Raw genomic sequence first — 144,179 nt, forward strand, 5'->3', positions numbered from 1 at the left:
ATGATAATAATTCATAATTATTACCATGATGAAGCGTGCCACATACATATAAACATTTCCTTTGCGCTTTGGGGGGGGTGGGGGGGGGCATTGGATGTGGACATTATTATATGTGACACGTGCAGGTCATACTGGCAGGCTTTGCCATGAAAGATCCATCTCAAGGTTTCCTTGTATGCGCTCTAATCGTTTCAGATCCTATTTTGCCACCGTCAGAACATGTAAATTGCAGTCAGATGGTGTCAGACTGCACATGGGCCGCTGTCGGATAGGTGTCCCATCTCGACGGTGCCCGGAGGGTATTGAACATGTGCGTCACACTCTGGGCTACCAGGTGATTTTGACCAACTGTGTGGACTCTTGCAGATGGCTGTCAAAACGTTTTGGAAGTGCAACTCGACACTTTTCGGCTGTGCGCCGATTCGTCATTCTGATGCGATTCTGCATGATTCCAACTATGTGTGACAGGGGTATAAAGCTCCAAACATAACACAATTTTGATTTAAAACATTCAGAATCTGTTTAAGTGTTTTTTGTGAAGGTAAGTATCAATTTTAGCCTGCAAAAACGTATAGCAAAATATAAAAAAATTGGGGTTTTGACCTTTGACCTTTATGGCATTGAAATGACCTTAATAGTAAAAACTGACATTAGCATCCACCCACATCTTCTTTGTCTTAGGATGATTGAATTGATCTACTTTATTCTTGACTAATACACAAACCTCCCAACATTTTAAATGTGTATTGGCTCAAAACAGTTTGAGTTAAAGGTGACTCCTTGAATTTGACCTTTCAAGATCACCCAAGGTCAAAGGTCGTGTGGCCAATTAAAAGATGACATATGATTTTGTATTTGATTTTTAGTTTTTGTCAATCGATTTGACACTAGTTTCAGAACCTTGATGTCACTTTTCACAACTCGAGATACAAAACTCACAACCAGTGATCAAAATGCACATTTTTTCAAAACTCTAACACTTTTTCCAATGTCTTGGATACAATTCACATAAACCGAAGATCATTTGTCCATTGAACTATAATCACCTGTTCAAAATGACACAACTTAACATTAATGTATAACATTTCAAAATGCAATTCACACATTACATTTGAGATGAGTTGATCAATGATCTAATTATTGATCATCACTTAGATATGATTGGGCTATGTGAAACCTGGCTTAAACCTGCAGCTCTCCTCCCTTAAATGAGGCCTGCCCACCAGCATATACATTTAGTCACATCCCTTGTGATGCAAAGCAAGGCGGTGGTGTTGCTCTTATTTATAAATCTAGGTTTAGCTTATTAGCTGTTGAGGGTCACAAATATCACTAGTTTGAGCATCTGATTCTCCGCTCTGCTCAGGATATTACACATTGCCAAAGTCAGAAGAATAAAAATCAGTCGTATTACTTTGTCACTGTATATAGGCCTCCTAGCCCATATTCTGAATTCTTAGATGAATTTGGTGCATTCATCTGTAACTTGTCAACTAGTGTAGATAACATTCTGATCATTGGTGACCTTAACATTCATATAAATAGGCCTTCTGATCCCCTCTGCAAATCATTTATGGAAATTGTGGATGCATTAGGATTTTGGCAATGCATTCGGGATTCGACGCACATTAGTGGAAATACCCCGGATCTGGTTCTCGCATGTGGTATTGCTGTCACAAATATTGACATCATGCCTCTTACATCAGTGGTGTCTGATCACTCACTTATTAAGTTTACAGTTTCGCTGCCATGTTTACTGGAACAACAACCTTATATATCATTATGGCGATGCATCAACTCCTCAACTAAGACTGAACTCGAAGCTAGACTGCCTGATGTTTTAGCTTCACATTTGACAAATACCCAGTCAGTAGACAGACTTGTGGCTAGTTTAAACTCAGTGCACAAAACTACACTCGACATGATTGCACCACCTGTGTTAAAACCGCACTCCCCCAAATCACAGTGGTTCAATGATTATCTGCATGACCTCAAGCATAAAGCAAGAGATCTAGAACGGATATGGTGTCGTTCAAAATTAGAAGTATTTCACCTTGCGTGGCGTGATGCTATCTTAGACTATAAGCATGCATTATTGGCTACAAAGTGGACCTACTACTCTGATTTGATCAACAAAAACAAGCATAACTCAAAGTTCTTGTTCGACACGGTGGCAAAACTTATGCATGGACAACCACCTGTAGTTCGCTCTCCTTTTACAGCACAAGATTTCCTGGATTACTTTGGGAAGAAAATAGAAGACATCAGGTTAAACATATCCCGACATGCCTTAACCCAGCCACTACACCCTGCTATTGAGGTGGGCACCATTACTGAGGTATTACCTAGATTTAAAGAATTTGATAGTATCTCACTAGGCATGTTGACAAAACTCGTAATGTCAACAAAAAGCACAACCTGTTTATTTGATCCTATACCAATAAAACTGTTTAAGGACCTGTGGCCCACTCTTGGGCCGACTGTGCTGGAAATTATTCATCTTTCTTTAACTTCTGGATCTGTTCCTAAATGTTTCAAATCTGCAGTGATTAAACCATTACTTAAGAAACCTAATCTTGACCCTGGTGTATTGAAAAACTATCAGCCAATATCAAATCTATCATTTTTCTCTAAAATTCTGGAAAAAGTGGTGTCACGGCAGCTCGTAGACTATCTTACTGAGAATAATCTCTTTGAGCCACTGCAGTCTGCTTTTAGAAAATATCATTCCACAGAGACGGCTCTCACTAACGTGGTGAATGATCTTCTGCTTACAATGGATTTGGACACCACTACGGTTCTGTTGCTGTTAGATCTCAGTGCTGCATTTGATACAGTGGATCATCATATTCTACTTGATAGGCTGGAAAATCATTTTGGGATTACTGGGAGTGCCCTTGCATGGCTGACATCATACTTGACCAGTTGTTCTCACTGTGTTTTGTACAGTAACACTACCCCTAACCTTAGTAACATGAAATTTGGGGTTCCACAGGGGTCTGTCCTAGGCCCCCTGCTTTTCTCCCTTTATATAGCACCCCTTGGGCACATATTGCAGCATTTTGGGATTACCTTTCACTGCTATGCAGATGATACTCAGTTATACATGCCGATAATTGCTGGTAATCTCGTTCACATAAAATCCTTAGAAGATTGCCTTGCAGCAGTGAGAAGTTGGATGTCTAGAAACTTCCTACTTTTAAACACTGATAAGACTGAAATGATGGTTCTTGGTCCAGTGAGATATCTGCATCAATTTGACCAGTTAACGCTCAGCCTCGGCTCGGGTGTCATACATCACACTGACAAAGTGAGGAACCTTGGGGTAATTTTTGATCCTTCATTGTCCTTTGGCCTCCACATTAGAAATATTACTAGGACCGCTTTTTTCCACCTGCGAAATATAGTGAAGATTCGTCCCATCCTGTCTATGGCTGATGCTGAGACCCTGATCCATGCATTTATGTTGTGTGGGCCGCTGAAGAGGAGGTACTGCTGGCCCACCACCACCAGAGGGCGCCCTGCCTGGAGTGCGGGCTCCAGGCACCAGAGGGCGCCGCCGCCGTACGAGAGCAGTCAGGGTGACAGCTGTCACCCATTACTGGACACAGCTGACTCCACTCAGCCCGGGGGTATATCATCAGGACGGCGTCTCCACCTCAGTGCCGAGATATCGCCTTAAGACTGAGGTAACGTTCTCTGCATTCATATACTGAATAACCAACTAAAACTTGTTAAACCTTTTCAGGACTGCTGACTACTGATAGCTAAATTGCTTGGATAAGTACTCACCTTCCTGCTATATATTGACAAGAGGTGGAGGCGGCTCTTCCCCTCTCCGTTACTGGGTGCTGTCGCATCCACACCTGTGTGTTGTTGCTCTCTCCCGCCAGCAGTACCGGATCCGACGAGCGGAGGCAGTGGCCACCTGGGAATTCGGGACTTGGCGGTTCCAGTATTTCCAGGGTTCGGTGGCAGAGGAGATCTGGGTGGTTCCGGTTCGACTGAGACGGACGTCTCCTACCTTCGAGCCTGCCCACACGACACCAGCGGATTCGACCCCAAATTGTGATTGTTGTATTTATTGTGCTCGTTTCACAATAGTAAACCTTGTTATTTACCTTCTCCATTGTCCGTTCATTGCGCCCCCTGTTGTGGGTCCGTGTTCCTACACTTTCACAACAATTTATCTCTTCTAGATTGGACTACTGCAATGTTCTATTTTCTGGTTTACCGCAGTCTAGCATTAGGGGTCTCCAATTGGTTCAAAATGCTGCAGCCAGACTTTTGACACGAAGCAGAAAGTACAACCACATTACACCCATTTTGGCATCCCTTCACTGGATTCCTGTCCCAGTGAGATCAGATTTTAAGGTTCTGCTACTAACCTATAAAATTATTCATGGACTGGCACCTCCCTACCTAGCTGACCTAATTAAACCTTACGTACCGGCCCGGGCTTTACGTTCTCAGGGTGCAGGACTACTTTGTGTCCCTAAGATGAATAAGAAGTCTGCGGGTCACAGAGTTTTCTCTTATCGTGCCCCTGTTCTGTGGAATGATCTCCCTGCGTCAATAAAACAGTCAGATTCTGTGGAGATTTTCAAGTCCAGACTTAAGACGCACTTATTTTCCCTTTCATATGGCTAGCATACTGGTACAGTTTTGTTTAACGCTTTTTATTCTTTTAATTCATTTATTAGTAATTGGAGCGGGCCGCGGCCTCAACTTTACCTAAATTCTGGGTCTTTTAGTGAAGTTTAGGGCTAGTGGCCGGCGATCACCTAGTATTTCTCTGTTTTTCTTGTTGTTTAATGCTGACAAATTATACGGTATTTTTTGTCTTTCTGATGCCTGATTCTGTTTTTTCTATCTGTTTAAGGTACAGCTCCATCCAGAGATGGGAGTTGTATTTGTGTTGGCGATCCTCCTGTCCTGTGCGCCAATAGCATTTCTTGTATATTTGTTTGTGAATTGTTCTGTAATTTATGTTTGTAGGATGGCCCAAGCAGAGGGTCACCCCTTTGAGTCTGGTCTGCTTGAGGTTTCTTCTCCAAGGGAGTTTTTCCTTACCACTGTTGCTCTGGGGGGTTGGTAAGGTTAGACCTTGCCTGTGTGAAGCACTTTGAGGCAACTCTGTTGTGATTTGGCGCTATATAAATGAAAATAAATTGAAATTGAAATAGATAAATGTCTCTTCATTTCATTCCAATAATCTGATTATCAGTTGATAAAACTGCTCAAAATGACAAGTAACTGTTGCATTACTCTTAAAGCACAGTCTTATGGAAACTGAGGATGAGCATGTTCAGATCATGAAAGTTTCAGGATGACGACAATGATTGATGCCACCTGTGACACCAATTACCAGTTACTGATGGTTGATCTGACTTTGTGGTGTGGATATAAATAAATGGCATCCACAACAACATCTGTAGTGATGCAACATGGAGCAGGTGGGTGGGCACCATAGAGGTCAAGCAGGAGAAGGAAGAAGAGGAAGACGTGGTCAAAGGAACTGGGCCCAGTTTAAGAGGTGTGGGGGAATGGAGTCGAAGACAAGGACCAAGACAGCAATGGCAAAGAATCTTCAATGAGATTAGAGAAATGGTTGTAGATTGTGCCATCAATCACGGCATGACAATGAATGAGGCAGCGAGAATGATACAACCAAACCTTAGAAGATCAACCGTGGCCTTATTCATGAGAACGTTCCACAGTGAGAACCGTTAAGTCTTCAGCATGCACTACAGTAAACATTACAGTACTGTAGGCTAGTCTTACTGTAACTCTTCAAATGATTGTGCACTGCATGTCACTGTGTAGCACAGAGTAGGTAATGTGACTATGAAAATGTGTTCTACAGTATGATGACATGTTCTTCCTGTCATTTTCCCTACAGAATTGAGATTAGACCCAATAGTGGAGGCAGAGTTCCTGTTCCTCACTGAGGAACAGGAACCGGCTGTGGTCAACATGGCCAGAAATGACATTAGGCTTAGAAAAATAAGATAAGATAAACTTTATTGATCTCACAGAGGGGAAATTCACAAGAGGAGAAATGAGGAGAAATCAGACAGAACATCCTGGACGATGAAGATCTCTTCAGGAATGTGGAAGCCATATGTCTGCCGACCATTACACATGTTCTGAAAAGGCACCAGGTGTCCCTGAAACAGTTGTACCGTGTGCCTTTTGAAAGAAATGCAGACAGACTGAAGCAACTGAGGATTGAGTATGTTCAGTTTTATGATGCCTGTTTGTGAAAAATTCCCCGTCATTGTACTGTGATCAATACTGTACACTAATTCTCTTTCCAACATGTCCTTTTGTACATAGATGGCCCTGGATGTGGATGAAAATCACAAATTTGTTTTTGTGGATGAGGCAGGCTTCAACCTGACCAAGACAAGGAGGAGAGGGTGAAATTTAATTGGCCAGCGGGCAACCATACAAGTACCTGGACCACATGGGGCCAATGTCAGTATGTGTGCGGTGAAATCAGAAGATGGTGTGGTAGGCCGTAGATCTGTGATTGGGGCATACAATGCAGAGCTCCTTGTTGCATTTCTTGATGAGCTAACTTTAATATGTAGAGCTGTTGGTGTGATTTATGTCATTGTGTGGGACAACGTCAGGTTCCACCACACTCATCTGGTGCAGGCATGGTTTCAGGTCCATCCACAGTTCCTCACTATGTACTTGCCCCCATACTCTCCTTTTCTTAACCCCGTTGAGGAATGTTTCTCCACATGGAGGTGGAAAGTGTATGATCGGCATCCGCATCAACAAGTGACCCTTCTTCAGGCCTTGGACAATGTCTGCGATGACATCACAGCAGACCAGTGTCAGGCCTGGATTTGCCATGTGCGAAGGTACTTCCCAAGATGTTTTGCAAAGGAAAACATCTATGCAGATGTGGATGAGAACCTGTGGCCCAATCCAGAAGACAAGGTTGATGGGGATGACGAGTGATTGTTGATCCTTTGTTTAGCTTTTTTTTTCTTTCTGTACAGTAGCCAGGTGAGGAACACGGTAGTTTGTTTTCCAGGATGTTTTTGTTGCAGTAATTATTGCTTTCATTCATCCTATGTTGTCACTGAGTTCGTATTCATCAATAAATTTCAGCTTTGTTCAATGATTCCACTATGTCTGTGGTTTTCTCTCTACTAATCCTTTTACAGTGACATTATGTGTAGCACAGGATGAAACATGTATCACATATTTTTGTAGTACAATATTTAATAGTTGTATGAACAACTAAACAGTGAACCAATGTGTATGTTGTGCGTGGGTGATCTAAAGAAATTTCCCGATGGTATTTCATGATAAATGAGGTGTTTGAACCAATGATTCTGTGAGTTCTTTAAAGATATGAATACACAATGTTATAAATGCTGGACAGCCTGTGATACAAATGGTGACTGTTTTGAGTTTTGTATCTAGAGTTGTGAAAAATGACATCAAGGTTCTGACACTAGTGTCAAAGCAATTGACAAAACTGTAATAGTGGCCATGGGTGTATCTGTAACCAATTTCTTGAAATAGCCATTCCACATATCCCCTATATGTAGGCATCGGGCCACACATTTGACCCTGGCATATGACCTTGACTTTTAACCAGTTTTTCTGAAAGTCAAATCACTTTGCCCTTGACTGACAATCTTTCCACCATCCCATTAACCATAACCTAACCCTCTCCAACCCTAACCATAACCCCCACAGACCCCTCTGCCATCCGCGTCACTCTGCATTTCATGCTCCCGTCATGAAAACGTGGCACTTTTCATGACAGTATCACAAACCATAGATTAATTTACTTTTTGTGATGCAATCACAAAAAGGCGTGAGATTGGGTTGATTTGCAGGGTCAGGGACCAGAATTGGAAATCAGTGGATTAGTTTATATAAGGGTGAATCTTTAACTACGGGCACTATTGGCCTTGTAAATGTAATTTCCACCACACCATTGCCTTACAATATAAAGCGCCTTGGGGCAACTGTTTGTTGCGATTTGGCGCTATATACATGTGCTCTGATGTCACTGTTTATCTCCATAGAAACTACCCAAACAATCTTTCATACAAACTGTTTAAAGGGACATTACAGTGTTGTGGTGGAAATTATGGCAATAGTGTGGGACAACTACATTTTGTTTAAAAAAAATCACAACAGTTGTATGACACTGAATACCCCAATTATGTTTTGATTATTTTACTGATATTTTATTCAGAGATATTTTAAAACATTCGAAAAAATGTTTTTTTTACCATTCATTTTTATCATTGAAGATCAAAAGTCTGGGTGTGGGACAAGCACAAAACGGCAATATTTGCATATAATGATGCTGAAAAAAGGTGAAAAAGTCATCATAGACTACTAGCACAAATTTCTTAAACACTTTCATTGTAAAGATAACTATAAAAGTGTGAAATTTCCCCTTTTTTCTGTTTTTCATACAATATGATCAAAGGACATAATAAGTGCCCGTAGTCTAAGAATCACCCATAAATTTATATATACATATTTTTAATTTATTGTTTTTGCACCATATTTCAGAATTTTTATCATGACTAAGATTTTTCCACTGTTCGTTCACTCTCTGTATCGATCTGGCTGCCCCGGTTTGATTTTATTGTCTTTGCTGCAATAACACCGAATGGAATAACTTCCAACATGTAGGCATAGTTTAATATGTGAAAACCTTATGTAAGAATAAAACAACAGTATGTATACAATAATACTTCTGAAAAAGACTTTACATTGTGCACACACACTCACAACCTGATGATTATTTGCACTAAAAGTTACTGCCTACGTCAAGCTTAACATCTGAAAGTCAGATGTTCCTTGATTATTTTCACACATACACCAAAAACAAACAAACAACAACAAAAAAAATGGAATCTGCAGATTATACGAGCAGTGGTTTGCAGATTAGAAAGAAAACTTACATAAAAACTGAAATAAAATTGAAAGTGTAGAATAGAAAAGGTTTCATCACTGTGGTAGAAAAGTGTTCAGCAACTCAAAATACAGAAAGGATTATTAAAGCATGTACCAGTTAAAATGAACATGAAGAGAATATAGCCCGCTATCATTCATTCAGAATAAGGGCAGGAATAAAAACAAACACATCACATTTTTCACACAGAACACAGCTTCACTCATTAAACTACATTAAACTGATTTTTCTATTTCTGTGGAGTAATAAAATGGACCTTTTTGGCAAGTCCACCATGTATCTCACCAGAATTCTTTAACTTGAAATGGATAAATTTAGAAGTTGTATTACAGGTCTTCTAGTTGTTTGACTGTGTGTGTGAGTGACTTAATGGGAGCTGTTTCTTAACAGCTGAATAATTTCAGCAGATCACATCATGAACTGAGATTCTAGAAGAGAACATAATCTGTCTTTGGCCCAGCTGTCTGCTGGAGAAAAATATTTGTTGGATTTAATATTTATTGAGCTCCACCTGCTGGTGAGTCACAATTAATTAATAAATTTATGTATTTCCTCCACACGTTTACATGGTCAGTTTTGTAATTATACACACTGAGACTCCATCTGTGTGTAATTAAGTGAGCTGATTGCAAATATTTTTGAAATAGCCACTAGAGGGTGGCTGAAGTGCAAAATAAATGATTAACAGGCAAATTGTACAAAATTTGCAAGTCACTGGAATGTCAGTGAGTTGCATATCTGCATTTCCTGCATTTAAGTTATAAATCTGTGTATTCTGCTCAACAGAGATGACCTGAAGTGTATTGTGTGGCAATGGAGCTAAATTCAGACAGAGAATATTGTGGACTTTATAATGACAACCCAGAGCATTTGGACACTATTTTCACTCAACATCACTGACAACGTTAAGTACGACGGCATTTTAGGGCCACATAGAATTTAGACTTTGAGAATAAAGTCGTAATATTACAAGAATAAAGTCATAATATTATGAGAATAAAGTTGTAATTTTAAGACTTCGAAAATAAAGTCGTAATTTTACGAGAAAAAAAGTTGTAATATTATGAGAATAAAGTCATAATATTACGAGAATAAAGTTGTAATATTATGAGAATAAAGTTGTAATTTTACGAGAATAAAGTCATAATATAATATTTCGACTTTTTTCTTGTAATATTACGACTTTTTTTTCATAAAATTACGACTTTTTCTTGTAATATTTTACAACTTTTTTTCTCGTAAAATTACGACTTTATTTTCAAAGTCTTAAAATTACGACTTTATTCTCGAAGTCCCCCCCCCCCCCCCCCAAAAAAGAAATTCAATGTGGCCCTAAAACTCCGTCGTAGGGGTTAAGGCCAATGAAACGGTCGGAAATTTGCTTTGACACGCAAATTAGAAATGAGCAGGTTATGGGTGAAGATTATGCAGTTATTTGATGCTGAAAAGGAAATTTGAGATTTTGACTCAGTTTTGGCAGTTACATATTTTCCATCAGGGCCAGGAATTGACAGAAAAATCAGAACAATGATAAGAACATGGTATTTTTATAATACTCGTTAAATAGAGAAAAGCCTGCGTAGATGATTTTGATCGTAGTACTTGTACATTTACATTGATATTGATTTCCTCCTGCTTATTGTGCATTTCAGACAAAGTAGAATGTCAGAATTTTCAATCTCTGACCTCAAATTTCCACTTTGAAGACATCAAATGAAGGGTTCAAATGCAAAACCCATTATCTCCAAAACCATAAATTTTTAGTTGAGGCCAACATGTACTTGGGTGTCAAGGGGACCATCAGTGTGCAAAATATGAAAGAATTTGAACAAACTGTTCTCATTTTATTGATGAAAGTCTTTGCATTTCTGAATATGGTTTTCTTTAAATCTTCATTTTCAACTGCATTTTTCTCCATTAAAAAAAAACCCAACTTACTGGGTTTTGCATCTGAACTCCTCAAATGTAAACAAGAAAAATGGCTGAAGGAACGTTATTACCTCTAGTGTTCATCAGTTGTGCACGGGACGCCTCATTCTGAAGGAACCTTGAAGAATTAGCCGCATCTTTTAACTGAACAGAGCCCACAAAGTCAACTTCTAAAAGTGAACCTTTCCTGTCAGTATTTAAAGATACATTGTGCATAATTTAGGGTTATTCATTAGCAGATATGAAATGTAGCATTCGATAGTTATAATTTTACCTGCAATAATAAACTGATGTGTGTTTATCAGGTTCGAATCAGCCTTTCATGTCGAAATGGGAGCGGGTCCCCTCATGGAGGCTCCCATGTTGGGCCACAATGTTGAGACAGTTGAATTATAATCCAATGTATCTTTTAAAAAAGCAGTTTTTTAAGAGCTTGCTACTGTTTTGAGTGCTGTATGGCTCACTAGGATTCCCAGTCCTCACCGCCTTCATAGTGGAATGTGAGGAATGGGGTCGCCTGTGGCGAAAGCTTCTGTTACTGTTCTCAGACTCTGTCGTCACACATGGTTTGCTTCGGGTGCCGACCATGTACAGCAGGGCAAACTCTTTATAGCACCTCAAAAAAAAAAAGAAGTAAAAATCAATTAAATTTAAAATTAGAGCGCCGTGCTCGTCGAGCACAAACCTCTGCCAACACTAGTTTCCAATTCTGCAAATTTTTACCTTGGAAAAAATTTTCAAGGTCAAAGTCCTGTTAGAAGTGACTTTTCATAAGATAAACTATAATACAAAATATCAAAAGAGCTTTTCAATGTTAAAATCAAACATCCACTAAATCTGCAATATTGATCAGATGCAGATCAAACTAAGTCTATTCATTGAGAGTGACAGTTTGCACCTCAGTGTTACAAATGAGAGTGATTGAGGCACTTTTGATTGAGATATAATGCAAAATGTACACCAAATGGGCTTTTCAATATTAAATTAAAATGTCTACAAAATCCACAATCTGGATCAAACTTTGTCAGGCGATAGTGAGTGCCAGTCTGCACCTCACTTTCAAATATGAGAGTGATTGGTGCATGTTTGATTAAGATATAATGTAAATTATACATTGAATGGGAATTTCAATGTTAAATTTAAATGGCCACAAACTCTGTAATCTGAATCAGATCCAGATCAAACTTTGTCAGTCGATAAAGGAGGCCATCCTACATAACACTGTCAAATATGAAAGAAATTGAATCTTTTTTTGATGGAGTTATGAATTTTTGAAAATTCATTCAATGTTAAAGACAGGGATTTTTCCAATATTTCAAGATTTTTCCTGACTTCACCCTTTGACCTATGACCTTGAAAATCGAATGAGTGTTTGCTTATCAGGATGTGAATCTTCAGTAAAAATTTCATAATGACATGTATGAAAAATTGTGGGCTCCAAGCTGTTCACAAACAAACAAGGGGTGAAAACAAAAACAACACAAACCTCCGCTTTAAGATGCAGCAGTCACGTGGATTTTGAAATGACAATAGAAGTGTTAAGGTGTGAAACGTCTGCTAAGGCCTATAACAAACCATAACTCTCCAACAGTCACACATCCTCTTTGTGCTCCTAGCACTGCAGCCGCCGAATGCTGCGAGAAATCCTCTTAAACTCACGCTGTCCCTTCTGCCAGCGCTTCAGCGAGGTGATGATCAGATTGCCGTCCATCTTCTGGCCCATCACCAGGTAGGTGGCATTGATGTCATTCATCTCCTCACACAGGCACTGCAGGCCGTCCTTCAGCCACAGCACCGTCTTCCTCAGGTCCCGCTCTGTCACACCGTTCAACTTGTAGATGGTCTTGCTCTTGGTGTCTGGCACAATTTTGGTGTCACCATTTATGTAGGCAATCTCCTTGACTTTTATCTTCAGAGCTGATGACATGTAGGAGACAAAGACAGCAAGGATGGACATTGCGAGTCTTTTTCACAAACACCACTTGTATTGGCAAATTGAACCTTATCTGAAAATATTTTAAAAGGATGTTCTGTCATAATTCAAGGGCAAACTTGTGCCTCTCAACTTCCAGTTTTAGCTTCTTGCCATTATTTTTTTCCTGAAACCTTTTTCCTAATCTCACGGTCCTGGTGGCTACTAATGCCACTGTTTCTTGGGGAATGGGAGAGCTCCAGACTAACTTTTTTCAGCAGAAGCACTGTAGCCCCTGAATGAAAATTTTGGAGCTGCAAACCAGAAATCATCCTACAAAGTTATTATTCACATTTTCAGGCACTTTAACTGTATTACTGATAAATGCTTTGGTAACAAGAGCAATAAGAGATTTATGACATCCACCAACCGGATCCGGATCACCTCCAAAATTCAGTGGAGTCTTCCATGCCTGAATATCTACCTGTGGTCCAAATTTGGTGAGAATCCATGAAGTAGTTTTGAAGTAATCCTTCAAAACCTATATAAGGGGACATCTTGATCCAGAATCTGGATCTAGATCCCGATCACCTCCAAATTTCAGTAGAGTCTTCCATGGCCTAATATCTATCTGTTGAGGAAATTTGGTGAGAATCCGTCAAGTAGTTTTGATGTAATCCTTCAAAGCCTATATAAAGTGAAACATGATCCAGAATCCGGAGCTGGATCACCTCCAAAAATGTAATGGAGTCTTCCATGGTCTAATATCTATCTGTGGTGAAAATTTCATTAAAATCTGTGCAGTAGTTTTGATGTAATCTTGCTAACAGACAGACCAACAGACAGATAAATAAATAAAAGGGTGATTCTTAGACTACGGGCACTTATTATGTCCTTTGATCATATTGTATGAAAAACAGAAAAAAGGGGAAATTTCACACTTTTATAGTTATCTTTACAATGAAAGTGTGTTAAGAAATTTGTTCTAGTAGTCTATGATGACTTTTTCACCTTTTTTCAGCATCATTATATGCAAATATTGCCGTTTTGTGCTTGTCCCACACCCAGACTTTTGATCTTCAATGATAAAAATGAATGGTAAAGAAACATTTTTTCTAATGTTTTAAAATATCTCTGAATAAAATATCAGTAAAATAATCAAAACATAATTGGGGTATTCAATGTCATACAACTGTTGTGATTTTTTTAAAACAAAATGTAGTTGTCCCACACTATTGCCGTAATTTCCACCACAACACTGTAATGTCCCTTTAAACAGTTTGTATGAAAGATTGTTTGGGTAGTTTCTATGGAGATAAACAGTGACATCAGAGCACATGTATATAGCGCCAAATCACAACAAACAGTTGCCCCAAGGCGCTTTATATTGTAAGGCAATGGTGTGGTGGAAATTACATTTACAAGGCCAATAGTGCCCGTAGTTAAGAATCACCCAAATACAGATAATTTTATTATGTCCTTGACACATGTAATAAAGTAACTCCCTCAGCCATTTCTATCAGAATATTGTTTTCTTGTGATTGGGATATATTCAAATATTACATGTGAAAAACAGTAAGTTGGAAAATAAGACACTAGTATCAAGGCATTGTGCCTTCTCCTGATATACTTGATCCTTAGTTGTCAGTTATTATTGAAGTGAGACTTTCAGTGAACCACCAAAGATTATTATTATTATTATTATTATTATTATTATTATTATTATTATTATTATTATTATTATTATTATTATTATTATTATCTAAGAAGTTACATGTTTCAACCAAGGCTGTTTGACATTTTACTACAAGTTGCTGGTCATATTTTGATGGAGTTTAATCTTTCAGTTATTATGAAACAATGGGTTTAATAAAGGATAGATTTTTTTCAGCTCTGTAAATTCCTTCGTTCTACTTCTAATTACAGATGATAATTCAAACAAAAATTATCTGCTTCAAATTCATCATTCAAGCAAAAGGATTATTATTATTATTATTATTATTATTATTATTATTATTATTATTATTATTATTATTATTATTATTATTATTATTATTATCTAAGAAGTTACATGTTTCAACCAAGGCTGTTTGACATTTTACTAGAAGTTGCTGGTCATATTTTGGTGGAGTTTAATCTTTCAGTTATTATGAAACAATGGGTTTAATAAAGGATAGATTGTTTTCAGCTCTGTAAATTCCTTCGTTCTACTTCTAATTACAGATGATAATTCAAACAAAAATTATCTGCTTCAAATTCATCATTCAAGCACAAGGATTATTATTATTATTATTATTATTATTACAGAGGGGTATTCATTTAAAAACTCATTTGGTATTTCTTTCTTTAATTCAAAAAATAAACTAAAAGTTACACATTTTTTTATTAACTGAAACAACAGTGCACGTTTTTTCTGAGCGACTCTGTTCACACTGAGATTGTGGTGAGATATAAACTGAATCTCCCATTGGACATCCCACAAGGGTACATAAAATTTGCTTCCTTTTTAAATTCATTATGTGTGTGTGTTTTTAAATAGAGGGGCACCATCTAAATCAAATCCTGAGTTGACTAATCGCTCCCAGACTCTGTGCCCCCTCCCTCTCTCTCTCCCTCTCACACACACACACACATGCACACACACACACAGCTCATACTGGCAGACTGATGCTTGAAAAAATAAGTTGGCAAATTTGTAGGATGCTCATGCATGAGTGAGTTGTAAAAAAGAAATAGTTGCACTGTCTTAAAAATGGTTACAAAATACAACCATTTGGGAGCATTCTGGAGCTTTAAATGGTGAACATGGACAGAGTACTTTTTTTCCAACCCATGTCAATGAATGCAGAGTAGTTTTAGGAACTACTGGACTTCATGTATATGTGGCAGTCTGTCTTGTGTGGTTATTGTGTGCAGTATCTTAAAACATGACATTTTGGACACAAGGCCACCTCAGACCCCAGACAACTGTAACTGTAACTGTAACCTTGTTTCAGTTCTAATTGTGGCCACCAAGAAGTAGCGCTACAAGTTAATCAGCAACTATTTTGATAATTGATTAATCCTTTTGAGTCATTAAAAAAAAAATCTGTCCAAATTCTTTGATTTCAGCTTCTTAAATGTGAATATTTTCTGTTTTATTTTCCCAGTTTCTTTACTCCTGTCTGGCAGTCAGTAATACATCATTGAGCAAAATGACATTTGAAGATGTCATTTTGGGTTCTGGATAACATTGATTGACATTTTTCACCATTTTTTTTTTTTTTTTTACATTTTCTACACTAAAAAAAAGAAAAAAAAGAATAGTTGAATCAACTTAAATGAATGGTTTCAGTTGGTAACACCTGAATGAATTAAGTTGCTTGAACTTAAGTTTAACATAAAAACTTAAGTTCAAACCACTTCATTCATTCAGGTGCAAGGTTGGGTAGGATTACTTTGAAAGAATACATGTGGATTACATGTATGTATGTACATACATTTGGATTACTTGTAATCTGATTACTTTTGGATTACATTTCAAAGTAATCCTACCCAACCCTGTTCAGGTGTTATCAATTGAAATGGCTTTTTAAGTTGGTTCTTTTTTGAGTGTAGACCCAACAACTAACCAACTAATCAAGAAAACAGTGAGTCGATTATGAAAATAATCCTTAGTTTCAACCCTACCTACATTATGTATTAAGGTAAAACTTACTACACATGGTCACCTCACTGAAACTTCAAGACAAGTTAGACATTGTGCATGTTTCTGTTCTGAATGTGGCCGCAAGGATGCCAAACCTCTTAAATTGATTGCACAAAACAACGCCACAAGGACTTCATGGACTGTGATGAAACTCACAGTTTATACCTCACTAAATCATTGTGAAAGATTTGTACACCCACAGTGCACCAAGCAAATATTAAGTGTCCCCCAGCCCCCCCCAAAAACAAACAACCTAACAAAACCCCAGAATAAAAACATACATATTAATGTTAAAGAAAACAAGCAATTTTCAATTCTTCAATCAAACCAAATGATTCCAAAGTGAAGAATTGAAATTTACTTGTTAACATCAATAGTTATGTTTTTATTCTGGGCTTTTGTCAGGTTGTTTTTTTGTTTGTTTGTTTGTTTTTGTTTTTTTGGGGGGGATGGTGTGTCTCTAATTATGAACTGATTATAAATTGAGTGAGTGCCTTGATTGACGGATGGTCACGCCCCCTTTACCCATTATGACACCTGGCTCCTGTTAGTATTTAGGCTGTACCATCCAGGTCTTTTCAGGACTCTGATGAAGATGTGATTTGCACATCAAAACGTTGTGCAAAAAGAGTTCTCTTTTTTGTATGTTTTCAGCACCTTAATAAACTTTTCAGCACCTACTTCTGTATTGCACCAGTTGCTCTTCTCTTCTACAAATCAGTCCTACCTGGATGCACTGGATTTTTTTGTGCTGTACAGAAGCACGGAGCACTCTCTCTTTTTTGTTGCACAATATTATATCTATATATTTAGGTGTTTGTCAACTCTGTAGTTTGTATTGCACTTGTGTCTTTTCAAATTCACTACAGTGCAACATAAATGAAGATGAGTGAGTTATTTCCCCTTGTTTTTCAGTTCTTTCTAGTTTCCTAGGTGAGGTCATGCTTGTTTTAATTTAATCAACACCTTCTGGGTATTGTAGTTAATGCAGACGTAATGACACAAGAAATCCTGGCCACATTATCATTCCACATTCTTTCATGGGGGTCAAATTCAGTATCTCATCCAGCGCACAAAGACAGATTCACAGTGAAATCAAACTGTAAATCGCCACATTTTAGTTGAAACCTCCCTGTCAGAGCCCCAGAGCTCCACCTCGGGAACTGCTGGTCTAATAAATACATTGAGAAAAATAAATAAAATGCAGACCGACTTACCAAAGTCATTTTTGCAAAGGTTGTCGACAATTTCATTGTCATTTTCCTCCTTTTCCTTGCAAGCATCACACACTCTGGGCACTGAAAGAGAAATTGGTACAGGTAAAGAAGAGCTGCATGTACAATTTTTAATAAGTGCACTGTAATATTGTTGTTATTGTGAAAGTTGCACTGATTTGCTCCCAAAATCCTGCTGTAACCTCACCTTCTTTGGTGACTGGTGCAAAGTTGTCGATTCCTGCAGGAGGGATGCACAGGTCATTGTCCAGGGGGAATCGGCTGCAGTCCAACATGCTCGGCCACGGAAAGCCGAACATGGACATAACAGGTGCGCATCCATGTTTGACGCTTTCACAAAGAGACCTGCACGGCTGTATGGGCTCGTCCAAATCGTCCAGACAGACAGGAGCAAAAAGGGAGCAGAGGAATTTCCTCGTGTCCGGATGACACTGCTTCTGAACCAGGGGGATCCAGGATGACGCTTGCTGTAGAACTTCATTCATGGTTTCGTGTCCGAGCAGGTTGGGCAGACGCATCTCCGTGTACTCTATATCGTGGCAAAGGAGCAGGTTTGCAGGAATTGGCTTGCAATGATTCTTTTTGTAGAATAACTCATGCTGCCCAAAACTGTACAATCCATGGATAGCTTCCATGCAAGAAGGTAATGATAGTGACCATATTACTGACAGGATAAAGGCTTGCATTTTGCTTGAAGCTCACTATGTTGTGTATCATCGGTGAGTGTGGGAGCAGCTTGTGTCAGTGGCTGGGTTCAGCTGCAGCAGGAGGTTTTGTTTCAGGCATGACTGGGAGGAGTCTGCATGCAGAGCGTAAAGAGCCTTTCTCCATTCAGCAGATTTAGTTTCCTCCTATCAGGTTAAGCTTGCAGACAAATTAGGCAAAGAAAAATCCAAACAATGAGTCTCGCACCCTTCCACTGTTTTATCACCACTCCTTTTTTCTTCTGCATTTCACCACCTGGCCTTTGTGGAAATCATAACAAAGCTGCCTGGCAGGATTTTCTAATTATGCCCCCGCTGCCCAAATCAACAGAAATCAATCCACACTGATCCCTCAACTTGCCGTACTATAAATAGTTTTGAGATTTTCTCAGCAGAGGCATTAACTCAAGTCAGTGGAGCGTTAATTTTCCATCATTAGGAGTGCTGAAATCCACCGGGCAGGTATGCAGGTTCATACCACATGGTGAAATATTGTTGGCGCTGGTGCCAGAGGCAGACCTCCACTCAGCACACCCCGGGGTGAAACCAAATCTGCCTTCTACACTGCATCTTGGGCCCCTCTAAAAAATAAGAAAGTTGAAGCCATACGTCCCTATTCTTGTGTGTGGGCATAGGTAAGGTCTTGAGGTATTTAGACAGGGAAGAAAAGATATCTGGCGATACGTCTGTTTTAGTTATGAAAACAAAACTATGAGGCTGACGGACGTTACAAGAAAAAGACATGAACATTTTTGGAAACCCTGTTTCAAAATTCTCTGAAAACTAGCAGTGATTCATGATTGTGAACTCCAGGTTTCATCAAACAGTCTAATAGCTATTTTAGTCTAATAAACCTATGTAGTCAACTAAGGTTAGTCGCCCAACATTATCCGTTTAATCTCTGTTTCACATTGACAGCTAAAGTTGTAGATTAGCCGTTTTACGTTAGTCTATGATTTTCATGGTCAAAGCAGCATCAGGAGTGCAGTTTTGTTTACTTCTGGGTTGGTACGCCTGCTACAAACATGGCTGAGAACGCTGCAGCAGAGGAGGAGTGCTCCTGACCTCTGTGTCCGTAAACATCTCCAGTGGATTATTCCGATCCCAGAACACCCGCTTTCACCACAAGTCTCTCCTTCCTTCCTCCTGCATCAAGTGGTGGTACACGATAACTGCCATTTTTGAGGTAAGGCACTGAAGTTTTGTCGACTAAAATAAGATTAGTCTCCTCTGTACCAGGCTAAAAACTTTAGTTGGGTAACGTGAATCTCTAGCCGCCTAGGCGCTTTGTGCAACAGCCAAGACGAGTCAACTAAGTGAGATTAGTCCACTAAACAAGATTAGACTGCTTTATAAAACCGGGTCCTGGTTTACAGGAGGAGGTGGCTCGCTAATATACTGACTGCAGTAGAGAACAAATAGTGAGGTACTTGGCAGCACTGGGTTCATGGTTGTGAAAAATTCCATGTGACGCACTTTACATCTGACTAATCAACACGACTTGCAGATAAAAAGACGTTTTCTGAAATATTTTACTGATTTGCTTTGGAAAAGATAAAATAATCAATTACTGGCTATTTTACATCATGTTACACCCTTTCATGCATTTCTGGTTTTAAAAGGTTTTGGGAAATCTGAGAAAACTGTTTCCACTCCCTCTACATGCCCGACCTTTCTTGAGATACATGTAATAAGAACATATGTCAAAGCAAAAAAATTAAATGTAAAAATCTGGCCAAAACTGACAACCAACCAATTTAAATAATCATTTGACAGTCAAACTTCATGTGGGAAAGTGTTATTTCCTATTGTATTAGGGTTTTTATAAATAAGCCAGCGACAAGGTCCCAGATAAGTTCTGTATCTGAAAATAATCTGAAAATAATAATAATAATAATCTGAAAATAATTTTTGCCTGGTCATGTGCCATTTTTCATGGAATTGGGCATAAACGGGTTCATTTTCATTGTACATGCATGAATACATGCAATGAATTTTCACCTCTGCATTTAACCCTTTTTATTTACAGTTAGACACAGTCCACCCACTTGGAGGAGTGAGTAGCTCTGCATCAGCCCTACATCTGCAGTTCCAGATATAGAGACGCTGCCTTGGTCAGGGGCAGAGAAAGAAGCAGACCCTAATGAGCATGTTGGGGGAAACCAAAGTGCTCGCAGGAAACCAACACAGACTTGGGGAGAACATGCAAACTTGGGGTGAACATGCAAACTCCACACAGAAAGGAACTGAGCATGGGTGGAATCAAACCCCAGACCTTTTTGTTGTGAGGCAACAGTGCTAACCACTGATCCACTGTGCTGTCCAATCTTCAGCTCTGCCTTTTAAAATCAGGACAGCCAATGAATGACAAGATCCTTGCTAGAATAAAACAGCTGCTTGGCTCAAGCTTATTGAAGCACAAGTGTTTACTTCTAAAGAGACAAATACTGTACAGTCAGTATTAACAGCACAGTTTCTCAGACCGTTACAGTCAGAGGCTTAGTGGGTAAACTGATCCTCATCCTGTGCAAAAAGGGACCCCATCAGGTTTTCATTAAAATTCAGTTTCTTGGCCCTGCTGGTATCACTCACTCTTCTGTTTCTTTTCCCCTGTATTGCCCTTCACCATTTTCCTTCTTTTGTTTTTAAAAATGAAGAATGATTTGTGGCACTACTGTCAAAAATAATTACAGAAAACATGGTGCATATATATATATATGTGTGTGTGTGTGTGTGTGTGTGTGTGTGTGTGTGTGTGTGTGTGTTTGAGGATTCAACTTATTTTCAACCCAGGTGGACATTCCATTGGTTTGCTGTTTGCTGGCATTTCAGCCCCCCCCCCCCCCCCCCCCCCTCGCAATAAGGTATTGAAACAAAATCAAGAACATACGTTTGTCTCTTGAGCATGAAAATATTAACAGACCTTTAATTTGCCCTTTTAAAGGTAAATTGCATTTATTTATTTTTGCCATAATGTTTTTTCCATATGGCATATAGGCAAAAATTGACCCAGAATGCATTGCATCATCACCATCAGGGATTATTTGCAGTCAACCGATCTTCCGGTCACTTTCATTTTGCAGCACCTGGCACTTCAATTTTTTGTAGATGTCTTACCCTGCAATTGTGATGCTTCTTTTACATTTCCAAAATAAAAATTAAAATTAAAATAAACACAATCTCAAAAACTTACTATGACCAACAACTGGCTTTTTGGGTCTGGCAGGGACGGACTCTGCTTGTACTCACATGGGTGCCTCTGGCACAGACTCTGAACCGTAGAAGAGCACCTCAGCGACCCTCAGGTGATTGAGGCCTCTGCCGTGGCATTTTTTCTTCCAGGTCAGCTGTCAATGATGCTCACTTCATCTGTGATTTCCATTTAACTCCTCCAAATCCAAAGTTGTTCCAAAATAAATATTTTGGTTCACCAGTAGCAGTTCCATCATCATTTAACTGATTTGCATCAAAATGTGACTTTCTGGTCAACTCAGATTTGTCCTTCCAGCGCAATCGACTGCATCTCTGAGTCTTTTGGGACCTTGAGTCACCTTATCTCCTTCATTCACGGATATTTTGTAGAATTTTTTTCCTCTTTGAATCATGTGCCTTGTGCAAGAAAACCATGCTGTATTCTGCAAAACCATAACCAGATTCTGTCAGCTGAACCACAAAACTGAATGAACACAGAGTGTGTATACGCAAACACTCGCTTACTGACCACATCCAGCTTATAACACAGCTGGATGTGGAAGGATGGCTGAGTGCAAATCTTGGCACAGAAAAAGACAATAACAACAGTATACACCCTCCATTTGTTCGTCAGAGTTTAAGGTGAAATTTGACCAAAATGCCCTCAGAAGCAGTTTTTGCCATAAATGCTTTTTAAAAGCATATTCATTTTTGAGTGTGCATGCGTTCAATCCAAGGTCAAGGCATGTAAATAAAAACACGTGACATGTGTGAAAATGTCATGAAAATGTGATTGTTGAATTTAAACACGCAGTCGTCCAAAAAATCAGTTTGACATATTCTATAACCTAGACTGTGCTTAAAAAAACAATAAGTTTTAAATACCAAGGCCCCCCCCCCCCCCCCCCCACACACACATCATGTTTGTATTTTGACCTACACTGGAACACATTATATTAACTGTGCTGAAGCTTTTATCCAAAGCGACTTACAAGTGAGGAGTCACATGCAAACTTGAAAGTGCAAACCGACTTATTGAGCTACAGCCTCCAAAGAAAGGCTTGTGAGGAATTGGCGGGTCGTGAACTTGAGCTAATTTCAGACTGTGTCCTGTCGTGAGTGGGTAACTTTCAGTATAGCTGAACTATAATTGTATATTGATGATCTCTGTGTGCGAAACATCATGCCACCAGTGGATCAGATTGGGATTTTCTGTTTGTTTAAGCCCATTCTGTTACTAAATTCCCCACGTTCATTTTTTTTTTTATTAAAGTGTTGGCTAATTCAGTGGAAATTATATCTGAAATGCAAACATTTTGCAGATTAAAGCGAAAGGGAAAACTGTGTATCAGATTGATGTTTGTCTCAAGGCAATTTGGGGCTTTTTTGGGGGTGTTGTTTTTGTACTGTTTAAGTAAAATAAGTATTTTTACTGATTCATGTTCTCTTCAGTGTGTTGCCATTTCACATCCTAAAGTCAGCACAACCACTCTACTTACCAGTCTTGAACACCTTGACTAAATCAAATCAAATCAAATCAAATCAAATCCTTTGACTAGAGACCCAATGACAGATTTGAATATGTTGAAACGTGCACACAGGACCAGATTTACTAACAAGCATGTTTACTTCTTCACCACTCCTACAGTGACATTTGGGGAAGGATTTCATCCCATCCAAGACGAATTAATCTTATTAGAGCTCCAGAGTTGTACAGATTATGTCTGCTTGGACTAACTGTTATTCAAATTGTAAGGGTTTTAATCGTGTTGTGCGAAGCATAAACAATGCTAACAGATTTTTTCAAAACAAAAGCAAGCTGTTATTTCTTTTATTTGTAGTCTCTGTGAAAATATTTAATGAATAAATAAGAGAGCGCAGTACTGCAGAAACTCAACAGTTGGCCTTTTAAAGACTTATGGGACATACAGTAAAGTAAGTACCTTTGGCTGCTCCTTTGTTTGCACTCGGGGTCGCCACAGCTAATCCAAGGTGGATCTGCATGTTAAATTGGCACAAGTTTTACGCTGGATGCCCTTCCTGACGCAACTCCACATTACATGGAGAAATGTGGCAGGGGTGGGATTTGAACGCGGAACCTTCTGAACTGAAACCAAGCGCATTAACCACTTGGCCACCACCCCTGACATAAGTAAGCAGAAAAAATTTATTGTCATGGCCCATGCATTGCCCTGACTAAATTAGTCACACAATGACCTAGCTAATGGAGGAATGGAAAGGGGTGAAGTTGCAGACTGCATTCTGCTGTTGCCAGTCACGATGTTGTTCCCCTTCTGTTGTTGTCTGTCCCGTCTGTGCTCTTTGTCCTTGTTAGTTGTCTTTGTGATCTGCCTCCTGTCTATGTCTTATGTATATTAGAGGCCTTTATGGTCTGTGTCCTTATTTTAATTGTCATTGTGTTTCAGTCCTGTGTCCATATCTGTTAGTCATGTTGTGTCCCTGTTTTGTACTCTTTTGCACTGTTGAATTCCATTTGAGTTTTCTGCCTGTTCTTCCTTGGTTTGGTATGTGGTTACTGTGTGGTTCTCCTTTTGGTTTGATATATTTTTGGTTCTACTCATTCCATGCTCTTTTCTTATAGCCGCTCTGTCTTTGTCAGTTTCTATGTGGGTGTTTGTAGGCATGTCGTTGTCGCCCGGTCTCCCTCACAGCTGTTGCGCATGTTCAATCACACCACCTACTCCTATTGTGCCCTTTTGGACTCCCTCTGTTTGTTGGACTGGACACCTGTGTTTTGGTAGATAAATCATGTTAAATGTTTTCCATTTACATACTGTGAGGTCACTTCCTGCATTTTTGGGTTCATCCTGTAACTGAGCACAAAACACCTTCATGTTTTCACTTCTTGGGGATACATGTTCCCTTGCCTTATCTTGTGATAAGAAAGTATGATCCTTCATTTCACAAAATGAAGGGGTCTCACACTTGCTACCCGGCACTAGTAACCAGCAGATAGTGTAACGTGCACAAAAAACCAAACTGGCCTTTTAGTTTCACCAGTTTCCTGGTAGATTGGCACAAAGAAAATTATTGTTGAGATTAAAACGTAAGCTTAGTCAAAGTGCAGGTGGGAAACTCAAGCCTCAGTTTCATGCATTTTTAAAAAACACATTTGAAGTTCTATGTTCAGTCATCCTTTGAGTCAGTGTGTGGTTTTTCTGTTGTTGGCATGTAAATATTAATACTTTGCACACTGAATTCTCCTGCTTTGGTAATTGATTCCCAAGTAGAGTTACTGAGAACCACCAAGCACTTTATAAATCTTCAGTACACTCCTTCATGACGGATGAAGGATGAAGCATCACTTCCTGTATCACTTCTACATATGTGTAACAATGGAACACCCCTGAGGCGGTGCACTTGAAACCTGCTGGAAAACCCAGCATTTCCCTAAAGGTGGAGTCACATCACTGCACATGCACTTAACAATGCTGAGGGCTTTTCCAACCGCAAGCATCCAGCTAGATGACCTCCTTCGACGTGCTCCTGCTCTAAATCTTTGGCATTCGGGTTGTGTTAGTCACAGAGGGGTGAGGTAGAAGCCCCGCCCTGCGAGCGCTCTGACTCATTTTAAAATCACCAGTGCTGCACAAGAAGCTTTTGCAAACAAGCAGAGTTGCAAGGCAGTAAACACAGTCATTCTTATCATTTACTGTAATTAAATATTCTCTAAATCTGTGCTGGACAGTTCTGGTTTGGTTGTGGTCGTGGCACGCTGTTGAGTGTTTGCGTTCCAACCAAAACATCACCCTCCTGTTCCATCGTACTGCCAAATGTTACTATGTCCTATCAGATGAGACAAGTTTGAATATAACATTTATTTTAATCCATTCCATGCTCAGTTTCTGAGATGCTGTTCCAGCAGAAGTGATAAGTAAAAAGTCCAAACCTTCCCAGCATTAAGATATTCATACCATTTTGGATTCTTGCTTTTCTTCACAGAAAAAACTGGTCTGTAATAAGTTTTCTTTCCAAAACACTCACTCACTCATCTTCAACCGTTTACTCCAGTGGAACAAAATGCATCTTGGTACTAGTAATGTAGTACTGGGGTATTGTGGTGTTTCTCTAATGCATGTATAGTGCACAATAAACTGGGTGGCATCTGCAGATGGAATCTCAACCACCTCCTTGGAATAGGAATAACTAAACATTGACCTTTGATCTCCACTTTTGAAAAAAAAAAAAAAAAAAAATTTTTTTTTACTAATTTGCGTATATGCAGTATGGTGCAAAAGTCTTTGGCACATCTAATGCATCATAAAGCCATTAAAAAAAATGTGACAACCTGATAAGTATTCATAAATAAATGAAATGTGTGATGAATTTCAAGTTTGATGATATAACACAGAACAACTGGGTTCTAGTTGCACCAGAGTTGCAGGACCTCAAAACTATTTTAAGGATAACGTGACTTAAAGTAGGAGTAATAGTATTTTATAATCATTTCAATATTGCATGATCATTTGCAACTGTGCTTGTGTGGTATTATACTGGCCAATACACTTACACAGAAATTCAAATTATTATTATTGTTATTCTTCTTGATCAGCCGCTCTGCTCTGTGTCAGCCTGATCCCGTCAGATCTCAGAAGCTAAGCAGTGCAGCATCTGGTTAGTACTTGGATGGGAGACCTCTTTTGAGTACCAGGGGTTGGCTGTGTGTATTTCTCCAGGTAAACCTGGAGTTGCGTCAGGAAGGGGATCCGGTGTAAAGCTTGTGCCAAATACCAATGCAGATCTGGCTGTATCTGCTGTGGTGGCCCCAAACAAATGGGAACAGCTGAATGGACAACAACATTATTATTGTAATAATAATAATTCTTATTATTATTAACATAGAATGAAAAATGTGGCTCACATGTTCACTTTTGCTGGAACTGATTCCATGTTGACATGCCAATAAATAAAAAAAAAAAAAAAATAAAGTTGGGGGGGTGAAGGCTGCATCAAATATTACTTTTATTATAACTCTGGGATGCCTAAAACCTTTGTATAGTATTGTGTGTGTGTGTGTGTGTGTGTGTGTGTGTGCGTGTGTGTGTGTATCAAATTTCCTGATGATATCAGCAGCCATTCAGTATGTGTTGTGGTCAGCATGTTGACCACACACAGATAAATGTGGGTAAAAGCCTCACTACTCCGTTGACAGTGGCAGTAAATCTTACAGCACATTTTAGAGTGCAAAGGCTTAACAAACCACAGATGTAGACAGATTTGGGCCAATGTCCTTTTGTGGTCATGTGCCACACATGCCCTCCATTTATTGGTTTCTTCACTTTTATTTTAACCTTTGCCGTGGTTATTAACCATGTCCCAACATACAAAAGTCACCAATGAGAATTTTTTTGTCACCGTCAGTGCTTTGGGACCCCTGCTCCCCATGTCTGATTGTTCTAAGAGGTGTGCTTACCCCTTTGCTTTCCAGTTGAGGTATTTTCACCCTCTGAGACCCATACAGCATACGTCTAAACCATCAACAAATTTAACATTTTCCCCGTCTTACAACAAACAATATTTCCTCATACAAATCAGTTAGTTTTTATAGTAATGAAGTAATTCACCACCACCAACAAACCTTAATATATAAACTGATAAACCTGCGCAAAAACATCCTAGGCGGAAGGAAGGACACTGTTGAATAATAACACAGTTGTGCATGTGGATTAGATTTATGCTAAAGCTTTGATGGCGTGACATGTTCATGCACTCCAAACTGAATGTCATGAGACTAAATTTTTAAGACAAGTCCACGTAAGTCACTGTTTGATGGATCTTTCTTTTCTCCCAAAGTTCAAACTCATGTAGGTCAGCTAAACTAGTGACTAAATTACCTGCAGATGTTAACTTGAGGGTCAGTGCTGGTCTGTTTTTTATGCCCTGTTTGCCTTTTGGTGGACTGTAGACTAGTTAGGGGTTGCACCCATTTTTAATCAGTTTCTACTTCCAGGTCCTGTGAAGATCAGACGTCTATGGTCGTATTCATTTTATATGGGGAGTTGGAGCAACGTACATTGCCCTCCAGAAGTATTGGAGCACTTGGGCTTTCACTGACAAAGAAGATCACATGAAATCCACAAAATATGTGAACAGATTTATACAAACATTTTGTGTGAATAAACCTTGAATGTAAAATATCTGCTGGTGCAGAGTCTTCCAAATGCCTCTAAGTGCCTCCATATTGAGATAAACTGTAGAAAACTCCTTTTCCACACGATGTTACTGATGTGTCTCTTTGCATGGGATTAATATAACCTCAGATAATTTTTACAGAAACCAAAGAAACGTCTCTTGTCTTCTTGAGGAATGCCACCATTTATTGTCTTATTTCTCTTTTTTACTGATGTTTGGAATGTTGAATGTTTTTTCTAGTACCCAATATTAAATTTGTACTTGATGTTGATATCCTGAATCTGCCATAAAGATACCAACACCTGCCAGACTTGATCACAACATTGATTTTATAAGACTGGAACTCTATCCATAAAAAGGGGTGGTTCACCTGATAAAGGACTGTTGAGTGCATTTTCACAGAGACATTTATATGACTGTTTATAGACTTGTTTGACTTGTTTGAGTTTGATTATGTGGTGTGCTTGATTGTTTCCTCTTATTCTGTGCTGAATTTGTGCATATTGTTGAGCTTGGGGGTTTGTAAAGAAAGTGTCAATTAGGCATGGCCCAATTACTGAAGGAGGGTGGGAGTATTTCAGTTTACAATAAACTTAAAATGCTTTGAAAATGAAAACCACCTAATTTGCAAAATATGTTTTTAAGAGCGACTGCAAGAGCGGAAAAAAGTGACAACCCTTTGCTGAACTCATGTTAGATTTATCCTTGTATTTAACCAAGTAAAGCTTGAATGAGATTAAAATTTATTTTATGAGAGACCCAGCTAAGAAAGCAGCATACCAATGTGAGAACAATCATAATACAAACAACATACCACTTTTGTGCACCATAAAAGAAATTAAGCACAATCTCCAGCTGGTTATTTTGAAATGATAAGAGCTAGGGAAAGAGTATGTGAAATCAATCATCTGTATTCACTAATGAGGCAGATAATATTTAGTTATTAAGCTACCATCAGCAGATTTTACCCTGAATGACTCTTCTAAATTGCCAATGGAAACATATTTTTGTCCAACATGCACATGTGCATTGAAGCACGTGCTGCTCCATGACGTTTTGCTTTTAATTCCAACACATTTTCAGTGGTTAGTTCCTTGAATCTGTGTAATCGTGTATGTAAGAAAACAAACAAACAAACAAACAAAAAACCCCTCAAAACAATGAGAGTTGCAACCTGTGGAAATGTGGGAGAGACCGTGTTTGCACATATCAACACACTGAAGTAATATGTCCACTGGGGTGTGCAGTCAATAAATAAACACAGATGATTTTATTACGTCCTTGGCGGACATAATAAAATCATCTGCGTTTATTGATTTATTTGTCTGCCTGTTAGCAGGATTACGTCAAAACTATTTCCATCTTCATCCATCTTCTACCGCTTGGTCCATTTAAGGGTTGCAGTGGGCTGGAGCCTATCCCAGCAGTCACAGGGCGCGAGGTGGGGTACACCCAGGACAGGACGCCAGTCTGTTGCAGGGCCACAAACAGACAAACAAACATAGACACACCCACACACACACCTACAGACAATTTAAAGATTCCAATCCACCTAACCCTCATGTCTTTGGATGTGGGAGGAAACCGGAGCACCCGGAGGAAACCCACGCAAACATGGGGAGAATATGCAAACTCCACACAGAAAGGCCACGGGAATTGAACCCATGACCTTCTCACTGTGAGGCAACAGTGCTAACCGCTAATCCACCGTGCTGCCCTCAAAACTATTTTTCAATTTCAATTTTCTCAATTTATTTTCATTTATTTAGAACCAAATCACAACAGAGTTGTCTCAAAGCGCTTCACACAAGTAAGGTCTAACCTTACTAACCCCCAGAGCAACAGTGGTAAGGAAAATCTCCCTCTGAGGAAGAAACCTCAAGCAGACCAGACTCAAAGGGGTGACCCTCTGCTTGGGTCATGCTACAGGCACAAATTACAGAACAATTCACAGAACAATTCACAAAATGAATATACAGGAAATGCTGTTGGTGCACAGGACAGGAGGGTCTCCAGCACAAATACCACACCCATCTCTGGATGGAGCTGCACCTTAAACAGAGAGAGAAAAAAAAAACAGAATCAGGCATCAGAAAGACAAGAAATACAGTATAATTTGTCAGCATTAAACAACAAGAAAAACAGGAAATACTAAGGTGATCGCCAGCTACTAGCCCTAAGCTTCACTAACAGACCCAGAATTTAGGTCAAGTTGAGGCTGCGGCACGCTCCGTTTTCTAATCAAATGAATTAAAAGAGTAAAAAGCATAAAACAAAACTGTACCAGTATGCTAGCCATATGAAAGGGAAAATAAGTGCATCTAAAGTCTGGACTTTTTTATTGACACAGAGAGATCATTCCACAGAACAGGGGCACAATAAGAGAAAGCTCTGTGACCCACAGACTTCTTATTCACCCTAGGGACACAAAGTAGTCCTGCACCCTGAGAACGCAAAGCCTGGTTCGGTAAGTAAGGTTTAATTAGGTCAGCTAGATAGGGAGGTGCAAAACTACTGCACGGATTTGACAAAATTTTCACAACAGATAGATGTTAGGCCATAGAAGACTCCACTGAATTTTGGAGGTGATCCGGATCCTGATTCTGGCTCAGGATTTCACTTTATAGGCTTTAACAATTACATCAATACAACTTCACGGTTTCTCATCAAATCTGCAGTACAGATAGAGGTTGGGGCACGAAAGACCCCACTGAATTTTGGAGGTGATCTGGATCCGGATTCTGGCTCAGGAGTTCACTTTATATGCTTTTAACACTTATGTCAAAACAACTTCATAGATTCTCATCAAATTTACAGTACAGATAGAGGCTGGGGCATGGAAGACTCCACTGAATTTTGGAGGTGATCTGGATCAGGATTGGCAGATGTCAGAAATCTCTTATTGCTCTTGTTCCAGAATATTATCACACTCTCAGAATGCCATACTGGCTCAGGTATGTTCCAAGTGTATTTGTGTTTGCAACACGACCCAGTTGCACATAAGAATACAAACCCGGTGCTACAAGAAAGATTGATAGCTTCTTGCTGTGTCCTTTTACCATTTATAGTTTGTCTTTGTGACCCTTGATGAGGAACAAGAAGGAAAAAAAAATGACAGAGCCGTAGGTTAGAAAAAGTTGACCCTAAGTTTGTTTGATCTCCATTCTTCTGACGGTTTCAAAGATGACTGTTTTGGAACAGAATGGAGGAAAGCTGTCATTGCTACCTTGCCTGTGCTCTCCCAGATGCTCCACTCTTGGCCCTCGGGCCAGCCTTGACATTCTGTTCTCAGATGATTCCTCCTTTGCCGTGGACTCTGCCCCAAAGGGGCTTGGCATCTCAACCAGACCCATCCATCATTACAGCGCCACAGGTGGAGGCCGCAGAGGAGCACCTGCCTTTTGGGTTCTCCCCTTGGGGTAAAACACTTGATCCCTCTGTGATTTTCTGAGGGGTTAGAGGTCATGTATTGTCTATCCACAGACACTCTTATCAGGTAACATTCACACTCAGATCTGTGGTTAATTTGTTTGGCCTCATATTACAAGCCAAAGGTTGCAACAGATGACCAAACAAAATACGAAGAACCTTGTAAATAATCTGAACTGGAGTAACTGAATATATGACGAAACCAGTAAAAAAAAACAAAAAAAACCATGCAAAATTCTAAAGAAATACAGCTTCTACAATATGAAACATGAAAAAATAGAAACAAATCATAAAAAGAAGGGAAGGGTGCGAAGCTAGACCAATCTTTTTTATAAAGAAGAAAGCATTTATAAAAAATAAAAAAGGTTCTCCCATTTTTGCTCCATCTGTTTTATATATATCGAGGCCAAAAACATCACAGATTTGATTGAAACCAAATGTGATGCTTGAGGCTCCTTCATACATTCAGATTTTGTTTGACCGTCCTCCTTCTGTCCTCCACCAGCAGAGCTCCCTTTCCCTCACCCCACTGGTCTCATTCAAGGGCCCCCCGAGTCTTGCAAGAATAAATGGGGAGGTTCGAGTCCCGGCTTATAGGCTCCTCTGGAAGGCATCTACTGTAATGTTTAAACCATGCTGTGTATACACAGTGTTAAAGAACGTATTTATTTCAGATGTTCACCTGACGAATAAATCCGAGCTGTTTTTAGAAGAAGGGCAAGTCATTGTATTCTGATGTTTTGTTGTCCTACCATTGGCAGTAGACAAAACCCACATGTACATGTATACAGAGAAAATTATGAAAACCATATTTGCACTTTGTTTGCACTTTGTTTGTACAAAAAAAAAAAACTAAACATATTTTTTCCATGTCTATTTCATGTCCAACAGACACAACTGGTGATTTAATTTGCGGTTAATCAACATTGTTTGAACATTTACAGAACTTCTACAATCATGGACTGGTTGCAACTTCATTGTGATGTGGATAGTTACCTGTTTAATATAGATTGGTAGAAGCAATGATGGGATGGTTTCTTTTAAGACTGAAACCCAGAAATGGGCCCCATCAGCAACCAACGGAGCCTCTTCAGCCACAGATTGTTCCTTCCCAAGTGCAGGACCAACAGACTGGAAAAACTCCTTTGTCCCTCAGACCATCAGACTGGACAACTCCTCACTCGGGGGAGCAGGAGTAACGGGAAGACAGAGGACAAGAAGGAGAGGAAGGAGTAGTAGCCCGTAAACCACTAGCAAGCAGCATTTCTGGTATTTATATTTGTGTATTTATATTTATATTTGCAAATTGTTTATTACTTTCACTTCTGTGTGCTGTTATGCAATGCTGCTGGAACCTCAGTTTTCCTGAGGGAGCCTTCCCAAGAGATTAATAAATTTCTGTCTAATCTATTCAAATCTAATCTCCCAGTGGTAAGGAATCATTTAAATCTTTTGAGAATCCAAATGTACCCACACCTGGGTACATTTGTCAGGTCACAGTGGCAACATATCGTGTAAAATTTGAACACTGATCACAATTTTTGTTCAGTTTAACACAGATGTGTTTTAAGGTCGACTACCTTCTTCCCTACGATCCAAAGAGCTCAGCGACTCTGTAACAACCCAGGATTAAAATGCGACCCCTATTCATAGTTTTCTTCTATGCTTTATAATAGTTTTTCCACTTTTAAAACTTGGTAACTGATGATTTATGTTCCTGTCATTTATAGAAATGTTTCTTCTTTTTTTCACTCCTTGTTTTTTCTTAAATTGATGTACTCTATGTTGTTTTGGAATAAAGAGTATAGGTTTTGAAAGAGTCTGTGGAAAAATCTACCAACAAATCAGTTTCTACATACTGTATATTCCCATTCCTGCTTCAAGACCTTGTACTTAGTTCTGCTTGGCTGTCCCACATCATGTCTGTATTAATTTCCATCAGAAACAGACAGTGCAACAGACTCTGGCATATGTCGTACCTCACACTTGTCAAACATATGAAAAACACAGAAAGGATGGCCCACATGTTTTTGATCGAAGCAGAATGAAGATATGGCTGCACAGAGGATTTTCCTCACCCCCCCCCATTCTGTAATGTAAACTGCACTGGGGTTCAATGTGGAGATTATACAGCGTTTTACAAATACATAAGTATTAAATGAAAGTTAAAACTGTGATCATTCTTATTTCCATTTCTGTCAACTGCACCCTTATTTCCAGCTTGCAAATGAAGCACAAGGCACGTTTTCATTACAACACTGTTTATATATTGTTCTTGCACCATGAACGTGAAGATTAATTGAAAACTAAGGACTCTGCAGACATGTTGAATATCTGTCATCAGAGAGTCCAATGATGATTTATGAAGATTTATGATGCTTTACGTTTTGCAACAATGGTGCAGATTGACATTAAACAGATTCTGGGGTTTCCCTGAAAGCCAAACTTCATCTACATTAAGTGAAAACTTCATTACTAACAAGATGATATAGAAGATATACTCAACAAAAATATAAATGCAACACTTTTGTTTTTGCTCCCATTTTGTATGAGATGAACTCAAAGATCTAAAACTTTGTCCACGTACACAATATCACCATTTCCCTCAAATATTGTTCACAAACCAGTCTAAATCTGTGATAGTGAGCACTTCTCCTTTGCTGAGATAATCCATCCCACCTCACAGGTGTGCCATAGCAAGATGCTGATTAGACACCATGATTAGTGCACAGGTGTGCCTTAGACTGTCCACAATAAAAGGCCACTCTGAAAGGTGCAATTGACAACCTGATCAACTCTATGCGAAGGAGATGTGTTGCACTGCATGGTGGTCACACCAGATACTGACTGGTATCCCCCCCCCAATAAAACAAAACTGCACCTTTCAGAGTGGCCTTTTATTGTGGACAGTCTAAGGCACACCTGTGCACTAATCATGGTGTCTAATCAGCATCTTGATATGGCACACCTGTGAGGTGGGATGGATTATCTCAGCAAAGGAGAAGTGTTCACTATCACAGATTTAGACTGGTTTGTGAACAATATTTGAGGGAAATGGTGATATTGTGTATGTGGAAAAAGTTTTAGATCTTTGAGTTCATCTCATACAAAATGGGAGCAAAAACAAAAGTGTTGCGTTTATATTTTTGTTGAGTATATAATTCTTCTGCAAACACCTTTTCATTGAAATGCGCATATTTTTAAAATGTTTATCAAAACTGCCGAACAAACTAAATTTTACGCATTCCTCACTTCAACAGTATGACTGTTTTAACTAAAAGCGCTCTCTAGAGTACTGTCTTCACTGGCCAAAGGACCCTAATAAATAAATACATTTTTAAAAAGTTACAACATTCTCTTGCTCAGTCCCTCTTTGCTACACTGCCTAAAAATGTGGGCAGCATAGTGGCTTTGCGGTTAGCACTGTCACCTCACAGCAAGAAGGTCATGGGATTGATTCCCACCTGTGGAGTTTGTGTGGGCTCACTCCGGCTTCCTCCCACATGCAGGTTAAGTGAAATGGAAACTTTAAATTGTCCGTAGCTGCGTGTTTGTCTATATGTGACCTTGTGACAGACTGGCATCCTGTCCAGGGTGTACCCGCCTCGCGCCCTATGACTGTTCGGATAGGCTCCAGCCCCTCATGACCTGATCTTGGATAAGCAGTTGAAGGTGTGTGTGTGTGTGTGTGTGTGTGTGTGTGTGTGTGTGTGTGTGTGTGTGTGTGTGTGTGTGTGTGTGTGTGTGTGTGTGTGTGTGTGTGTGTGTGTGTGTGTGTGCCTAAAAATGTAATGGTTACTATGCAAAGTCAGACTCACCATTCCCACTAACGTTGGTGAGAATTGGTTATACAAGCGAAGCTCGTTCTATGATACAGTGATGCCCAAACTGGAAATGCAGAATCTTGAGTCCACACTGAAACTGGAAATGTCAAATGTTGAACACTTGCTGGAGTGACAATAGAGGAGATCTTGGGCGAATTCAGTGGAAACTCGAAACTGAAACTGGAAATGCTAAATGTTGAGTTGACAGTGAAATCGGGAATGCTAAACTGACAGGCGGTGTGCACCTTGACAGTTGTTCAGATCAGTCAGTGACTATTTAGCATGTTCGGATGTCCCCTGGACGCCTCGCTGGAGAGGTGTCTCGGGGCACTTCCCATCGGGAGGAGGCCTCGGGGAAGACCCAGGACACGCTGGAGGGACTATGTCTTGCAGCCGGCTTGGGAACACCTCGGGGTTCCCCCGGAGGAGCTGGGGGAGGTGTGTGTGGATCGGGAGGTCTGGGCGGCTTTGCTTGAGCTGCAGCCCCCGCGACCCAACCTCGGATGAACCGGAAGAAAATGGATGGATGAAATATTTGGATCTTTGAAAATAAGTACATTTATTGAACCTGAATAATCACAATTGATAACTTTTGCATTATCTATTGAAGAAAGGTTGTCATCATTCACACAGCTGTGATTGGCAATTTCCTATTATTTTATAATCAAATCAAAGGCATAAAAAATCTAAAACTCCATTAAAAGACCTTTTTCTAACTCTGAATTATAGTGGAATAAGTCTGATGGACCTATATGACCTTCTTGTTTCTTCAGCAATTTCATTTCTTAACATTTAAGTTTACAACACTATTATAGCAAAAATAAAAGTCTGGGGCCAAAGCCTCCCAGATGCTGAAGGGTTTTAGCAATGCTAATGGTCCCCAGAACCATTTACCGAAAAAAGTCTGAAGAAACTAAATGGCATGGTGAGATGGTGAGGAGCTTTGCTCGTTCATATTGGCGACTTATACGTATTATGTGTATATGATATATATTCTGGATTGGAGCATTTTTTAACTTTGAGCCCATTTTAGAATCAGAATAGCGTTTATTCGCTACAAGAATACAAGGAATGTGACTCCAGTTTGAACTGTACTCTCTCTGTACGAGCATGTAGAAATATACACTAAACACTAAATAATTCACAATAAAAATGTGCAAATAAAAATGTGTGCAAAGGAGAAACAGACAGATTGAGGTTGTGCATGAGGTTGATGAATTGGTGAGTTTTTTGGCAGGTTAAATTGTTCATCAGTGTGAGAGCCTGTGGAAAGAAACTGTTCCTGCGTCTGGTTGTTTTGACTTACAGAGCTCTGTAACGTCGACCAGAGGGGAGGAGTTTAACAGTGTGTGTCCAGGGTGTGAGGGGTCTGCAGAGATGTTACCAGCTCGCTTCCTGGTCCTGGACCGGTATAAGTCCTGGATGGAGGGCAGGCTGGTTCCGATGAACTTTTCTGCAGACCTGACAGTTTGTTGAAGTCTGTGTCTGTCATTAGATGGAGATGCACAGGACAGACTGGATGATGCAAGAAGATGAGTGTTTTGTGTTGTTTTGGTTTTCCTGTCTGACTTAATTCCTGTCTGTCTTCATTCCTGTCTGACTTCGTTCTACAATCTCCACTGTTTTTAGTGGGAAACTTTCAGTTTTTAAGTGCTATTGTTGTAGTTTGACTTGTAACAGGTGGACTTTATAATGAAAATCAGATGCTCAAAGCGTACAAATTTGTATTACATGCACAGCTCGGGAGTCTAACAATCTCCTCCTCCTCTGGCAGCAAATATAACAAACCAGGATCAGACTGGTACAATTAAATTTAATTAGATTTTACTCTGTCTATGTTCCAACTTCCTGTTGAGTTAAACACAAATGTATATGTGAGGTAAGCCCCAGAAAACAAACAAGATGTTCCCAGCATTCTCCACTCCCTCTTTGCTTAGATACAAACCACATCTTGTATGAAACCCAATGAAAAATGTAGCTATAGCCTTACAAAAATAACATTTATTAGAAGAACAATTTACAATAAGACTGATTCATTATAAGGCTGCACTTATATATGCAAATTATACTTGATCACTTTCAGTTACGATTAAACTTGTAGACCTTCGGAATCCTGAAGATCCCAGCATATTTACCACAATACCTGCTATTTCAGATGATATTGTTTTCTTCTTGTGACGGAGTAAATACAAAAATGCTATTTTGCTTTTCAACAGACCTGAAAAGTGGAAATCTAATTCAGGAAACAGTGCATTATGACAGAGGCATCATCGACTGAAATCACACTGATGTGTCACATTTTTAGAACTGCTCTCCCCTCCCAGTCATACAGGTCCATAAGTATTTGGACCTGACATCTGGACAGCAGTTTTTGTAATGTTGCTCTGTACAAAACTACTATGAAGTTGAACAGAACAATCAGCATCTGCCTCATGTGCAGACTGTCAGATTTAATTAATGTAGTTTAACAAAAATGTCTCATTAATCATTAAGTAACAGCCATTTTATACAATGTTCCTCCACCTTCAGAGCTCATAAGTAATTGTACAAAATAATGTAATTATAAGGATTAATAAATCACCTTTGTAGCCAGTTTTACTGAGACAAATCAGGGGACAGCTAGATGAACATTTCCAAATCACTGAAAATGTCTTGAACTTCAGTTATGCCAATCATTAAGAAATACAAGCAGTCTGGTACCGAATGGTAAATCTGCCTGCAGTAGCCAGTTAAAAAAAAAGAGTGAATGTGCAAAAGAAAAAAAAGCCAACAAAACACCCATGACTGGCAACTCTGAAAGAGTTTAAGCTTCTGTTGCTGTGACTGGAGAAATTGTGTGTAGCATGATTTGTGTGTTGCATTACCACTTATACAGCTTCATGTGCATTGGCACAGAGAAGGATTTGCCTAAAAAGATGTCAAATTTCAACTACAGTTTGCTAGAGGGCACAGTGAAGAATCAAGCCTCGATTTGTTCTATTTTCTAGCATAAAAATTCTTTTCTGCACCGCTTTACACTGGTCAAGATCTAAACATGAATACAGGACTTAAGGTTGTTGTTTTCCCCCTTGGAAGATGATAGGGGTGTGCATTTGCACATTATGACGGATGAAGGAAACAACTGCATGAGGAAATGAATTCAGGAATACCATTTGTGTTTGTTTCACAAGTTATTTTCTCATTCATTAAAAGTGTTCCTTGTCAGCTGATGAGTCTGCTGGAAAGTTTTGTATGTGTTCAAAACTTTGAGTGGTCATCAAATGGAGAGTTTTCCCAATGGTTGCACATTGGGCTTCTGATTGGCAAAAGCTCCAGCATGGACAGTTCAGACTTAACTGAAGAAAAAGACAGCACGGCTGTGTGCATTTTTATGTAGACATCAGCCTGCACCAGGTAGATTCTCTTGGCAAGAAGAAACTGCAGAAAAAGAAGGTTGTTTGCTGTCTGTGCTGTCACAGCCGCACTGTACAGTGAGAAGACTGTCAGAACAAGAAAGCAGTGAAGAAGTATGACATCATGATTTGCTTTCAGACCTCAGGGAATCTCGGTCAAAGCCATCTCCCCCTTGCATGCATACAGTATGTCTTGAAACTGGGAAAATCATTCTGCTGCATGAGGCTTTTTGTGTTGTCAGCAGAAATGTGACGTCATCCATCCATCAGAGCCCCAAATCCATGAGAGATCGACAGATTACATTATTTTGCCACTGGACAAAATATTCCAATCCATTGCTAATCATCTTACTCAGTTTGTAATAGTGTCAAAACACCTATAAACCTATACAATGCATATCTATATCCACGGGCTATGATACGATTTAGGGATGATAATACATGTTTCATCAAAGACCAGTAACCTTCTTCAGGTATTTCTCAGAAAGTGCAATGTAGACAAAGTTCAGAAGAAGAAGCCAGCTTTTAGCACAGCATAAATAGCATAGCATAACTTTTGTCTTCTGAACCGGTATAACATTATGAACAGACTGTGAACCAAACATAAAATTCAAACAGGTACATTTACCCGTCACCACTATCAGATATGTTGATTTTGTCTTTACCTGGCAAAGCTGAACCAATCTTTTGAGAGCCTTGCACTGACCTTTGAACTTGTACAATTTTTTTTGAAGACGCAGAAGAAACAATAGCTTTTCTCAGCCAATCCATGATGTTAAAACAGAGCATCAACTGGTTCATCATACAAATAGATCGATTCAGGGGTCTGTGTATCGAGGTAGCTGTATCTTTTACTTTAAAATTCATTTCCAGTTGGTGTCATTTAATTGTTACACCCTCAACGGGGCACATTTGATTATTAATAACTCATATCTTTATAAAATTTGGATGGCCAGGGCTTCATACAAGTCAATATTGATATTGATGTGTGGAATCAAATTTTGCTAATAGCTGGCTCTTCGTAGGGTGCTGAGTTCTGCTTTAATAAAAACTTTATTTGAAACCCCAACATATGTTATTGCTTGAGGGTTGGACAGGCAGTTTTTCAGAGAAAGCAGCTCTTTACTCATTATGGGTTCAACCGTAACTGTTAAGTGCAGAGACACAGATGCTTTCTTGGCCAGATTGTCTGATACGGCAAGAAGTCTTTACCACTGCGACAGTCCCGAGGCCAAGGGTGCAATGAAATCTCACATACAAAACAGTGCAGATCTAGTCGACACCCACTGAGGGACAACGAACACTCCAAATTGAATCAATAAATAATTACACAGCTATCAGCGACTGTGCAGCGCTCTCTTGGCTGGCTCGGCCCTGTTTATTATCTTTCATGGAGTTATCAGATAAAAGATTTTAGCTTCTCAGCTTCCTTGGCTCATATGTACCCCGAGGGCAGCACTTTTGGACCAAGAGCAGACCAAATGGAGCCACGTTGAATCTCTTTGCATTTTGTTTTTGTTGGAGCAGCAAAATGCTATTAAAATGAGAATCTCTGTCTTTACTGGTGAAAAGTGTTGCAAGTGTTTTGAGGAAGGCTGCAATAAGCTTCAGTCAAGCTTTAAGCTCACATATAGGACAAATGTGAATATTTAAGACCAATTATACACAGTTCAATCAGAAAAAAACTTTACATACCATGGATTATGTTTTGTAGCCACGTGATAATCATTTAAGTTTTCCCTCATGTACCAACACCTAATGCAATTTAATGGTGGAGTGAAAACTGAATGTTTGAGTTTTGCAAGTTTTGTAAAAGTGAAATTATCAATGTAACAAGTTTTCATCATCTTTGTTGTTACAGTTAAAAAGAGGTCAAGTGTGTACCATTTGAGTTTCAATAGGAAATCAGTACATTTATTTCTGTGCTTACTTAGAATCCACCTATGGTAAATGTAATTGACTGGACATCTATATATAAAGCCAAGTGGCCTCTGTGTATGTGTATGCGTGCGTGCAACTTTGATCACGGACAAACTGGGAAGAGCTGACATTTGCTTTTTGATATGTTTATGTATTTTGGGTCAAGGGTGAATGCCGCCAAAATTTAGTGTTGATAGGACTAATATTTTTGGAGAAACTATGGATATTAGCTAACAACCATGAACAATGGACGTTGACAATTACTTTCTGAACTCACATACCATTCCAGCAGGGGGCGGTAATTCATCTATATATTAATAGTGAAGTGGCCTCTGTGTATGTGTATGTGTGCATGTGTACCTTCAAACATGGATAAACTGGGGAGAGCTGACATTTGCCGTTTGGTTTGCTTATGTATTTTGAGTCAAGGACAAACACCGCCAAAATGGAACATTGATAGGATTAATATTTTTGGAGAAATTACAGATATTACGTAACAACGGTGAACAATGGATGTTGATGATTACATTCTGGACTCACACGCCATTCCAAATCATTCTAGAAACTTTGCATAATTTGTTACCACCCTTGAAGAATGTCAAATACCTATTTTATAACCACTACCCAATCTAGACCCCATGGATCCCCACAGCCAACACGCTAGTGCTTATATAATGTCCCACACATAACAATTTGTAGCCACATTACAAAAACATCCTTTTTCCAATAGGAAAGACCTGAGACTGTAGTAAAAGGCAACATACAACTTTGGAAAAATTATTCGACCACTCATGTTATTTGACCAAACAGTACATTATAGTAAATCCCAGGATATTGTAAATGTGTCCTTGCTGGAGTGTTTTAACATGACCATCATTTACAGTGAGGAAAATAAGTATTTGAACACCTTGCAATTTTGCAAGTTCTCCCACTTAGAAATCATGGAGGGGTCTGAAATTTTCATCTAAGGTGCATGTCCACTGTGAGAGACATAATCTAAAAAAAAATAAATAAATAAATAAAAAATCCAGAAATCACAATGTATGATTTTTTAAAAATAATTTATTTGTATGTTACTGCTGCAAATACGTATTTGACCCCCTACCAACCAGCAAGAATTGTGGCTCACACAGACCTGTTAATTCTGCACTCTTTACCTGTATTAACTGCACCTGTTTGAACTTGTTACCTGTATAAAAGACACCTGTTCACACACTCAATGAATCACACTCCAACCTGTCCACCATAGCCAAGACCAAAGAGCTGTCTAAGGACACCAGGGACAAAACTGTAGACCTGCACAAGGCTGGGATGGACTACAGGACAACAGGCAAACAACTTGGTAGAAGACAACAACTGTTATGATTATTTATTAGAAAGTGGAAGAAACACAAGATGACTGTCAATCTCCCTCAGTCTGGGCTTCCATGCAAGATCTCACTTTGTGGGGTAAGGATGATTCTGAGAAAGCTCAGAACTACACAGGAGGACCTGGTCAATGACCTGAAGACAGCTGGGACCACTGTCACAAAGATTACATTAGTAACACATGATGCTGTCATGAGTTAAAATCCTGCAGGGCAGCAAGGTCCCCCTGCTCAAGCCAGCACATGTCCAGGCCCGTTTGAAGTTCACCAGTGACCATCTGGATGATCCAGAGGAGGCATCCCAGACAGCAAATACATCCGGGCCGGATGTAGTCCAACATCTGGTACCAATCCTGAAAACAGATCCGGTCCAGACAGTTTTTGCACCCTGGCCCAGATCTGGCACGGCTCCGCTTTACAGTTCTGGAACAGATCCGGACCAGACCATATCTGGCACGGATGTGGGACAGATGTGGTCCGCATCACAGCACCGTGGCAGGAACATGGGGCATAACGATAAGCAATTTTATCTGCACTCTGTTTTGAGAAATGTGAAGTTAGTGACACCAGCAACCATAGTCAGTTGTGTTCGGGTGACCAGAGCAGGCGACATTGAAGGAAATTTGAAACTGCTGGCTAAGGCTAAGCGTAAATTTGGTAAGATTGTAATTCAGGTCGGCAGTAATGACACCCGGTTACGCAAATCGGAGGTCACTAAAATTAACATTGAATCGGTGTGTAACTTTGCAAAAACAATGTCAGACTCTGTAGTTTTCTCTGGGCCCCTCCCCAATCGGACTGGGAGTGACATGTTTAGCCGCATGTTCTCCCTGAATTGCTGGCTGTCTGAGTGGTGTCCAAAAAATGAGGTGGGCTTCATAGATAAATGGCAAAGCTTCTGGGGAAAACCTGGTCTTGTTAGGAGAGACGGCATCCATCCCACTTTGGATGGAGCAGCTCTCATTTCTAGAAATCTGGCCAATTTTCTTAAATCCTCCAAACCATGACTATCCAAGGTTGGGACCAGGAAGCAGAGTTGTAGTCTTACACACCTCTCTGCAGCTTCTCTCCCGCTGCCATCCCCTCATTACCCCATCCCCGTAGAGACGGTGCCTGCTCCCAGACCACCAATAACCAGCAAAAATCTATTTAAGCGTAAAAATTCAAAAAGAAAAAATAATATAGCACCTTCAACTGCACTACAGACTAAAACAGTTAAATGTGGTCTATTAAACATTAGGTCTCTCTCTTCTAAGTCCCTGTTAGTAAATGATATAATAATTGATTAACATATTGATTTATTCTGCCTTACAGAAACCTGGTTACAGCAGGATGAATATGTTAGTTTAAATGAGTCAACACCCCCGAGTCACACTAACTGCCAGAATGCTCGTAGCATGGGCCGAGGGGGAGGATTAGCAGCAATCTTCCATTCCAGCTTATTAATTAATCCAAAACCTAGACAGAGCTTTAATTCATTTGAAAGCTTGACTCTTAGTCTTGTCCATCCAAATTGGAAGTCCCAAAAACCAGTTTTATTTGTTGTTATCTATCGTCCACCTGGTCATTACTGTGAGTTTCTCTGTGAATTTTCAGACCTTTTGTCTGACTTAGTGCTTAGCTCAGATAATTATAGTGGGCGGTTTTAACATCCACACAGATGCTGAGAATGACAGCCTCAACACTGCATTTAATCTATTATTAGACTCAATTGGCTTTGCTCAAAATGTAAATGAGTTTACCCACCACTTTAATCATATCTTAGATCTTGTTCTGACTTGTGGTATGGAAATTGAAGACTTAACAGTATTCCCTGAAAACTCCCTTCTGTCTGATCATTTCTTAATAACATTTACATTTACTCTGATGGACTACCCAGCAGTGGGGAATAAGTTTCATTACACTAGAAGTCTTTCAGAAAGCGCTGTAACTAGGTTTAAGGATATGATTCCTTCTTTATGTTCTCTAATGCCATATACCAACACAGTGCAGAGTAGCTACCTAAACTCTGTGAGTGAGATAGAGCATCTCGTCAGTAGTTTTACATTCTCATTGAAGACAACTTTGGATGCTGTAGCTCCTCTGAAAAAGAGAGCCTTAAATCAGAAGTGCCTGACTCCGTGGTATAACTCACAAACTCGCAGCTTAAAGCAGATAACCCGTAAGTTGGAGAGGAAATGGCGTCTCACTAATTTAGAAGATCTTCACTTAGCCTGGAAAAAGAGTCTGTTGCTCTATAAAAAAAAGCCCTCCGTAAAGCTAGGACATCTTACTACTCATCACTAACTGAAGAAAATAAGAACAACCCCAGGTTTCTTTTCAGCACTGTAGCCAGGCTGACAAAACGTCAGAGCTCTATTGAGCCGAGTACTCCTTTAACTTTAACTAGTAATGACTTCATGACTTTCTTTGCTAATAAAATTCTAACTATTAGAGAAAAAATTACTCATAACCATCCCAAAGACATATCGTTATCTTTGGCTGCTTTCAGTGATGCCGGTATTTGGTTAGACTCTTTCTCTCCGATTGTTCTGTCTGAGTTATTTTCATTAGTTACTTCCTCCAAACCATCAACATGTCTATTAGACCCCATTCCTACCAGGGTGCTCAAGGAAGCCCTACCATTAATTAATGCTTCGATCTTAAATATGATCAATCTATCTTTATTAGTTGGCTATGTACCACAGGCTTTTAAGGTGGCAGTAATTAAACCATTACTTAAAAAGCCATCACTTGACCCAACTATCTTAGCTAATTATAGGCCAATCTCCAACCTTCCTTTTCTCTCAAAAATTCTTGAAAGGGTAGTTGTAAAACAGCTAACTGATCATCTGCAGAGGAATGGTCTATTTGAAGAGTTTCAGTCAGGTTTTAGAATTCATCATAGTACAGAAACAGCATTAGTGAAGGGTTACAAATGATCTTCTTATGGCCTCAGACAGTGGACTCATCTCTGTGCTTGTTCTGTTAGACCTCAGTGCTGCTTTTGATACTGTTGACCATAAAATTTTATTACAGAAATTAGAGCATGCCATAGGTATTAAAGGCACTGCGCTGCGGTGGTTTGAATCATTTATCTAATAGATTACAATTTGTTCATGTAAATGGGGAATCTTCTTCACAGACTAAGGTTAATTATGGAGTTCCACAAGGTTCTGTGCTAGGACCAATTTTATTCACTTTATACATGCTTCCCTTAGGCAGTATTATTAGACAGCATTGCTTAAATTTTCATTGTTACGCAGATGATACCCAGCTTTATCTATCCATGAAGCCAGAAGACACACACCAATTAGCTAAACTGCAGGATTGTCTTACAGACATAAAGACATGGATGACCTCTAATGTCCTGCTTTTAAACTCAGATAAAACTGAAGTTATTGTACTTGGCCCCACAAATCTTAGAAACATGGTGTCTAACCAGATCCTTACTCTGGATGGCATTACCCTGACCTCTAGTAATACTGTGAGAAATCTTGGAGTCATTTTTGATCAGGATATGTCATTCAATGCGCATATTAAACAAATATGTAGGACTGCTTTTTTTGCATTTGCGCAATATCTCTAAAATTAGAAAGGTCTTGTCTCAGAGTGATGCTGAAAAACTAATTCATGCATTTATTTCCTCTAGGCTGGACTATTGTAATTCATTATTATCAGGTTGTCCTAAAAGTTCCCTGAAAAGCCTTCAGTTAATTCAAAATGCTGCAGCTAGAGTACTGACAGGGACTAGAAGGAGAGAGCATATCTCACCCATATTGGTCTCTCTTCATTGGCTTCCTGTTAATTCTAGAATAGAATTTCAAATTCTTCTTCTTACTTATAAGGTTTTGAATAATCAGGTCCCATCTTATCTTAGGGACCTCATAGTACCATATCACCCCAATAGAGCGCTTTGCTCTCAGACTGCAGGCTTACTTGTAGTTCCTAGGGTTTGTAAGAGTAGAATGGGAGGCAGAGCCTTCAGCTTTCAGGCTCCTCTCCTGTGGAACCAGCTCCCAATTCAGATCAGGGAGACAGACACCCTCTCTACTTTTAAGATTAGGCTTAAAACTTTCCTTTTTGCTAAAGCTTATAGTTAGGGCTGGATCAGGTGACCCTGAACCATCCCTTAGTTATGCTGCTATAGACTTAGACTGCTGGGGGGTTCCCATGATGCACTGCATGTTTCTTTTTCTTTTTGCTCTGTATGCACCACTCTGCATTTAATCATTAGTGATTGATCTCTGCTCTCTTCCACAGCATGTCTTTTTCCTGGTTCTCTCCCTCAGCCCCAACCAGTCCCAGCAGAAGACTCCCCCTCCCTGAGCCTGGTTCTGCTGGAGGTTTCTTCCTGTTAAAAGGGAGTTTTTCCTTCCCACTGTCGCCAAGTGCTTGCTCACAGGGGGTCGTTTTGACCGTTGGGGTTTTTCCGTAATTATTGTATGGCCTTGCCTTACAATATAAAGCGCCTTGGGGCAGCTGTTTGTTGTGATTTGGCGCTATATAAATAAAGTTGATTTGATTTGATATATTGGGTAATATTTCTAAATTTGGAAAATAGTGTACAATTTTATTATCCCCTGCTGGCCAAATGCCTCAAGGGGGATTATGCTGTGGAGATTTCCCTCCGTCTGTCCCCAAAATGGTGTAAGCGTTCTGAAATCAACTCCTCTCACATTTTAGGAGGAATTTCATTAAACTTGGTACAAGTCCTTGTTATAGGTTGGTAATATGTGTATTACTCTTTGCATTGGACCCATTTTACTAGAGTTATGGCCTTTGATTAACAAATCTAGACTCGGCCAGTTTCATGAGTGGGTGTCCGCATTCTGAAATCAAGTCCTCTCATACTTGTAGATGGAATTTCATGTAACTTGATACAAATCGTTGTTAAAGGTTGATAATACGCATATTGTAATACTGTACAAGATTGACACATTTTGGCAGAGTTATGGCCCTTGATTAACAAACCTAGGCACTGCCAGTTTCAAGCCCTTGAAATGCTATCAGAATGTAGCAAGCAATTTGGTCTGATAATTTTCCCCAAAGCTTGAGTCTCATAAATAGGTTATCCTGGAGACCAGTGGCTATAAGGAAATAAAGTCTTAACATCCTGAAGCTATTTGTATTGTGTGACCTTGGCATGAAATAAGTTTAACCAGAGTCATGACTTCCTGTAGGCTTTGAAGATGTAACAAGACTGAAAGGAAGGGCCATTGTACATTGAAGTATTCTGGTAAATGCTGCTCTTCAATTCAGATTTTATCAAGTGCATGAAAAAAATGAAGCAAAATAATAATAATAATAATAATCTAAACTGTTTTTTGTCATTCCAATGTGAACGTTACAAACAGAAATATGCTGCCTTTTTTCATGATTAACTTCAAGCCAATGTTGAAATAAAAAATACCTGGAGGAACCTGAAATAACTGCTTTTATTAAAAGTGCCACAAAATGCTGGAGTGAGTCCAGGACATTGTAATAATTAGTTTATTATAAAAACAAGATAGGAAATCAACTGCAAAACTGTGCAATAATTGTGCAGTACCATAACCTAAAAAATCCTTGGGTTAGAAAAGAGACGATGTCCTGCAGTGCCGGTTTTGGTCTACACCTGTACTTCTGCATCCAGTAGGCTTGTGGTCAGGGGTCCTGAGTCAAGTCTGATACCCCCCACTCCAGTTTCTGAGATTACTGGTGAGGCACTGGGTGTTCTGATGGTTAGTGAAGAAAGCGATGGGGAGAAGGTGGGAGTCATTGCTGAAGGTGTGAGTCCTGTATTCCTGACTAAGGGGGAATAGACATATTTAGGGAAAGATGACCGCCTGTTCAGGTTTGGCACACGGACCGGCTTCCGTGGAGGTACAGTTCTGATGCCAGGTTGGGCCACTCCTGTTATAAGGGGCGGTGGATACATGAGACAGCTTGCTTCAGCTGCTAGCTCCTCACAGCCACCTTGAAGCTCCTCATCAGGGAGCATTTCAATATCGGCAAAGACGGAAGCTAGAGACTGGAAGCGTGGCTCCCATTCTAACAGGTAGTCCCAATTGTAGCCATCCTGCAGCTGTTCCTCCAGGTACACCAGTGAAGAGAGAGAATCTGCAGAGGCACTGTTTTCTGAAAGAGGCGCATACCCTTTTGTCTCCATGTTCTCCTCCAAATCCCTCACCCTGAGTATTGCAGGAAGAAGTCCCTCACCTCCTCCCTCTTCTTTGAAATGGTATAGGCTTTCTGTACTGGCCATTGTTGTTACTGGACTTTTAATGATGGACAAAATGTGCTCCGGCCCTACATCGATAGAGTGACAGGAGATGTTGTCTCCAGGAACTGAAGAGTCTGGGATCTCTGAAATCTGGTTGCCTTCCAAATATCCCACTGTTACATGGTTGGAATTCTCATTAATCCATTTGATTTCCTCATCTTCAGCTGTTTCACCCTCTGCTGATCCATGGCCACTCGAGTCTGACTGGGTGCATGGGTTGGAAATGTCCCTCTTAGTCCAACTGTTGGGCCTTTTAAACTTGTGCAGACACATGGCACTTTGTGATTGGCCACTGGATCTTCCAAATGTGCCTGTGTCACTGTTTAAGTTTGTGGCGATGGCATCAGCCTTTTTGAGGGTAGCTTCTTTCATTTTGTACTTGAGAGCCAGTGCCACAAGCACAAGGAAGAGAAGAAGGAACACAATTAGTGAGGTACCCAGACTGAGCATGTGGGTGTCAACGGGCAATCCGATAAGTGCCTTTACTGAGCTGGAGATGTTGATTGACACCAGGCAAGTGGTTGTTCGGGAGCCGAGTCTGGGACTACCTGCAGATACTAGTAGCTCTACTACATCTTCCCTAACATGGCTACCTCGTGTGCGATATACAGGACCTGATATAAAGATGGCACCAATTGTTTTGTTAATTGAGAAAAACAGTGATGAATTCACCAGGGAGTACTCTACCAAACCATCCACGCCTCCATCATGGTCCATGGCCATTACAAAGCCAACGGTCTGTCCTAGCTCTATGTTCTCAGGCAGCATAAAGTAGTATTGCTTTTGGGTAAAGATGGGACTGAACTCATCTACTCCCTTAATGCTCACCTGCACTCTCACTGTAGCTACTTTTTCGCCCTTGTCCCTGGCTTCCACTATGAAGCAGTACTCATTTTTGCGTTCATAATCAAAAGTCTGTCTGGTGTGAATGTCACCTGTGAGAAGGTCAATAGCAAAGTTCTCCTTTCGTTCAGGGCTGCCGATACCGTAGCCCATGAAGCACGACGATGCAATGGAGTATGAGATCTGTCCATACATCCCCAAGTCATTGTCAATAGCATGGACAGAACAGACATGGGAAAATGAAGGGAGGTTCTCGAACACAGAACAGTTGACCACTGGGAAAATGAAGTAAGGAGTGTTGTCATTCTCATCCAACACTGTAATGAACACCACTGTGAAAGCCACATTATGTTCTTCAAGCGATTCAACTCCATCAGATGCACAGATCGTCAGGGTGTATTTTGACTCTCCCTCAAAGTCAAGTGAACTGTTGACAACCAAAAGTCCAGACTGACGGTCCAGCTTGACGTGACCTTTGGAGTTCCCTGAAATAATATTGTAATGCACCAAGCCATTGATTCCCAGGTCAGGATCCAGAGCATTGACCTGGACTAGCTTAGTACCTGGTAAGCTGTTTTCACTCACTTGGGCATGGTACTCTGTTCTTGAAAAGACAGGAGCATTGTCATTACAGTCTGTCACCGTCACTGTAACGACAGCAGAGCTGGACAGTGGAGGTGTTCCTCGGTCTGATACACACACTGTCAGTTGGTAGCTGTCAGTAGTCTCTCGGTCTAACGGGTTACATAGAACCAGTTTTCCTACATATTTCATCTGATTCTCAATCTTAACCATGTTTACTTCTAGACAGAATCGCCTCTCCTCATTTCCCCTTATAATGGAGTAGTCCAAGTATGTATTTTCTGGGCTCCTGTCTTGGTCATCTGCAGAGAGCTTCAGCAGGGTGCTGCCAGTAGATGTGTCCTCTGGGACGGTGAGTGTGTAAGTGTTCTGTGGGAACAGAGGTGCATGGTCATTGGCATCAAGAACTGTGATATCAATGTAGGTGAGAGCAGAATGTGTGGGATCTCCTCCATCTTTGGCCTCAACTAGCAGCTGGATTGGATTGCTGTTTGTGATTGGTTTTAGGGGCTTGTTTGTGAAAACAGATCCTGCAAGACAAAATGTATTAAATAGAATGTAAGTCCTTTTACATTCATTTCTACTGAAACTCACAACAAACACCGTAGAAACATTAAGACTACACTGTGGTCAGACTATCAAGAACATGATAGTTTTAATTTAGTATTGTGGTCAGAAGTTCACATACAGTCATCTTGGGCATGAATGATAATTTTGGACTTTTAATGATGTCTTTGGATTGTTCTTTTGCCAGGATGGAATGATTGTACAGCAAACACCATTAATAACTTTAAAAACACGAATTGGGTGCACAAGGTTGAATTTATTTTGGATCTTCTCAAATCCACACAGGGTCAAAATTATACATACAGACTCAAATATACACACTGAGACCCTCGTTTGAGTGGTGGTTTTAAAAAGAGAGACTGGATGCTCAAGACAGTTACGTGCCAACTGTCCAACTCAGCTTAACTACAGTTGATTCTTGCTAATACTACCTTGGACAAGACACTGAACTGGCATTGTCTCGGGTCACTCATCTGTAAATGGGTACTAGCCTTGGCTGGGGAAGCAACCTGAGTCAGACTGGTGTCATGTCCAGGGGGATTTACAGACTCTCATCTGCTTAGAGATATGTTGTCCAGAGAGAAGCAGGCACCAATGAGTCTCAGGGACTATAAAGGACTTACACCTTCCAATTTGGGAACAGTTTAAACATTGGGAGGTCAAAATGTATTGCATGAAAGCCAAGATAATCCAAGCAAGTTAGCCACAGCTAGGTTTGACACAGCTAGTTTACTGCTATAATTTCAAAGGTCAGCAGAATCAAAATTCACTGAAACTGAATGCTATACAACATATTTATGCAAAATACTTGAGCTAAATGTCTCCCCCTGGGATGACCAAGGTTGGATAGGATTACTTTGAAAGAATACATGTGGATTACATGTATGTATGTACATACATCTGGATTACTTGTAATCTGATTACTTTTGAATTACATTTCAAAGTAATCCTACCCAACCTTGGGGATGACCCATTGGCCTATAATTTGACATCTAAAATGCTAGTACAATGAGCATCTTACAACAAAAACACAAGTTAATGAAACAAGAAAAAAACTAAACAGCTCAACAATTTAAAACTTATGATTCAGCAAATGCATATTTCTTTCTGGTTTTGTCTCTAGAATAAGAACTACGTAACTATCTGGCAATATGATTTATTGAAAGTGAATTAATAACAGCACTTTATGTAGGAATGCTGCTTCAATTCTCCTGTGACTGTTTTTAATAAATCCCATATGTTGACTTTGAAATCAGATTTTCTCCTTAGATGACAAGTGTCTCTTGAAGAAATGTATTTATTACATTTCACTACCACTTAAACCTTATAGTACATGACTTTATTAATACCAAGACTCAAGCGAAACCCGTGAAAAACTGAGGCGCCACAGAAACTGGATTATTTTTGGAGCACTTCACCCAGCACTGGTGCAAATGTCATTTTAAATTCACTATGTGCCCATCACCACAAAAGGGGCCACAGTCATTTCTATGATATTAAACTTTGTGGTTCAAATGTAACAGCAGCCAATAAATCACACTTGATTGAAAATGATGTGCCAGCATTAAGGAGAGCTGGTTTAGGTTAAACTCTGTACAATGAATCCGCATTCTTTGGTTTATATTTTTTGTTTTTTTTTTAAATTGGATATAAAAGGATAGGTCTGGTTTCTCAAATAGGCTTTATCTAAGTGTGTGTAGAACCCGTATGCACATCAAGTCTGCAAAAATGTAATTACTGGAATGGTATACTGAATGAATACTGCCAGTAAATGCTGATAATATACGGCCAGGCCCATAAGTATTTTGACAGGGCCACAATTTTTATAATTATGAATCCGTACTACACCAACACCACCACCACAGTTGAGCTGAAATGAAACGCTCAAGATGTGCTTGTTGTGTAGATGTTTAGGTTTAATTCAAGGGATTTAACAAAATTATGGCATTAGCTATTTAGGAATTATGGCTGTTTTTATGGCTCATTTCCACATAGCATATGGTCTGTGTTTGTAACATACACGATACGCCAACTATTGTTCAATGCAAAGAAATGCATTTTCTTACAGAGACTATTGCAGAAGGTGTTGTCTCCTTTGGAGTTATCTGAATGTCTTGGTGACTTCCCTCTCTAGTTTCCTTCATGCACAATCACTTAGTTTTTATGAACTGTCTACTACTATTAAACACAACTAGAATGGTCACTGTCCAAATAGTTATGGACCTGACTGCCCATAACTGTGGATATGGTACAACTGTACATATTGTTTTTCTGATGACTTTCATTAGTTACTAAGCTTTCTTACCATTTTCTGGCTGGATAGAAAAGTCTTGGACAGAAGTGAGCAGTCTGTAGGACACCTCACCATTGAGTCCAGTGTCTCTGTCAGTAGCAAACACTGACACAACTAATGTCTGTGCTGAGACCAACTCGGACAGCTCCACCTTTAGGAGAGAACAAATAATGAGAAAAATCTGCAGCCACATCACGGCATACACCGATTTTCCACACAGGCACTGTTTTTTTATTAAGGTAAACCAGTTTCTCAGTTGGCACTTCAATGTCAAAAGGGTTGCTGGTTGAACATCTTGGGATGAGAATGTGCTTTGATATTTACACGTAACAAATCAGTTTGTCGAGTCAAATCAAGTCTGGGAGCGGGTGCTTCTCTCAGGTGTCACTTCCTCCAGGTGAAAGGTGGATGACCCCTTGGACTTCCAGTCACTGGGGTCCTCAACACTGAGGCACCTATGTGTTGGATCGTACTCAGAGATATGGCTAAAATGTTATAAATAAAATGTTATAAATCGCCGTAAAACTCAATTTGCGACCGTAAAATCCAGCATTAACATGCGCAAATCATCAGACACAACAGGGTTATTCCCTAATTCTCTTGTGAAATTTTTCATATAGCTGAAGAGAAATGTATATATTTGTCCTGTTCTGTCACAAGAGTGCTTCTGTTTAAAAATTAAAACATAAAAAAGGCTCCTCTTTGGAGAAACCTTGGGTGCTGCTGGAATGACTTTGTGTCAGATGACTTCGGGAGACGAGAACTATCATTTAGATTGATGTTGTTGTGAGGGAACATCAATCTAAATGATAGTTAACATCCACAAATCATCAGACACAAGGGGGTTATTCCCATTCTAATCCAATCCCAACATTTGCACGGTTTATTTTTCTGTAAGTAATTCGGTCGGCGAATCGTTGTGAAAGGGTGTGGTCAGCTCATCAAAGCGTCAAAGCGCGCGGTCAGGCCATGGACGAATACATTAAATGTGAAACAGTTGAATATTTTGCCACCGTCCACGCGATACAGTATTTTATGGTCTGAAATCTCACATGATTAACCAATCAGATTTGTGGAAAAAAATGGAATTGGATTACAATGTAAAATATGTGTAACAATAGAATTGTAAAATTTTGTGGCAGAAAAAGTCTGCAAATATGTAAGATGCTTATTTATTTTAATTTTTACACTAGTACTCACAAATCATCTGTACCTGGTAGGAGGTCTGGTTGAATACTGGAGGGTTGTCATTGATGTCAACCACTTGAACTGTGACCTCTCCAGTGGCCTGGTGGATGGAGTCGGAGGCCCAGATGGTCAAAGTGTACTCTGCCTGCTCCTCGTAGTCCAGGGCTCGTGTTAGCGTCACCACACCGCTGTACGGGTCGATAGCAAAACAGCCATCATGGCTTCTGTTGTCTGCAAAGCTGTATGTGATTACTGAGCTCAAGTCCACATCATTGGCAGTCACCTGGGTGACCACATGACCTCCTGGTAGATCTACAGTAAAACACAAACACACGAGTCAGTCGAATTGTCTTTGTCAAATAAAATTCTGTCTGTTTGATCTTACTCTCTGCTATCAGCACAGGCTCCACTGAGGGGATGGCAGGACTATTGTCGTTGATGTCCACCACTTGGACTCTAACGGTGGTGGTGCCACTAAGTGAAGGATTTCCCTTGTCTGCTGCCTCCAGGACCAGTCTGCAACAAACAATACAAACTCAAACCCTCATTCAATATTACAGACACTGTGTAAATGTACGAGGTCTGTGATAAAACTAACGTACCTTTTTATTTTTTTCAAAAACTATATGGATTTGAATCACGTGCGATTACATCAGACAAGCTTGAACCCTCGTGCGCATGCGTGAGTTTTTTCACGCCTGTCGGTTACGTCATTCGCCTGTGGGCAGGCTTTGAGTGAGGAGTGGTCCACCCCTCCCTCGGAATCTCTTTGTCTGACAACTTCCTGAGAGACTGACGCTTTGCTTGATCAAAATTTTTTCAAAGACTGTGAGGCACATCGAAGTGGACACTATTCGAGAAATTCAGCTGGTTTTCTGTGAAAATTTTAACGGCTGATGACAGATTATGGACTGTTGCTGTCGCTTTAAGGACTGCCCATGGAGCGGGACGTCGCGACGCGCCCTGAGCTACCGCTGTCTGCCTGTTTCGAGCTGAAAGCTTCCAAATTTAAGCCTCTGTTGACCCAGGACGTCGTGAGAGAACAGAGAACTTTCAGAAGAGGTCGGGATCAGCAGTTTATCCGGACATTCCACTGTTAAAGGAGATTTTATTAATGAAAGACGTGCGGACAGGTCCGTGCGTCAGGACGCAGCCGGCGCAGCGCGCCGCCACAGGAAAAACACCTCCGTGTTGATAACCATTTGTAAAAACCAGGCGGCTTTTGATGGCTTTCAGTTGAGTGAGTATCTGAGAAATTGTTTAACAGCTGGACATGTTCCAACTTGTCCTTAAGGCTTCCAACGGAGGTGTTTTTCCTGTGGCAGCGCGCGGCGCCAGCTGCGTCTCGACGCGCGGACCCGTCCGCACTTTCTTTCATTGCAAAATCTCCTTTAACAGTGGAATGTCCGGATAAACTGCTGATCCCGACCTCTTCTGAAAGTTCTCTGTTCTGTCACGACGTCCTGGGTCAACAGAGGCTTAAATTTGGAAGCTTTCAGCTCGAAACAGGCAGACAGCGGCGGCTCAGGGCGCGTCGCAACGTCCCGCTCCGTGGGCAGTCCTTAAAGCGACAGCAACAGTCCATAATCGCTCATCAGCCGTTAAAATTTTCACAGAAAACCAGCTGAATTTCTCGAATGGTGTCCACTTCGATGTGCCTCACAGTTTTTGAAAAAATTTTGATCAAGCAAAGCGTCAGTCTCTCAGGAAGTTGTCAGACAAAGAGATTCCAATGGGAGGGGTAGACCACTCCTCACTCAAAGCCAGCCCACAGGCGAATGACGTAACCGACAGGCGTGAAAAAACTCATGCATGCCCACGAGGGTTCAAGCTTGTCTGATGTAATAGCATGTGATTCAAATCCATATAGTTTTTGAAAAAAATAAAAAGGTCCGATATTTTTCTAACAGACCTCGTATACGTACAAATGTACAATGATGTTCTTTGTTGGAAACCTGCCAACAACCTTCACTGAGGAGGGAGCTGAGGAAAAAAAAAAACATTAAATGTTGGTGCAAATGTAAACTTTTGCCCGTTTTTGTCAGCAATGTGAGAGGGGACATTTTTGTCCATTTGTCATGAAACAAGACACAAACCTCAAACCTCTCAAGACATATCTTGACTTACCTTAACTTGCAAAAGATGAGGATTTCCAGATTTTTTTTTTATCTTTGAGAAATTGTTTATATAAATTGTTATAGGTCTATCAAAGACTTGACTTTTCAAACACATTTTAAACCGTTTCAAACCAGATGACCTATTTTGTATCATTTTAAATGGACAGAAAGTAAAAATGAAATACTTTAAACTGCTATAAAATGGCATCAATTTGATTTAAAGCCAGATATTTGAACTAACTTTAAACAACACTGAAGCACGGGTTTATTGATCATGTGGTCTGTGACTCTCCAGATGTTTAGTTTTGGTTTCACAGTCAGTAAAATCTTCTTTAATTTGCACTTTTTCCTCTCTTCTTGAGGTTCCATACTCATCTCACTCTGGCCATTAGAGGTGGGCGATACCGGGAATTTTGGTATTGATCCGATACCAAGTAAATACAGGCCGATATCGATACCAATACCGATACTTTTTCATATTTAAGCTTCATAGATCCAAAGGATCCAAAAGACCGAGGCTAGAATTTCGCCAAACATTGTACGTGACAACAAAATACTTTATTATCATGGGGCCATTTGTTTTCCTCATTCTTTCTATTCAAAAAAACACGCCTGACTTTGACACTCCCTGCTATTTTCCCAAACTCGGACTTTATTCTGGATCATTGTATTTTGCCTCGTCCTTGTCTGCAGCTGGTATCTAACTGTGTAATCTTTACAACAGTCAGAATCTTGAAGCCTTTGTCTGTCCAAATTTTGCATTTGTTTCCATTAATCTCTTTGACTTGTCTCAAAAAAAGCAGAAAAAAATAACTAAATTTGACAGTTTTTAAACCAGGTTATTTGAGATTTATACAATGTGTTATGGTCTTTTGTTCCCTCCATTTTATACAGTGAAGGTTGATTAGAACCATAGTGTACTTGATCATTGTCCCAACTCCACTTTGCCATTTTACAAAACCTCAAAGCTGAATCAGTACGTAAGTTAAAATCGCCTGCAAACCATTTTTGTTCTGTTTTAAAATCATATTCACTTTAAAAGGTTGTATGTGTGAAGCTGACATACTTGTACGAGGGAGTGATCTCACGGTCCAGTAAGACATTGGTAGCAAGGATCCCTCGAACAGAATCTAAGACGAATGCGTCGTTATGGTTACCGGACAGAATGGAGTACTCGATCTGCCTGTTCGTCCCGCTGTCGGCATCAAAAGCAAAAACCTGCAGGAAATAAGCACGACATGTCAAAGTTGTTACACATGATAGAAATCACCTTGCGATAACAGCCACAGCCCTCCGATTGGTTTTCTGACATGTACCTGCATAACGTAGGTGTTGTGCACCTGCCCCTCCCACACAGCGGTTCTGTAGCTGCTGCGTTCAAATGCGGGCGTGTTGTCATTGACGTCCAGCAGGTAGACTGAGACCCTGCAGTGAGCCGTCTGCAGCCCGTTGTCAGCCAGCACCCCCAATGGAATGTGACGACTCGCCTCGTAATCCAGAGACTCAGTTTTGCCCACGCGGATCTCTCCTGTACCAGATGGATAAAAAAAATTCAAAATGGTATACAAAAACATAACGTGTGAGACATTTGACCCAAAAAAGAAAACTTTGCAAACCAACAAGTAAAAGCTCAAGCAATTTAGTGGAGGTGCGTTAGGCAAAATCACCACCCATAAAAACAAGACATTTTTGACACATTTTTCATCACAGATCATGTTTGTATTTATATATATATATATATATATATATATATATACAATATTTGTTTGCAGCATAAAGCGTATTTGTTACCTGTATGACGGCTGATGGTGAAAATCTTATTTTCATTGCCGCTGAATATAGAATATGTGATCCTTTGTCTGTTGTTAATTCGGTCACTGGCTTCAACTTTTGCAATCCAAGTGCCTGAATAAAGAGATCAAATCATGTGTTTTTACTCATAATAAGAAGAGACAAAACAGGAAGAGTTGGACCCACCAGCTCTGCTGTTCTCCTTGACGGTGCCATTGTAGGCTTTGTTCGTGAACTGCAGTCCTTCCTGTTCTCCTTTTAGGTGGATAAGGACCAGGCAGGTGGACGTTAGAGCAGGTCGTCCTCGATCTGACACCACAACCTGCAGCTTCCTCTTCAACAGACCCACTCTCACTCGCCGTAGCAGTAAAAGCTCTCCTGACTCGCTATTCAACTGAAAAACGTTGTCCGCTTCAGAAAGGCTGAACTGGACCGTGCCGTTCTCAGCCAGATCACTGTCTGTTGCCGCCAGAGTGGTAACTATCTGGTTTGGTGACATGCTTGTGGACACCCAAGCACTGAGCGGGTTCTGGTCACAGACTGGAATGTTATCGTTAATATCCTCCACCTGTATGGTGACCGACACCACAGAGCTGAGTGGGCCTTTGGCACAGCTGTCAGTAGCCACAGCCCTGAGGGTGTACTGGGCTGTCTGTTCTCGGTCCAGAGACCTGGTGGTGCGGATCAGTCCTGTGGAGGCGTCCACAGAGAAGGCGCCATGGCTGCTGTCATCTGTCAGGGAGTACGTTACCTCCCCGTTTGGCCCCTCGTCAGGATCCAGGGCGCGAACATGCAGGACTTCAGCTCCTGCAGGTAAACCCTCACTGACCGATGCTTGGTAGCTGGTTCGGGTGAAGAAGGGGACATTATCATTCTCATCCACCAAGACAACTTCGAGCTTGGTGGAGGAGCTGAGTGGGATGCAGCCGGTGTCACAGGCCTCTATCGTGAGTGTATAATTCTGCCTTTCCTCCCGATCAAGGACCTCTGTGGTGCTGATGTCACCTGTGTAAATGTTTATAGTAAAGCGGCCATTGTAGTCATCTCCTACAAGCAATTCAAAATGCAGCATGTGAGACAAACAGCGGACAGATATCAAACTCAGTCGTCAGAAGAGAATGTGGATTCCTTACCAAGTATGGAGTAACGTATGGTTCCATTGTCCCCAAGATCTGGGTCAAAGGCCTGTGCAGTGTGAATGATCCCAGAGGGAAGGTTCTCAGGAAGGCTGACCTGGAAGGACGCCTGCACGAACTGTGGAGGGTTATCGTTATCGTCCAGCACAGAACACAGCACTGTGGTTGTGGCAGTAAGAGGCTGTGAGTCACGATCACACGCCTGAACTGAGGACGAGAATCGAGACAGTAACGGAAAAATGAAGTGACAGCGCAATGTTTCCCAAAAAAATAATAATAAATCACGCTTCCATTACAAAAACTAACGGTAACTACAGTTATTTTTTGTATACAGAAAGCAAAATCTGATAGAATTGTTCTATTTACGTTTGTGCACATTGTTGTACACTCACTTTATTAGATACACCTTGCTAGTACCGGGTTGAACCCACTTTAGCCTTCAGAACTGCCTTAATTCTTTGTGGCATAGGTTCAACAAGGTGTTGGAAACATTCCTCAGAGATGTTGATCCATATTGATATGATGGGATCAAACAGTCGCCCAACCTGTCTGTCCATTCTCCTCTGACCTCAAACATCATCAAGGCATTTTCATCCACACAACTGCCGTTCACTGGATATCCATTCTCTGTAAACTCTAGACACAGTTACGAGTGAAAATCCCAGTAGATCAGTAGTTCCTGAAATACTTAGACCCTCTGGCACCAACAACCATGCCAGGTTCAAAGTCACTTCAATTCCCTTTCTTCTCCATTGTGATGCTCAGTTTGAACTTCATTAAGTTGTCTTCACCACGTCTACAACCCCTGGCAAAAATTATGGAATCACCGGCCTCTGAGGATATTCATTCAGTTGTTTAATTTTGTAGAAAATAGCAGATCACAGACATGACACAAAACTAAAGTCATTTCAAATGGCAACTTTCTGGCTTTAAGAAACACTATAAGAAATCAGGAAAAAAAAATTGTGGCAGTCAGTAACGCTTACTTTTTTAGACCAAGCAGAGGGAAAAAAATATGGAATCACTCAATTCTGAGGAATAAATTATGGAATCACCCTGTAAATTTTCATCCCCAAAACTAACACCTGCATCAAATCAGATCTGCTCATTAGTCTGCATCTAAAAAGGAGTGATCACACCTTGGAGAGCTGTTGCACCAAGTGGACTGACATGAATCATGGCTCTAATACGAGAGATGTCAATTGAAACAAAGGAGAGGATTATCAAACTCTTAAAAGAGGGTAAATCATCACGCAATGTTGCAAAAGATGTTGGTTGTTCACAGTCAGCTGTGTCTAAACTCTGGACCAAATACAAACAACATGGGAAGGTTGTTAAAGGCAAACATACTGGTAGACCAAGGAAGACATCAAAGCGTCAAGACAGAAAACTTAAAGCAATATGTCTCAAAAATCTAAAATGCACAACAAAACAAATGAGGAACGAATAGGAGGAAACTGGAGTCAACGTCTGTGACCGAACTGTAAGAAACCGCCTAAAGGAAATGGGATTTACATACAGAAAAGCTAAATGAAAGCCATCATTAACACCTAAACAGAAAAAAACAAGGTTGCAATGGGCTAAGGAAAAGCAATCGTGGACTGTGGATGACTGGATGAAAGTCATATTCAGTGATGAATCTCGAATCTGCACTGGGCAAGGTGATGATGCTAGAACTTTTGTTTGGTGCCGTTCCAATGAGATTTATAAAGATGACTGCCTGAAGAGAACATGTAAATTTCCACAGTCATTGATGATATGGGGCTGCATGTCAGGTAAAGGCACTGGGGAGATGGCTGTCATTACATCATCAATAAATGCACAAGTTTACGTTGATATTTTGGACACTTCTCTTATCCCATCAATTGAAAGGATGTTTGGGGATGATGAAATCATTTTTCAAGATGATAATGCATCTTGCCATAGAGCAAAAACTGTGAAAACATTCCTTGCAAAAAGACACATAGGGTCAATGTCATGGCCTGCAAATAGTCCGGATCTTAATCCAATTGAAAATCTTTGGTGGAAGTTGAAGAAAATGGTCCATGACAAGGCTCCAACCTGCAAAGCTGATCTGGCAACAGCAATCAGAGAAAGTTGGAGCCAGATTGATGAAGAGTACTGTTTGTCACTCATTAAGTCCATGCCTCAGAGACTGCAAGCTGTTATAAAAGCCAGAGGTGGTGCAACAAAATACTAGTGATGTGTTGGAGCGTTCTTTTGTTTTTCATGATTCCATAATTTATTCCTCAGAATTGAGTGATTCCATATTTTTTTCCCTCTGCTTGGTCTAAAATTTTTTTTTTCCTGATTTCTTATAGTGTTTCTTAAAGCCAGAAAGTTGCCATTTGAAATGACTTTAGTTTTGTGTCATGTCTGTGATCTGCTTTTTTTCTACAAAATTAAACAACTGAATGAATATCCTCTGAGGCCGGTGATTCCATAATTTTTGCCAGGGGTTGTAGATGCCTGTGTGTGTGTGTGTCTGTATATATATATATATATATATATATATATATATATATATATATATATATATATATATATATATATATATATATACAGACACACACACACAGACACACACACACACACACACGTGTGCTCCCCTGAGAAAATTATCTTCACATATTTTTGTATTTCCTAATAACCTTGGCAGAACCTCAACACATTAGCGCTTTCCTGTTATTGCGTTTCATCATTAGAGTTCATTTTTCGGCACAGTACCGACTGTGCAAATATTATGATGGAACATCTGAAAGGAATTTATCACTAAACACTGCTGAGCAGTTTGAATGTAATTGTGGTCCTGGGGAGTGTGTGTGTGTGTGTGTGTGTGTGGGGGGGGGGGGGGGGGGGTGATAGTGGCACTGTAGGTAGAAGCAAGATCTACTTTCGCCCATAAAATCTGCTGTTTCCTCAACATAAATCATTCCGCTGACTATGAATTCTTTACGACTTTGGCTGTGAAGCGTGACAGGAAAGACGCTGCAGAGTAAGAAACAGTCTCTATTTCTGGTTTAGTGTTTTCTTACACACAGGGGCGTAGCTAGGATTTTTTTCTTTTTCTTTTTTTTTTTTTTTTGGAGGAAGTCAGTCAACCAAACAATAAATGTGTGATCGTAAATTACACTAGGACGTTGACCCGCGGGGAACCACGGGTTGTAGATGTGGTCGTTTGTACTATGTACGGAGGACAGCTGACTTTTTTGGAAAAAATGTGTTTACATTTGTGCTGCATTTTTTAAGTATTGACATAGAAAAAAGTCTTGGCTTTTATGAAAGGTTTAATCTGTTTTCAGTTGTGTTCAATTTTCTAAAATGAATCTTTGTCATCAATAAACTTTTCTGAAGCTGCTTAAACAGGACATTATTCCATGTAAAGAAATTATGAATAATTGAAGTTTTATATTTGCACTGTGACAGTGTTCACATTCGATCAAATTTCTTTTCTTTTTTCTTTTGGTCTGTGTGAGACACAATTCTCTTGTTTTGTCTGGAGTGTGAACATGTTAATAATTTCTGACCTCTCCTTTGACCTGATCCGTTTTTTTTTTTTTTTCCACTGTGTGCTTTTGATTTTGGATCAGTACAGGCAAACTACAACAGGAACCTCTTTTGGTTGCAGTGCTGACTTATATTATGTTCTTTGAAGGGCCTCAGACAAGATTACAAAGAACTTTCAAAATAATAAAGTTCACAAATCTTAGTCCTGGCTATGCCCCAGTGTTAAATATTACTATAATGTTTCATTGGCATAATATGTAGCAGAGTTTAAAATAAATGTAGTAAGTTTAAAATAAATAGTAGTAGAGTTTAAAATAAATGTAATAAATTTTATAGTCAGGTGAAACTCTCACCTATGGTCATGAGTGTTGGGTCATGACCGAAAGAACTAGATCGCGGGTACAAGCAGCCGAAATGGGCTTCCTCAGAAGGGTGGCTGGTGTTGCCCTTAGAGATAAGGCGAGAAGTTCGGTCATCCGCGGGGAGCTTGGAGTGCAGTCGCTGCTCCTTGGGGCTGAAAGGAGCCAGCTGAGGTGGTTCGGGCATCTGGTAAGGATGCCTCCTGAGCGCCTCCCAAGGGAGGTGTTCCAGGCATGTCCATCTGGGAGGAGACCCCTGTAAAGACCCAGGACTAGATGAAGACATGGGGCCAAATACAAAAGTATTTGTATTTGAAAATACTTAAAAACATTTTTCGGAGTATTTGTATTTGTATTTTCTGATTTTAAATTCAAAGTATTTGTATTTGTATTTCAAATACATCACCGATCCCAAGTATTTCCAAATAATTTTACAAATACTTTTCAAACTTGGGAATCTCTGTGATGCCGTGTTGAATATAGATTGTGATAGTTTGATTATTGCCTGTGATATTATAATAGTGAATTTGTGATAAAACATTCAATCCTTTACTTATCAATAGTATTTGTTCATGCTATTTTCCCCAATAAATTGTCACTGGTTTATCAGTTTTTGTGTTGATTTGCTGTTTATAGTTCATAGAAAGTATTTGTATTTGTATTTGAAATACTCAAAATATAAAGTATTTGTATTTGTATTTGAAAAAGTACAAAGTATTTGTATTTGTATTTGGAATTCGAAAATCTAAAGTATTTGTATTTTTTTCTTTCTTTATTTCATTCATTTAAAAGAAAAAGACAGAAAAGCAGAAATGAAATTTATACATTTTTATATGAAAAGGAGCAGAGAGAAGAACAAGTCTTATATTTTCTGCCCCTTTTTACAATACAATCTTTCAATTTTAAGTATCATTATTCAACATTATTAAACATATTACATTTTTGACTTGTCACATACCACTGACTTATTTCATAATTTTAAGTCAGTGGTATGTGACAAGTCATTTTAACTTAATTTAAATTAAATTAAATTACATTTTTTATTTAATTTAAATACAATGCAAAGTATTTGACCCCATGTCTCACTAGGTGGAGAGATTATATCATCACACTGGCCTGGGAACGCCTCGGGATCCCCCAGTCAGAGGTGGTCAATGTGGCACGGGAAAGGGAAGTCTGGGGTCCCCTGCTGAAGCTGTTGCCCCTGCGACCCGAACCCGGAAAAGCGGTTGAAGATGAGTGATGATTGAGTAATAAATGTGCCCTAAATGTAGTGAAGTAGCTCTCAAGCACCTGCTGTCAGTGCAACTAGTCATGATAACTGAGTCACGACTATAGACTGTGGGAAAACCCTCCGTGACATCACCCACTGGTTTTCTGGAGACCCGGAGCAGCCGATATGAAGACCCTATCACATTTTTAATGCAGTCCATGTCCATCTGTATCATATTACATCCAGTATGTTGTCCGTTTAATGTTTGTCCATCTTGCTTATTTTTGGAATGTAAAAGTCCTTGTGTTAAGTAACAGAACAGGCTGTGGTGTGCACATGTGCTACAATGAGTTCCTGTCTGTTGCTTAACTCATCCGTTGTCAGAAAGTGAGTTTCACATACAGAATAAAGGTGCAACATATACTCTGGTGAGACTTTTACCCCAGAAAATATGGTACTTGATTTCATTAAAAAAAAAAAAAAAAAAAAGAATCACAAAACCCCACAATCTGACTGAAGGAAACATGTAGTTTTGTCTGGTCATGTGTGATACCTCTGAGAGTGAAATGCTGCTGCTGCTCTCTGTCCAGGTTAGAGGTCGTGGTGATAAGACCAGTATGAGGGTCGACACTGAAGAGGTCATAGCCAGGGCCAGGCAGCAGACTGTACCACACCACAGCCCTCTCTCCTGGGAACGGAAGCACATGGTAAAACATTTCAGCTGCTCTACAGGGTGAGGAAATCTGCTGGAATGGAAACTGTGCCAACAGGGAGTTACGATAGCAGTTATGAGTATTGATGAGGCAGGTTATCAGATTCTACCATTTTCTGAAGGAAGAGAAAAAAAAATGTACTCAATTCCTAAAACATTAACATTTTACATCAAAACTAAAATGCTTATTTCTGTGTTTGTTTTTTTAAACAAATAATTCAGGCCGTTTTGAATTCTACCTTTTAAATGTTGCATTAATGTTTGAGTTTAGCACCTTATTAGGTGATTTTGTGTTTATGGCAGCTGCCATTTCAGAAACGTCTTATCAGATGGCCGAACTGAAAAGAGGATTGTGAGTGTAAAACACCAGCTGTAATGCATCACATTTAAAAACCGACAGTGGCAGTTCTGACCTTTATCTGAACTCCTGTGCTGGGCTAATGTGGTAGTTTATTATTCTTATTTTTATGGCTCTGCTGTCTGTCCATTGGCAGCTAGATAAAAAGAATTTTGCATTAGAGTATCACCTCTATCACCCCTTTAATTAAAAACTGACTTCAGCATTATTTCATTCTGCTGTTTGCAGAAAGAGATTTACATCACCTCAGTTTGTTTCGGGTCTCGACAAAAATGCTATGATGCATGTCACGTGCAACAATTACCTGCGTCTTGAACTATAAGAAATTTAAAGAAAAACAAACTAGAATGTCACCAGTTTGACTGCATACCTACTCCAAAGCCCCAAACACCTACTATTACTACTACTACTAGTAGTAGTAGTCACTAGAGTCCTGCACAGGACTATATTCTTCATCCCACTCCCACAATGGGTGTGTTCAGTCCCACCCACACCTGTGAACACTGAGCGCACAACAATAGCGATGCATTGATTTTGTGTATTCTCCCATCCTGCGAGAGAAAACACGTCATTTAGGCTGTTAATAAAAAAAATTCATGGCATTGTTTGTTTCGTTGAATCGCCAGCCTGTATGTCTTTTGGCGCACTGATCAGGAATAGCATTACTATTTGGTTGTTTCTTTCTCTGTTCACTCCTATAACGGCCACTGCTACTGTTAAATTATTTAAGATGAAAGTAGTATGTGGACATGCATACTTTACACTATTCCCCTTTATTGACTGAGTCATCTTGTCACTTCTGTACCTGCAGTATTTTTAGCCACCTGTTCTTGTCCGCCGTGAATTTTTGACTGCCCGCCTCTGCAAGCTTTGCATTGGTAACCAATCCCAATGCAGCGCTCTCATAGTCCAGCCCAGTCTCATGTTTTTTTTTTTCGTGCTTATTATTCAAATTTCAGTGATGGGTTTTTTTTAAAACTCACTATTACTAACCCTACTCCTACCCCCAACCCTAACCACAACCCCCCCCCCCCCCCCCACCCCCGCTTCACTTTTAATTTCATGCAGCCATCACGGAATGTATTAGAATGAATTTGTGCTGCTGTGACGAAAATGAGCCGCTTTTCGTCACAGTATCACGAACCAATAAATTAATGTATATTTCGTGTTCCTGAATCATGACATGCCGTGAGACTGATAATTAAAATGATAAATTAAACTGATAATTCTTTCAAACGTGATCGCCACACTAAATCATTGTTTGAGGTACAGGTACATAATGTGGATGTGACAAATTTATTTTGCCTTTCTACATCACCACAGCATGGCCAAAATATTGATTTTCAGGTTTAATACTATTTTTTTTTTTTTTTTAAATATTGACTTGATTTTTGACAAAAAAATTTATAATGAGACGAACCATGGATCACACAAGAGTTGATCTGATCTGGCTCCACATCTGCCTCAAAAATGTTTTCTTCATCATCATCTTTCACATTGTGAGAAAGGTTTCTTTTGGTTGCTTTCTTTAACATTTTTGCCTCATGATGTCATGAAGACCAGATGGAGAAAAACATCAGAAGGCTTCCTCAGAAGGCACAAGCTATTGCTCTATTCTGGTTCAAGTCAAAAATATCTTTGAAACTCCAGTTATTCAAGTCTTGAAACCAGAACATTGACCTGAAAAAGTGAAATTGAGGACTTTTAAATTAATACAAAGCTTAACTACTCATTTATCTCCTACGCCTGCATCCAACACATGGAACGTTATGCAAACTACAAAACAATGATCATCTTAGGGGAGAGTTGGGGGAGAAAGCAGCTGAAGCGATAATCAAAAGAGAGTGGTAGTGGTGGGAGAACAGTCAGAGCTTCCAGACCAAGCGAGTTAAAGAGACGGATGAAAACACGGGTCTATTGGCACAGATGGCTTCCATTATAGAAATCATCATGAGAGGGGACCTTTCAAATCTCCCAGAGGAAATGTGTGTTTGCTGTTCTTAGACAATTCTCACCCACCAAGAATGTTACCCCAAATCCTTCACAGATCCTCCTGCTGCACACCTCCACCTCCAAAAGCCCAATAATGTCAACATGGGAAGATAATATGGGAATTTGTATATCTGTCCTTTGTGTCTTACAAGAAGTGTGTGTGTGTGTGTGTGTGTGTGTGTGTGTGTGTGTGTGTGTGTGTGTGCGTGTGTTTTCAGACTGAAAACACATGTTCTAGTGCTGCCACCTAGCTGTGTATAAGTGCACTGCCATCTCCAAGATACTAACATTTGCCAAATTGGTTCATTTTGAGAGGATTATTTGGACACTTTTTCCAAAATTCATTCAGCAAATAACTGAACTTGACAAGAAAGCTAAATATGAAGACTTTTTTGGACATGCATACTGTACAGTGTACTGAAAGGAGAGTAAAAAAAAAAAAATCACAGCCTTTAATGAAAAATTAATGATTCAAGGTTTGAATAAGCTTTTCCCCTCTTTCTTTGGTTGGCTGATGTGACCTGTATGTAACACACACACACACACACACACACACACACACACACACACACACACACACACACACACACACACACACACACACACACACACACACACACACACATATGTGACGCAAGTTTTCAATTTGGAGAATTATTTTATTACATTTTATTACTGTAATTATAAATTCACTGTAAAGGCTTTGGTTCATTTAGGTTCAAGTGTGTCAGAACAATGAATCATCTCCAGAGGCAGCTCCATCATTACTTTTTCAGAAGCACAGATCACTGTCTGAAGCAACTGAACAATTCCACAATATGATGGACTAAAAATGTGCAGAGCATCATGGGAAATTGTCCATCAGACACCCAGAAGAGCATGATCCACCATGTCACTATGTGTACAGAAAACGGAAGCAATTCTCAGCTGCAATTGCAAGTTATTTTGACAATTTTCATAACTTTTTGACAAATTCTGCAATAGTTTTCATTTGTGACTTTGCTTAGTATTATTCCCACCGGTCACACATCCACTCTGTTTGCTGGCTTTGCAGCCCATGCTGACATCGATGTCCACGCTGGAAATGCCTGTCGCGAGGGACAGTTAGCATCTCATTGTATAGTCGGAAAACACTGAACTGGTTTATGGATGGTGGCTGGTGTTGAAAGAGTGAATTATTTAAAGTGTAGGTGACACCACAAATGTGCACAAATAATCACTAAAAATGATGAAATGTTGATGCTGTTGTCCATGTTGCTGCTCTCACTTTTGTTCGGGGTTGCCACCGTGGATACAGCCTGATCCGCATTTGTATTTGGCACAAGATTTACGCCGGATGCCCTTCCTGACACAACTCCAGTGCAACCTGGAGAAACACACACAGCCGCTGGTGCTCCAAAGAGGTCTCCCATCCAAGTACTAACCAGATCCTGCACTGCTTAGCTTTTGAGATCTGATGGGATCAGGCTGACACAGAGCAGAACGATGAAATGGTGATAGTTTAAAAAAATCCTGGACACTAAAAGTCGATGATAAGTGCACAGGTGAAGGTTAAACAACAGCTGTCTGAAGGCTGCGCTCTATTTCAGCCCTCAGCCACGGCCATATTGTTGCTCGTCATCGGGAGAACGGGACCTGCTGATTCAAGCCCAAATCAATTGTAAACACAATGGAAGTCAAGCTGTTTTTGGATGATTTTTTTTTCTAGTGTGGAGCTTTTTTTTAAGTCCAGTCTGAAGGTGATTCTGAAGAATACAGCCTTATGGTTTTGAGCCTTATTTACACCACAATGAGCTAAACCTTGAAGTAAGACCTTCAGTCTGACAACAGTGACGATATTGGGAGAGTTCAGAACACAGAATGGTAATTATAAAATAAACAAAAAGATAATGCAGGCGATTTCAGCATGTAGGCGGAGATGATAACGTTTTTTCCCAGCTCTGTGGTCATAATCGACTGATAAAAATTTTTAAAGTTCTTTTTACTATTTTTGACATCAGAAAAAAGTGACGAGGAAGTGTGGATTTTTTACTTATGTTTTTTTTCTTAGAAACAGGTACATACACTTCAAATCTGAAAAATGACATGAGGGACTAAAAATATCAGCTATTTTTAAAATATTGTTTCCTTCAGTTAGTGTACTGTACGTTAGTAGCGTAACATGTTATTATTAAATATTAAAACCATTCACACAAGGAGTAAATAATATAGTCTTACCTGTCTGTTTCAGTGAGATCATCTTCAGTCTGATGAAAACTTATCCACCTTTACAAAATGTGTCTGAAACTAATTTAATTCCTTATGTCCTGGCTGAAGAAAAGTCCATTTGTCACAAGTTTGGTGCCAGGTTACAGCGCCGGCTGGAATCCCTTGATGGATCGAGTCTCCTCTGTGGGCGAAGCCTCCTCTTGTTCCACCGCGGGCGCTTTGCAACACAAGTTGAAAGACTCCTAGTCCTTCATCTGCTCATAATGTTTCAGTTTGCACGCAACAAAATTATCCAATGATCCACAAAACAATAAAATAATGTGAAAATACTCCGTTTTGCCTCCATGTCGAGTGGAGAAGCCGCAGGCACCGTGCGTGCATGCTTGTCAATATGTGTTCCACCTGCCAATCAAAAGGATTCTGCCGGCGAGAATTAACCATTCTGACACCAAAAACACCGTGCAGCCCCGACCCGAACCATTCGGTGGAAATGGGGCTGTCAGTAGCCTATAAAAATCCATAAATTAATCCATAAATTAATGGGTCTATTAAGATAATAGTTCCGGCACTGTTGCCATTTCCTCCTTCTTCTCCAGTGTCCAGAAATTCCTGGTTTTCAGTGAGGTGCAGTTCAAAATCTGAATATTTATCTCTTCAATAACTGTGCACCAGGAAAGGATAAATTTCAAACTGTTGTTTTAGTCTTAAATACTCAAAAAACATTACATATAGTGTCACCTACACTTTAACGCAGCATTTTGTTTCCATCAAAAGTGTGTGTGGAATATTTTGGGAGGAGTTTTGTTGTGTGGGTCGCTGAAGAGGAGGTACTGCTGGCCCACTACCAAAGGGCACCCTGCCTGAAGTGCGGGCTTCAGGCACGAGAGGGCGCTGCCGCCTCACAGGAACAGCCGGGGTGACAGCTGTCACTCATCAACTATGACAGCTGTCACCAATCACCAGGTCTTCAACCACACACACAAAAGCCGGACGGCATCTCCACCTCGTCGCCGAGATATCGTCGACCTCTACGGTAAACTCTCAGCCGTTTGACTGTGCCGTTACGCACGTGATTCCTTTTCTGAGTGTTTGCAGGAGTTGCTGTAGCTGCTGTCAGCTGGGTGCGGCGTTTTGTGGTTCCGTGAAAGAGTGACGTTCTTCACCCTCACGCCAAAACGCTAAGCAGCTCTTTGGCTCTGCACAACTGTGTTCTGTGTTAAAGGTGGAGGTGTTGTTTCCCACCTGGAATAATGACTTGCTGACTGTTTAGTGAGTGTATTGTCACACACTCATCACATCTGTTCTTCTGCCAGCAGTACCAGATCCGACAGTCGGAGACGGTGACCACCTGGGGACTCGGGACTTGGCGGCTCCAGTATCCTTCGGTTCAGTGGCAGTGGAAATCGTGTGGGATCCGGTTCTTCTCGGGACAGACGTCTCCTATCCTCGAGCCTACCCACACATCACCTTGTGTATTTTGATTGTGATCCAATTCTGCATTTGTCTGTATTCTCGGTGTGCATTTTCACAACAGTAAAGTGTTGTATTTTTGGCTCATTTATTGTCCGCTCATTTACGCCCCCTGTTGTGGGTCCGTGTCACTACACTTTCCCAACAAGTTTAAACCTGAAGTTCACCCCCTTAGCAACTCCTACAGGGAATATGAGAAGAGAATATCTCAAGAAACGTTGATGTATTTGTTTAGAATGTGTGGTGAAATAAATTAAGTCAATTTTCTTTGTCTGCTTTCTCTGAACTGTTCAAAAACAAGTTAGAATTTGACACAACAGTCTGTTACCTGAATCCATGTCTGTGGCAGAGACCTGGTCCACTGGTTCTCCGGGGTCCCTATTCTCCATTACGCTAACGTTGTAGACGGTTTGCTTGAAGATTGGTGAGTTGTCATTCACATCACTCACCTCTACCGTCAGTGTGTGAGCGGAGGAGAGTGATGGCAGGCCGCCATCTGCCGCATGGATGACCAGACGGTGGAAACGTTGCGTCTCGTAGTCCAAAGGAGTGGCGAGAAACAGAAGACCTGAAGAAGATGGAAGAGTTTCATGTAAATGGGCAAATGATTCAGATCATTTCTAAGCACCAGGACTTCAACTTATTTCATGAAAACGAGGCCATCTTTGGTGGATTAATCATACCAGTTTTCTCATCCAGGGTGAAGAATTCTTTCTCATTACCGGCAAGAATGGTGTAGGAGATATCACCATTTCCCCAAGATCCCCATCAATAGCGACAACGTGATGCAGCAGGCTCATGACCTCTGCATTCTCCACTACCTGCACAGTGTCAGATGATATAAACACGGGGCGGTTATCGTTCGTGTCCAGCAGGAAGACCTGAGCAGTCACAGATGTTTGTTTCTGGTCTTCCTCCCTCTTGGCCTGGTCGGTCACCGTTACAGTGAAGGCAAAGCTGGAAGTGGCCTCATGGTCTAATGGTGCCCTTACAGTCAGGATCCCTGTATGCGGGTCAATCTCAAAGGGGAAGAGTGGTGACGACTCACTGGGTCCTGCTGGGTCCTCAAAGGTCAAAGTGTAGTAGAGGGCACTGTTAGGTAAAGTTCCATCAGCATCCTTGGTGTGAAACGTGAATGCTCGTGCACCGAGAGCCGTGTCCTCCCTTAGTCCGAATGTCACGAGTTTATCAGGGAACCAGGGCGTGTGGTCATTGACGTCCTCCACCATCACAGTGACCAGCAAAGATATGTTCACTGTAGGAGAAACTCCTTCATCTTCAGCGCGGACGACCAGGAAGTACTGTATGGCCAACTCATAGTCCAGAGACTGACTGATGTAAATGTCACCAGAGGACCTGTCAACGCCAAAGTGAAGGCTCCCATCGCCCTCTGTGATTGAGTAATGGACTCTCCCTGTGTGTAAAATACTGGCAGAGCCAATAACTGCTCCAGGTTCTGCATCTTCTCTCACCGAAAAGCGCCTCACTGTTTGATAGTCCAAGTTGCCAGACTCAGCCTTTGATCCACAGACCTGTGGGCAAAATACAGCAAATCAAAGTACAAATATGAACAGCAATATGATTCAGAGAAGAATTTTAGTTAAAATCAGAAGGTCACATTGAGTGCAAACAAGGTCTCACAGAGCAAACAAAAATAACATTTTTTGAAGACCTGCCCTAAAATCTAAAGGTTATATGAAAGACTGCTGGGATAGGCTCCAGCCTCCCCGTGACTCTTGATTGGAATAAGTGGGTATCAAGAACGAACGTGTTCAAAAACTAAATCTTTGTCCGTGTGGAAGATGTGAGCAAGTAGCCACCAAGGCATCTGTGACAACTGTGAAGAAGTTACAGAGTTCTGTGGCTGTGACTGGAGAGTGTGTGCATACGGACAGTATGAATGTGTACCTGTACACGAACGAGTGCAGTGTCCTCCAGAGATGTGTGTCCACTGTCACGGGCAGTTACTTTCAGAGTGTAGTATGGTTCAAAGTCCTGCATGAAAAGAGCCGTTGTCCTGATGTCTCCACTTTTCCAGTCAATCTTAAAGTGTCCGGGATGGTCACCTTCTGGATCGAGTAAGAGAAGGTTTAACACACAGGTGGATATACACAGGAAGTAATCAGCAACTGGAACAGGACTGTACAGATTAAGGAGGCTGTACAAAATACTACATCACCAGAAAATCATAACTCACCTACATCCAGCAAGAAGATAACTGTTCCATTTTCACCAGCATCTGAGTCTTTGGCAAACACATTTGTCACCAAGGATCCTGTTGGTAGATCATCTCCAATCTGCAATAATAATAATAATAAGGTACAGGTAGAGTGGACTGCTACATTAAACTATCCAAAGAAATAGAACTAAATGATTTGAAAAGATACAGAGTTAAAAACAGGGCCTATATATATATATATAATATAATATATATATAATTATATATATATATATATATTATATATATGCAATAAGCTGTCTATGGTACTAATCAACTGTAAAAACATTAAAATAACGCCCTGAATTAATAAAATTCTAGTGTAAGTGTATTAAAATTAAATTAAAATTAACTAAAATAATTTAATTCAAATAACAAAGTGTACCCTGCCTATGACTGCTGGGATACGCTGTAGTGCTCCCCCCCCCCCCCCCCCCAGCCCTCAATTGGATTATTCAGATATATAATAAATTAACGATATGTCAGGTGGTATAGTGGGCTGCCACTAACCAAAGGCCCGGTGGGATGGGTCCTTGAGTGCTGATGATTGAGTAAGACTTTGAGCTCTTAATCTGCTCATCCTTAAAGCACACTGACCCCTTTGATTCAACACATGTGAGACGTGACATCTTTCTTTCTCTTCTTAAAATATCAAAGGCCTCGTCAGATCACTGGTGGGTTACAATAAAGGCCTCTTTGATTTAAGTAGACATAAATGGCAATTCTGGGAATATCCTACTTTTACAAAAACAAGGCACGGATCACTGGAAAGAAAAAAAATGTGAAAATGTTCACATTTGAGAAGCTACAACAAGTCAAGCTCGGATTTTCTTTGACATACTTATAAAAATATCTGATACACGTGGTGGCTCAGGGTGACTGGAGTCCTCGGAACCACTGCGATCTCAGTACCAGCGATATGATACGATCTCAGAACCAGTGCAGTCTTGGTACCACACGTATTAATGTCATATGTTTTGGTCCATATCTCCATTAATATTTGTCCTATCGTGCTAATTTTTTAACGTGTTCCTCATGTAATTCTCTTCAAGAATCATATATTGAATTTTATCGACAGCAGCACACTGAAAGGGGGCAAATAGTCCTGAAATTTCACTTTAACTGAGCCAGCCTGGCATAGATCACGGAACTGATATTCACTGTATAGTGAATGTTACCATGTAGATAGCATGTACAGTACACTGACAACAGGATTTAGACTTTATATATCAGAACACAATATAAAATCACACTGTTTTAGCAGCCGGCCAGCCCCCGCTGCTCAATGACACCTCTGCAATGCCTCAGAGAGCACAAAATTACTCCTTTTTTGGAACCTTAACATTAACACATGTGGTACCAAGATCGTGTTGCTTCTGTGACTGTCTCCCTACTGCTGGTCCAGAGTTCGCGTAGTTGCAAGGTCTCTAGAAGTCATGGCTCAGTGTGAAGGTAAAATCCAAACGTATTTCACCTGAATGCTAAGCTCCTTGTTAGCAGGCAGGTGGGTAAATTGTGGCGCATTGTCGTTGATGTCTGTGACGAGGATGTGAACAGTTGCGGTGTTGTTGAGGCGAGGACGACCCTGATCTGTCACCATCACCTTCAAACAGTGTTGGCTGTGCCGCTCGCGGTCCAGCGCCACCCAGTTGATGATCTCCCCTGAAAACGCAGTAAAGGAAGACAAAGAAGAGGACCAATGCTGCCTGCTGAGGCATAACAAGTCCTTCACAGTAACATCTGAGATTTGTTGTTTTGTTACCCGTTTTTGCATTGATGCGAAAGAATTTCCCGTCCGACAGCAGGATGTAAGACAGCTGGCCGTTCATTCCAGAGTCTTTATCCGTGGCCTTGACTCTTCCCACCAAGCCGTGAGGTGACGTCCCCTCTGACACTGTGAAGTAGTAGCTGTTGCTGCTGAACATTGGGGTGTTGTCATTAATATCAAGCACTAGTACTTTGACAGACGCTGTCGCAGTACTGTTTGCCCTCCGTCGCCGTGGCGAACACTCTAAAATGAAAAATGTTGTCTGCCTCATAGTCCAGACTGCGGGAGAGATACAGCCACCCTGTTTTGGGGGTGAATCCGAAAGGGAAGCACTTGGGAATCCTCGTTCGGCCTCTATGGAGTAGGTGATACCCGCGTCAGAAGCTCCCCTGCTGCGGTGCGCCCTCATTTGGATGACCCGTGCGTCTTTCCGATAACCCTCTCCTATCTCCACTTGGTAGACCAGCATCTCGAATGCCAGGCTGTCTCCAGCAGTGGTGCAGTCGATGTTGACGGTGAGGGTCAGTGTGGAGCTGAGAGAAGGTTCTCCTTCATCTGTAGCCAAAATCTCAAGGGTGTAGCTGTGCTCCCCGTCTACATGCAAACTCTGATTTATGTCACGGTCCCAAGGTTGTTGTCAATAACAAATGTGCCATTTCTGTCCGTTTTGAGGGAGTAGCGCACCCTTCCATTGGCTCCACTGTCGGAGTCGTGTGCATGAGCTATGAAGAGCCCCGTTCCTGGAATCGTGCTTTGGGACACTGTGATTGTGTCAGTGACTTTCGGGAAAATGGGGGAATTATCGTTAATGTCAGCAATAGTGATGTTGACTTGGGTGGTGCTGTGAACAGGAGAGGTGCCGGTGTAGGTCTGGAGACCAGGAGGGCAAATGGGTGGGACTCATGGTCCAGGGGCTTGACGTTGGTGATCAGGCCAGATTGTGGATGAACAGAAACAAACCCTGAGGATCGCCAGAAGAAATCCGATAGGATACAGATTTGACAGAGTCTGTGAAGACCAAAAATGATAAATTGCAAGTTGAAGTGTATGGCAATGTTTCTGTTTTATATTTCAATAGAAATTCTTATACGGTATTCACCAGAGGTGGGACAAAGTCACCATCAAGTCATTATCAAGTCATGAATCAGGAAGACCCAAGTCAAGTCTGAAGTCATAATGACCACCAATTGTTTGCAAGCTGACTTGAGACTTGACTTGGGACTTGCAGATTGATGACTTGAGAATGACTTGACGGTGACTTCGTCCCACCTCTGCATTCACATGTTCACAGTACAATGAAAACCAGATGTGCTCAGCAGGGTTTTCCGTTTTACATAATACCAAGGCTGGGTTGGATTACTTTGAAAGAATACATGTGGAGTACATGTATGTATGTACATACATGTGGATTACTTGTATCTGATTACTTTTGGATTACATTTCAAAGTAATCCTACCCAACCTTGCATAATACACAGACTCGTAGCCTCTTATAGTTTTTAAAATTTCATGCTAGGTGTGCATCTGAAACAGTGGAAGGAAGACTAGAAGACTTGGTGGAACAAGATGTTCAGAAAACAATAAGGAGAAGAGGTTGGCAAGAAGAACTGAGATAGTTAGAGAGATGAAGAGAGGAGACAGGAGTGTTTAGTGAGCGCCTTGCATAGCAGCACCCTTACATCGTGTGTGAGTGTGTCTGTGTGCATGGGTGAATGTGGGGCATCACTGTAAAGTGCTTTGAGCTTCTGATTCAGATGGAAAAGCACTATATCAATGTCGCCCAGTCCATCCATACTGGTAATAGATTTTTCTTTTTATTAGATGTGTAGGGGAAGAACTAATTGAAACACATTTCGTTTAAAAAATCTGGAAACTGGCACACTTGCTAACTTACCAAACAAAACACTATAAATCTTTGTTCTATCCATAAACAGTACTTTGGAATACATCAATTTAAAAACAAAATGTAAAAACTAAAATGAATAAAAAATAATTAGTCATCTGCATATAAAAAAATTCCTAAAATGATGCCCTTTATCTTCACAGTAAAAGCTAATCTCTATACATGACACGAACAGCTGACGGTTCACAACCTTTGGGCACCAATGTATATTATTGTATACATGAAGGACAAACAATTAATTTGTATGAATTTCTGACAGGCATTTTGATTTTTTTTCTTTCCTGACAACATGTGAATGCAGCAGACTTTCTCTGCATGAACAAACAAACACCTACATTAGGAAACCGTGCAGGTCTGGAGGTCCCCTTAATCCAGTCAGTGTTTGTTGCATGCAACAATTACAGCAAACCTTAGGGGATCAGTTAAGCTTTGTGAAAAGCTTATCAGTGCCTGACTCCAGTCAACAGCCTCAGTTCTTTTGTTTCCACGTTAAGCTCAAGCGATAATCCGTTAATTATCTAGACAACCTTAAATACTGTCTGCTGGTGTTGAGCGATTTAACTGTTAAAGGAAGCACTGGTAACACATTGGATGAATGGACATAAATGGTGAAATTGTTCCTATGGTGCCTGTGATGTCATAAGCCACTCCCCCAGGCAGATTTTTGAATGGGTTATATCATCTTCATGAAGGCGTCTAATTATTTCCAGCGTGCACAATCACTGCCGACATCACTGTTGCAGTGATGCAAAGCTGACGTTAACCTACAATCTTGGTGAAAAAGGTACGTTCCCAACTACTGTCATTTAAAATCTTTCAGGCATTTCTGACGGTTTCTGTCTCGCAAACTCAGTTTGCTGCATTCACAATGAACCAACCAATCCCTGCCCGAGCTGAATTTGAATTGGCCAGTCAAAGTTAAAATAGGTCCTGGTTTGTTTTCTTCAGCTCAGGGAATTTTTTGTGTTTAAATTATAAATTATATTGTGTTGTCTTATCCCAAGGTTCTTGAAATGGAGCAAACATCTCCACCTGGTGGACATTTAGCATTAATGCAGTTTTTAATATTCTGAGAAATTTCATTTTGTTGAGAGGTAGTAATTTACCTGCTGGGTTGATGGCTTGCACCGTGCCCACGGAGGTGCACTTGAGGTGCCGTCCTCCAGCACTGTGAAGGTATAGCGTGATTTCTGAAACACAGCTGGGACCTGAGAGCTTCCTACGATGTTAACGGTGACCTCTGCAGGCCTCGCTGATGTCAGGCCATCGCCATCCCGTGCCGTCACAAAACACCTTCACACTGGTGCCGTCCCAGATAGATCAGGCTTGAAGTCAGGTACAGCGTCCCTGCAGGGATGGAAATGTAAACCTCATTGTTCTATGCTAGGGCTTGAGAAGTATTGTTGTGATTTGGACTGTCGCACTATCACTCTGTAATCATACTAGAATTTGAGAAACCTGTGTGTATTTATTCCACTACTCTTCCAAGGTCCTGAGACCAATTTCCACCAGACTTGCTGTGTGCATGTAGGTTGACCACATAACTTGTCATAAAGGAGCTTGTTTTGGCTGTTTTGGCAAGGGTCAGTTTATGGGGTCAAAAATCTGCCCAGGCTGCCCAGTAAGATCAGATGTTCCAAAGATCAATAATGGGGTCAAGGTCATTGTGTTACCAGTCAAAACTGAAGTTTCTCACTCTGATTTTAATCAAAATTAGCTCACATATGGAGGTGGGTTCAGAATTACCCAGCATGGTCAAATTTGCGAAGGTCTATCTTGGGGCAATGTGATGTCTGCCTATGTGTCTGTTGGCTGACTCCAAGGTCATTTTGCTGATTTTTACCAAAAGTTGACTTCAAAATTGCCCGTAAAGACTCAGTTTAACCAGAAGTAAAATAATTTAATTTTGGTTTAAACTGAGTCAACAGTTTAAAACAGCCATAGGTCACTCATTTGGGTGAAGGTCAAGGTTATTGGGCTCAAATGTCAGATTGCGTAGCGTTTACTGTCTTCACGCATGTTGATAATTTACTTAATATGCCAACTGAAGGCCTAACAGCCATCTGATAGATGTTTCCTTCTCATCATTAAACATTTTCAGCAAACTAACTGAATTGTTGAGTCCTTAACAACAGAGGGTTTGATCTATGTTAATCTTACAGTTCCACTGACAGCAACAACAAGAGCTTCTTATGCTTTCTGTCGTATTCTACTTGCAAAAGGAATCAATTCCAACTTCTTCAAACACACTAGCTATGAAATGGTTTGAACTGTTTTCTGCATTTATTTGAATAAATCGTGGCTGAACGTGAGCGCTGTCCTAACCCGTGTTTATATTAAGCTGCTTTCTGTCCAGTGACACTGACGTTACATCACAGGGGTTTACACCAAGTAAGCAACTGTTAATCCCAGAATGCTGGGACGGCCTGATACACAACCTTCATCAACACTGGGATCTTCTGTAGCTGAGTGGCATGAGTGCCTGAAACTCAGCAAATCATTTATTTTAACACACAAAGGGTAATAGTCACATATTTATAGGAATTGTTTCTAACAGTGGTCTCTGTTAATGGTGTTTGGCGTTGATCTGATTACGACTTTTATTGGCTATTAAATATAAAGAGGCTTAGACGAGTTTAAGAATACTTAGAGGAGATGAACAACGTTCAAGAAAATAGCCCACAATTTGCTTTAAAATCTATATAGTAATGTTGGTGCAGATTCAGGAATTTTACACCTACTGTTCATATTTGGCAAAGGTCATTAAGGTGATTTGTGCCTCTGTACATCACCCATAATAGAGTTGAAACTTCATGATGTGCTTGTAATGTAATTAAGCTTTAATTCAAGGGGTTTGAGAAAAGTGTCATATTAGCGTTTTAGGAATTGCAACCATTTTTATAAACACTCTCTCCATTTTCAGAGTCCATAAGTAATTGGCCAAATTAAATATAGCTGTTATTTTCATACTTATCATCACTTCCACAGCCACTTTCCTTTTAAACAAGTCCTTGGATGACTACATGAACACACTCCTGGATGTGTCTCAGATGTTTTTTTACGTCTGTCAATAGAAATACAGGCAGTATGGCACTTGATGGCAAAGCTGTTATTGGACACAATAATGAGATCCAAATCCAGTGTGGTCTGTTTAAATGCACATCAGACGCAATGCTGGGTGCAAAGGGATTTAATTTACCGTGTTCATTGGATATGGGCATGTTTTAATCTGAACATATAACCAATCAGTACTGCACCTCTTTCCCCGCACACAGCGCTGTGGTATTGAGAAAGCAATGCCAGGATTCTGTCCAGTTAACAAGTTGGCACCAACCTGCCAGAGTGGACAGTGGCCACCAAGCTCCCTGAGGTGAGCATAAAGCAACAATGTGAGGTTTTTGTTTTGCTCTTTATTTTATGGTTGTTTGAATTCACATTTATCATCTGTTTTATGGTATATAATGTCAGCACTTGTCTGGAGAGGAGAGGTGTCCCGCACAATATCACTTCACATCGCAGAGGTTGATGCTAAATATGCATATCAATGAGAAGCCACAGCTTTAAATGTGGCTACATATCAGTACATTACTGGCCATAATATACCATCATACTAATATACCAATACACCATTGTGGGTGACTGGTTGGTGAATATGTCCAGACAAGCACATATGAATGTGTGTTATGAACCTGCTTATGTAAAGTGTGTCTGAGTGTTGCCCCAACAGAGCTAGACTGTGCTGGACTTGAGATGTTTTCCTGTCTACGATGAAAATGCATTCTGGTTATGGATGATAGTGATGCACGGATTCTGCACCTGACTGCACCACATTTTTAGACCACATGCCCACACTGGCACAAGGGCATTGTGATTTAGAGGATGCAGATGTAAACAGTGCCAAGAGGTGGACACTAGAAATGCCACCTGCATGTGCTGTACACTAGTTTGTGGCGGGTCAAAGACAGGACCCAGAGTGTTCAGCCTGAGCAGAGGTACTCATCTACTGGTGCCATTCTAGGGTGCTTCTTTAGAATACTGAACAAACCATCAGAACATCTTCAGAACATCTTCAGCGTGCCCACCTGTTTGTTTGACTACAGCAAACAAAGCAGAGCGATCACCGGGAATGATACTGTAACTGATGAGTCCAAATTGGCCAGAATCCGGGTCTGTAGCGATGATGTTGAGGATTTCTGTCCCAGGTTGTGCGTGGCTGCTGATACTGATGGCGTACTGCGCAGGGTTGAAAACTGGAGCGTTGTCATTGAGATCTTCTACCTCAATGTGCACGTAGGTGTGTGCACTCAGGCCTTCCTGATAGTCAAGAACCAACAAACAGGATGTTATTCTGAGTAAATATTAATTAAATATTTAATGTCCTGCACAAACATTAAAGCTCAACATTAATAAATGACGTTAACTGACTGGATCTTCAGCTTTGACCAGAACATCATGGAAAGTGTGTCCCGTGTCTCTGTCAATGTCCTGTGAGATGCATAGCTGTCCGGTCTGTGGCTGGATCTCAAAGAGCGGGTGTTCGTCCTGTGTGTCAAAGCCGTCAGACAGAGAGTAACGCAGCGTACCGAACTCAGGGCTGTCGGCATCCGTGGCAACAACCTGAAAGAGTCAACACAACTCCTGGTAAGTAACTACAGCAATATTTTAACCATCTGAGGAGCGGTACCTGAAGTCATTGTATGCAACTATGATAATTTCACAGACCTTGTTAGAAGAATTACACCAAAAAATCAGAATGAAAAGTGATGAAATTTGCTGGCTATATGTATAATTTTGGTATGACATGGTGTGTGACATACGTAAGAGACCCAAATCTCGTCTGCTGGTGCCTCTGTGAGACACGCCCACTGTGGTACCCATCATGCCCATAATAGTCTCCAGTAGAGTGCCTTGATTAGAGAGAGTGGTGACATGACAAGTCAAAGAAAATCGGCCACGTGACTCAAGGTGCCATCTTGGGGCAAAAATAGCGTTGGCTGTTAATGTGTCTGCATGCAAATCCAGCTATTTTCTTTATTATTCACTGAAAATGACGGTTGTTGTGCATTTGGATGCACAAATAGTCACACAAGGCCTTCAAGATGTATAGATTCCCTTCAGATCCAAACAGAAGAAAAATTTGGGAAAATAAATTCAGCCGTGTGGGATGGAAGCCGACATCATCATCAAAGCTTTGCGAGGTAAATTTATTGTTCAGTCCATGTACAGTAAAACTCAGTAAACCATCATGGTATAAACCCGATATTCGCAGTCACTGGACAAAAAAAAAAAGTCCAAAGTTTTTTGTATTGTTTTCCATGTAATAAACACCGTATATAACAGATTTTGTACAGCGTATTTTTTGTTCACTTCGGATAGAATGTCCCGTCCGATCGCAGTGTATTTCCATTAAAACTCTGAGCAGTGTGGACGTGCAGAGGTACAAATTAAAGTTCAGCACGACACTCGCAGATTTGTGGACAGTGGGAGAGGAATCATTTCTGTGATTAAAAGTCTGACCGTTTAGTTTTTTCAAATGGTTTCAGGACTTGGACCCTGTTAAATCAGACACAAAAGGCTGTGTAAATTTGACACTTTTCTGCTTTTAATCCTTCGTCTGCCATCATATTATATAGCACGAACGCTGATAAGGTGGATCAGAAAAGCCTGCATCACATTAACAGCACAAAGAGGAAAATGTACAGCTTACCTTTGATTTGGAGGTGATGATTGTAGACAAGAAAAGCTTGTTGAGGGTCAAATTAGTCCATAATAAAGTATAATCCAGAGAGGGAAAACTTTAAAACTGTCACGCACGTCATTGCATGACACGGAATAACAGAGCAGCAGCTGTATAAATCAGGCTTTAAATTAATTAAATAAATCATCATAAATTGTAAATTTATATAAATTTGATAGCGTAACTATTTGATATTTATTTTAATAGCTCCTGTACCTGGATGAGGTGCTGTATGTGGTTAATGATTTAAAAAATGTTGAAAACAAAAAAAGTCCATTCAGTAGTTCAGCCAGTTGGAACCAAAATGACGCCATGTTCTGAGTTGACGCCACTCTCCAATCAAGGCACTCTAGGCTCCAGCACTCTCCCTCCCTGCCACCGCCTAACCCTTAATTGGAGTAAGCAGGTATAGAGTATGAATGCATGAATGTTACAGTGAAACACAGCGCCCCCATCAGATGAATATTTGCTACTAACAGTCTTTGCACAGAGCATCGGGACATCAGAGCTCAGACGTTTGCTATTTTTGTAATCCTGACCCTTAACCCAGGCGTTATTCATCTAAAGAAGATGAACATAATAAAATAATAAAAGTCCACAACTGAGATGAGGCATGGCAGGGGGTGGCACATAAGGTCAAAGTAAAAGTAAAAAAGAAAAAGAAAAACAAGCTTTAGATCTGATTGTGTCTCAGTGTGCACATGACCAGTCCATAAGAGTGGTTAATGTCTGACATTTATGGACGGGAATAAAGTCTGATTACACAACACACACTCATAGATTCTTATGTGTATGCATCACATTTATGCAGATAGAAGTTCATGGCTGTCAAAAAAAAATTAATGTGCAACATTTTGGGTTCTTGTTGAAATTGTGATTAGATGCAGTTATTCATTCATTCATTCATTCATTCATCTTCCTTCTTCTTAGTCCATTTAAGGGTTGCGGGGAGCTGGAGCTTATTCCCAGCAGCCATAGAGCGTGAGGCGGGCACACCCAGGACAGGACGCCAGTCTGTCGCAGGGCCACAAACAGACAAACAAACACAGACACCACACACACACCCACACAACACACACACACAAACACACCACACCACACACAACACACACACACCACACAACACACAACACACACACACACACCGACAATTTAAAGATCCCAGTCCACCTAACCGCATGTCTTTGGATGTGGGGAGGAAACTGGAGCACCCGGAGGAAACCCACGCAAACACGGGGAGAACATGCAAACTCCACACAGAAAGGCCACGGGAATTGAACCCACAACCTTCTCGCTGTAAGACAACAGTGCTAACCACTAAGCCACTGTGCTTATTTATATATGACATATTTTAATGGCAGCAGTTTATCATAAATACTGTGTATGTTTTTAAGTAATACTTAAAAAAATCATAGTTGTAATGTTACAGTAAAAATTGGAACAAGGGGGCTGAATGTATTTTGATTCTAAATTAATGTCCGCCTTGAAAGGCATTTAATGAATAATTAAACATATTAATCTCTATCCACATTTCAAAATAAACATTTTCTATTTAAATTAATTACTTATTTATTGGAAATGGTAAACAATAAGGTAATTACTTCAAAAGTTTTAAAATGAGGGTTGTGATGGAACATTTTATTTTCTAGCTGTCAAAACCTTACTGTTGTGATAGTGGTTTAGTGTTTTCAGTACCAGTCAAAAGTCTGGACTCATAAGTGTGTTCAAACTTTTGACTTGTACTGTATGTGTTAATTTGTTCTTGGTAGCATGCGTCATGACCGGTGTCGTTCATGTTTAACATCAAACGAGATTAATGCTAACAGTTAGCATTAACTGTTTGTAGTAACATATGCATTCACACATTATTAGTTAGCATATGTGGTGACAGTAACTGTGGTTGACAATAACTGTGTCTAACACTCAATATCAAATGATGTTGACGCTAACCATGGGGGTTAACCACGGTTATCGTTAACATTGTGTTCATGCATTAGTGGTTAGCATGTGGTGACAGTAAATTGACACTAAGTGTATAACACTAAGTATCAAATGACGTTAACGCTAACCATTGGGGTTAATCACGGTTAGCCATATCATATGTGTTCAGGCTTTAGTGGTTAGTCTATGTGGTGACAGTAACTGTGGTTGACAGTAACGGTGTCTATCACTCATGATATCAAATGAAGTTAAGTCTAGACATTAGCGTTAATCACAGATAGCATTTCACCAAATATGCAAATTTCCAGCAAATTACCATGTATGCTAATGGTAACTGTGGGTTAGCATCTACAAGTATATATTAATAGCCAAGTGACCTCTGTGTATGTGTACGCGTGCATGCATGCATGCATGCCTGCATGCGTGTGTATAACTTTGCCCACAGAGACGTTGGGGAGAGCTGACATTTGCCGCCTGGTATGCTTATGCGTTTTGGGACAAGGATGAACACCGTGAAAACGGAATGTTGATAGGACTAATATTTTTGGAGACATTATGGATATTAGCTAACAGTGAACAATGGACACTGATAATTAAATTCTGGATTCACGTCATTCCAGCAGGGGACAATAAATCATCTATATATTAAAAAGTGGCCTCTGTGTACGTGTATGCTTGTGTATACCTTTGATCACGGACAAACTGGGGAGAGCTAACATTTGCCATTTGATATGCTTATGTATTTTGGATCAAGGATGCCGCCAAAACAGAATGTTGAAAGGACTAATATTTTTGGATAAATTATGGATATTATGTAACAACAATAATGGATATTGATCATTACATTCCGGACTCACACACCATTCCAAATCATTATACAAACTTTGCATAATTTATTACCACCCTTAAAAAATGTCACCTACCTATTTTATAAATACTACCCAATCTAGAGCCCATGGATCCCCACGGGCAACATGCTAGTTGACTTTAATGTGACCTGCCAGTAGTCAAACACTCCATGTTGACATAATCTATAACTTAAATCTGGAAATTCTGATCTCTGTTAATAAAGTTGAAATTCAAGTTTGTAACAGTTGTGCAAGAACTTCAAATCATGAAATGTTTCACAGCAGTTGAAAGCTTTAAAATGGCCATTTCACTTTGTTTACATCCTGAATTCAATGTGTGGATTTCACTTCTGATCGTTCAGTCCAGCAACACCTCTTTATATTTCCATATTAACATTACACAACAACATATTTATGGTGCTATTAAATTTTTGTCCAGATATAGCTGGCCATAGTTCTTGTACCACTAATAAATCAGCAATTATAAAATAGGTTACTAGTGTTATTTGTTTTTCTTTGCTAGTTTGAGCATACGACAGATTTTGTAGCTCTCTGTCTCAAAAATTACACACTAGTCAAAGGCGACATGATAACTCAGGCTTGTTTGGCAACAATATTTTAATATGAGTAGGGTTGTAAAAAAGTGAACTTATCCTTTAATGTGGCTTCTTGTGTAAGCTGGACTTTGTTCCAGGCTGCAGGCGTGTGGTACCAGCCATCACATCGGCCATTAAAGCCATGCTGTCAAAGTACATTTGGAAGAAGAACACTGGTGTTTTGTCCATGCAGACTGAAGGCCACATTTGTCTTCCAAGGCACAAAACACAGAGGTCAACTGTCTGACTCAGACACAAACGTGCACCTTCCTTTGCAACATGGCGCCATAAAACTCAGAAAACTATCAAGTTCAGATGATGTCATCAGTGCTTCCCAAACGACATCATGTGTTCCTCCTTCATACTGACGCCTGGTCACGTAAACAATCATTAGCGGCTATATTTGTTCATTTGTCCACCAACATGCCTCAGAACCTGCAAATGAAACTAAACCAAACCGACACAGGACATTGACAAATGGAAAAATCCACTTTTTTTTCAGTGTCTTACAGTTACCTATTTTCAATAAAACTAAAAGGTTGACATTCAACCAAATGCTTCTGGTACTTTGGGTTCTGTGGTGCCAAAACACAGATTTGACCATTAACCTTCACCACACTTCCCCTACCTGAAAAATAACTGAATAAGCAATTTTAACTTATTGAACTTATAGAGCACCAAATCACAACAGTGTCACCTCAAGACACTTCACTGGAAACAACTAAAAAAACTCAAAACAAATTCATCCAAAATATCAAAGAGCATAATTCAGAGATAAAAAGCATAATAAAAAAGTAAAAATAATAAAAAGCATAGTAAAACATTATGTTAATCATATAAAATAGAAAACAAATGTGTCTTCAATCACGACTTAAAAGTCTCAAAAGAGTCTAACGAGATCATTCCACAGGACCACAGCACGATAAGAGAAGGCTCTATTTGCTGCAGACTTTTTATCCCTATAGGGACACAAAGCAGTCCTGCGTCCTGTGAACGCAACGCCCTGGCCGGTACGAAGGGTTTAAGTAGATCTGCCAAATAGAGCAGTGCTAGTCCATGAACAATTTTATAGGCCAGCTGCAGGACCTTAAAATCTGATTTCACAGAGACAGGAAGCCAGTAAAGAGATGCCAAAATGGGTGTAATGTGGTCAAACTTTCTGCTTCGTGTCAAGAGTCTCATAGCAGCATTTTGAACCAATTGAAGACCCCTGATTCTGGACTGTGGCAACCCAGAAAATAAAACAATGCAATAATCCAATCTAGAAGAAACAAATGCATGAATCAGGGTCTCACAGACAGGATGGGACAAATCTTCGCTATATTACACAGATGGAAGAAAGCAGTCCTCATAATATCTCTAATGTGGAAGTCAAAAACAACGTAGGATCAAAACTACCCCAAGGTTCCTCACTTTGTCCACATGATGTATGACACAGGAACCTAGACTATGCGCTAGCTGGTCAAATCAAAGGCAATGTCTCGCTGGCCCAAGAACCATCATTTCAGTCTTATCAGAATTTAAAAGTAGGAAGTTTCTAGACATCCAACTTCTTACTGATGCAAGACAATCTTCTAAAGATTTTATGTGAGTGAGATTACGAACAGTTATCAGCATGTACAGTTGAGTATCATCAGCATAGCAATGAAAGGCAATCCCAATAAGCAGTATATGCCCCAGGGGTGCTATATAAAGGGAAAAAAGCAGGAGGCCTAAGACAGATCCCTGTGGAACCCCAAATTTCATGTCACTAAGGTTAGAGGTAGTGTTACTGTACAAAACACAATGAGAACGACTGTACAGGTAAGACGTCAACCACGCAAGTGCACTTCCAGTAATCCCAAAGTGATTCTCCAGCCTATCGAGTAAAATATGATGATCCACGGTATCAAACGCAGCATTAAGATGTAACAGCACCAGAACTTAAGCTTTTTTGTCCCTTAGTATTGAGTTACAAAAAGCAAACAAAACAAGCAGCTCTGCATCCTCAACAACTTTATCTAACCTGCTTTTGTCAATGTCTAGATAGAGTTTAAGAAAAATACACCAAAAAGCAGTTTTACCACAACTTTAACTGCACAACTAATTGACTCCAGCCTTCCAACTATGGTTCTGAACCATACCTGGTTTCTGATGGCTCTCACCTGTTTCAGGCAAACCAAAATGTAGTATTTTGTTTGTTTTACCCATCTGCCAAGAATAAGCAATTTTAAACTTTATAGACAATTGAAAAGCAAAAACAAAAGTTATCATTCCCTGGTGTGGCCCTTTGCTGGAGTAAGCAGGTATAGAAAATGAATGAAAAGCAAAGAATATAAAATTTATTTTCTTGACCTCTCGTGGTCACCTGCAGCACCTTCACAGCCCATAAGGGAGCAACAGACCGCACTTTGAGGACCCTGATGAAGCCTGCTGCATGTCCAGCAATATTGCACTTTGACTTTTCACATGTACTTTATATAGACATCAAAGGTCAAGATCAGAGGAACATGTTCATTGACTGTTATATGTCAAACACTGCCAGTATGATTCAACATGGAGCCAAAACCTGAATTTACAAAAAAATGTTTAATATGTATGGGCATTTTGGCTGCTTTCAGATTTAATTTTAGATTTTCTATTACAACTAGACTCTTACTTGAACACCAGCTTCCAAAGGATCTATCTGAGTATCTGCACCCGTTTCCAGATTGTTTTCCAAACACTTGCGCACGTGGATGTCAAAAACATGAATCATGTCAACATGTGAACAGATAACTTATACTTCAACATACGTGCAGGAAGCACTTTCTGACTTCTCCGTGTTCTGGGATAGACACGTTGTACAGCTGCTGCTCCAAAGACAGGCCCGTTGTCATTGACGTCCTCGACCAGTACGGTGCTGTAGCTGTGGATGAAAGCGCTGGTTCCCCTCCATCAACTGCCACAACCAGGAACCACACCTCCGCCTGAGTCTCTCGGTCCAGCCCGGCTGCTGTGGTGACCAGGCCGGACTTTGGGTCAATACTGATCAGGACTATTCTGATTGGACTCGAGGACAGAATATATGATGTCGGAGTTCACGCCATCATCTGCGTCTCGGGCCTGCAGTTGGATGAGGGAACCCTCCCGGAGGAGCGTCCTCGGCTATATGGACGGTATACACGTTCTTTTCAAATACTGGAGAGCAGTCATTGGCATCAGTGACCTTCAGGAGGAAGTCCACCTCGCTGCTCAAAGCAGGGCTCCCCAAGTCTGATGCCAACAACTTTAACTGGTACAAGTCCTTGTCTTCCCTGTCCAGCTCTGCGTTTACCACAACGCGTACAGGAAGGCATCCGTCTGCTTCAGGGTGAACTTCCCATTACTACCCAGGAGGGTGACTGTGACCATCTCTTCCTCCAGATCAGGATCAGACACGGATATTCGCGCGACATAATCCCCAACAGCTGCTGCCTCTGAGACGACGGCATCTCCAGTCTCACTGAGGAACAGAATACTGATGGTGGGACTGTTGTCATTGATGTTTGAGCACCCTGATGCTCACGAAGGTGTTGCTGTACTCGGGCTGAGCACCGTTGTCTCTTGCTCTGACGATCAACTCATGGAAACCCGAGTCTCAAAGTCCAACTTTTTGTTGAGATAAATCACACCTGTGGTGTCATTGATGGAGAAATATTCGACTGATCACTTTGACGCTTGTTAATCTCATAGTGATTCGGGCGTTGTCGCCCAGGTCAAGGTCTGTAGCTTGGACCTGACACACAGTAGATAGGATGGGAGCATCTTCGCCTACTGAGGCGTGAAATTCAGACTGGCTGAACACAGGCGGGTTGGCGTTCTCATCCAAGACCAGGATGTTCACCTGAAGTCTCCCCGTCCTGGGAGGGATTCCACCATCGAAGACCTCCACAGTCATGGAGTAAGACTCCCTGGTTTCTCTGTCCAGTTTATTGGTGAGGATGAGGTCCAGGCTCACGTGGTCCTCAGAGGCACTATGATACTCCAGCTGGAATAAGGCCACCAGCTGGCTCTCTGTGATTCTGTAGCCCCTGGATACCCAAACTCACCCTCATCTTGGTCTTTGGCACTTTCAAGCTGAAACCGACTCCCAGGGGGGCTCAGTTCAGATATTTCTAATGTGATCTCCCTGAGGGAAATGCAGGTGCCGTGATCGTTCACATCCTCCACCAGTATCTTAACTTTGATCATCTGGCCTGTGAGGGTGGCAGCCACAAACTCGTACTTGTCCGTGCGCTCTCTGTCCAGAACCACAGCCGAGGAGATGATTGCCAGTGTCCGCGTCGATCTCCAAAATCCCTGAAGACGTAAGAGTCTTGCTCTCGGAGATGAAGAACCCGCTGCTCGGTTGGCTGAGAACCGCTCCGAGGTCCCCCACGATGGTTCCGGAGGGCAGACCTTCCTTAACGAGCAGCGTCAGGTGTGAACACCTGCGCCAATGACGGCGCGCACAGCAGCAGCAGCGCGTGAAGGAACAGCGCGGCGGCCGTGCGGGTGAGCCATTCCTCCTTTACACGTTCACGACGCTCTGTTCTGACCTACTACACGTCTCCTCCAAACTCACGTTTTAAAATGCGCAGCAGCGGCGCGTTTATGTGCGCAGGAATGTTTCCAGCAGCCGTTCTCCATCATACATCGTCCAGCGTGTTACCGCAGGAGCGTGTGCGTGTGCGCACCCCGCACCGAGTGACGCCACGTCCGTGGGATTCCCTCATTCAGCGTGATCTTTACTGCGCCGAATGGCACCGCACCACAGTGCGCCAACAACCGTGCGTAATAACCTCCTCCTGCTCCTGCCAGCGCGGATCAGCGCCATCTGTGGCTCAAAGGTAAGGAGGCCGAGAGATTAAGCATACAGCATACAGCAACTAGTAGTAGTAGTAATTGTTATTTTATAAAAATCTGTTTTTCTGGAAGGACAGGTATATGGGCAAAAAAGATGAAAGATATATGGAAAAAATATGCAGAAATACTCGTAGTCCTAATAATAATTATTATTATAAATCAGTTTTTCTGGAAGGACGGGTGGATATATGGGCAAAAAGACGAAACACATATGGAAAAACATACAGCAATTACTACTAATAATAATAATGATAGTACTAATAATTGTTATTTTTATAAAAATCATTTTTTTCTGGAAGGACAGGTATATGGGCAAAAAAGATTAAACATATATGAAAAACCATACAACAATTACTATTACAAGTATTAATAATAATATCATTTTTTTTTTTCTTTTTTGTTTTTTTTTTTTCTGGAAGGACAGGTGGGATGAGATCCCAGAACCTTCTTGCTCTGGAAGAACAGTCCTGTCCCTTTGTTGATCATCAAGGTTTATATTATCCTGGCTCGCTCCAATGGTAAAAAGGAGTAGTGCAACATGAGTGACGCCTTCACGCCAAGATGCTAAAAATAATCAACTTCATCTCAAGACACTGAGAAACATGAATTCTGTTCAGTTTATTCATATAGCGATAAATCACAACAGAACTGCCTGAAGGCAGCAAGGCCACACTGGCAAGGAATCCCTCCATGAGATAATACAGAAACTGGGAAATATCTATTACTGTACTTTTATATTTTTAAGTTGTTCTTTCATCAGACCAAAGTAAGACCCTTCGGCTGCTCCCTGTTTGCACTTGGGGTCGCCACAGCAAATCCACAGTGGATCTGCATGTTGATTTGGCACAACTTTTACACCCGATGCCCTTCCTGCCGCAGCTCCACAGGATATGGAGAAATGTGGCAGGGGTGGGGTTTGACCCAGGAACCTTCAGCACTAAAACAAAGTGCACTAACCACTTGACCACCACCCCTGCGTTCTTTTCATCAGATACTATACTGGAATCCTGGAGTCATTTTATGTAGTAAAAAAGCATCAGAGGGCTGGTGTAAACCCTGTGCACGCTGAACACACACGACCTCATCATGACACCACTTATATCAATCAATCACAAATATTTTGCTGATCAGTATAAATTTTAGATCGTCTGGCAGAATATGTTTTCTGCACCATTTTCTGTTGGCCTTTGAAAGAATCTCCAAAAGTTAATCAACTTGAGATATCTGACCAAGTAATATTCCTTCCAAAAATAGGAAGCCGTCGGTGATGTTTGGCTGTGCATCTAACCTCCCTAAATATGAAGTCTGTACAAAAAGACAAAACAAAAAAACAAAAAAACAGCTCATACTGCAGTTTGAGAAACACAGTCAGAGTGTGCGAATCATTCAGACGAGATATTGTATCACTGACTGAACTGTATCAGTCGACTTACGCCAAAAAAGATGCTTCAGTTTTAAGTTCAGAAATCGCTGCTGTTACTGTTTATAAAAGCTACTGCCATTAAATTTTATTATGTATTTGCAAGTGTGCCACTGTCCACTCAAATTTGACCTCATATTGATTTGAAAATATTGAGTTTTCTGAAACGCTGTTCACTGTGTTTGCGATGTTCAGCTTGTTTCAAATTTCAAACTGAAATCAGTTTGTGAAGCTGAACTGTATCTTTAGTGTGCAGCAGATAAACAATCCTTCAAATGGTGATAGAAGCACCAAATTCAGCACAAATACTCCTTAGACATCACTCTTTGAAAAGAAAAAGAAAAAAAAAAAAACTGACTGCCACTTGAATTTTCAATAGGCAGTCAGGTAGGGGTCAGTTGAAGAATTACACAGGGTTTTAAAATTTAAAAGATGCTCAATCATATTGAAACTACACCACATTCTTTGTCTGAACATAAGGTTTCAAAAAGGTATAGTTTGAACTATCTATGAATAATGTTTTGGAGTTATGGGGTAAAAACAGCAAGAATGCTGCCCAAATGGTCAGGTTTCAGTTTGTACAGGGGTCAAAGTTTAAGGTTGCTTCAACTTTGGTAAAACGTGGTGCAAATTATTGGTTGAAGTAATAGAATTACATAAATGGAACAGTTTTGACTAGTTGAATGTTTGGTCTCCAAAGTAAAGGTCAAACAATGGTCGACATCCATTGAATTCTATGACATGTGACATAAGTTACCCTGTAATGTGATAACAGGACACATGGTGGAAACTATCCTCTTTAAAACCATATTAACTCAACCAATAATCTGCATCACTTTTTACCAAAGTTGAAGGACAGACTGGCGTCCTCTCTAGCTTGTACCACATATCACGCTCTATGACTGTTGGGATAGGCTCCAGCCCCCGTGACCCTTAATTGGAGTAAACGGGTATGAAAAATGGATGGATGGATGGAATGAAGCAACTTATGTTTTCTGTCCTGCCATGGCTCATCTCTCAGCCCCACCATGTCACACAAAGATCTTGATCCACACACACATTTCTCAAGCATAAAGGAGGATAGCATGTTCTGTTTGTGCTTGCCATTCATTTTTTTTTCTATATTTTTGTAAATTTTCTAAAAACGTACAACACTGCGGATGAAATGATAAAGTATCAGCAGAAATCAAGGGTGCAGTTCAAACCGATAGTTTGAGTGAGAAATAAACCAAAGGACACAAGAAGATAGTTAACAATCAAGATATTTTGACAGGCTTTGTCTTTGTTTAAAATCTTTTTGCGATCATTTAACAACTACCTACTTTTTTGCTTTCCTTTGTGGTAAATATTACAACTTCGACTGTCAGCCTTGTAACGCGGAAAAAAACCTTTTAAGATGGGTGCAGTGCCTCTAGTGGATGGTTTAACATTCATTTTAATGGACGTATGGAAGTATGTGGGCAGTGATGGTTACACTGCTTGAAAAGCAGAGATAGATTTATGTATGTAAATGAAGCATAAATGAGTGTTAGGACTGATTTTAACCTGAACACTGGGTACTGATTGGCTAAGAGCTCTACAAGTCCATCAAGTTGTGGCACAACGGTGGGGATGTCAAAAGATTATTTTGGTTGCAGAAAAACTTCTCTTTTTTAACTTACCAGATATGTTAAACAAAAACAAGTACTTGCAGTTATGTTGTAAATGTGTTGAGTCTTGGAGAAAGTCTCAAAATTTTGAAACATTTTAGTTTGCAGATGCCAGAACCTGACCGCAATAATGAGGACTGTAATCCTGGGCTTTGGTGGACCTCTTCTGGGACCTGGCTGCATGCATCCTGGTAATGTTGTCACCCCAGCAACAGATTTAACCTTGAGAGACAAACCTGCTTTTGTCCGAACAGGTTGGTTCAGTAACTGTTCAGGTCACAAACTGTGAGACGTTCTCCTTCAGCAACACCGGGATTCTCTATTAGATCTAATAGTTACAAAACTAAAAAAGAAAGTGGGGAAATGCCACCTCACATAATGCTGTCCTACCAGTGGGATGACCAGGCACTCGTGCAGAAGATTTACAACCACCTCATAGAGGACGGGCTGCCAGTGTGGATGGACATCGAAGGAGGGGGTGAAGGGAAACATCGACGACTCGTGAGTCCTCTGTGGTTTGTTCACGTCACACTGCAGCTGTTCTGGAGATACGTGCCCTTTATTTGTTTTTTGTTTTTTCCTTCTCATGATGGCTGCAGGCTGTGAAGGAGGCTGTGATCATCTTGCCCCTTCATTACCGCAGCCTACCAGGCGTCCCGCAGCTGCAAGGAGCTGAACTACGCCGACAGCAGGGGAGTCATCATCGTGCCCATCATGCTGGCCAGCGAGCGGCTGGGGACTGATCACCGCAGGCCTGCTGTGGCTCGACTTCAGGTTTAATATACTCCTTCAGTGACCAGAAGACAGCACTGATTACACACGTTACAAAACCCAAAGTGTTTCACGGAGGAGAGAGAAAAACGTTTTCTGATTCCATTTAGTCCAAATCTTTCATTAAAGCTACAGTGTGTAGTACTGTGTCACCTAGTGGTGATGTTGCAGATTGCATTATGCCTGTGCCAGTCAAGACAGTGAAGACAAAAGAACTAGTTCATAAGCCAAGAAGCTTTTTTGTGAAAAACTTAAAAAGGACTAAATCACACTTTTCTGCCTCTGTAAAATGTTAAGGTTGGCAGCTAGAGACAGAGGACCAAAAGAATAAGGTTGATACAAGCGGCAGAAATGAGATTCCTCTGTTGGGTATCTGGGCTTGTAGTCCTGGACAAGGTGAGCTCAAGTGTCTGGGAGGGACTCTGAGTAGAGCGCTGCTTCTTCACATTGAAGAGAGCCAGTTGAGGTGGTTCGGGCACTGGTGAGGATGCCCCCGGCTCTTCTCCTTTAGGGAAGTCTTTCAAGCATGTCCAACTAGCCCTGGGCAAGACCCAGTACATGCTGACTTGGGGAAACACCTCAGGATCTTACAAGTGTTACAGGACTGGCCAAGGACTAGGAAGTGTGAGTTGCTGTCCTGCCACTGTAACCCGGACCCCGGTAGCATTATAAAATAAGTGAGTGACCTCTCTGTCACTCTTCATTGACCCCTACCTGACTGTAGCGGCCCTCCTGGGACAGCCACCATACACTTTTGCGCGACCCATGGTTTACTAAAGCTTGATTTAAAGTGTTATTTAGTCCCCTTCAGTGGTACAGATTGGGTCAAAGTTGGCTTCATGCTCAAGGACTAAATAAGAGCCATCTGCTCATAAATGACCAATCTATCAATTTCATGTACTACAACCTCCGGCAAAATTATGGAATCACCGGCCTCGGAGGATGTTCATTCGGTTGTTTAATTTTGTAGAAAAAAAGCAAATCACAGACACGACACAAAACTAAAGTCATTTCAACTTCAGACATGGCAACTTCAGACCAAGCAGAGGGGAAAAAAATATGGAATCACGAAAAACAAAAGGCCGCTCCAACACATTACTAGTATTTTGTTGCACCACCTCTGGCTTTTATAACAGCTTGTAGTCTCTGAGGCATGGACTTAATGAGTGACAAACAGTACTCTTAATCAGTCTGGCTCCAACTTTCTCTGATTGCTGTTGCCAGATCAGCTTTGCAGGTTGGAGCCTTGTCATGGACCATTTTCTTCAACTTCCACCAAAGATTTTCAATTGGATTAAGATCCGGACTGTTTGCAGGCCATGACATTGACCCTATGTGTCTTTTTGCAAGGAATGTTTTCACAGTTTTTGCTCTATGGCAAGGTGCATTATCATCTTGAAAAATGATTTCATCATCCCCAAACATCCTTTCAATTGATGGAATAAGAAAAGTGTCCAAAATATCAACGTAAAACTTGTGCATTTATTGATGATGTAATGACAGCCATCTCCCCAGTGCCTTTACCTGACATGCAGCCCCATATCATCAATGACTGTGGAAATGTACATGTTCTCTTCAGGCAGTCATCTTTATAAATCTCATTGGAACGGCACCAAACAAAAGTTCCAGCATCACCACCTTGCCCAATGCAGATTCGAGATTCATCACTGAATATGACTTTCATCCAGTCATCCACAGTGCACGATTGCTTTTCCTTAGCCCATTGTAACCTTGTTTTTTTCTGTTTAGGTGTTAATGATGGCTTTCGTTTAGCTTTTCTGTATGTAAATCCCATTTCCTTTAGGCGGTTTCTTACAGTTCGGTCATAGACGTTGACTCCAGTTTCCTCCCATTCCTTCCTCATTTGTTTTGTTGTGCATTTTCGATTTTTGAGACAATTGCTTTAAGTTTTCTGTCTTGACTGCTTTGACGTCTTCCTTGGTCTACCAGTATGTTTTGCCTTTAACAACCTTCCCATGTTGTTTGTATTTGGTCCAGAGTTTAGACCAGCTGATGTGAACAACCAACATCTTTTGCAACATTGCGTGATTTACCCTCTTAAGAGTTTGATAATCCTCTCCTTTGTTTCAACTGACATCTCTCGTGTTGGAGCCATGATTCATGTCAGTCACTTGGTTGCAACAGCTCTCCAAGGTGTGATCCACTCCTTTTAGATGCAGACTAACGAGCAGATCTGATTTGACACAGGTGTTAGTTTTTGGGGATGAAAATTTTACAGGGTGATTCCATAATTTATTCTTCAGAATTGAGTGATTCCATATTTTTTCCCTCTGCTTGGTCTAAAAAGTAACCGTTACTGACTGCCACAACTTCTTTCCCTGATTTCTTAGTGTTTCTTAAAGCCAGAAAGTTGCCATTTGACATGACTTTAGTTTTGTGTCATGTCTGTGATCTGCTTTTTTTTCTACAAAATTAAACAACTGAATGAACATCCTCCGAGGCCAGTGATTCCATAATTTTTGCCAGGGGTTGTAGTTATGAACTGAAAGGCTACATAGGGCCCTCAGTTGTCTACGCCTATTTCCCAACAAAGCAGTTCTTAAAACTGCTGCTTTCAGTTTGACATTTTACAATTTTTTGCCCCATCATGCTGTCACTCGTAAGTCACATTAAAGCTTTTACTCTTCTTGAAATCTTGTTGGAAAATAGTGAAAACTTGAATCTTCTCATAAAAGTGAATCGGTACTCTTCATTTTTCTTTCTAGAAATGTAGATCAGGACGAGGAGCACTTTGAAATGTGCATCAGGTCTCTGGAAGATGAGATCATGTTTAACGCCAGTCACCTAACAGCGGAGGAAGCTCAAAATACAGAGGCGGAGCAACCAGAAACACCAGCTGAAGAAACCAGGCCGAGCCTTCCGCCACGCCCACACACAACTCTACCTGACCGACTCAGGTGCATCTCAGCTTTTAAAATACAAGAACAATATCGACTTTGGTGAAAAACGATGAATAAACCTGTATGATGCCACATTTTCACAGATGAGATGATCTACCCGCCAGGTGAAGCTGGAAATACAGTGACGCTCCACCAGAAACCAGACGATCGCTGTTACTGGGAGGAAATTAAAGGATGTGGCTACAAGTACTACAAGAATGTTGTCACCAACAGGTTCCTGGGCAAGTACTGAAACACATCTCAATTTTTTTTCTTTTTGGAATAGCCCTTCAAACAAAACCTATGAATTTAGCTCTAGTGGAAAATTAAAGCCAATGCTTAATCTAACCTGCAAAGATGTAGCAAAGTGTAGCCTACAGTAGCACATTTAATCATGATCCATGAAGTCTGTGTGGTGCTAGTGCATAGAGCAGGTTTCAAAGACACACGGAGGCACACCAAGCTCTTACTGAGGTGACCTTGTGCACCAAGTTTCACTGTGACACATGAAATGTTTGTCAAGATATCGTGTCACGTACACAAGGTCACAGGCACCTGGCACCCGGTATCCACAACCACGTGAAACTTGTCCAAGCTTTAAGTGAGGTGACCTTGTTTAATCACGTTTAACCTCGTTACAGAAGTTCAAGTTATCATACACTAGAGTTAACACTCTGCCCCCTGGTGGCCCCAGTTAGAATAAAATCCATTGTTGAGTTTGAGGTTTTAGTGGAGACCTTGTACCAGCTTCCACTTTGATACAAAGTCTTTGTTCAGGCATCATAATCTGTGATTCTTCCCACTGCAGGCTTTGACCCCAGCACAGACCACGTGCATGCGGAGGTCAGTCGTCCTACGGCTGAAGAGTGGCTGCTGTTGGTGGACCAGAAAGACCAGAGCCACCAGAGAGCCGTCATCATCAAGAACAAACACTCGGACAGATTCTTGGCTTTATTGGACTGTCAGCATACAGTGAAGATTGCAAATGGTTTTTTAGAGTAACAGGAACGCAACTTCAATGGGGGGGGGGGGGGGGGGGCTAAAAGCGGCAATATCAATCAAAAGTCACAAGACAAAACCAAAAACGTAGTGGAGTTAGACAAGGTCCAGTTTCATCAAGCACAGCCGCTTGAAGTGTCACGATACGTTCTTTAAATTAAAGGGGGGGGAAGCAACACATAGACTAACCAGTGAGCAGCAAAAAAAAAAGTTCTATGTTCCAGCCCTGATGATGAACTACAATGTGTGTCAACTCTGGGGTGATTTTGTGTAGCAATGCAGTACTGTGACACAGAGGTTTGGGTTGTTTGTTTTTTTTTTTTGGTCTAAATTTATACCATGAAACCTAATACTGGTACCTACCCAAGTGTGGTCCTGTGCAGCTGTGAGAAGCTTTACAGAACAGGAAAAACAATAAACAAACCAAGTGGGGATAGCAGGTGGGGAAATTTAAAAAGCTTCTTGTTCTATTGAGTATATTGGTGCCTTCAGGGAAAGTGTCTCATCAAAAGCACTAAAGAGCAAAACAATGGCATGGCTACAAAAATAAGTCTGGTAGAAACAAAATTTTTACGATTGTGACAACAAAATAAAAAAAATTAAATAAAAATTAGAATCTCTTTCTCTTGAGTATTTCTGGTTTCCAGTTGATGGGATGATTTTCTTCTGACTGCAAGAAAAAAAGAAAAGAAATCAAATTATACTTTTGCTCACACACACACACACACACAAAGTAAAGATGTCAGCGTGCAGCTCACCGCGGGTGTCTCCTCTTTGTAGACTTTGATGGTCTTGTCAGCTCCGGCGGGTGATCAGTCTGCTTTCAGAGCGGTCAAACACACAAGCAAAGATCCCAGATTCACTGTCCAGAGATCCAGGCTGCACCGCCGCGTGAATCCGCTGGAAGTTGTAGCCCGTCCTCCAGTCCCACAGGGGATGGTTCATGTCGGCTGCAGATAAAGCGTGGGGAATTAAAATGTTTCTAATCAAAACATCTGGATCACAGATCCCCATCTGGACATTCGTACCTCCAGACACCAACACGCCGTCAGAATTGACAGCCAAGTGTTTAATAATCGCCGGTGGTCCCGATAGGTTCTGGATGAAGTTCCCCTCAGGGAACATCCACTGCTTGATGTTATCAGCTGAAACCGGAGGCAAATGTGTATCTGTACCATGACAAATTGAGAGACAAACCAGATCATCAGTCACAACGTTACTAATAACACTGATCAAAACTCTTGCATGGACTTTGAGAACTGTTTACGATATTTTTGGGGGTGCTGAATCCAAATCTGAGCTCAGATTTCCTCTATCACACACATGATTCACTCATGAGTTTGACACCACTAATCATGTACAAAGGCAGCTTCAAAAACAGATTTTAAACCAGGTTCGCAAAACAGCCGTAATACTGCTTATGGCACTGAAGAGGTGTGTGAGACTGCGGCTTTTGCTTCACTGCTTGATATGAGAAATATGCTTTCATATCTCAAAATGTGATGTGATTGATAACAACTAACACCAGATTGAACATCCCCAATTACCCCAAAATCTGTAGAATAACTCCAAGAAAGAGAAATTGTGTTGACCAGTGTAATCAGGACGACAGCTGCACCCGCTGCTACACTCACTGAAGATAAACAAAAATCCTCCTAAACATCAAAATTAAACATTTAAATTTGGAATTAAAAGCAAAACCAGCAAATTCTCAGATTAGAAAAGCAAATAATGTCTGATTGCCAAACAACAACAAAAAAACACACACAAAACACAAATGACCCATCACTGAATGAATGATATCTATCTAGAAGCCATTTCCTGTTTAAAAAAAAGTACAACTTATTTTAGGAAACTTTTTATTTTTTCTTACTGTCTGGGGTGCAATACCAGAGTTCGGACAGACTTCTTGTGGTTGGTCAGAGTAGTTCTGGTTTTCCCTGCGATTAAATCCCACAGTCTGATGGTCGAGTCATGGCTCCCTGCAAAATGTCAAACCACTTTAAGCTCAAAGCCAAACACCAGCGCCCGTGAAGGTGAATCATTACTGAGGCACAGAACCAGTGAAGCTGCACCACAGATGGACGACAGGTGCAGAGAGCCGCTCGCTTTTATATATCAGGTACACAGGAATAACTTGTCGATATTACAGAGAGAAGTGAAGCTGTAGCCTCAGCTCCATCCTGCTGCCACGCCCATCTTTACATCATTAACCATCACTATGATGTCATCACTAGCACAGCCGTGCCCTCTAAATTAACTGCAGTTAAGAAGCTACTACAAGCTTTACCAGACAGAATCACCAAATGATTACAGAGCGCAGAAGAACTGAAAACAATCGAGTTTACCGGTGACGACTTGTGGTTCTGCAGACTGACATCTGACCGTGTGCCACTGTGTTGTGGTGGCCTGTTAGCGTGTACACATTAGCCTTCGTCCTGATGTCCCACACCTGCACACAAACAGGAAACCAAATACTGTCAGTCACCAAGCACCCACTAAAACATTTCTGACTGCAAACAGGAGACCGTCACAACCGGGACCGTTACTAAAAACCCACGTTCCTCCTCACGCAGCCTCAGGGGTTGCCAGTTTATTAATAATACTTCAGTACAATTTGTTTATTTATACAGTGCCAAATAACAACAATGCTGCCTCAAGACACTTCGCACAAATAAGATCAAACCTTACCAACCCCCTGAGCAAGCATACAGGCGTCGAGAATAAATTAAAGTTTTTTAATAAATATATTTTACTGAACTTGGCAAATAAACTAAATCAAACCTCAAAAATAAACTAAAGGAAAAAATTGTGGGAGTGGCAGGCAGACAGCAAAGTAAGACAGCTAGGGCAAGATTATCGCCGTTTCATTCCCCACTACATCACGGGGAAATGTCCTCAGGTGACAGATGTTTCACGTAATTAATTGGAGGCTTCCAGTATTGATGGAGCCTGTCAGAGCCTGTGTACTTAAATTTTTTTCCCCGTTAAACACCCCACCCCTACCCCCACCCACACACAACAAGACATCAGCAACCTGGCCTTAATTGAAGGTGGCAAAGTGCGACTTCAAAAGTAAGCAAAAATTCTCTTGTGAGCAAGCAAAGAGGTAATGACACTCTGTTGAGTCGCCAACTGTTGATTTCAAACTGTTACAAAACCTCTCACAGTCCGCCTGCAGTAACTTCAATAGCCCACTAGAGAGTGGCAGCTGACACTTTGGGAACACTGCTTGAAATAATTTCTCATCTAACATGCAGATGTTCATACACAGATTACTTTTAGATTTGTACAAATTTTAAATCCTCCAAGGTTTCACACTCCAGTGATATGTCCTGATTCAACATGTGCAAGAAAATACACCTGATCTGGAACAGCAGGTTAAGGAGATACACAGCGACTGTTGTGAACATAACGTGTCCCGTCTCAAGAGAGGTGCATGAACAGTCTCAGAACCAGAGCGTAAAATTATGGCTTTGTGTTCGTCATGTGTTCTTCTGAAACTCTTCTTCAATACACTGAAAATTTGACTGACACAAGGAGCCACTTCAACAGGATGCTGGTAGTGAGCTCTTACCCTCGCCGTGGCATCTCTGCTACACGTCATCAACACGTCTAAGGTTGGATGTAGATCCAAATCGTACACGGCACTGAGATGGCCGTGGTAGTGCCTGATGACCTAACACACAGAGTGACATCATCATCAAAACCAATTAATCCACAAACCTGCACGTTAGAAGTTTATCAAATGACGATTATTACACTTTGGGACACAAAGATGGTCTTACTTTGTTGTATTCGAGATCCCAACACTTGACCTGCTTGTCTTCTCCACAGGAGAAGAGGTATGGGCTGCGATCGCTGACCGCCACGCCACGAACTGTGCTGATGTGTCCTGTCAGGGAAAGTTTCAGCTTCCCACTGGCCAAGTCCCAAATCTGTGAAGAAACACAAACTTCACATATTTAAAGCTTGTATCGCAGTACAGACAAAGGACTGAGATTACATCAGAACTCTTCAAACAGGCAAAGTGCAGCATCACTGTTCAATATTGTGATGACAACACAACTCGCAATAACTTAAATATTTAGACAAAAGCCTGTCATCCGATGTAAGCTTTGTGGCCAAGCGAGTCAGTAGAAGACTTAAAAACAATGTTTAGATTTCAGGTCTAATGCCCCATGCCAACTGTGATCAGCTGACCTAAAATGGATAAAGAAATACCACAACTGGAGCCTATCCCAGCAGACATTGGGTGAGAGGCAGCGTACACCCTTGACAGGTGCAGGGCAGACACATAGTGTTCAGAATAATAGTAGTGCTATGTGACTAAAAAGATTAATCCAGGTTTTGAGTATATTTCTTATTGTTACATAGGAAACAAGGTACCAGTAGATTCTCACAAATCCAACAACACCAAGCATTCATGATATGCACACTCTTAAGGCTATGAAATTGGGCTATTAGTAAAAAAAAAAAAAAAAAAGTAGAAAAGGGGGTGTTCACAATAATAGTAGCATCTGCTGTTGACACTACAAACTATTATGTTCAAACTGCATTTTTTTTTTAGCAATCCTGTGAATCACTAAACTAGTATTTAGTTGTATAACCACAGTTTTTCATGATTTCTTCACATCTGCGAGACATTAATTTTGTTGGTTTGGAACCAAGATTTTGCATGTTTACTAGTGTGCTTGGGGTCATTGTCTTGTTGAAACACCCATTTCAAGGGCATGTCCTCTTCAGCATAAGGCAACATGACCTCTTCAAGTATTCTGACATATCCAAACTGATCCATGATACTTGGTATGTGATATATAGGCCCAACACCATAGTAGGAGAAACATGCCCATATCATGATGCTTGCACCACCATGCTTCACTGTCTTCACTGTGAACTGTGGCTTGAATTCAGAGTTTGGGGGTTGTCTCACAAACTGTATGCGGCCCTTGGACCCAAAAAGAACAATTTTACTCTCAGTCCACAAATTATTTCTCTTTAGGCCAGTTGATGTGTTCTTTGGCAAATTGTAACCTTTCTGCACGCCTTTTATTTAACAGAGGGACTTTGCGGGTGATTCTTGCAAATAAATTAGCTTCACACAAGCGTCTTCTGTCACAGCACTTACAGGTAACTCCAGACTGTCTTTGAGCATCCTGGAGCTGATCAATGGGTGAGCCTTTGCCATCCTGGTTATTCTTCTATCCATTTTGATGGTTGTTTTCCATTTTCTTCCACCCGTCTGTTTTTTTTTTTGTCCATTTTAAAGCATTGGAGATCATTGTAGATGAACAGCCTATAATTTTTTGCACCTGCGTATAGGTTTCCCCCTCTCCAATCAACTTTTTAATCAAACTACGCCGTTCTTCTGAACAATGTCTTTAATGTCCCATTTTCCTCAGGCTTTCAAAGAGAAAAGCATGTTCAACAGGTGCTGGCTTCATCCTTAAATAGGGGACACCTGATTCACACCTGTTTGTTCCACAAAATTGACAAACTCACTGACTGAATGCCACACTACTATTATTGTGAACACACCCTTTTCTACTTTTTTGTACTAATGGCCCAATTTCATAGCCTTAAGTGTGTGCATATCATGAATGCTTGGTCTTGTTGGATTTGTGAGAATCTAGTGAATCTACTGGTACCTTGTAACAATAAGAAATATACTCAAAACCTGGATTAATCTTTTTAGTCACATAGCACTACTATTATTCTGAACACTACTGTAAAGAGAGACCAACACATTCACACGCTCATACAGACCTACGGTCGGGGGCGAAGTTAGCCTATTTTTAGGGGTGCTCAAGCACCCCTATATATATATATATAGTACTATTACTAAAGAACCTATTTCAAGCTTTATGCCAAAATATGTATTACAAGAACACAGTAATTTGATCATCTCCCCTTCTTGGGCAAATGGTTCAATCCACAAAGCGCACCTACATTCATCTCTCTCTGTCCATCTACAGCTGTGTCTGCTCTGGCATGTGTTTGTGTCGCGTGGTGCTACTGTGGGTGGCGCTCATTTAGCAGAGGCGCTGTCCTGTGAGCGCTGGTGGTAACCTCGCACAGCCGCGCTGTCAAGTGATTTTTGCGAGGTATTTATTCAGTTTATGTCTCTGAATGTGAAGAGCAAGTGCAACTTTCGGAAAAGTGCTTATTTTAGTCACCTAGCTACCTATCGCTAAACACATATACTGCTCTACAAATTAGTGTGCGCTGTGCGTGGTCAAACATAAGACTGATTCACTGTTTTTTTTTTTTTCCAACTAAATCCTCTTGTCATCTACTAAATGGTGCTCGCCCTTCAATCTGTGTAGCTTCCATTAACAAATCACTCTCCTACATCAAATACTATGTAAACAGAACTGACCTTAAATGCTTAGTTAAAGTCCTTAACTAAGCATTTCAGACTTAAGACAGTAAACTTTACCACAAAGTTTAATGCACAGCATGATAATAAGTGAATAAATTAAATTCCTGCTAAAAAGGCATAAAATCATAAAACTGATTTTGTATTTTATTTGTTGGCAGTAAGTGGCAAACCAAGCCTGCAGTGCAGTGATAGATAGAGCATTTTTTTCAAAAGCAAAAAAGCTTCAGGTGAGGTTTGTGCACTCTATAGACCTTACGTGAATAAGGGTAAATTGAATGTGTATCAGACTGTGGAGGTGTCTTACTTATGTTACGGTATGAATTTTGACTTAAGTCACACATTTTTATTTTTTTTTACTTTTAAGGACTTCACTAGATCTTGTCTGTCCTTTCTGTGCTTTGCTGTTAATTCAATAAATAATTCATATTCATATATTTCTTATCCTGAACCCATTTATGTGCAGTATACCATCTGTGTTCTCCATCCAGCCTTATAGTGGAGTGCTGCTGTAGCTGTGCTAAACCAGGTCCTCCTGCACACGGCACTAAACCTCACTGATCATAACAATTGCAAGTACTGTATTTTTATGACTTACAACGTGGATGTACGTGCTGCCAGAAAAACCGAGACAATCAGTTTGTACAATAAATAAATGAATAGCCAAAACTGAAACACAATCTAAGTAATGCCTAAAACTGTCTAAATGTAATTGAAAAGTGATACCAGGGTGAGTGTTCTGTACTAAGTACTATGACATAATCTGTTATGTTGAAATAAAAAATCTTCAATAACTATAGGCTCATAAGACTAATATAAAAAGAAGGATAATATACTTTACTCAGCCTCTGAATATTTCAGTTGCAATTACTATTTGCCCTGACCACATTAGGAGATTAAATTATTTGTTATAATAACTGCACCAGAACGCAGGAATTTTATGTATGGGCCGTTATCCATTGCTAATATGCGTTTTTTTTTTTTTTTTTTTTTTAAATCATTCTGACAATGAATGCAGCTTTTACAAGCAATATTTTCATCTGAAATCATGGGAAATTGTATTTCTGGACATCTAGATTTTAAAAATTTTAAAAATGTGCTAAGCACCCCTAAAACTGGAAGTCTAAAATTGCTTCTGCCTACAGTCCATTTAAAAAGTTTCAAATTTGCCTATTCTGCATGTCTGTGGAAGTAGGAAGACAGAGCACAAGGAGGGAACCCACGTGAGCACGGGGAGAACATGCACACTCCACACAGACAGCGTGGAGTTTGCAAATAGCGTTCGCCCATCTCTTAGGACCGACTGATCCATGTTCAACTGCTGTTCACATGGAACCCTTCTCCACTTTGGCCTTCAAAGTTCTTGTTTGAAAATTTACTCACAAAATTCCTCTTAAAAATTTGAGTTGATTTCGGAATGTAGGGACCCAATCATGAAAGTGATGGAGTCTACATTTGTTAATCAAGGGCCATAACTCTGGTAAAATGGGCCCAAATTGAACAACAGGATAATATGCGTACTACCAAATTATAGCAAAGACTTGCACCAAGTTTCATGGAATTTCCCCTAAAAATGTGAGAGGAGTTGATTTCAGAACACTTATAACCTTTTTGGGATGGACAGACAGAAATCGCCACAACATAATTCTCTTTCGGGCCTTCGGCCAGCGGGCCATAAAAAGGTGCTTAAACTGCGTTGTGAATTATACTTCAGAAAACATGGTACATATGGTGTCAAAACAGAGCATCTCAGAGTGAGCACACTAATGTAGACAACTCAAGACAAAGTTTTTGTCATGTTGCCGTCATTCGTAGCTTGACTCACCTTTATGGTTCTATCAGCAGAGCCGGTGACAAACCACTGGTTCCCAGGTTCCACAGCGATGGACCTCACCCAGCCAAGGTGACCGCTGATGACCTGTAACATTAAAGCCACATTACTAAAAAGCATCAGTGTACACCGGCAAAGGAGGGGGGAGTGGGGAACACATATACACACACACACACACACAACAGAGAGAACTTCAAAACTTTTTGAAGTTACCCGAAACAGTTTCCATGGTGGATGCCACTGAGGTTTAGGCATGACTGGTGCTTTCCTCATGAGTGAGTTTCTGGTGCCGCCTCCTTCCATTAGAGACTACAATACAGATAGTTAGCAGGTCTCATTATCCCCATCATTTTGCACAAAGGACAAGCGACCAATGACCAAGTGAGAGAGTGATGACATACGACAGCACTTGATCTCTCGGCTCCTCCTACGTGTCTGTGGATCTCAGCGACGCTGGCTGCAGTGCGACTCGCCTCCTGCCTAACAATAAACAGCACAACAGCAGATTTTAGCACATTAATGCATTTTGACAAAAAACAAGTAAGTAAATATTACGTAAACCATTTCCTTCCTGAATGTTTTTTACTGTGTGCAACTCAGAGGTGTTACCTGACTTGTGATGGTGGTAAGGCCAGTGCAGTAGAATGGACTCCTGCCTCACTCGGGTTCCTGTGCAATGCTGTATCAGCGGTCAGAGCCACTCCTACAAAAATAAATTATATACAAACAATGTTTGAGTAACACTCAATTAGTTCAGCACGCAAGTTAAGAACAATAGGAGGTGTGCAGCATTGTACTGACCAGGTCCAGATGGATAAGCATAGGTACCAGTGATCAGGTACTCTGGGTCGTCTACTGTAAAAACAAAAATAAAAGATGATGCCAACGCAGTAAACAAATTTGACACCATCTGCGCTACTGAGGAAAAAATAAAAAGTCCTACTTATTTAAATACAAAGAAAATTATACAAATTACACATTTTTCAAAGATTATCAGTTTACCTCATGAACTCAAGAAGCACTCACCTATTTGTTCGACACAGCAAGAAACTGAAGACATGCGTCTTTAGTTGGCATATATTTATATATACATGCGCACACACAGCATGCAGAAAGTATGCACAGCGCTTCACTTTTTCCACTTTATGTTACAGCCTTTATCCAAAATTGAGTAAATTCAATTTTCTCTCTAAATTTGTCTCATCTGACCAGAGAATTTTGTTTGTCATGGTCTGAGAGTCCTTCAGGTGCCTTTCTCGATAGGTCACATGACTGCAAAGACACGCCGTCTCCAATAACAACTGTCCTTGCACAAACGCTCCAAGTAAATTATAGGAAGTGGTTACAGTTACAAGTAACAACCATAAATCTTGAGCTATGCATACGGCAACCGCTGTATCTTATGTTCTGTGACTCGGTGCTTGTTGCCAACTCTTCATTAGTATAATGTTAAGTATTCCCGCTTGTCATGCGAGAGACCGGGGTGTGATTCTGGAATAGGGGAGAACAAGACTGTTTTTCTCTCCCTTCAGCCAACATTTCTTGTTTAAGTTATTCTTTGAGGGTGAGGGAACTTAACAATATCCACGGCCTAAATTATAACAATAGTTACAGCAGTTGCCATTCACCAAAAATCAATCATAACACCACCTTCCCATGGCAGTGGATCCTGCGGAGTTACTCTGTTCTTACCTGGCTGTGTGTAGTTCTGGTGAACTTGAATGCTGTTGGAAATCTGTGGAACTCTGTCTTTTCCTTCTTTCAGGACAGGCATGTGTAAAACGGCATTATAATCCGACTTCAGTTTTACAGCCATCTTCAACTTGTGACTGGAAGTACAGATAACAATCTCATGTTAAAATCCCTCCTGTAACAGCAACTCTGCAGCACGTAAAAAACAATATTAAGTGAGACTGACCTCTGCTCGTCCAGAGCCACTGGACTTGCCTGATCGGACACGAACATATCATGAGTTCTTTTGAGAGACCTGAAGACCAAAGTGTGGACCGAGTGCTTCTGGACATCCTGTTGATTTATATATATATATATAAAAAAAAAAAAAAAAAACACAAGAAAAGAGTCTGACAGACACAACATTCACAGAACATTCGTCTTATTTAATCATGCCATAGCGTTATGTTCCAGCAATTAGCCGGGCCCTGGTAGCACATACGCTGGCTAGCCTGCACAGGAGCGGGCACAAAGAAATCCCGCTGAACGGCATCTATGTTTCACTTACCTCAGTCATTGTGGTAGAAACAAAAACACGGCACCAGAGAAAGCCGCTAATTACCGGTAATTATAATCAGAAATTATGCTACGATTTACGACAGTACGTTTCTGTGCGCTTCTTCTTCTTCGTCTTCTGACGAAACTCGGCAACGCGCAGCTGCTGCTTCTTCTTCTGTCAAGTTTATTGGCGGTTTGCAAACCGACATGATGCATTACCGCCACCAACTGTTTGGGTGTGGAGCATTAATGGAGTCTGACTTGCATTAATAAGGAAATGAGAGATAAGGGAGGGGAGAAAAACAGGTGTGTATTGGGGGGGGTGTTGCACTGTACTACATTCTATCGAATAATCGTGTTCCCTTTAAATATGCAATTACATGCTTCCAAGCAGGTGGTGTAAGTGTAGAAAAAGAAATCCCAGCATTGGTCTGTCCTAGCTCTCTGACATCGTCTAATAGAATTCTCAGCTGTCTGGTTTATGTTTAGCACTCTGCTAACACATGCTCAACAGTCTCCCTTCCACTGCGTCTCAAACACCGCCCGGTTTCATGTTTTCCAATGATGTTGAGTGTTTGATTTAAACCTGTGACCTATTCGTAGTCATGTGATTACTTCTTCTTCCCTGCGACTCCATCTCCCGTCTCTTTGATACAACCTGTCCCCGAATTTTATGTAAAAAACCTACTTCCTGTCCCATTGCTTTTGTCATGCTTTGTTTATTTCTGTCTTGATGATTGTTTTGATTTTAGATTCACTGATTGGAATGTTGATCTGTATTTCTGATCTCAGAGCTGCTTTTGCCAGCTGATCTACTACTTCGTACTTCATATTGAAATATTCTGTTGCTGCACTTTAAATAAGCTTTGAAGAATCTCACTGATCACTGGTCTGGCCTGCAAACAGATTTACCATCTGAAATGCTGAGTAATGCTGCCGTTGAATCTGCAAAGATGACATGGTGACTGAACTTCACCTCCTCTACCCACCACAGTGTGAGCAAAAGTTCAAGCAGTTCCACAGAAAAGACAGCTGAATGATCTCACAGTCTTTTTATGATTGATTTATGAAATTGCTGAATATAAACCGCTACTCTTGTTTTTCCTGTAACTGGATCTTTAGATCCATCTGTAAATATGTGAATCACATCCGTATTATTTCATATTAAGGTACGACTGAACTAGACCATCCATCCCACCGTACTTATTATTTTCCTTTGAAGGTTTCTCCATCTCAAACTCTACTTGGGGCATAGGAAAAAAACAATGGGGTTACAACAGACAACGGTACTACACAACTATGTGTTAACTTAGACAAGCCTACTTTCCTTGCATAACTATTTCCTGCCCAACCAAAACTATTTGACTTAATTTTACCATGCTCCCGTTATGGGTTTAAAACAGATTTGGTAGGACGTGTCTGTTTGTGACCCTGTAAATTTGTCCAGTACCACACAGATAAATGGAGATGCCTCAAGGTTAAAGGTAATTCCCCAACCTCTACCTGAAGATCTGGGATTGATGACGTCCACAACATACACGGAGAGCCTGAGCTTGTATCACATCTGGTATCTTTCTGTTTTAACCAATCTTTGCATCAATATTCCATATTACACTCCAAATATGTAATATGATGGGTTACCCAACATCGCTACTACTGCACCCAAGAAAATTAACTAATACAGCAGCAAACGATTATATATATATATATATATATATATATATATATATATATATATATATATACCGTAGTACAACAGTAAACTGAGTGAATAACTTACTGCATTTTATTTGCAAACAGACAATCACTGATATGATCGGAGTTTATCTGGAGATGACAGATGATGAAATCACTATTTGATTATTAGCATTATTTGCTGCATGATTTCAAAGGTGTGGCTTCCGCAAGTGATTTTGTACACTAGATGTCAGTAGTTTATATTGAGTTGTTGGAAAAGGGCTTCGAGTGGGAACCTTTGGCAGGAAAATCTCTGCTTCACAAAAAAAAAAAAAGCTTCCTTTAACAGTCATGAAAAACAGACACGTTCTGATTTTTATAAAGCTTCATTTGAAAGTTAAAAATCTGTATAATATTACACAAAAAACAGGAGAACAAGAAGACAAACAAAACAAAAAAGAATGTGCTAAATATAAACATTTATAGTATTAAATAATGTCACAGATTTTCTTTTTGCTTCTTTGAGCACTAAAGTGTGTTTCTGCATCTTACATTTTCATTTTTGTCATTTGGAAAATAACATTTATAATATGAAGTTGTTTTCTTTATGCAGCTCTTGAAACAAAATCAATGTACCAGTATGTACAATATGATAAAGAGACAAATCAGGATCAAAATAAAATGTCTTTGCGTAAACATATGCAGTTATCAAACAAATGACAAGCATTTTCATAACCAAAAACTGTTAAAATCAACAACAATATTAAACGTTTGCAGAAATATGAGGCGGCCTTCACGCTCCTCACGGTGAGCAACATTAAATATGGACCTCTGTGTGTAAATCATCAGCAGGAGGAGACTGATCCAACACATCTGTGCTGCAGCAGACAGGCTCGCTCTGAAACCTGAGATTCCACAGGGCTACATACCCACAATGCACTTTAGTGCATGGCTCTAACAGGTCTGCAGCTGCCTGTTGTATTTCTGCACATCACAGGTTTATTTTAATCATGACACCACTGCATGAACTGAGCAGGAAGCTCTGAGGAAGACTGCAAAGAAACTAACCTCAAAATCTCAAACCAAGTTGTCCTGCAGCATCTCAATCTTATGATCTGTGGACCCCAACATTTCCTACAAAGAAACAAAATGAAACCAAAATCAGCAAATATAAATAACATATAAAATACCTCATGAGCGTCTGTGGGGAGATGACGAAGGTGGAAGTGGACTTCATTACTTTTTGCTGAACCAGCAAACATGCAGCTTTTTTCTCTCTTCAAAGTCTTCAAAAGACACAAGACCTGTTTTGGAGTTAATGTGACAGGTCACAAAATACAGAAAATTAATGTTAAACAAGGCTAGATAAATTAATTAACAGATAATTTAAATTCCATGGCTTTATTTCATTATTTATGATTATGTAAAAATAAATTAATAAATAAAAATAACCATAATTCATTTGTCATTTTAATGACCTGTCATGGCCCACCTGCAGTACCGTCAGAGCCCACCAGAGGGCTGCAGACCACACTTTGAGAATCACTACTGTTTATTACTGGTTACAGGACCGACAGAGTAAATGTTTTCATTAGAGCGCTGACAGAGCTCCAGTTTCAAACTCAACTTTTCATTTTCTTTTTTTTCTGCAACAACACAGATCGCTACTGTGACACAAGTGAGATGTTAAAAAGTGTCAAAACTACAGAGAAAAAAGACACGATCACTTCTTCAAGTCTGGCATACCGCCTAACCATGTGACCTAGCGCCTACATGTGAGCATCGTGCAGACATCGGCACACAAAGCTCTTACCCCCAGTGCTTTCGTGGCTGTGCTGGCGGCGGCCTGATCCTCGCTGTTGGAGAGCGTGGTGTAGAGCTCCGCTTTCTTCATCTCCAAGGTCTCTGTCAACGCCTCCATCTTCTGTTCCAGCAGCATCTGCTGTATGCAGTTCTCCACATGGACCTCCTCAATGGCCTCGTTATGCATCTTCAGAAGATGGTCTCGTTCTTTCTGAGCCTGCACACACACACGCACACACACACACACACACACACACACACACACACACACACACACACACACACACACACACACACACACACACACACACACACACACACAGGTGGCACATTTTCTCACACTGTTCGAGGAACCAAAGGAAGAACTTGTGTGACGGTGGGGTATTGTAACCTTTTTGAAGGCTGCCCGCAGAAGTTCACACTTCACAGTCAGATCTTTGTTTTCCTGTTTTCTAAGCTTTGTATGTGCTGTGACCACCTGTGAAAAAGAAGTGCAACAACTCAGAACAACAGCAGCACTCGGCCCGTCTGTGCTGTTTTCACTATTTGTTAGTGACACTAAAACTGCATCAGGTCAAAGCTGATGTGTTTTCAAACACGGAAATGAACTGTCAAAGAAATCACACCCCCGTAAATAAAAATGTTAGCTAACGGGTCCAGGCGGGATAGAAACTGAACACAATTAAAATTAGAGCACCGTGCTTGTAGAGCGCGAACCTCCGCTAAGACTAGTTTCCAATTCTACAAAATTTTTACCTTGGAAAAAATTTTCAAGGTCAAAGTCCTGTTAGAAGTGGCTTTTCATAAGATAAAATGTAATACTAAATATAGTTCAAAAGGGCTTTTCAAGGTAAAATCAAATATCTGCTAAATTCACAATATGGATCAGATGCAGATCAAACTTTTCTGTTCATTAAGAGAGCCAGTTAGGTAAGAATATAATCTTGAATGTGAATGTACACAAGTGTAGCTTCTGCATTTTATCAGCAAACAAAACACATGGTGGCACAAGGATGGGGGGGGGGGGGGGGTTGAACCTACAAACTCCTGCTTGGATCTGAGAACCCGTCGTCCCCCCACAGCTCCTCACGGAGTCACAAGTTTTTGTCTCCCATCAGGTTGTCAAAATGTGAAGTGCATGTGTTACATAAAGCTACGATAACTCGCTTACTGGATAATTAAAAAGATCACTGTGTTTCTTTGGTGAACCAAAGTGAAAGGGGCATATATGTGCCAAGAAGGAACCAAAAAAAAAAACAAAAAAGGAAAAGAGGTCAAATCATGTTTGTGTTGTTTTCCTGATTAAAATGTATATTTAAACTGAACTACTTCGTCCTGTCTGTTGATTAACTGTAAACTCCCTGATGAAAGCCTGAGTGTTGATCATGAAATACGATGAAAATTTCTAACCTCTGAAGTTTTTTGTGATTTTGACGGTAGCAGTGGACACACCTCGATCTGGGCTTTAACCCGGCCGTACTGGTCCAGCTGCTGGCGGAGCTCGGGCAGTTGCTCCTCAGCTCGCTGCTGCAACTCACGCAGACACTTGTTCTCCTGTAAAGCAGCTTTCATGTCTTTGTCCACTCGTCTCAACCTCAATGTGAACACTTCTGCCAATTCCTGACAAACAACAAGATGCAACACGTGAGGCACCTCGACAACATGGAAATAATACACACATTGCTGAATATCAATCACATTTTTTGTGCCATTACCACATTTGCGTCAAATGTACAGATTTTTCTTTGACGATGTGAACGTGACATGAAGAAATTAATAAATGGGGTGCAGTTTTGGACAAATTCGTCTCACTCAATGAAAAAAAACTCTTCAAAATTCACATAGACAAAGATTATGCCACACGAAAAAAAGCCCTTTGTCTCAAAAAATTGTCCCAAAATATTTGGGACAAAAACAGCAAATGCAAATTTGTTTGCCGGCTATTTAATTTTAAAAACTTGATATGACATGTCATAAAAACACTGCATGACTTACCTTCATTTCAGAGTAATTTCTCCTCATTATTCTCTGAGAAGAATGAAACTCTTCATCTGCATCCCTGAATGCTCTGTCATGAGCTTCTATAAGAGCTGCAATGTGTCTGTCCACTCTCCTCTCAATGTCTTTTATCTCATTTTCTTTCTTGATGCTGTCCTCTTGTATCATCGTGTTGATTTTTTTCCGAAAATTGGCCTCAATTTCTAGTTTAAAAAGACAGAAAAATCTGTAATGTCACAAGATGGTTTACGACTGTAACTTCTGACATTAAAAAGGAACGTCGGATGAGTTACCTCTGGCTCTTGAGTCATAATGGTGTCTTAGTTGAGATAATTCCAGCTCATGCTTCTGTTGAGATAAGAATCAAAGCTGAATTTTCTTTGAACTTCTTAAATATGAAGTTCATTCACAATTAATTCCAGCTGGTTATCATATTTCTTCTGGAGCTCTGGATTAGTTCACAAAGGACTATGAATTTATTAAAGGAGCAATAACTTTATTGCTTTATTGACAAGTTGGATCGGTTGTGTTTCAGCAGCCTCCAGATGGCACACGTTTACATCCAGCAAGGACAAATGGAAACATGTACCGGTGGGTCTTCTGCACAGTATGCACAGGTCAAACGTTCCCAAAATAAACCAGACAACACAGAAATTCTGCTACTACACAAGACTTCCAGAAGTGTGCAAAGTGTAAGTATTGGTCAAATTTCCAGAATTTTTATGCATGTCAGGGAAAAAAAAAGCCCAAGGCCATTTTAGAGAAAGTAATTTGCAAGGCTGCTCTGCAGCTGAGGCATCGGTTTGCAGCCTCTTTCAGAATCATTAGCACACAGAACCCTGCCAAAAAAGCGGCCAGTTTTGGGAGGACAAAATCCTCTGAGTTTGTCCTCCTTCATAGATTGCGCAGAACACATGCATCGGTGTGGAACAACTTAAAAGGACTCTAGTTTATCTCAAATTAACTGCAAGATGTACTGTTTATCTTTGTAACACTGAGGCTATTATTTCAAAAGTTGAGGATTAATTTATTGAGTAATTTTTGTCATTTGAATTGGGCTGGGCATTGAATTTATTGAATTTCAATTTTTTGTTGTTGTTGTTTTGTGGCACTGTCTAAAACGCTCCAGTACTACTATTTGTCATTCAATACTAAATTTTACCCCCAACTCTTACCTTCGATCTTCCAGCAGTCTTGAATGGCCAGATTACTAATACACAGCTAATTATATTTCCGAAACCCACAGTGACTCAAAGGAATATACAATCAAATATTATCATTGTTTTATTCTACTTTATTTATTCTTTAAATTATTTTTGCAGTCATAATCACTGTCTACACATTGTTCCTGTGGTCAAATGAAACAAGCTTTCAAAGTGAAGACTGCTGACGAGATAAAAGCATGACCAGGAAAAACTACTGGATATATTTGCTGAACACAAATGAACTCTCACTGTAAAATGTTTCTCGTCTTTCGGACTCGACAGCATTGAACTATGATATTTAACTGTCACTAAAAACTGATGATGTTCAGAGATGCTGGTGAATGATTTAACGTACTCTGAATGTTTTAATGTTGTTGTATGCTGACCCAGTTTCTGCTATATGTAGGTTCAGTATCCGACTGGAAGTGATGGTTCCAAAAAAAACCCACTGAGAAGTGTAACATGCCAAATGCTGTGGAAATGTACAGCAAATGAATTTATAAGGACAACAGGTGAACATGGAGCAGCAAACGGCATCACCAGAAAAATCAGAAAGAAGACAACCAGTAGAATTCTCACTGAATTATAATCAAATAGACAGAGAAAACAGAGAAAGCCTGTTTCAGACCCTTAGCACACACTCACCAGATTCTGTGCTTTGATGGAGTTATCGTTGGAGAACTCCTTCTTTCTTAAGTCTGCCTTCAGATCATGTGTTTCCTTCTGTAGATCAACCTCTGACTGGACGTTCTCCCTCTGAATCAGTGAGATGGAGGCAACGCCGTCTGTCTTCTGCTTGGCAATGGTGCCACAGTGTTCCCTCAGGACATTTTTTACCTTCAGCTTGTAATTCTGAACAGAATATGCAACATTATACCCCACACAGCATCACACATGAAGTGAAACAATTCATCTATTTATTTGAATAACCTGAATATATATACATGCATTTTATGAGGGATTTCAAGGATTAAATTTCACAGGTTAGGGTTTTTTTATGCAGAACGTTTATACATCAGAGGAAGTGCAGACAGGTAAGACCAACATACCAAGTGTGTTTGCTGTGTTTTAAACTTGCTGGAAGAAAATGGACTTCAGTGTCCATAAATATGGTTCAAAGTGCTCATGCAGGAAAATCCTGTGATTTCCTGTACTTCTGTACAATTAACATTTATAATTTTTATTGTTACTCATTTACTATCAATGCTAAAAACAGCTAGTTACAAAATGGGCCATATATAGCTACAATTTAGCATATTATGGTGTATGAAAAATAACTGACTTTACAGTAGACAGAGGATACGTGGATAATACATCAAGGTCACCAAATTTGCTTACATGCCCTTATAATCTAGGGATATACAGTATGGTAGCATGTGTGTGTGTGTGAGAAGCATACAGTGATATCTGCTCGATGTCGTTCTTCTGCTTCCTCTTTCTCCCTGATTGTGTTCCTCAGCTTTGCCTGGATCTCCTCCTGGTTTCTCTTGCAGATCTCCCAAATGGTCTGGATTTTATCTCTCTCCATCTTGAAGTTCGATTTCTCTTCCTGTACTCTGTCCAGCTCCTCCTGCAGGCGAATAATGTGCTGCTCCAGCTGCACCAAAGACAATTAAGAGTTGAATACAAAACACATCTACTGTAACAATCAGCAGGGCTGTAAAGATGCAGGCACCTCTTGGCTTGTAAGTGTGACACTGTCACAAATCAGTGACCAAATATTCTTTAAAAAATAAAGATTTATTCCCAGTGAAAAAATAAAGTGCAAAACCATTTCACAGTTAATAATGCTTTTGCCTGATTGACACTCAGCCCCTAAACTGCTACACTGATTGTCACCGGGGCATATTGCCTTTAAATGCAGTCCATTTACCATATATATTTTTATATCTTTGATATTACTATGCTTTATATTTTTATATTTCAGCACAAAATACCAACATTAGAGCTCCAGACGACATGTGGCTCTAATATGTTTATGCTATTATACTGACAGAAATTAGGCTGAAAAGGAAGAATGCTAAAGATTATGCCTAAAAGTAGGTTAAAGTACATAAAAACATAATTTTCATTTTCACATGAGTGAGGAAGTGAAACAGCTGTGTAAGAGTGAGGAGACTGAGAGAAATTCAGGATTTATTGAAGAAAACCTGTTCCTGACCAGGTTAGGTTCACAGACTAATAATTAACATAGTAACTGACTGTGATCTTAATTTGCTTAATTCTGAAATGGCCATGGGTGCCTCCGGTTTGAATAACCTTCCTTTCTGAAACAGACAATCATTTATTTTAGAGCAACTAAGAGTTTTCATTAAACCTGCTTTCTTTAACAGGCTTTAGGTCCTGATGTATAATATAAAGATTACTGCTTGCAATACTGTTTCTAAGGCACTATGGCAACAAAATCAGTGTACCAGCTTCTCAAAAATGGATCCTTCTCAGATCTGAACACTGCAGATTTGTTTAAATGGACTGTCATTTCAGTGACATGCCTCTGTGTTGGACACCGAATTCAGACAGTTGTGTGCATCTGACAATGTGACTCTTAGCAAAGAGATCTAATCTATGGAGCGCTGCAGTCACAACTACTGAAGATAGAAACCAACATTATTCTCCAGATCTCACCTCATCTTTGGACATTTCTTCCACTGACAGAGTGTCAACAACTTGAGGAGACTTCCCCTTATTCAGCTTCTTTCCTGTGCTTTTCTTTTTGGGAGGCTGAAAGAAAAAAAATATATACATTTTAAAATTATTATATATTATTTTATAATTATTATATATTATTATAAATTAATATATGAAATGATTACTCAGTTGATCAGCTGACAGAAATTTTCAATTAGAATTTTCAATTAGATCGATTACTGATGAATAATTTAACACATTTATCAAGAAAAGTGGCACATTTGTTACTGCTTTTAATCTCCACCAAAATGTTTAAATAGCTTTAGGCAGACAAATTAATTTAATTTCAATGATCAAATCATCACTTGGAAATGTATTAATGAAATGCTGTTTATTTCATGTTTGTTGACGTGTTTCTGAAGATATACTTTACGCAGTCCACACAATGTGACCGTCAGCTAAAGTTTTCTTTTGCTATCCTGACGTTAGAAGGTGTCACTAATGAACATTATGTGGATAAAGTAATATGAAAACGTGTTTTCTTACCATTGTTGAGTCGAACCTTTAGCTTCCAATTAGCAATGCTCGAGAGCTGCACGCGCTGTCATGGCAACGCCGTCTTTTTGCGCATTACTGCCACCTGCTGTTCTGGAGTGCATAATACAGATTAAACTCAATCTCTTTTCTCCAACAAAATAAGATAACGGCTGATGTTTCAGATGATAATGTCTGTTGTATCTGCTTTTTTGAACAGCTGTTTAATTTATTATCACCACTGATCATATTTATTACATTACATGATATAATGGCAGATGACAATATGAGCCACTTTGCCATTTCAAGTGCACAAACTTAATATAACATAAAAGTAGCAGTGTAAGATGGCGTGTAGTTATGCTTTGGCACACTACACGCAGACTGAACAAATGGTTTAAATGGCTTAATATTCTGGCACAGATCTGGACATACAGGTGCATCTAAAAAATAAGAATATCATGAAAAAGTTCAATATTTTCGTCACGTAATTCAGAAAGTGTTTTTATTATTATTATTCATTCTAGATTCATTACATATAAACTGAAATTTTAATCATTATGGCCTACACCTCCCAAAAACAGAACATCTGTATCTCAAAATATTAGAATATTTTGTAAGATCAACCGCCCCACCCCCAACAAAACAGATTTACAATGCAGAAAAGTCAAAATTTTGTATGATTTATTCCTTTTGCATAATTTACTGCATCAGTGTGGCGTGGAGGCGATCATCCTGCTGGGGTGTTATGGAAGTCCATGTTGCTTTGATAGCAACTTTCATCTTTTCTCATCTGTATTGTTGGATCTGGTGTCTCTCATCTTGACAATACCCCACAGATTCTGTATGGAGTTCAGGTCACGTGAGTTGGATGGCCAATCAGGTACAGTAATATCATGGTCAGCAAACCAGTAGTAGTTTTGGCACTATGGGCAGGTGCCAAGAAGATCTGCCAGAAAAGGCAATCAGTATCTCCATAAAAGTTGTCAGCAGTATAAAGTGCTCTAAAATCTCCTGACAGACAGCTGCATTGACTTTAGACTTGATAAAACACAGTGGACCAGCATCAGCAGATGACATGGCACCACATCATCACGACTGTGGAAAATTTACATTGGATTTTAAGGAACTTGGATTCTGTGCCTCTCCACTTTTCCTCCAGATCCTGGGTCCTTGATTTCCAAATGAAATGTAAAATTTACCTACATATGAAAAGAGGACTTCGGACAACTTATCTCAGTTAAAATGGTTCTGACATTGTACCTGGTTCAGGAGTGCACTCGTGTTTCACTTGCAGCCCATTTCCTCACTAAAAAAAAAATCACTCATTGGATGAACTCAATTTCCATCTAATAAATATATGTAGCCTCAACTCAAATAAGGCACATCCATGTAAGATAATTTAATTTAATTTAGTTGGGACTACATACAAGTAGTGTTCAGAATAATAGTAGTGCTATGTGACTAAAAGATTAATCCAGGTTTTGAGTATATTTCTTATTGTTACATGGGAAACAAGGTACCAGTAGATTCAGTAGATTCTCACAAATCCAACAAGACAAAGCATTCATGATATGCACACTCTTAAGGCTATGAAATTGGGCTATTAGTAAAAAAAAAAGTAGAAAAGGGGGTGTTCACAATAATAGCAGTGTGGCATTCAGTCAGTGAGTTTGTCAATTTTGTGGAACAAACAGGTGTGAATCAGGTGTCCCCTATTTAAGGATGAAGCCAGCACCTGTTGAACATGCTTTTCTCTTTGAAAGCCTGAGGAAAATGGGACGTTCAAGACATTGTTCAGAAGAACAGCGTAGTTTGATTAAAAAGTTGATTGGAGAGGGGAAAACCTATACACAGGTGCAAAACATTATAGGCTGTTCATCTACAATGATCTCCAATGCTTTAAAATGGACAAAAAAACCAGAGACGCGTGGAAGAAAATGGAAAACAACCATCAAAATGGATAGAAGAATAACCAGAATGGCAAAGGCTCACCCACTGATCAGCTCCAGGATGATCAAAGACAGTCTGGAGTTACCTGTAAGTGCTGTGACAGTTAGAAGACGCCTGTGTGAAGCTAATTTATTTGCAAGAATCCCCCGCAAAGTCCCTCTGTTAAATAAAAGACATGTGCAGAAGAGGGTACAATTTGCCAAAGAACACATCAACGGGCTTAAAGAGAAATGGAGGAATATTTTGTGGACTGATGTGAGTAAAACTGTTCTTTTTGGGTCCAAGGGCTGCAGACAGTTTGTGAGATGACCCCCAAACTCTGAATTCAAGTCACAGTTCACAGTGAAGACAGTGAAGCATGGTGGTGCAAGCATCATGATATGGGCATGTTTCTCCTACTATGGTGTTGGGCCTATATATCACATACCAGGTATCATGGATCAGTTTGGATATGTCAAAATCCTTGAAGAGGTCATGTTGCCTTATGCTGAAGAGGACATGCCCTTGAAATGGGTGTTTCAACAAGACAATGACCCTAAGCACACTAGTAAATGAGCAAACTATTGGTTCCAAACCAACAAAAGTAATGCCTCGCAGATGTGAAGAAAGCATGAAAAACTGTGGTTATACAACTAAATACTAGTTTAGTGATTCACAGGATTGCTAAAAAAGCAGTTTGAACATAATAGTTTTGAGTTTGTAGCGTCAACAACAGATGCTACTATTATTGTGAACACCCCCTTTTCTACTTTTTTTTTACTAATAGCCCAATTTCATAGCCTTAAGAGTGTGCATATCATGAATGGAATCAGAAATATGGAATCAGAGGTCTGGCATATGAATGGATAACTAGTTAGTTATTTACAAGGCAGATTTCAGTATGTTCAATTCAATAATACAAATTCTGAACTCAGGGAAGTCACATGTGGGGTGCCGTAGGGCTCAGTGCTGGGTCCTTTGTTGTTTATAATCTATATAAATGATATAAGTTGGGTGTCGAGTTCACTGAGATGTGTCCTTTTTGCGGATGATACAACTGTGTTCTGTAGCGGTGAAAATCTTGAACAGCTTCTGGACATAGTGGAGAAAGAACTGGAAAAATTTAAGGTTTGGTTTGACGCTAATAAGTTGTCACTCAACCTTGGGAAAACCAAATGTATTATATTTGGAAATAAACAGGCACCCAAATGTAAAAATTTAACTATAAACAATAAGGAAATTGAGTTAGTAAGAGAGAATAAATTTTTAGGTGTTATAATTGATAATAAACTTAGCTGGAAACCACATATAAATTATGTGAAATCAAAATTGTCAAAAACTATAGCCATTTTGTATAAAGCCAAAGATGTACTGCCGCAAGAAGGGTTACTTACTTTATATCATTCTCTGATGGTACCATATATGACATATTGTGTTGAGTCATGGGGAAACACTTACAAATCAAACACCAATCCAATATTCCTTTTGCAAAAACGAGCCATACGAATCATCTGCAATAAAAATGATCGTGAACCAACTCATTCTCTATTTGTGACTTTAAATTTATTAAAATTCATAGATTTGGTCGATAACATTACAATTCAAACTTTGTTTCGAGCGAAAAACCAAGCCTTACCAAGACATGTCCAGGGTCTGTTCAGATTGAGGGAATCCAGATTTAGTTTAAGAGGTTGTGCAATTTTTATGAAACCACCAGTAAGAACAAATGTAAAGGGTTTTTGTGTGTCTGTGGTTGGGGTGAAGAAATGGAACGAATGTTCAACAGAGGTTAGAATGAGTGGTACCTTAGTAAGATTTAAGAAACTACTCAAAAAGAACATCATGTCTAAGTATCATAAAGAAGCAAATATAATTTGATTTATAGGGAATGTTCAATTTATAAGTGGGATTTATTGTATATTTGAATGTGTGGGTATGTGTATGTGTATGTAGATATATAGATATGGGTAGGTGTATATGTATATATTTATGTATGTAAAGTATATACGTATGTATATAGGTATATATGGCACAGCCCAAGCAGAGGGTCACCCCCAAGAGCCTGGTCTGCTTGAGGTTTCTTCCTTATAGGGAGTTTTTCCTCACCACAGTTGCCTAGTGCTTGCTCTGGGGGTTGGTTGGAAAGGTTAGTCCTTACTTGCGTAAAGTGCCTTGATTTGACTTTCTTGTGATCGGGTACTATATAAATATATATAAAAATATGAGTGAATAGTATATTGATGTGTATGTCTGTGTGTCGACATGTAGTAGTGAATTTGTATTTATGTAAATATGACTGCTCAGAATTGATGGACTTGTACTAGCAGGGGTGGGCGCTAATAAGCTTTGCTTCAGTCCACACCCTTTCGGACTCACTAGTTTTGTTTATGCGTTTGTGGAATTGTTCATTTTTTTTCTATTTGAATATTTTGTGTGCCGAATAAAAAACTTTGTCACTTTGTCAATGCTTGGTCTTGTTGGATTTGTGAGAATCTACTGAATCTACTGGTACCTTGTTTCCCATGTAACAATAAGAAATATACTCAAAACCTGGATTAATCTTTTTAGTCACATAGCACTACTATTATTCTGAACACTACTGTATATTTATTAGATGGAAATCCAATCCAATGAGCCAGTTTTTTGAGGGTTTCTGTTTGTGGTGGCTCTTGAAGCAGGGACTCCAGCCTCAGTTCGCTCTTTATGAAGCTCTTGAATAAACTTTGCTTGACAATCTTCTCAAGGTTGCAGTCATCACTTCCCAAAAAAAGAACTTTATCTAATATTACTATCAGTATTCTTATTTTAAACTAAAAATAAGCAAGTGTACTTTCAGTTTACTTGTTATGTACTTATCACATGTATACTGAACAAATTATACTTGGAGTATACTTAATTTATACTGACAAGTATACAGAAAATATAATTGTATTTGGTGTAAACTGATAAATATGCAGAAAAGTCTAAGTATATTTGGTGCATAGTGACAAGTATAGTGTAAAACTTGGGTCATACTGGCAACTATACTTGTAGTGATTTATACTTGTATGAGAATCAAATGTCTTCAAGTAACACATAAATCAAAGGCAAACTGGACTTTGGGGTCTAGGGGTTAGGGAGGTGGACTTGGTTCAAATCAGAATCAGACTGGAAATCACTGAAGTTCCTTGGGTGAGTGTACTTATGTAAACTAAATGTGGGCTACAAATATGTATCTATAATACATAAAAGTTGACATGCTGTAAAATAAAACTAGCTGTTTAATCAAACTTTACCACTCTTTCCTTCCAAGTATACTTTTACAAAGTAAAAAGGGAATCAATGTAGTCCCAAGAAAAGGTGAAATAGTACACATGTAAGTATACTGTAATGTATACTTATGAAGTAAACTTGAAGTTTCTTTTAAGTTTATTTAATAAAATAAACTTTAACTCTACTTTTATTTTTGGTAAGGGTTCCTGTTGCTTGTGCATCTTTTCATACCACAATTTCCTCTTCCTAGGGGCAAATCTAGGTTTCTTAGAAGGGGTGGGGGGTCGACTAGGGAAGTGGGGGCGGGGCATGCCCCCTTTGGAAAATTATGAAATTAAGGGTGCATCTTCCTGCAATTTCTGGCAATTCAAGCATGTATTTTGGACATTTGGAACAGACAATTGCTATAATTTTATTAACAAGTTGAGATGCCCCTGTTTGGAACCGAAGTGTCCACACCACCAAGCTGGATGTGTCGCTGAACAACACACTGTGGATCATAACTAGCTGCCCACCCCCACACATCTCCTTTCAGTTCTTGCAGGAATTGCTCCAGCCAAACTGAGAAGGGAATGTGCATCATACAAAATATCCCAGCAGGGTTGGGCAAATGAAGAGCATCCTTTACACAGCCTAGTCCCAGATCCTCAAAGCCTTGGCCCTCAATGCCTGAAATCGTGTCACCCCTTCTACCGCCAATCAGCAGCTCTCTGTAGCTGCAACAACGAAATCATAGAGGCCTGGAATGAAGAGTGGGCTCAAAACCATCACCCTGCCCAGCTAACAGTAGCTCCTAACACTATCGCACCCCCAGGTTCTGACCTCCCCCGTAGCCTGTGGGTAATCTCAGAGCCGGAGTGGGTTGTTTTGATGCAGATATGCATTGATGGGGGAAGAAACCATCAGCTTTGTGCGAGTGTGGAGCGGAGGCCCAGACTGTGGCTCACATACTCAGTGAAGGTAAGATCATTCACCCTCCCCTCACCCATCATGACCTTACAACCATAGATGATGATATGGAGAGATTACTTCAACACCTGGCCAACATTGTTGGATAAGCTTTACAACACTCACATGCAAGAAGAAGAAGTTGAGATGGTTCCACCAAAGACAGACTAAAATGACAACACTGCCTCCAGGTGGACAACAGGAGGAGTGACACTCCTCTTGTGGCTCAAGACTGTGTTCACTGTCTTGTGTTAGACAGGAATTGTTTTTTGAGTGGAACAAATAATTTGTGTGTCATCTTATTGTTTAAAATAGTTGAACAAAAACACCTGAAGCATTTCCTGCACTTTTTTATAAATAGTTGTATATAACTTTGTTTGCTACATTTGTATGTTTTTTAAATTTGCAATTTATATTTACATTCTATGTTATAAAATGGTTTGTTAAACATGTTTATGGTTTTCACAGTAAAACAATACTTTTTTCTATTCAGATTTTATGTTTTTGTGTGAATTTAGGTTCACTGTGTTAATATAGTATGTCAAAATGAAAGAAAAATTGTGAAGTCACACAGGTGAGGTTGTGCTGATAAAAAAAATGACACCAAACAAGGCAAAGTAAACAGTAAATTATGATGGCAAAACCAAAAGTAGTCAAAAACAAAGAGGATAAAACTTTTGGCTGGCAAGTTGAAACATGGCCATTTAATTTTTGGCTCAAGGGATTCGCCAGTGTTTCCAGTCAACTTTCCATGAATATGCTTTGATACAGCACTCCGTGAACATCCAGCCCTTTCAGCAGAGAGCTTCTGTGGCTTTATACTATGTAAATAGTGAGTTGCTCAAACTGGAAATGAAATATTTTGAGATTTTCTTTTTTCAAAATCGTTTCAACTGTAGACTGAAATGATCAACATTAAAATACAAAAAAGACTGAACATTTTTGTTTAATATGTAATCAATCTAGAATACATATAAAATGTTCACTTTCTGAAATATCTGACAAAAACTATTTATTGACAGAAAGACCACACGTATGTGCAAGTGCCAAACTTGCAATGAACACGGGTCAAGCTGGTGTAACATGTTTGAACTGCTGAGTAATATGGTGCCATAGTTCAACCAAATAACTCTGGTTAATGATTGTGATTTCTACCATCACACAATGTTCTTTGATAAGGCAAAACAAATGTAGCTATAAAGCTAAATTTACAGAAGCAAATCAAAGCTTCTGCTGGCTCCAAAACAGAGCACATTCCCGTAGGACTCCATGTTAAAATGTCTAACTTTAGAGCAGAAATAAACATGTTTACAACTTGGTACAAAAAACAGTTTTGGTCTCTATAGCTTCCTCCTCCATGACAACTGTATCTGTAAATTTAGGGGTGCGGTTTCTTAGCGGCTGAGCTGAGCGTCTCCGCCTCTCGTGCTGTCCAACCGTAACTCAGACACCACTGGATGCGGCTACTAGCTGTTGTGTCTGTTTGTTTGGAGCAAAAACATCTGGAATAATATGGCTTGTTGTGTGGTGAAGTGTCCTCACGGATCATCTAAGACATCTTTGTTGCAGTATTCGCATTGACTGAAATTCTTGACGGCTTTAATGTTGTATAGAATTGGTGTTAGCTCTTTTAGCAGCTGTTGGTAGCTTCTTCTGTTAGGTCCACTTAAACGGCTCCATTCACCAAAGTGAATCTTGAGGAGAACCACCGCAGCACCCAAAAATATGATTTAATAAACACCCGAACCCAGGTTAGGTGGTTCAGACTCAGAAAAAGGTGCGTATTCAGGCTTCTTTTGTCACGCACTGTGCCAACCCTCTATGCATTAATGAGTTCATCGTGCCACTGTTGTGTACATGGCAACACCCAGAACAGGTCTAAGGCTGACATCACACTGGCTCTATACAGCAGATACACTCACTGGCCACTTTATTAGCTACACCTTGCTACAAGTAGTACCAGGTTGGGCCTCCTTCTGCCTCCAGAACTGCCTTAATTCTTTGTGGCATAGATTCAACAAGGTGTTAGAAACATTCCTCAGAGATGTTGGTCCATATTGACATGATGGCTTCACACAGTTGCCCATTCAACCAGTCTGCCCATTCTCCTCTGACCTCAAACATCAACAAGGCATTTTCAACCACACAAATGTTGCTCACTGGATATCTTCTCTTTTAGGACCATTCTCTGTAAACCCTAGAGATGGTTGTGCATGAAAGTTCCAGTAGATCAGCAGTTCCTGAAATAGTCAGGCAAACCCATCTGGTACTAACAACCATGCCACTTTCAAAGGCACTTAAATCAACTTTCTTCCCCATTCTGATGCTCGGTTTGAATGTCAGCAAGTTGTCTTCAGCATGTGTAGATGCCTAAATGCACTGAGTTGCTGCCATGTGATTGGCTGATTAGCTATTCGTGTTAACGTTTCTCTGTAGGCTCTCAGTTGTCCAGGTGGTTTCTATAGTAGAGAAGCTTGAATCTTCGACTGGACTGGGTTGCTCGACGCGAGGACGTTTCGCTTGAAATCGCAGAAGCTTCCTCAGCTAAAATTCTTGCTCTGGTAGTCTGACTTCTGTCTGACCCTTGTCGATAAGAACGACAAGAACGTCCTCGCGTCAAGCAACCCAGTCCAGTTGAAGATTCAAGCTTCTCTACTATTTGTGTTAACAGCCAATTGAACAAGTGTACCTAATAAAGTGGCCGGTGAGTGTATGCAGTCTATGGTTGCAACCAGGTCACACCGGTCTTGCCCATGCTCCACCTCATTATCTGTTTGTGGGTTGATGGTGACAGCTGGAACTACCCCATTTGCTTCATGACACCGATGGGTGACATCATGGCGAGTTTGTCCAGTATACAATCTATGGTCTTAATGACTAACTTTATGATAATAAACTGGTTGTAATGAAAATCTCTCTTCATGACTCCTGTACTCAAGGACTTGTTTCGTGATGGTTTCAGTGAGACATATAAGACAACAATCTGGCATAAATTGCATCACTTTGTGGAACAGAACAGCGTCGAGATAAAGCGAGTGACGAATGAATCTCATTGAGCAGCACTTTTAGGTCAATTACTTTTTTTCATTTCATATCGGAATGTTGTCAAAGTGCCTCTGATGTTTTTACTCAAACACGACCACATTATTCAATTATTTCTTGAACAGTGATGGACTGCTTGTTGTTGCTGGCAAACATTGATTTTTAGTCAAACTCCAACCCTTTGGAAAGTTTTATTCAATTTTTTTAAAGGTTCTTAAGAACACTAATGAGTCATAGAGTTGTTCTGTTTTGGGTAAAGCACTGTTTATGCTTCTGTGTAATGTAGTGCCACTTTAAGGATGACACGGGTCAGGTGACCCCTGGTAATGACCCTCCTCTTGACCCGGACAGATGAGTGAATGATCTCCAGGGGTAAATACTTTTTCTCATAAATGATTAAGTGTTGGATAATTGTTTCCCTTAAATACACTCATAAATACAATTATCATTAAAGGATTGTATTTTGCGTGTTTACTCACTTTTGGTTAATGTTAAATTTACATATTCTGAATAACAGAAGGAATCAGGTCCAAGAGCTCTGGTCTTTAACATTCAATTTAATTTCAGTTCAATTCAGTTTATTTATATACTGCCAAATTACAACAATGCTCACATGACTAAGGTCTAACCTTATCAACCGCCGGCATTGTGGGATAGCTCGCTGGACTACTTTCGCCTGACCCAGCACTGAATTCGCTGACATGAGAAGATGCTGCTGGTTGGATGAGTGTGAGAATTGACTTATGATCATTTAGGCGTAAAAACACACGAGATATGCAAGTTCTTGTTCCAAATATACTCCTTATGTTTTTGTTACCCATGAAAATGTACTGTCATCACAAATACAGCATTGTTTGGGAACTACTTTTTGCGCAGGAATTCATCAAGTACATCGGCCGAGGGCGCGTACTAACACAGAATGTACAAAAATTGTATCGTTGTTTGGCCAAAACGACAGTTCCCACTCTTAGCTTGCCATAAGCTAAGCTAGTGGCGGGTGACAGTGGTAAGGAATTCTCCCTTTGATGATAATGAGGAAGAAACCTCAAGCAGACCGGACTCAGAGGGGTGACCTACTGCTTAGGCCATTCTAACATTCTAATTTAAGTTACAATGAGATTGGACAGTGAAGTAATGACACGTCACACTTGGTAAAGACATTTATTTTGTGGTCAAAATAACACTCAAGCATTATCTTCTTGAGGGTAAGATGATCACAATGCAGAAACATGTCAGACACAAAATTTCAATTTTTTTCCTTGGAGGAAGTTTCAGTGCTCGCAGATCACAAGCATGTCCGTCTACCTTATCTGTCTAGCCCTTTCAAATCTTTCACACCAGCCTGCTGACCAGTGCCTGTCGTGATGCGGGTGACTGGAATAAGCTTCATGGTTGTTTCCTTCAAGGAATACCAGCGGTTGTGCCACGTGACCCAAATAATGCCGTTGTCATAGCCATAGTCACCTGCGTCCTTTTTTGTGTACGTGCCACCTAGATGAAGACAGCATAACTGGCTCAGACAGTACCCCAACCAAACATAAAAAAACAGAAATGTCCTTGTGGGACATGAATGGGGAGCATTCGGCCTCCCTTAAGGAGCTCACAATCAGTCTTAGCCTTGTTTTCCTACCTTGGTAGTATTTGCCGTTCAAATGGGCAGCATGACATCTGTTCATCCACCAGCCAGAGCCGTCCTGCAGAGCACAGTTACCGTCATACTTGTCATTGTCTTTGTCGAATGTACTGAACTGCATGCCATTGTGAGATGTGAAGAATTTGTCACTGGGGTCATCTCCAAAGTCGAAGCCTTCAAAAGCATCTCCTGCATCGCCACCACTGTAGTAGGCATAGGTAAGGCGGTACATGTCGGACTCCGGTGACAATCTGAACATGGCGTAGTCAGCATACCTAACGAGAAAGATACAGAAGAACAAATGGATTTTAGAATCTGCTGAGTTGTTATAACTCAGGTGAGCTCATCAGTAGGGTCATGTTTGCCTGGTCTGTGAGTCCCCTTTCCTCAACTCTTACATAATTTGTTATCTTGTGAGTACACATACTTTTTGTTACCATCCCAGTCAACAAGATCTATCCTCAGAACTGTTGGAACAGTGGAACTGGTGGTCAGCAGGTGGATTTTTTCATTGCCGAGCCAGAACTCTGTGGTGTCGTCTGGCGAGAGATAACCAAAGCCCTCCTTGTATTGGATCCAGTCCTTTTTGAAATCCACACTTCCATCACGTCTCTATGGAGACACACACACACACACACACACACACACACACACACACACACACACACACACACACACACACACACACACACACACACACACACACACACACACACACACACACACACACACACACACACACACACACACACACACACACAAGTAATTACACTATGGATTGACAATGCATATAGCCTAGCAAAATGGGTGGGGCTGAGATACTGGTGATGTAGTGACGCTATTATGGTGTGTGTGACCAGGGGTGCCAAAAAGGGGAGAATAAGGAGAAGGATTCTAGGGGCCCATGATTGACAGGGGCCCAGATAGGCCCCAATACAATTATAATACTGACAAAATAATATGGAGGGTGGCCCAGTAAGATTTCTTTTCATGTGGCCCAAAATCCTTGGCGGCTCCCCTGTGTGTTACAGGCTGTTTTTAAAGAAAACACTGACTGTGGTTAACATTAACATATATGCTCATGAGTTGGCAGCTAGTACTACACAGTCACACTAGCTGCAGTTGATGCCAATGCTGGCATTAACCACAGTTAGTTAACTGCAGCTAGCATGAAAGTATGTACTAAATATCATGAACATGTATCTTGTTATCTTGTTCTTATCTTGTTAGCTTGCTGGCTACGGTTGGTTTATTAATGGCTAATTTAGCTCTTCTAACTATAACTAGCTTATTTTTGTTATTTACAGTTTTATTTTACATGGTGTAGATTTTTAATGATTCATCAGTTTATGTGTTCTTTAAAAGATAACATATAGTACCTAAGTTCTTAGGTTTCCATTTGATAGCATATAGATTATGCTTTTTATTTTCCTATAGTATGCTAGCAGATACTTTAGATAGACACCAATACACATTACATCATAGCTTCTGTTTCTATAATAAAATACCAGATTTATAGATTAGCCTACTAACTATAATTTAATTTTACTACTAGTCTACATACTAAAATACCTATACTACAGTCTTCTTCTATTTTAATATTTAGGTTTTAAAACCTACTCTTGTATATTATATAGTATCTTATTTATTGTATATGTTGTTTTCAGTTATATATATGATGTCTTATCTTTCTTATGTCTTATTATTTACTACTATATTATATATCCTTTTTTCTTGAGCTGCTTGGGTGGGTAGGTAGAGTTCCCATGGGATAAAAAAGCTTTTCAACCTACCATCCCTGGTTCTTAAGACCAGGCACCTAAGTGGCTCTACTCTACTCTTTTCTACTCTTCTATTTTACTCTTCCTTTTTAGATATTTAGATATACCTTAGTATACTAGCATAGTTCCACCTTAGAATTGGAATATAATATATAAGATATACCTACTGAATTTTCATGTGACAGCATACACTAAAACCGACTGCAATTAGCGTTTTCTTTAACATGACCCATAAGTATCAGATGCACCATGTCAAAGTAAGGTCTGGTATTAGTATTAGTATTAGTTAGTTAGTGCTACATAGTTACTGTAACTACTAGCTACAACTGATGTCACAACTAAAGCACATTACAGTGCAGCGCACTTAGCATGATTACATACGCTAGCACTAACTACCAAAAACGTGACAACATATGCTACTGCTGATTGCAGTTAGCATTTTCTTTAATAGGGCCCACAAGTAGCAAAATTCACCATATCAAGTTAACAGTGTTGGATAAACTGTAAACAGCTGTACACTCCAAATCCTGAAATGTAGTATTTCTCATAAAAGGTGAATCACCGGCTTGCTAATTAGCTTGATTACTATCTGATTTATGTAACGGAAATGGTTTTGTACTATCCTGTCTTATGACAACTGAATTAAACTATATCAATGTGCCTTCAGCAGAGCAGGTCTAATAAAATAAGATTACCTGATTTGGTTAACAAATATTTAGCCATAGCTGGCCCTGCGACAAAATAAAAATAAAATAAAAGGCAGAATGTTGAAATATTTAAAGGGACACAAACCCTCTGTATAACAGTGAAGCCACGTCCAAAACTATCAATCTCACAGTAGACGAGGAATGGTTCAACGGTCGGGTTTGGTTTCACATAGAAAAGACCACTTGTTCTGGCACCTTTGTTAGCAATATCCTGGCAGTCTGAAAAAAGAAAGAGACAATATTAAATAAATTTTTTTTTTAAATATTTCAATGAGTTCCAACCTGCTGGTGACCTCAATAAAACATCAGATCCCCCTATACTGTATGTCGGTGTTGGTCGTGTTTTACATTTATATTTAAACCATAATATCAGAGAGAGCCATTTCTAAAACACCATCATATATCAAGCTGCAGTCTCATACTGATATCACAAAAGTTGTGCTTGTCAAGAGAAATTGCTGAGCTTCCATCTGTCCATACAGCAAAACCTTCCATGTCTGAAAATTCTAGAACTGTAAAACTCTCAAAATCAAGATTTTTATACATTAATACTAAAATTAATACTAAAAATAATGCATTTCAGACATTTATTAATGCTTTTTTTTTTTTTTTTTTTTACTGTATTTTGGGTTTCATGTAGGAAATGTACAGAAGACCTGAAATGCTTAAATCACCTGCTAGATGGCGACAAAAGCTGCTCAAATGTCTGCCAAGGTCTTGACTGTTTATTCTTTTGAGCAGTTAACTTTTGGTGAAAATAAGATGGGCTGACTGCCAAAAATCAACTTACAATTATGTCCCTTGCCCATACGGGCAATTTAATTGTTTGTTTATTTGACTTAACTCAAAAGCAGATTGCACCCATTAGATCAGCAATGCATCTGTGTGAACACCGTGAGAAAATGATACAATATGATACAAGAGACGAGGCAAACTTTGCAAATGACACTTACGATTTGATATAATCTATCAAATAAGATTTTCAAAAGGTATGAGGATGAAGGAGGTGTGGCCAATCACCAGGTGTTTTAGGGGCTATACATGTGCTGATGGATGAATGTACTTGATTATGTGTGTATGTTTATATATATATTAATGCACATATCATGTGTATAAGTTAATTATGTTATTTACTTAAGGACAAGGGGTGGGAGTAAATAAGTTTTACTTCTTCTCACTCCTTTTCAAATATCCAATGATTGTGGTTTTCTTTATATTTTATATTATATTATATTGTTGTTATTTATTTTGTGCCTTGATATTCGAAATAAACATTTCAATCAATCAATTTAAAAAACAGCACAACAAATGAGAAATGACCAATACAGCTAGCTAATGGAAACATGTTGCGAGAGACTTTGTTTATATTTTGAGTGTCTTTATGATGTTGCCAAGTTGCGTGGAAATTAAATTTCTCACAACTTGTAACCTGCAGCTAGTTGCTTGAATGTCTCACTGTGCAAATCCAGCCTTAATCTTTGCAATAAATTGGGCAAAATAATGTAAGAGGAAACAGCACCACATGTTGACTCAACACTGATGCACCGTATCGATTAATCTCTAACCAAACACTGAACAAGGACACATGTTCAGATTGTGAAGCTGCTTGTGAAATGGGCCTGAACTAAGGGTCACATTTTATTTGTGTCTGTTGTTGTTTGTTTATTGCCTGCTCCTGTGGTCGGCTGGATCTCAACGGTGTCTTTGCAGGGTTCACTGCATGTCTGCTGCAGCTGAAGAGAGAGTTGTTTCAAGTCTGCCATTTCCCTCTCGTTTTGTGAAATTAGATTCTGGAGCTCGCTGGAGTGAAGTAAATGGAAACACACAAGCTGGAAAATAAGTACAAAACTCCAAAATGATGAATTGTTAACATTTGTATAACTAACTCACAACATCTGCTGCTCTTGTGCAATTATTGTCTTTTCAAATCGAAGGATGTCTTCCAGCATAGTTGCTGACTTTTTGTAGGTTTGTTCTGAAAAAGAAAATCACGTTCAGCTTCAGTGGTGGCTTTAATGTAGACGTTCATTGGCCGGATTTTAATGGATAAGCACCAAAATGTGTGATACCTGTCAGGGACGACTTTAGGGCCGAAGTTGTAGAGTCCTTCATATAGTCCACAGTTACTTCTGTGTCTTTGGTTTGGTTGGCAATATTTTCCAGTGCGTTGTGCATATACTCCAAATCCTGTGCAACACCTGGTACGTACTTCATCATGTAATCTGTCACTCCACAGGTAGTTGGGCAGTACGTTCCCTGCAAGTCAGATTAATCACTGGTAACGTCTGGACGGTAAAAAGACGTTTCACCTCACTGATTTTCCAACTGCGTACTTACAAAGCCGTCATTTGGGTAGCAGTCAGCATGGTTGTCCCCTCTGGTTTGCTGTGTACAAGAAAACAAAAATGTAAACAAATCTGTTTAGTTTTTCATTGCTCCATCAAGGTGCCCAATCTGTCATAATTACTGACTTACTCCAGATATGCAGGAGGAAAGTAAAAGAATCCCTGCTGCTGTTACGAGAAGAGATGGAGCCATGTTGCGTTGGCCACCGGCTGTGGTCTTGTGTGTTTTGGGAAATGATGAGCTCTTCAACTGTGAGGAATATTTATCCGAACAAGGTCCTCAGTTCAGTGTTTGATAAGGGGGATGATATGCAAACATCCCACACACTGACGGGACAACGGTCTGACTCAAATATCCAGCAGCAGTGGACAAGCAGAACTGAGCAATCGCTTGACTGTAAATTTGTCAGTAACTGGAATTGACGGGAGCAGAGTTACAAGCGCGTTATCCAAGAATCGTGGTAAAATCATTTGCGCTTGTACTATATACTTGTGTCGTACCTGAAATCTTCAGTGTTGCGTCACATTACTGAAATTTACACATTATACAGTTTAATGTTTTATTATTTTAGCTGCCTGTCATGGCAAAGAAAACACAAACCACATTTAGCATGTGTGGTTAGTATATGCAGTGAAAGATAATAACAGTAATAATAAATTTATACATCTTGACTAAAATACTTCAAATGAATCTGTCTAATTTCGGCAGTGTTCCATAACACTTGAGCATGATATTCAAAGGCTATACCCACCTGCCAAAATTTTATTTACCGTAAAAACACAAAATAATCCAGTGCCATGAAATCAAAGGCCTCATGCCGGCACATAAGGCTTGGCCAGTTCAGTCAGGTAAGCTGGTGCACAATCGTAGTAGAGAAGCTTGAATCTTCGACTGGACTGGGTTGCTTGACGCAAGGACGTTTCGCTTCAAAAGCTTCCTCAGCTAAAATTCTTGCTCTGGTGGTCTGACTTCTGTCTTGACTCTTGTAGAGAAGAATAACAGAAGCCACAGCAAGAATTGAGCAAGAATTTTAGCTGAGGAAGCTTCTGCGATTTGAAGCGAAACGTCCTCGCGTCTCTACTATGGAAACCACCTGGACAACTGAGAGCCTTCACAGAAACTGGTGCACAATCATTCAGTGTCTTAGAACTCAACAGCAAAGGCTTAAAATCTGTTCTTGCACCAACACCCACACAAGTAATATTATCAAATTTCCTTGATCGGGTCAAAATTCTAGCAGAAGAATTCTTAAACTATTTTGAGGTCACCCATAGAACACTACATTGCAGTAATCAATTTTAGAAGGCACCATTTTATGAAAAAAAGTTCTCAGCATCAGTCACAGAGTTGGTCTATTTAAAACAATGTGAGGCAAATGAAAAATAAATTAATACCATGCAGAATACTATGCAGAAAGAGAACAGCAGTGGACCTAGAACCAAACCCTGAGGTACCTCATATGTGTTGGTAGAGAATTCAGACACAATATTTTCATTAAAAAACCCTTGCAATCAATCAAACAGATTTCAACCATGTAAGCACTTTACCAGAAGTGCATCCATTGCCAGCAAAATATTATTCACTCTGTTAGCAAGCTCAGAGTTAGTGTAAACCATGATTTTTGTCATGCGTAGTTGGTAAGTCTCCTTACTTGGAATGTGGTCATTTCTGGGTAATTTTCCTCACCGAAAAATCTCCAGATGTACACACATTTTTCTGTTACCCGTTCAAAGTTGTTTTGCTGGCTCACCAAGTGCCTCTTTCGTCACACAGATTTAGAGGAGAGCCTGCTCAAGGCAGAGTTTCCATGCTTCACCACACACTTGCCATTTCTGAATGTTGGATTTAAGGGAACTCCAAAGAAAATGGGACAATCCCCCACTTCTAGAGCTTTTACTTGCTGATTTGTTGGAGAAATGAGAAAACAGCACACAGATAGCTGTGAAACAGCTCCAAAATAAGAGACTACTTACAAAACTTGCTGCTGTTCTGACACTGTTGTGGGAGTTTTTGAGGACACCAGTTAGTATCTAGTTTTACAGTATTTACACAGAAAATACATAAAAAGGCCTGTATAGTCCGAACACATACACTATAAAGTAATTTTTTAATTTTAAGGAGCGGTCAGTAAGTTTGATTTTTAGTTGTGGTCAGCGATTATGAAGTGTATCTGAGACAAACACTGGAGTCATTCAAAGACACACACACACACACACACACACACACACACACACACACACACACACACACACACACACACACACACACACACACACACACACACACAGTGGCATTACAAAATATCCCCGTTAATGCTTAACCTTGGTGTACTGTGAAAAGCTCCAAGCAAACACAAAGTGTTATAATCAAAAACGTGCCATTCTTAAAAGTCAGGTTCAGGTCATCATATTTCATCTGGAGTTCCACATGAAAATGAAGAATGTCTTTGCTCAAAGAATGTGACCTACTTTCTCTGAGGTCAAAGGTCAAGGTCAGGTAAGAGGAAAGCATTTGTCCAACACAATATGTGAACTGACAGTTACAGACACTAAACTGAAGGGACGTGTGTGCTGCAGTTCCCAGCTTGTGACCTTTGATTCTTCTTCTTCATTTTCTCTTTCAGCTGTTCCCATTAGGGGTCGCCACAGCAGATCAATTGTTTCCATCTCACCCTGTCCTCTGTATCTTCCTCTGTCACATCAACCACCTGCATGTCCTCCCTCAGCACATCCATAAACCTCCTCTTTGGCCTCCCTCTTCTCCTCCTGCCTGGTGGCTCCATCCTCAGCATCCTTCTCCCTATATACCCTGGTCCCTCCTCTGCACATGTCCAAACCATCTCAATGTCGCCTCTCTTCCTTTGTCTCCAAACCGTCTCACCTGAGCTGTCCCTCTGATATGTTCATTCCTAATCTTGTCCATTCTTGTTACTCCCAAAGAGAATCTCAACATCTTCAGCTCAGCCACCTCCAGCTCTGCCTCCTGTCTTTTTCTTTTGCCACCGTCTCTAAACCGTACAACATAGCTGGTCTCACTACTGTTTTGTAAACTTTCCCCTTCACTCTTGCCGATATTCTTCGGTCACAAATCACTCCTGCCACCTTTCTCCACCCACTCCACCCTGCCTGCACTCTCTTCTTCACCTCTCTACCACACTCTCCATGATTTTGAACAGTTGACCCCAAATATTTAAACTCATCTACTTTCACCACTTCTACTCCTTGTAACTGCATTATTCCACTGGGCTCCCTCTCATTCACACACATGTACTCAGTCTTGCTTCTACTGATTTTCATTCCCCTTCTCTCCAAAGCATATCTCCACCTCTCCAGACTAGACTCAACTTGCTCTCTACTCTCACTACAGATCACAATGTCATCTGCAAACATCATAGTCCATGGGGACTCCTGTCTGATCTCATCCGTCAACCTGTCCATCATCACTGCAAACAAGAAAGGACTCAGAGCTGATCCTTGGTGTAATCCCACCTCCACCTTGAATGAGTCTGTCATTCCAACTGAGCATCTCACCGCTGTCACACTATTCTTGTACATGTCCTGCACTACTCTAACATACATCTCTGCCACTCCAGACTTCCTCATACAATACCACAGCTCTTGTCTTGGCACCCTGTCATAGCTTTTTCTAAGTCCACAAACACACAATGTAACTCTTTCTGGCCTTCGCTGTACTTCTCCAACAGTATTCTCAGAGCAAACATTGCATCTGTAGTGCTCTTTCTAGGCATGAAACCATATTGCTGCTCACAGATCTTCCACCTGTTTTCTAAGCCTAGCTTCTACTACTCTTTCCCATAACTTCATGCTGTGGCTGATCAACTTTATGCCTCTGTAGTTACTGCAGCTCTGCACATCACCCTTGTTCTTGAAAATAGGAACCAGCACACTTTGTCTCCACTCCTCAGGCATCCTCTCACTTTCCAAGATTTTATTAAACAATCTGGTTAGAAACTCTACTGCCATCTCTCCTAGACATTTCCATGCCTCCACTGGAATGTCATCTGGACCAACTGCCTTTCCACTCTTCATCCTCTTCATAGCATCCCTCACTTCTTCCTTACTAATCTCTTGTACTTCCTGATTTACTCTCACCACATCATCCAGCCTTTTCTCTCGCTCATTTTCTTCATTTATCAGCTCTTCAAAATATTCCCTCCACCTTCTCAGCACACACTCCTCACTTGTCAGCACATTACCATGTGCATCTTTTACCACCCTAACCTGCTGCACATCCTCTCCAGCTCTGTCCATTTGTCTGGCCAATCGGTACAAGTCCTTTTCCTCCTTCCTTACTGTTCAACTTCTTGTACAGCTCGCAATATGCCTTTCCTTTGCTTTTGCCACTTCTCTTTTCGCCTTACGCCGCATCTCCTTGTACTCCTGTCTACTTTCTTCATCTTTTCAACTATCCCAAACTTTTTCACCACCTCTTTTCCTTATACTTTCCTGGACCTCTTCATTCCACCTCCAAGTCTCCTTGTCTTCCTTCCACTGTCCAGATGTCATACCCAGTACTGCCCTAGCTGTCTCCCTCACCACATCTGCAGTACTTTTCCAGTTGTCCAAAATTGCTTCCCCTGCAACCAGTGCTTCTCTCACCTGCTCGCTAAATTTCATCTCCTATAATCAATCAATCAATCAATCAACTTTTTTCTTATATAGCGCCAAATCACAACAAACAGTTGCCCCAAGGCGCTCCATATTGTAAGGCAAGGCCATACAATAATTATGAAAAACCCCAACGGTCAAAACGACCCCCTATGAGCAAGCACTTGGCCACAGTGGGAAGGAAAAAACTCCCTTTAACAGGAAGAAACCTCCAGCAGAACCAGGCTCAGGGAGGGGCAGTCTTCTGCTGAGACTGGTTGGGGCTGAGGGAAAGAACCAGGAAAAAGACATGCCGAGAAGGGGGGCAGAGATCGATCACTAATGATTAAATGCAGAGTGATGCATACGGAGCAAAAAGAGAAAGAAACAGTGCGTCATGGGAACCCCCCCACAGTCTACGTCTAAAGCAACATAACCAAGGGATGGTCCAGGGTCACCCGATCCAGCCCTAACTATAAGCCTTAGCGAAAAGGAAAGTTTTAAGCCTAATCTTAAAAGTAGAGAGGGTATCTGTCTCCCTGATCTGAATTGGGAGCTGGTTCCACAGGAGAGGAGCCTGAAAGCTGAAGGCTCTGCCTCCCATTCTACTCTTACAAACCCTAGGAACTACAAGTAAGCCCGCAGTCTGAGAGCGAAGCGCTCTAATGGGGTAATATGGTACTACGAGGTCCCTAAGATAAGATGGGACCTGATTATTCAAAACCTTATAAGTAAGAAGAAGAATTTTAAATTCTATTCTAGAATTAACAGGAAGCCAATGAAGAGAGGCCAACACGGGTGAGATATGCTCTCTCCTGCTAGTCCCCGTCAGTACTCTAGCTGCAGCATTCTGAACCAACTGAAGGCTTTTTAGGGAACTTTTAGGACAACCTGATAATAATGAATTACAATAGTCCAGCCTAGAGGAAATAAATGCATGAATTAGTTTTTCAGCATCACTCTGAGACAAGACCTTTCTGATTTTAGAGATATTGCGTAAATGCAAAAAGGCAGTCCTACATATTTGTTTAATATGCGCTTTGAATGACATATCCTGATCAAAAATGACTCCAAGATTTCTCACAGTATTACTAGAGATCAGGGAAATGCCATCCAGAGCAACGATCTGGTTAGACACCATGCTTCTAAGATTTGTGGGGCCAAGTACAATAACTTCAGTTTTATCTGAGTTTAAAAGCAGGAAATTTGAGGTCATCCATGTCTTTATGTCTGTAAGACAATCCTGCAGTTTAGCCAATTGGTGTGTATCCTCTGGCTTCATGGATAGATAAAGCTGGGTATCATCTGCGTAACAATGAAAATTTAAGCAATACCGTCTAATAATACTGCCTAAGGGAAGCATGTATAAAGTGAATAAAATTGGTCCTAGCACAGAACCTTGTGGAACTCCATAATTAACTTTAGTCTGTGAAGAAGATTCCCCATTTACATGAACAAACTGTAATCTATTAGACAAATATGATTCAAACCACCGCAGCGCAGTGCCTTTAATACCTATGACATGCTCTAATCTCTGTAATAAAATTTTATGGTCAACAGTATCAAAAGCAGCACTGAGGTCCAACAAAGAATGTAGTCCACCTGTGTGCACCTTCCTCCACTCTTATGTTACCCTGTGCTCCTCCCTTGTCTTAAAGTAGGTATTCACCACAGCCATTTCCACCCTTTTTGCAAAATCAACTACCATCTGTCCTTCCCCATTTCTATCCTTGATACCATATCTACCCATTACTTCCTCATCACCTCTGTTCCCTTCACCAACATGCCCACTGAAGTCCGCTCCTATCACCACTCTTTCATGCTTGGGCACACTCTCCACCACCTCATCTAACACACCCCAGAAAACTTCTTTCTCCATCTCACAACCTACCTGTGGGGCATATGCACTGATGATATTTATCATCACCCCTTCAATTTCCAACTTCACACTCATCACCCTGTCAGACACTCGCTTAACCTCCAACACACTTTTAACATACTCTTCCTTTAAAATGACCCCAACACCATTTCTCTTCCTGTCCTCACCATGGTACAACAACTTGTACCCACCGCCGATGCTCCTGTTCTTACTTCCCTTCCACTTGGTCTCTTGCACACACAATATGTCTACCTTTCTCCTCTCCATCATATCAGCCAGCTCTCTCCCTTTACCAGTCATACTACCAACATTCAAAGTCCCTACTCTCATTTCCACCCTTCTAGTTTTCTTCTTCTCCCGCTGTTCGTGGCAACGTTTTCCTCCTCTTCTTCGTCGTCTTCGCCCAGCAGTAGCCCAATTTCCACCGGCACCCTGTTGGGCAACAGCACCGGTGGCGGACACTGTTAACCCGGGCCGCGACCGATCCGGTATGGAAATTCGATTCTTAGTCTGCATAGTTGGGTTGGCTTGTTTTACGCCGGATGCCCTTCCTGACGCAATCCTCCTCATTTATCCAGGCTTGGGACCGGCACTCAGAATGTACTGGCTGCACACCCCATGTGGCTGAGTTAGCTTGTGACCTTTGATACTGACTTTAAAATTAAGTGGATTTTTATCCTTGTGTTTTTCTTTTCTTTTTCTCTTTTCCCCCTGAAAACAGTTCAGCCTTTACCTGAGCCACAAGGCCAAATGTAATCAGAGCATCCAACAGAATGTCAACTGCAGTGGTTCACTGAGGTCACCATTGAGGTCATGTTGTGAAAAGCTATTCATTCCATTATACATTTGCTCACAGTTAAGCTCCGCCCTCCCACAGTAAGCTGTTCATGAACCAGCAGGTTACAACTTTGAAATATTTTCTGTCTTGTAGGTTTGAGTCTTAAATCCACTCGCTGATATTTTCTTTAATAATCTAAAAAAAAGTATCATGGACATTTTTAAGGAGTTTTTTAGTCACACATGAAGGACATAAACAAACAAACAAAAACACTTGTATGGACACACATAGGTCCACGCTGTACTGGCTCCAAACTGTCAGAATTACAGTTATGACCTTCACTTTGACTATTCAAGGTCATGCAAGGGCAAAGGTCACATGATCAACAAAATTATGACATATGGCTTCATATTAGTGTTTAACAGCAGCTGTAGGTTCTTTATGCTTCGTCTTTAAGCAGCTCCTCAAAACAGCCATATATCAAAATATCAGCCAAATATCCACTATTTATCGTGGGTTTTGGGGAGAAACACACACACAAATCCAATCACATCCACAGAAACCAACAAGAGCGATCAAAGATTTCTGACATCTGCCAATTTGGATCCAGATCTCCTCGAAAAATTTAATGGAGTCTTCCATGGCCTAATATCTATCTGTGGTGCAAATTTGTCAAAATCTGTGTGGTAGTTTTGACTTAATCCTGCTAACAGTCAGACAGACAGACAAATAAATAAATAAACACAAATACACTCAACAAAAATATAAATGCAACACTTTTGGTTTTGCTCCCATTTTGTATGTGATGAACTCAAAGATCTAAAACTTTTTCCACATACACAATATCACCATTTCCCTCAAATATTGTTCACAAACCAGTCTAAATCTGTGATAGTGAGCACTTCTCCTTTGCTGAGATAATCCATCCCACCTCACAGGTGTGCCATATCAAGATGCTGATTAGACACCATGATTAGTGCACAGGTGTGCCTTAGACTGCCCACAATAAAAGGCCACTCTGAAAGGTGCAGTTTTATCACACAGCACAATGCCACAGATGTCGCAAGATTTGAGGGAGCGTGCAATTGGCATGCTGACAGCAGGAATGTCAACCAGAGCTGTTGCTCGTGTATTGAATGTTCATTTCTCTACCATAAGTCGTCTCCAAAGGCATTTCAGAGAATTTGGCAGTACATCCACCAGCCTCACAACCGCAGACCACGTGTAACCACACCAGCCCAGGACCTCCACATCCAGCATGTTCACCTCCAAGATCGTCTGAGACCAGCCACTCGGACAGCTGCTGAAACAATTGGTTTGCATAACCAAAGAATTTCTGCACAAACTGTCAGAAACCGTCTCAGGGAAGCTCATCTGCATGCTCGTCGTCCTCACCGGGGTCTCGACCTGACTCCAGTTCGTCGTCGTAACCGACTTGAGTGGACAAATGCTCACATTCGCTGGCGTTTGGCACATTGGAGAGGTGTTCTCTTCACAGATGAATCACCGGTTCACACTGTTCAGGCCAGATGGCAGACAGTGTGTGTGGCGTCGTGTGGGTGAGCGGTTTTCTGATGTCAATGTTGTGGATCGAGTGGCCCATGGTGGCTGTGGGGTTATGGTATGGGCAGGCGTCTGTTATGGACGAAGAACACAGGTGCATTTTATTGATGGCATTTTGAATGCACAGAGATACCGTGACAAGATCCTGAGGCCCATTGTTGTGCCATACATCCAAGAACATCACCTCATGTTGCAGCAGGATAATGCACGGCCCCATGTTGCAAGGATCTGTACACAATTCTTGGAAGCTGAAAATGTCCCAGTTCTTGCATGGCTGGCATACTCACTGGACATGTCACCCATTGAGCATGTTTGGGATGCTCTGGGACCGGCGTATACGACAGCGGGTACCAGTTCCTGCCAATATCCAGCAACTTCGCACAGCCATTGAAGAGGAGTGGACCAACATTCCACAGGCCACAATTGACAACCTGATCAACTCTATGCGAAGGAGATGTGTTGCACTGCATGAGGCAAATGGTGGTCATACCAGATACTGACTGGTATCCCCCCCCAATAAAACAAAACTGCACCTTTCAGAGTGGCCTTTTATTGTGGGCAGTCTAAGGCACACCTGTGCACTAATCATGGTGTCTAATCAGCATCTTGGTATGGCACACCTGTGAGGTGGGATGGATTATCTCAGCAAAGGAGAAGTGCTCACTGTAACAGATTTGCACTGGTTTGTGAACAGTATTTGAGGGAAATAGTGATATTGTGTATGTGGAAAAAGTTTTAGATCTTTGAGTTCATCTCATACAAAATGGGAGCAAAACCAAAAGTGTTGCGTTTATATTTTTGTTGAGTGTACATCATTGGCAGATGCAATAATTCCTTCAGAGTTGTTGTGTGTGTCTTGGTGGCTTCCCTCACTTGTGTCCTTTCTTGCAAGGTCACTGCCTCCTCCAGACAGACTTGCTGTGCAGTACCATACTGTTGGTGTTTCTTAATAACTGATGCAAATGAAGTCCTAGACATATTCAGTTACTGGGAAAATGTTCATGTATGCATCATCTGACTTGTCAAACGAAAACCGCCTTTAACAGTCACAATTTGTACAACCAAATTTACTTGTTACTAAACTTGTGCAATTGCTTATAGCCTTTAAAAAAGGAGGTTCTCTGTATAAAATTGGCTCTAATTATTAAAGGGATCATGTGCTCTTTTTTTGTTTATTAAGCCCCTTAAATTAAATGAAAAAGTCAAGCGAGAAAACAAGAAGAGTCACTGTCCAAATACTTATGGACCTGACTGTAAAATTTGACACTCGGGAGGATCATGGTGCTGTTGAAAACTGAGGTGTAATCTCTTCTACTGTGGAGTAAAAATGATTTGACTATTTCAAAGCAAAGTACTGAGGAACACTGGCAGTTCATTTTAAACGATAAACTCGTTCTGTCGCTCAGTAGAAAGTGTCTGTGGGGGCCGAGGAGCTTTTATCAGTGGATATTGTCTTCGGGGTGCGCACGGCAAACTGACTTTTTATGACATCAAATCAAAAAGCTTGATAAAGTTTCACCTGCCAGCCGCTTGTTGACATCAG

At 40.4% G+C, this 144,179-nt stretch overlaps 5 protein-coding genes across 5 annotated transcripts; all 5 read right to left on the reverse strand.

Moving 5' to 3' along the window:
- Positions 1-12,147: 12,147 nt before the first annotated feature.
- On the reverse strand, positions 12,148-18,645 carry sfrp2 (secreted frizzled-related protein 2). Its single transcript, XM_034189109.1, has 3 exons — positions 17,917-18,645; positions 17,712-17,792; positions 12,148-12,811 (listed from the first exon to the last, which is right to left on the reverse strand). The coding sequence occupies exons 1-3, from the start codon at positions 18,413-18,415 to the stop codon at positions 12,507-12,509; spliced, it is 885 nt and encodes a 294-aa protein (XP_034045000.1). The 5' UTR covers positions 18,416-18,645; the 3' UTR covers positions 12,148-12,506.
- Positions 18,646-47,167: 28,522 nt separating this feature from the next.
- dchs2 (dachsous cadherin-related 2) lies at positions 47,168-90,015 on the reverse strand. Its single transcript, XM_034187770.1, is given in 41 exon segments — positions 47,168-49,909; positions 52,252-52,390; positions 53,453-53,739; positions 53,813-53,943; positions 56,611-56,762; positions 56,861-57,072; positions 57,336-57,449; positions 57,522-58,382; positions 58,469-58,678; positions 64,104-64,238; positions 70,619-70,858; positions 70,974-71,045; positions 71,048-71,822; positions 72,199-72,356; positions 72,488-72,587; positions 73,983-74,170; positions 74,271-74,487; positions 74,489-74,602; positions 74,605-74,894; positions 74,897-75,154; positions 75,157-75,228; positions 75,231-75,284; positions 77,285-77,321; positions 77,324-77,473; positions 77,476-77,525; positions 80,261-80,492; positions 80,604-80,795; positions 88,075-88,137; positions 88,139-88,179; positions 88,182-88,311; positions 88,313-88,405; positions 88,407-88,597; positions 88,600-88,807; positions 88,809-88,897; positions 88,900-88,962; positions 88,965-88,994; positions 88,997-89,336; positions 89,339-89,569; positions 89,571-89,723; positions 89,725-89,808; positions 89,935-90,015. Coding segments are annotated over 41 exon segments (9,846 nt in total). The 3' UTR covers positions 47,168-47,300.
- Positions 90,016-98,168: 8,153 nt separating this feature from the next.
- Positions 98,169-108,488, reverse strand: plrg1 (pleiotropic regulator 1). The gene is given in 18 exon segments (XM_034187413.1): positions 98,169-98,554; positions 98,643-98,690; positions 98,692-98,834; positions 98,913-99,033; positions 99,035-99,053; positions 99,758-99,866; positions 100,233-100,272; positions 100,274-100,336; positions 101,462-101,563; positions 101,673-101,822; positions 106,089-106,181; positions 106,308-106,403; positions 106,496-106,574; positions 106,704-106,797; positions 106,896-106,949; positions 107,787-107,923; positions 108,013-108,119; positions 108,334-108,488. Coding segments are annotated over 18 exon segments (1,524 nt in total). The 5' UTR covers positions 108,343-108,488; the 3' UTR covers positions 98,169-98,494.
- A 2,250-nt stretch (positions 108,489-110,738) lies between these two features.
- Positions 110,739-118,259, reverse strand: LOC117526840 (dynein regulatory complex subunit 4-like). The gene is made up of 10 exons (XM_034188914.1): positions 118,181-118,259; positions 117,632-117,727; positions 116,406-116,603; positions 115,652-115,858; positions 114,095-114,149; positions 113,799-114,004; positions 113,256-113,423; positions 112,195-112,281; positions 111,814-112,020; positions 110,739-111,134 (listed from the first exon to the last, which is right to left on the reverse strand). Exons 1-10 carry the CDS (start codon positions 118,181-118,183, stop codon positions 111,078-111,080), a joined length of 1,284 nt encoding a protein of 427 aa, XP_034044805.1. The 5' UTR covers positions 118,184-118,259; the 3' UTR covers positions 110,739-111,077.
- A 10,230-nt stretch (positions 118,260-128,489) lies between these two features.
- On the reverse strand, positions 128,490-134,071 carry fgg (fibrinogen gamma chain). The gene is made up of 9 exons (XM_034189124.1): positions 133,939-134,071; positions 133,801-133,848; positions 133,533-133,719; positions 133,354-133,438; positions 133,133-133,263; positions 131,549-131,682; positions 129,403-129,587; positions 128,973-129,250; positions 128,490-128,833 (listed from the first exon to the last, which is right to left on the reverse strand). Exons 1-9 carry the CDS (start codon positions 133,999-134,001, stop codon positions 128,649-128,651), a joined length of 1,296 nt encoding a protein of 431 aa, XP_034045015.1. The 5' UTR covers positions 134,002-134,071; the 3' UTR covers positions 128,490-128,648.
- Positions 134,072-144,179: the final 10,108 nt, after the last annotated feature.

Source organism: Thalassophryne amazonica, chromosome 15 (assembly GCF_902500255.1).
Source record: "Thalassophryne amazonica chromosome 15, fThaAma1.1, whole genome shotgun sequence".
NCBI classification, from domain to species: Eukaryota; Metazoa; Chordata; class Actinopteri; order Batrachoidiformes; family Batrachoididae; genus Thalassophryne; species Thalassophryne amazonica.

What these genes read in the sequence shown, in the direction of transcription:
- sfrp2 (XM_034189109.1), bottom strand. Translation starts at nt 18,415, where the DNA reads ATGCAAGCCTTTATCCTGTCAGTAATATGGTCACTATCATTACCTTCT. An exon ending in TGCACCAGTCACCAAAGAAG is followed by an intron (nt 17,793 to 17,916) that starts GTGAGGTTACAG and finishes TTTCTCTTTCAG; the next exon opens with TGCCCAGAGTGTGTGATGCT. An exon ending in CCTTTGCAAAAATGACTTTG is followed by an intron (nt 12,812 to 17,711) that starts GTAAGTCGGTCT and finishes ACATGTCATCAG; the next exon opens with CTCTGAAGATAAAAGTCAAG.
- LOC117526840 (XM_034188914.1), bottom strand. An exon ending in GAAATTACTCTGAAATGAAG is followed by an intron (nt 113,424 to 113,798) that starts GTAAGTCATGCA and finishes GTTGTTTGTCAG; the next exon opens with GAATTGGCAGAAGTGTTCAC. An exon ending in GGGTTAAAGCCCAGATCGAG is followed by an intron (nt 112,282 to 113,255) that starts GTGTGTCCACTG and finishes TCTTTTTCACAG; the next exon opens with GTGGTCACAGCACATACAAA.
- fgg (XM_034189124.1), bottom strand. Translation starts at nt 134,001, where the DNA reads ATGGCTCCATCTCTTCTCGTAACAGCAGCAGGGATTCTTTTACTTTCC. An exon ending in CCAGCCGACCACAGGAGCAG is followed by an intron (nt 131,683 to 133,132) that starts GCAATAAACAAA and finishes TTCTTTTTTCAG; the next exon opens with ACTGCCAGGATATTGCTAAC. An exon ending in GCTTCACTGTTATACAGAGG is followed by an intron (nt 129,588 to 131,548) that starts GTTTGTGTCCCT and finishes GTGTCTCCATAG; the next exon opens with AGACGTGATGGAAGTGTGGA.